Source organism: Mustela erminea, chromosome 1 (genome assembly GCF_009829155.1).
Source record: "Mustela erminea isolate mMusErm1 chromosome 1, mMusErm1.Pri, whole genome shotgun sequence".
Taxonomy (NCBI): domain Eukaryota; kingdom Metazoa; phylum Chordata; class Mammalia; order Carnivora; family Mustelidae; genus Mustela; species Mustela erminea.
In genome coordinates, this window is record NC_045614.1 from 130,414,580 (window position 1) to 130,558,758 (window position 144,179).

Genomic DNA, 144,179 nt, shown 5'->3' on the forward strand with positions numbered 1-144,179 from the left:
CTGCAGACCTACTCAATCAGAAACTTTTGAGACTAGGTCCCAGGAATTTTCTTCACCAAGCCCTGCAGGTGATTCTGATGTAAATTGAAAATCACTGAAAATCACTGTTCTAGGGTAAGACTAATGTCCTCTAGTGTTCAGATGGAGAAATGGCAAGTGATAGAAAAATCAAGTTGGGCAATACTTAGCTTTCAACTTCTAGTACAAAATGGCATAAGATTAAGTGTCTTTTTCAAGGAAATAGTGTTTTACAGGGATAGGATGCAATTGAGGTAATGTTTTTGCAGAAAAAGCAATAGAATTCTATTCCAAATAATCTTCCATATCCACTGATTATGCATTGTATCAGAGGAAATTTAAATTCAGCCCAAATAAAGTATTTATTGGTTAATTTTGAGTTTCAAATTAGATTTTTTTAATCTGCCAGAAGATAATAGACTTTGGTGTTAATTTTTTTCTACATTTTAAGACCTCCTTTCCAAATATCAATATAAAATTTAGAGGTCTGAGCATAGATTTTTGCCAAAACCAAAGTGTAGAGAGAACATAATATATAAATGATACCAGGACAGCTTTACTGTGACTCAGAAAGAAAAATAAATGTGTGTAACAGTAACAGGAATACAAGTATATAGAAGAGAAGGCTTGCCAAGATATTGAGTAGGTTTCGGATAAGGGACCAAAGTCCCCACTTGGGGGAGGGGGGTGAGGAAAAGATAAAATTGACACAAAATAAGACATAGAGCAAGCTGAAAGTGAAGACCTGGAACCTGGGGCACATTTTAGCCACAGAAAAATAAAAGCAGCAGCTCCACAATTCATAGGCAGAAGGAAAGCTGGAGATGGTGCCACAGGGATCCAACTCAGAGCTTTCTTGAAGCAGGCAAGAGCTATAGAACTCTTTAGTTACTCTCATGAGTTACTCTCTGAGAAATCCTGACCAGCAAGGTGCCCAAAGTCGGAATAGGGAAGACCAGCATTCGAAACTTTGAGATGGGAAGCTGTGGAGAGCTGAGCAGTCATCGTCAGTGAGTATCATCAGCCTGATGGCCAAAAACCAGGCTAAACCAGGTGGACCTGAGCAGCCATCAGTTCAAGAGTGACTGTCAGGGCCAGGTCAGGCAAGGAGGTATGTATAGACAATGCTTTCTGTGGAGAATAGAAAGCTTCGCTTTGAACTAAGGTGTGAAAACAGAAAGGGTCTGAAGAGACCTTTTGAAGGGGGAAATAGCCCTGACAGTATGCTTAAACTACTTATGGACGGAGTATTTAAAGAAAAGCAACTTCTTTTAAACCAAAAGAGATCAAATTATATTTAAAAAGCCAATGTAAGGGCCACTCCTCTGTCAACACCATCAGCAGGAATATATGTCTAAGAGAGCAGAGTTCAGTTACAGATAACAAAATCTTATCTTCAGAGTTAAAACACAGAAAGAGTCAGGATTCATGGCTTTTTCCCAATAATCTTCTTAGATCTTCCAAGTAAATCTTTCTCTGGCTACAAGTGAGGCATTTTGGTAACATCTCAGATAAATAGATCAATTCTATGCCCAAAATGGTATTATATTTGCACTTAAGTAAATGCACACTCTTTATCTTAAAAACAAACAAAGAAACAAAGTTACAGGCAATCCATGCATTAAAAAAAAAAGCAATTAATTGTATTTATTGAAGTAGAATTTTCACTATCATACTAATATCTCTTAAAATAAGTTTAAGAAGCTGCAATAATCAAGAAGTTTCCCAGTAATATATTTTTTGAAAGGTCAATATGTTTTTTTTTTTTATTAAAGCTAAGGTGAGAAAACTGACATGTGTTTTTCAAATATTGGCACCCATTCTAAGGTCATCAGATATAGCTAATAGCCAAAGTTTGAGTGGAAACAATTCGAGATATGTTTTATAAAATGATGCCAAATATGATAATAAATGCCTCCATAAAAATAAGGCTTACTTATAAAAGACAATCTTTGCGGATAGATAACTCATGCTGAAAAGCTTGTGAACTCCAGAATTTTTCAGGCAATACTTCTATTATCTCTTCTCAGTTTATATTGTTAACTGATTATCACAAAAAGATGACTAAGAATGCCTTTGAAGAAGACTGAATAATTTGGGACTTGTAGTCGTGACAATGAAGAACTTTACTAGGTTATATTATCCTTCTAAATGTGTAGACAAGGATTAAGCACTAAAAAAAAAAAACAAAAAAAGGTTCCAGGAAAACATGCATGGTTATATAATTTAGATTGTAGCCTTAGCCTACAAACAAAAATTTCCAGACACCACACATTGAAAAAATGTAGCCATAAATCTACTTAAAGGGCTTCTCCATTCAGGCCTGCAAACATAGCATTGTCTTTGTTGATTTGTCTGTAGTCCGTTCTGGTAGGTGACATTGCTCTTGAGTACTAATCAATTGATGTCTCCGTGCCATCTGGCATTTTGTTGCTAAGCACAGCTGCAACACTGTAAGGTGAACTGTGAGTGGCAAGAAGCAGGTTTGTTTTCATCACAATGTCACTGTCCAGACTATGCAGTCAATAAATCCTTGGTATGCCAGGCTTATCCTACCAAGTGAAGAAATGACTTGGCAATGCATTGCAGAAAATATGATGAAAAGTAATCATTCCAATGAGATTTTGAAGATCTTGCTTTGTATATAGAGTGATCTCTAAGAAAGGATATTGTTCTTTACTTGGGACTGAATATTTAAAACTTATTAACATCTAGATCACTACATAAAATGATGGTACTGAAAACTCTAAGTTCTTATTAGTTAGTTCTAAGTTCTTATTACTTAATTCTAAGTTCTTACCACTTAGTTATGTTTAATATTTCTCTTTGACTCGTTTTTATCTATCAGTAGGGGCCTATATTATTTTTTTTTAAACATCTGAAAGTAAAAGGCAGCAGGCAGGGAAAACAGTCATATACCAGAAGTCTACCAGACACTTCTGTAATGTAATACAAGTCTGCAATTCGTGGAAATGGGGTTCCATTAAATATTGTAACATTCAAGTAAAAACGTCAGTTCTTATCAAAATGTTTTCAAAACACTACTAATGGCTTGTTTTCAGAACATCATAAATAATCAGCTGTTGTTAAATTCGGGGTGGTAAAATTTTACACAAATCTTCCACAAAGCAATAATAGTAAGGTGTGGATTTCAGTGATAATTACATTGTACCTATACATTCCACGAAGTTTCTCTTTGCAATTATGTTTCATAATACCATAATCGGCATTCCTACCACCTCAGGAATATACCTAGTTCCTGAATGTGTGAATTTGATCATCCAAATCTCCTATTGCATTCCTTAGACAAAAGACACCCAACTGACCTTTAAATAAATTGCTGCATTGAGTATATCCAGCTGGAATAGAAGGTGTTCATAAAACACCTCAGGAAAGATACTGACAAATTCCTGTAGTAGATAACGAGGAACAGTTGGAGGCTTTAAAGGTATCCTCCGTGCTAGGAAACATTTGTTATTTAAAAAAAAAAATGTAGTTTCTCTTTCTAACAATGAAACTCTTAGAGAAATAGGCACGCTGTACATTTAAACAGTTTTGAGTAGATTGTTGTATATGTTTTATACATTCATTTGTACATTCAAACAACTACCAACTTTTTATACACTATTTACTGTATGCCAAGGAATTTGCAAGGTGCTCAGAATACAAAGATAAAATTATGTCCATTTTATTAACTCAAATACAAGAGGGTGCCACAAGAAGATTAACTTAAGAAACTATGTAAATCCAAGCTGATTCCCTCTCCAGGTGGTCTGATCAAGCCCCTCAGTTCAGGAAAGTAGCAATTTGGAAGAAAATCCGGCATGCCTGAGGTTGCTGGGGGAGAGGGCATGTTTGTTTCCTTTGCCTTCCTTTGGCTGCCTACACTCACTCCAGTACATTCTGGCTTGATTGTGTCCCTTCCTTGCTCTCATGCTGACATGTCCTCTCCCCCGACCTAGGCCAGAGGCACTGATGAGCAACAGGTTTCTTTCGTCATCAACTATGACCTTCCAACCAACAGGGAAAACCATATCCACAGAATCGGCCATGGTGGACGATTTGGCCATAAGGGTGTGACTAGTAACATGGTGACAGAGGAAGACAAGAATACTCTTCAAGACATTGAGACCTTCTACAACACCTCCACTGAGGAGATGCCCTTCAGTGTCACTGACTTCATCTGAGGGGATGTTCTGCTACCTACTCCCACCCAGGTTTCAGTCTGGGAGGCTGAAGAGGAGCAGGAGTGGGGAGGAAAGGGAGCCAAGGGGTGGGCATCTTGTCTTTTTTTTTTTTCTTTGAATAAATGTCATTTTTGAGACAAAAGAAGGAACCTTGAACACTTTAGACCCCCTTTTCTTTGGAGCATTCTCTTGTTCCAGGCACTTTCTCTTCTCCCAAAACCGTTAATCCATCTTCATAACTCAGTCAACCTCCAAATTCCTGAAGATCTCCCCGACCCCAGATGAACACTTCTGAGGATTCAAGGGGCCATAGTGTCACTCAACCTCATTTGCTGGACCAAATCTGGAGAATCCCTGAGTTAAATGGCCCAGGGGATTGTCCCCAGGTGGGGGGGTCAGGGGAGGGAAAATGGTAGCCATTTTTACATTGTTTTGTATAGTATTTATTGATTCAGGAGACAAAACACAAAATTTTGAAAGAAATGACTTGCAAACTGCCAAAACAAATAAACAAATAACAACAGAAAGAAAGAGAAAGAAAGAAAGAAAGAAAGAAAGAAAGAAAGAAAGAAAGAAAGGAAGGAAGGAAGGAAGGAAGGAAGGAAGGAAAGAAGAAAAGTATGGTAAGGTATTTACTCTAAAAGCATGCCCTCTCTTTTTTTCTCTAACCACTTACGCTGGCCTGCTCAGATGTTTTAACTGAAGTAATCAATGGCTACAACATTAACTTCAAAATGACTGTTTATTTGAGTGATATCAAAGGGAAGAGAAAGAGAAAGAGACTAAGTACCCATCCTTCAATTTTCACATCCTTGTTCCAAAAGTAATATATTCTTGCGATATGGCCACCCCTCCTCAAGATCGTGGTAACTACCCTTAATTGTGGTTGCGTTTGCTCCTGTATGTGGACGTTGCTACTTCTGGAAATCCTTCACTGACAGGTATGATAACAGAAGCAGGGTATTTCTTACTTTTGTAAGACCAAGTGTGAAGAGTGGCTCTAATCATTATTGGCAATACAATTTTATTGTGCTTTGGGGAACAGTATGATTAGCAATAAAAATTAAAATATTTTCTGGTTATGTACATTTATAAACTATAAAATATAGCTATGTAACAATATGATAATTTATTACATGCTCTCCCCAAAATCGATTTTCCCCAAAATTGAATAAAATAGATAAAACAGAAGCACATAGTCTCCACTGAGGGCTCTTTGAGCCTTTTCTATGCCTGGTGATACAGATTTACATAAACTTTTACGTCCTTGAGTTTAATAATTACTGAATAAAAATAAGTTAGGTATCTCTAATCTATTTATGGCAGAATACTTTGTAAGGCTAGAAAGAGGTTGCCTTTCATATTATGTTTATTGGGATTAGCAGTACTAATTTATGTTTTATGTCATGTTGATTATTTAAACAAAACCAGACATTTGACACCAGAGAAATGATTGCACAGAGAAGAACTAAAGTGCCACCTGATGGGTTTAGGGAAGAAATCAAAGGTAGAACCATTGCTTGGAAGCAGCAAATTATTTTAAGTCTTTCATGGCCAAAATAAGCTTCTCAATATTTAAGAATATACTCTGAATAAGTTTTCTTTATATGGTCAAATTATTCTGTGAATGTGATCACCAGATATGAACAGACTGGAAAACAATATTAAGATCCAGATGGTACTAGGACATGGTAAGATTAATTATTATTTGTCTGATTATATTTAGTCACTGCAATAATGTCCCAGCGATCCGGCACTTTGCTAAATGTCAGGCTATCTTGGCATCCCATTCGTACTCCGGTTGCACAACAAACGTGAATCTCAGTCCTCTACATTGTGGCTTTTGCCTCTCTTTCTCCCTACTCTCTCCAAAAATTAGATTTAAGTGCTGGTATTTGAAAAGTCATCCTGAGGTGATAAAAATAAGGTTTTGTTTTTGTTTCTAAAAAGTAGACAGAAGTATCTGGAAATACTGCAAAGAGGATGAAAGGAAAGAAAAGAAGACACAACAGACTTCTAAGTTTGGGGGTAGGGGATCGCTGAGGAGGGATGATCCTGGGAATGAAGGCAAGATTCTGCCAGGGAAGGTGTTAGCAGTAGCTCTTTTTTAACTCTTGTCTCAGAAGTCACTGAATGGTTCCAAAATATGCTCTTATAATGATCACAATTATTTTCTATGAAGCTTATTTTTGATTTAAACATGTTACATGCAAATTGGGAACATTTTCAAATTATGGAAATGAAGAAAGCAAAAGGTTACAATTTCCCACCTCAGAAATATAGTAACATAACTGTTTTATTGTATAGACCATAAATCTCTGTCTTTTCCATCTCAGGCCTCACTCTGCATATTGTGCGGCCAGTGTTTCTCTACTACTTATACACACACACACACACACACACACACACTCATGTACACATTTGCTCCAGAATCATTGCGTAACAACACTCACACACACATTTGTTACAGAATCATTGAAAAACCATATTAGTCTGTACTAAAAAACTCAAGGATTCTCAGGAGAGATTTATACCTCACTGCAAACATCATCCATTCCAAAAGGCTTTCTTAGACACACAACTCCACAACATGTGTACTCTTTAAGATGGCTCCCCAAACAACCCCGCTCCTGTTAGTTCTTTCACCTTACCCATCCTAAAATCTACTAGGTCCGCTTCTTCAAACTGCAACTTCTTCTTCTTCTTTTTTTTTATTCTTTTTGTTGTCTTTAACTTATTTTGCCATGAAGTTTGTATTATTTTAATACTATCAAATGGGTAGTTTTTCCTCTTTCCAATTCTCTGAACCCGTTAACACAAGCTAAATCATTAGAAAAGTTCAGGGTGGAATTTTTTTTTAAAGATTTTATTTATTTATTCGTCAGAGAGAAAGAGAGAGCACAAGCAGGCAGAGTGGCAAGTAGAAGCAGAGAGAGAAACAGGCTCCCTGCTGAACAAGGAGCCTGATGAAGGACTCAATCCCAGGACCCTGGGATCATGACCTGAGCTGCATGACCTGGGATCATGACCTGAGCTGCAATGGCTTAACCGACAGAGCCACCCAGGTGTCCCAAGGTGGAATTTTTTAACTGTTATTTAGATTTGACTTTCAGTCTAGTCATATATAAATAATGATTATAGGATTATAGGAACAATAGTTTTGCATTACAGAAAACTAGAAAACAGAGAGCAGCAAACATTTAGAAGTAAGTATTATATATACTCACTGTACAACAACAACCACTGTTAATATCTTAATGTTTATCCTTTAGAATCTTTGTGTGTGTGTGTTATGTGCACAAACCACAGTAGCATCATATTTTCATAGTGTTCTGTGACCCACTTCTTTTAATCAAGAATTTTTACCACGATTATGCTCATCTAATGTAACACCAATAATTATTCAGATTTTCAAAACTGACCCGCAAAATATCCTTTCTAATATTCGAGAACCCATTGCTAGTCTTCACCATGCACTGCATCTGATTACGTCCCTTGCATACTACCCAGTCTTTGTAACTGAATCTTTCTTCAGTTTTGTTGAAATGAACAGGCCCTACATGGAGCACTGGGTGTGGTCCATAAACAATGAATGTTGGAACACTGAAAAAAAAAAAATTAAATTTAAAGAAAAGAAAAAAAAAAAAGAAAAAGAGGGAGAAGTCAAGATGGCGGAGAAGCAGCAGGCTGAGACTGCTTCAGCTAGCCGGAGATCAGCTAGATAGCTTATCTAAAGATTGCAAACACCTGAAAATCCATCGGCAGATCAAAGAGAAGAAGAAAAGCAATTCTGGAAACAGAAAAACAACCACTTTCTGAAAGGTAGGACCGGCGGAGAAGTGAATCCAAAGCGACGGGAAGATAGACCCCGGGGGGAGGGGCCGGCTCCCGGCAAGCGGCGGAGCAACGGTGCACAAAATCAGGACTTTTAAAAGTCTGTTCCGCTGAGGGACATCGCTCCAGAGGCTAAACCGGGGCGAAGCCCACGCGGGTTCAGCGTGGCCTCAGGTCCCGCAGGGTCACAGAAGGATCGGGGGTGTCTGAGTGTCGCAGACCTTGCGGGTATTGGAACGGGAAAGCCGGCTACAGAGACAGAGCCGACAGTAAGCTCGCAGCTTGGGGTGACCTTGAACCGGTCGCAGGCTCGGTGAGCACAGAGCGCGGCCGGAGGTCAGGCAGACGGGAGTAACTGGCGCTGTTTTCTGAGGGCGCACTGAGGAGTGCGGCCCTGGGCTCTCGGCTCCTCCGGGCCGGAGACCAGGAGGCCGCCATTTGTATTCCCGTCCTCCGGAACTCTACGGAAAGCGCTCAGGGAACAAAAGCTCCTGAAAGCAAACCCCAGCGGATTACTCACCCCGGCCCCGGGTAAGGGCGGTGTAATTCCGCCTGGGGCAAAGACACTTGAGAATCACTACAACAGGCCCCTCCCCCAGAAGATCAACAAGAAATCCAGCCGAGACCAAGTTCACCTACCAAGGAGTGCGGTTTCAATACCAAGGAGAGCAGCAGAATTCGAGAAAAGGAGAAAGCCAAGCACGGAACTCATGGCTTTTTCCCTGTGATTTTTTTTTTAGTCTTGCAGTTAATTTAATTTTTTTTTCTTTTTCATTTTTTGGTTTTTTTTTCTCGCCTTCGGGTAAAAATTTTTTTTTTTTTAACTGTTACCTTTTTCTTTTTTAACGATTTTTTACTAGTTTATCTAATATATATATTTTTTCTTTTTTACATTTTTCTTAGGTGTTTTCTTTTTTTTTTTTAAATTCTTTTCTTTTCTTTTTTTTTTCTTTTTTCTTTTTTTTTTCTTTCTTCCTTTTTGAACCTCTTTTTATCCCCTTTCTCCCCCCTCACGATTTTGGATCTCTTCTAATTTGGTTAAAGCATTTTTTCCTGGGGTTGTTGCCACCCTTTTAGTATTTTACTTGCCCCTTCATATACTCTTATCTGGACAAAATGACAAGACGGAAAAATTCAACACAAAAAAAAGAACAAGAGGCAGTACCGAAGGCTAGGGACCTAATCAATACAGACATTGGTAATATGTCAGATCTAGAGTTCAGAATGACAATTCTCAAGGTTCTAGCCGGGCTCGAGAAAGGCATGGAAGATATTAGAGAAACCCTCTCGAGAGATATAAAAGCCCTTTCTGGAGAAATAAAAGAACTAAACTCTAACCAAGTTGAAATCAAAAAAGCTATTAATGAGGTGCAATCAAAAATGGAGGCTCTCACTTCTAGGATAAATGAGGCAGAAGAAAGAATTAGTGATATAAGACCAAATGACAGAGAATAAAGAAGCTGAGCAAAAGAGGGACAAACAGCTACTGGACCACGAGGGGAGAATTCGAGAGATAAGTGACACCATAAGACGAAACAACATTAGAATAATTGGGATTCCAGAAGAAGAAGAAAGAGAGAGGGGAGCAGAAGGTATACTGGAGAGAATTATTGGGGAGAATTTCCCCAATATGGCAAAGGGAACGAGCATCAAAATTCTGGAGGTTCAGAGAACGCCCCTCAAAATCAATAAGAATAGGCCCACACCCCGTCATCTAATAGTAAAATTTACAAGTCTCAGTGACAAAGAGAAAATCCTGAAAGCAGCCCGGGAAAAGAAGTCTGTAACATACAATGGTAAAAATATTAGATTGGCAGCTGACTTATCCACAGAGACCTGGCAGGCCAGAAAGAGCTGGCATGATATTTTCAGAGCACAAAACGAGAAAAACATGCAGCCAAGAATACTATATCCAGCTAGGCTATCATTGAAAATAGAAGGAGAGATTAAAAGCTTCCAGGACAAACAAAAACTGAAAGAATTTGCAAATACCAAACCAGCTCTACAGGAAATATTGAAAGGGGTCCTATAAGCAAAGAGAGAGCCTACAAGTGGTAGATCAGAAAGGAACAGAGACCATATACAGTAACAGTCACCTTACAGGCAATACAATGGCACTAAATTCATATCTCTCAATAGTTACCCTGAATGTTAATGGGCTAAATGCCCCTGTCAAAAGACACAGGGTATCAGAATGGATAAAAAAACAAAACCCATCTATATGTTGCCTCCAAGAAACTCATTTTAAGCCCGAAGACACCTCCAGATTTAAAGTGAGGGGGTGGAAAAGAATTTACCATGCTAATGGACATCAGAAGAAAGCAGGAGTGGCAATCCTTATATCAGATCAATTAGATTTTAAGCCAAAGACTATAATAAGAGATGAGGAAGGACACTATATCATACTCAAAGGGTCTGTCCAACAAGAAGATCTAACAATTTTAAATATCTATGCCCCCAACGTGGGAGCAGCCAACTATATAAACCAATTAATAACAAAATCAAAGAAACACATCAACAATAATACAATAATAGTAGGGGACTTTAACACTCCCCTCACTGAAATGGACAGATCATCCAAGCAAAAGATCAGCAAGGAAATAAAGGCCTTAAACGACACACTGGACCAGATGGACATCACAGATATATTCAGAATATTTCATCCCAAAGCAACAGAATACACATTCTTCTCTAGTGCACATGCAACATTCTCCAGAATAGATCACATCCTCGGTCCTAAATCAGGACTCAACCGGTATCAAAAGATTGGGATCATTCCCTGCATATTTTCAGACCACAATGCTCTAAAGCTAGAACTCAACCACAAAAGGAAGTTTGGAAAGAACCCAAATACATGGAGACTAAACAGCATCCTTCTAAAGAATGAATGGTTCAACCGGGAAATTAAAGAAGAATTGAAAAAACTCATGGAAACAAATGATAATGAAAATACAACGGTTCAAAATCTGTGGGACACAACAAAGGCAGTCCTGAGAGGAAAATATATAGCGGTACAAGCCTTTCTCAAGAAACAAGAAAGGTCTCAGGTACACAACCTAACCCTACACCTAAAGGAGCTGGAGAAAGAACAAGAAAGAAACCCTAAGCCCAGCAGGTGAAGAGAAATCATAAAGATCAGAGCAGAAATCAATGATATAGAAACCAAAAAAACAATAGAACAAATCAACGAAACTAGGAGCTGGTTCTTTGAAAGAATTAATAAAATTGATAAACCCCTGGCCCGACTTATCAAAAAGAAAAGAGAAAGGACCCAAATAAATAAAATCATGAATGAAAGAGGAGAGATCACAACTAACACCAAAGAAATACAAACTATTATAAGAACATACTATGAGCAACTCTACGCCAATAAATTTGACAATCTGGAAGAAATGGATGCATTCCTAGAAACATATAAACTACCACAACTGAACCAGGAAGAAATAGAAAGCCTGAACAGACCCATAACCAGTAAGGAGATTGAAACAGTCATTAAAAATCTCCAAACAAACAAAAGCCCAGGGCCAGACGGCTTCCCGGGGGAATTCTACCAAACATTTAAAGAAGAACTAATTCCTATTCTCCTGAAACTGTTCCAAAAAATAGAAATGGAAGGAAAACTTCCAAACTCATTTTATGAGGCCAGCATCACCTTGATCCCAAAACCAGACAAGGATCCCACCAAAAAAGAGAGCTATAGACCGATATCCTTGATGAACACAGATGCGAAAATACTCAACAAAATACTAGCCAATAGGATTCAACAGTACATTAAAAAGATTATTCACCACGACCAAGTGGGATTTATTCCAGGGCTGCAAGGTTGGTTCAACATCCGCAAATCAGTCAATGTGATACAACACATCAATAAAAGAAAGAACAAGAACCATATGATACTCTCAATAGATGCTGAAAAAGCATTTGACAAAGTACAGCATCCCTTCCTGATCAAAACTCTTCAAAGTGTAGGGATAGAGGGCACATACCTCAATATCATCAAAGCCATCTATGAAAAACCCACTGCAAATATCATTCTCAATGGAGAAAAACTGAAAGCTTTTCCGCTAAGGTCAGGAACAAGGCAGGGATGTCCATTATCACCACTGCTATTCAACATAGTACTAGAGGTCCTAGCCTCAGCAATCAGACAACAAAAGGAAATTAAAGGCATCCAAACTGGCAAAGAAGAACTCAAATTATCACTCTTCGCAGATGATATGATACTATATGTGGAAAACCCAAAGGACTCCACTCCAAAACTGCTAGAACTTATACAGGAATTCAGTAAAGTGTCAGGATATAAAATCAATGCACAGAAATCAGTTGCATTTCTCTATACCAACAGCAAGACAGAAGAAAGAGAAATTAAGGAGTCAATCCCATTTTCAATTGCACCCAAAACCATAAGATACGTAGGAATAAACCTAACCAAAGAGACACAGAATCTATACTCAGAAAACTATAAAGTACTCATGAAAGAAATTGAGGAAGACACAAAGAAATGGAAAAATGTTCCATGCTCCTGGATTGGAAGAATAAATATTGTGAAAATGTCTATGCTACCGAAAGCAATCTACACATTTAATGCAATTCCTATCAAAGTACCATCCATCTTTTTCAAAGAAATGGAACAAATAATGCTAACATTTATATGGAACCAGAAAAGACCTCGAATAGCCAAAGGGATATTGAAAAAGAAAGCCAACGTTGGTGGCATCACAATTCCGGACTTCAAGCTCTATTACAAAGCTGTCGTCATCAAGACAGCATGGTACTGGCACAAAAACAGACACATAGATCAATGGAACAGAATAGAGAGCCCAGAAATAGACCCTCAACTCTATGGTCAACTCATCTTCGACAAAGCAGGAAAGAATGTCCAATGGAAAAAAGACAGCCTCTTCAATAAATGGTGCTGGGAAAATTGGACAGCCACATGCAGAAAAATGAAATTGGACCATTTCCTTACACCACACACAAAAATAGACTCAAAATGGATGAAGGACCTCAATGTGCGAAAGGAATCCATCAAAATCCTTGAGGAGAACACAGGCAGCAACCTCTTTGACCTCTGCCGCAGCAACATCTTCCTAGGAACAACGCAAAAGGCAAGGGAAGCAAGGGCAAAAATGAACTATTGGGATTTCATCAAGATCAAAAGCTTTTGCACAGCAAAGGAAACAGTTAACAAAATCAAAAGACAACTGACAGAATGGGAGAAGATATTTGCAAACGACATATCAGATAAAGGACTAGTGTCCAGAATCTATAAAGAACTTAGCAAACTCAACACCCAAAGAACAAATAATCCAATCAAGAAATGGGCAGAGGACATGAACAGACATTTCTGCAAAGAAGACATCCAGATGGCCAACAGACACATGAAAAAGTGCTCCATATCACTCGGCATCAGGGAAATACAAATCAAAACCACAATGAGATATCACCTCACACCAGTCAGAATGGCTAAAATCATCAAGTCAGGAAATGACAGATGCTGGCGAGGATGCGGAGAAAGAGGAACCCTCCTACACTGTTGGTGGGAATGCAAGCTTGTGCAGCCACTCTGGAAAACAGCATGGAGGTTCCTCAAAATGTTGAAAATAGAACTGCCCTATGACCCAGCAATTGCACTATTGGGTATTTACCCTAAGGATACAAACGTAGTGATCCAAAGGGGCACATGCACCCGAATGTTTATAGCAGCAATGTCCACAATAGCCAAACTATGGAAAGAACCTAGATGTCCATCAACAGATGAATGGATCAAGAAGATGTGGTATATATACACAATGGAATACTATGCAGCCATCAAAAGAAATGAAATCTTGCCATTTGCGACAACATGGATGGAACTAGAGCGTATCATGCTTAGCGAAATAAGTCAAGCAGAGAAAGACAACTATCATATGATCTCCCTGATATGAGGAAGTGGTGATGCCACATGGAGGCTTAAGTGGGTAGGAGAAGAATCAATGAAACAAGATGGGATTGGGAGGGAGACAAAACATAAGTGACTCTTAATCTCACAAAACAAACTGAGGGTTGCTGGGGGGAGGGGGTTTGGGAGAAGGGGGTGGGATTATGGACATTGGGGAGGGTATGTGCTTTGGTGAGTGCTGTGAAGTGTGTAAACCTGGTGATTCACAGACCTGTACCCCTGGGGATAAAAATATATGTTTATAAAAAATAAAAAATTAATTTAAAAAAAAAAAAAGAAAAAGAAATGGCCAGGCCCAAGCGTCCCACTTTTGGGAGTTGCTGGTTACTTTATTGTGATGTATTTTATTTTTTAATTTATTTTCTTTGTTTCATATTAAATCATATTTTAAAGCTTGATGATAAAACACGCAACTCAAAATTTTTTAGGTAGACTAAGTATTGTGCTATGCTCAGTATTCGACTGATCCCACCATCCATGAGGCTAAATTTGACACCCCTGCTTAAGTTATGAATTTTCTGAATGTATTCTGTGTGGGTTCTTAGGAATATCAAATATCCCCAGTTCTTCATCAGTCATACATCTGATGATTTTGACATCAATTGTAAATTTTTGTCTGACTCAGTATGTTCATGAGGGTTTGTCAAATTTTTTGTTTCTAGCACATTACTCATTCTCCATTTACTGGTGGCCCTTTTTAAAGTTAAAATTGTCCCTCAATAGCAGAGTTATTTAGTTGGTGTTCTATTTGTCAGACTGCTGATCGGACTCACTTACATCTACGCCAGAGGCGGGTAGATTTCCATAGATCTTAGAGGATTATTTGGGAATAAAGGATTATGAAGACTGCAAATAATACTGAAATAATTCAGAAAAAAATTATAGACACATATGTGTCTATATACATATATTATTCTATACATACATATGAAGAAAGAGAATGATCTTGAAAATGGGTTAAAATAGTAACATGGGAATCTGAGTAAAGGTCTCTGAGAGTTCTTTACACAGTTTTGAAACTTTTCCACATATTTGAAATTATATCTAAGTAAAAATTACATTTCAGAAAACTAATAAACACATGACAATACATAGTTGTGTGGCACCTGAGTGGCTCAGTCAGTTGAGCATCCAACTCTTGATTTCAGCTCACGTCACGATCTCAGAGTCCTGGGACTGAGCCCTGTGTCAGGCTCCACACTCAGCAGGAACTTGGCTCAAAGTTCTGTCTCCCTCTCCCTCTACCACTCTCCCCAATCTCTCTCTCTCAATCTAAAATAAATAAATATTTAAGAAAAGAAAATACATAGTCAATCGTATCAGTAAGCAACTGAATTAAACATACCAATATTATTTATCATGTGAAATGGGAAAATAATAATCAATTTTCTTTTGAGCATTAGAAAAGGAACATGTTCTTAAATTGCAGTGGAAATATAAATTGATAATATTTTGTGGAGGTAGCTGGTCATACAAACTTAGTCATAAAGTGCACATTACTTTTGAACAATTCTGATTTAAGTAATTATCCCATGAAAAATAAGAAATGTATAAAAATATTTACAATTGTTATGTTCACTTGTATATTACTATTCCCCTGATAAATTTAAAGCAATCCACTTTTACAACAAAAATGAATTAATAAAATAATAGTACAACCTTAGAAACGATTAAAATACAGGCAATGAAATTAAGTTGAAGAGAAATATTTGATAGCATCAGTTATATGAAAGCCTACTACAAAACACTATATTTAACATTGTTTCCAAATTAGCTTAAATTTAAAGGTAATGGCACATAAGTGGCTAGGAGGGAAAAGATAAGGATACATATGATAGGGGGGTAACAATTTCTTGAGGAGCCCAAGCCTGAGACTCTGCCTCCTAGAGTGGGATCTGTGAACTTGCTCAATCAGCCCCATATAGGAAGCTAGTTTATTTAATTATTTTTTAAAATTATTTATTTAAATTCAATGTAGTTAACATATACTGTATTATTAGTTTCAGAAGTAGAATTTAGTGATTCATCAATTGCATACAACACCCAGTGTTCATCACATCGAGTCCACTCCTTAATGCCTGCCCATCACCCAGTTACCCACCGCATCCCAACCATCTCCCCTCCAGCAACCCTCGGTTTGTGTCTTAGAGTTCAGCATCTCTTATGGTTTGTAAGAGGCTAGTTTAGAAGATCCCATCGAAGATCTACTAAAGCCAAAGTCCGGCATGATTCTTTTTAGGAATCAGGATGTTTAAAGAGCCCTTGGTCGATTCTGTGGCATGTTACTGTACAGTTTTTCTGAAAGTAGAACTCTAGGATTAATCAAATGTTGGGCAAGAGTAAATTTAAGCCAATTCAATAAATCAGATTCTAAACAAAGAAGGTTGCTGTTCCTTTTCTCTCTTTCTTCGTGCTTAAAACAATGAGTTTTTCTTTCCTTGCTCAAGCACTGTGTGATTTAATTTCAAAGTGTATTTCCTTATTTTGATTCTCCTGCCCTTGCAACTTCCATAAAAATCAGCTTGGTACCACATAACCTTAGAAGCCATGAATTTTTCTTGATTTTAATTATCTTCTTTGAGTCTAGGGTTCAAGATCCTAACCAGACTCTTGGTTGCATATACACCTCTCTCCAGAACTCTTTTACGCAAAATCCCTGTATGTCCCTTAAATAGCACAGGGCTACTACAGACTCCCCATCTTTCAGTCTTCCTTAACTCCCAAAGACCTTTGTTGCATCTCTAATCACCTGTGGGCACTTTCATATGAGTTGCCATCAACTCTTTTTTTTTTTTTTTTTTAAGATTTATTTATTTATTTGACACAGAGAGAGAGACAGCAAGAGTGGAAACACAAGTGGAGGGGGGAGGGTAATGGGAGAGGGAGAAGCAGGGTTCTTGCCAAGCAGGGAGCCAGATGTGGGACTCCATCCCAGGACCATGGGATCATGACCTGAGCTGAAGGCAGACGTTTAATTACTGAGCCACCCACATACCCCATTGGTTGCCACCAACTCTTAAATAATTTTATTGTTTGCAGTGCTAAGCCTACTTCTAAAATCTGTCCAGAAATCCACATTTAAACACCCATCATATCCAGGTATGAATATATAGTCTCTTAGTTCCAGAGACTTTCTCAGATTTATTCTGATTCAGAGGTCCCCTTTTTGCCCAAACTGTTGGAAACAGTCCATGGAGAATCTCAGAAGATTGGGGAAAAAAAAAAAAAAAAGAAAAAAGAAAAACAACAACAAAAAAAGAAAAACAAAAACAAAAAACAAACAAAACAAACAAAAACAGCTACTTTGTATGAGTCATATTCAGTTATTCCACATCTAGGAAAATAAATTAAGAAAATAAGCAAAAGTTATTCCTCAGTATACATGCACAAAAATGTCAATTGTAATAGTGTTTACAAAAATATATATTAGAAAATACTTTTATTACCTGTATGAAACCCTCTGTGGCTAAGTTTCTTCCACTGTAAGATAAGGATAATAATTATACTTATTTAAAAGGTGCCTGGGTGTCTCAGTGGGTTAAGCCTCTGCCTTCGGCTCAGGTCATGATCTCAGGGTCCTGGGTTCAAGCCCCACATTGGGCTCTCTGCTCAGCAGGGAGTCTGCGTCCTCCTCTCTCTCTCTCTCTGCCTGCCTCTCTGGCTACTTGTGATCTCTCTCTGTCAAATAAATAAATAAAATCTTTAAAAAAATGTTGTTTTGAGCTTTAAATGAGTTAATATATTTAAGCTGCTTAGCACAGTGTTTGCAAATTACAGTTTTTATTTAAAACTATTATCATTAAAATAATAAATGGTACAATAAATTATGGTATGCTAACTATAATACATCACTCAGTCTTCAAAGTACTTAATAAAAATTAATATGATGAAATAAAATAAAAGGCAGGAAACAAATTTATGATACCTATTTGACTATTGCTATATATAACTCTATAATTATATGCATACATTTTTAGAAGGCTAGAATGAAATACAGCAAATGATCTTTTTCATCTCTGTGATACGTAAAATGTAGAAATATACTTTTTATAATCCATATTTTCTTTAGAGAAGGTATTATTCTTGTCAAAAAATAAATGACAACAACATACAGAGGATTAATAAAAGATTAAGGTATTTTATGACATCAATATATGCCTAAGGAAGACTAATGTATAATATGGGATTAGTATTTCCCACTCTTTCAAATCTCCTTGAGTGCTGCTATCTAGAAAGAAACAGCCCATAGTAACTAAGTTACAATAAAAGCTTAGAAGCAAAAAGCCAGCCTCATAGGCTAACTGCAAATGAGCAGAGTCAAGACCATAATGGCTGTCTTTCCATAGCTTCAGCATATATGCTTGCAAAATCTGAGCAATGTTAATGCTTGTCAAGAGTCTTATGGTATTTTAGGAATGTCACTTTCGAGGCATACCCGACAGCAACATGATCCTCATCATCCACGGTGTCAAGTAGCAGAATAACACTTCCCTAACCCTGAAACAAGACTCTCACGGCATTCAACCCACATGATCCGCTGGATATATGTGTACAAAAAAAAAAAAAAAAAAAAAAAGGCGATGTCACAGAAGTAAAACAGCTGTTGTATGTTGAGCCACAAAGAAAGAGACCCTCAAATAAAACAGGAGGAAAAAAATGCACTGAAATAATGCATCAGGTAATGTGGCATAGTTGAGAAATCTGAGAAAACAAACTAAAGGGGCAATCATAGGTAAAGGTGGCCCACTGAAGCAAAAATGCTGAGTTGAGGAAAAATAGCCAGTTTTTGTAGTCAGTTGATATTGCTAGTCAGCCAATTCAAACATGAGTTAAAAATAAAAATCTGCTGGGACTCCTGGGTGACTCAGTCGGTTAAGTGGCTTCCTTTGGCTCAGGTCCTGATCCCAGGGTAGGGTCCTGGAATCAAGTCGGACATTGGGCTCCTTGCTCAGCGGAGAGCCTGCCCTCTCCCTCTTCCCCTGCTCATGGGTGTAGTGTCTCTCTCTCTCCCTCCTTCTCTGTCAAATAAATAAAAACTTAAAAGAAATGCTTATAACAGATTATTTTATTGCTTAGCTTTCTATTTAATGATGAAAAGGAAATATGTGTATATACGTGATATATTTTACACGGGGAGTCGATATGAGGAAAATGGAAAAATGTTCTGCCGAAATTCACAACCAAAATCATCCCTTGACAACTGTCAGATGTGAGAATAAGCCACTCCAGCATGGAAAACAGTGCAGCAGAGCTGTGTTGGAGAGAATTTTGACAATTGCATACAAAATCCCACTTACTAAACCAATTAACTCTCTTTCACCTTTTTTTTTTTTTTTTTAAGATTTGCTTATTTTAGAGAGAGAGAGAGCACAAGCAGGAGGGGCAGAGACAGAGGGAGAGAGAATCTCAAGCAGACTCCACACCAATGAGTGTGGAACCCCAGGTGGGGTTCCATCTCACAACCCTGAGACCAAGACCTGAGCTGAAAACCAAGTCAGATGCTTAACCAACTGCTCCATCCAGGTGCCCCAGAATGACTACATTTTAGACGAGATCGGGTGTGTTCAGGTGGTAATGGCTGTAGGCCAGAATGACTACATTTTAAACAGAAATCCCATCAATTTATAAAGCATTGCTTAATTGTCATTATACACCTTTTAAAAAGCCCTTCCTTCTTTAGATAAACCATATATTTTATAACTTTCATGTGACTAGGTTGTCTATATGAACTATATTCTAAAGGCCTTACAAATCATTGTGATCGGGAGGTTTTTTAATCTCATAAATACCTCCTGAGTAGCAATTTTTGCAGAAAAGATATTTTTTAAGACCAAAGTGGCTATTAACTTGTAAGCAATTGACATGAAATGACATCAGACAGATCTAAATTAAAATTTTGATTCCAACAACTACTAGTTGTTGGATACTACAACAAGTATCTTATCTTTATAAGCCTTATAAGCCTTAGCTCCTTCATCTGAAAAACACAGTTAATGATATTTAACATATATTTTTGGAATAAAGTAAAATAATTTATGTAACTCAACGATAATGATTGGCACAAGATAGTATCAATAACAAATGACAGTTCTTACACTTGCATGTTTGAAATTTTAGCACAGTATTAAAAACAAAAACAGGTTTACCTACAATTACATGCCTACTAATTAGTCCATAGTGAGCCAAAAAGTGAGAGATTTAAAAGTGAAAGCTATCATTTGCAAGAGATAAAGAATGTAACTGTGTTGAGAAATCAAGCATTAAAAGTTTTTCTTTTTCATTTTCCCAAATATATATTTCAAGGTAGGTAAGCCTGAAATTTAAAACTACATCCCTGAGAATTCATATTCTTTCTGCTGACAGAGGTATCTTTTTAAGAGTTTGAAAATTGTTCATTGTATTTTTTTTTTCTTGACCAGAAAATTGTGGCTTCTCATCACATTTGACTACCTGCAGGACCCCGACAGAAAATTACAAATGCTGAGATTTATAGAACTTAAATAAGTATTGGGATACAGGGCTTGGAAGGATATACATAACAGAGACATTCATTCAATTAATGTAACTAATCTTTTGATTTGCATAGCTTTATTTACAGAGTAATTATTTTGTTTCCAGTTTTCTCTTTTGCACTCCTTGATAACTACATGAAAGGCACAGGTTGAAGGTACAAAGAATTTCAGTACTAAATTTCTTTAGAACCATGTGTACGTCTTTAAATCTTAAAATGAACACCACCCCCCCCCCCCACAAATGTATATTCTATAAAAAAGGGGAAAGACCTTAAAAGTTCTGGTGGTATTTAAAAAGGAAAACACATGCATTCTCTGTTCAGTTTCAGCTTCTGTTAAAGAAGCTTCTGTATCGTTTTTTTTTTTTTCTTCACTCTGAAATGAACGGCTGCAATCGTAAAGCATGAATCTGGTAATACTTTTGTAAATGAATCACTATTGCATTCATACCATTAGCCTCTGAACAGATGTCAGAAAGTAAAGATTGGCTGCCTCTAGATCAAGTTGCTGCTGCCAACTCTCGCGAGCTTTGTCAGTAACAGTTGATTGTAATGTCAGTGCAGTCCAATTTACAGGCTGGAGCAGCAGCTGCATACTGCTTTTCCCTGAAGTATTACATGATTTCCACTCCTTGCAAACTTTATCATCTTTGTTGCAGTGAGTCAGGTAAGCTGCTCTGAATTTACATGTTCCTGTAGAGATGCAACTTACTGTGAAGCTCATTCTGTAAGGAGGATTGTTATCCCTTCACTTGTTTGCTGTGCCCCTTTGGTGCTCTGTGGAAAACAGTTATTGCAAATGGGACAGATGAAGCAAGCAAGCAGACACATGCATAAGATCTGCCTATTATTCAGGGAACGCTAACTGAGCCCATTTTAACTGCTGAGGAAATAATTAATTTATTCAACTTTGTGTAAAGGACCATAGCACTTGTGGAATCACTGTGGTATATGTTCCTAGTGTGCTCCCTAAGGGAAAACATTTTTATGCTGTATTTTACCCTTAAATCCACGATTCAGTGAATCTCTTTCTCTTCTGAAAAGAGTAACAAAAGTCTTTGACTAGTCTTAGTTTATTTTCTTTTTTCTTTGTTTGTTTTTTTGTTTTTTATTTTTTAAGTGAAATGAAATGAATAGTTCTCTTATTGTCTGGTTTGACAGGGTACTTTTCTTAATCAACAATTTGTCATCTGAAACTATCAACTGGCAAAGAATAAAGTCAAAGTTTTTTTTTTATATCTAAAGGAAAATTATGTTTCCTAACTTGATTTACAAACTTTACCCCCTTGGTTCTAATTGTCCTTTTTTTTATTAGTGCATTTAAATTGCAGCAAAATATTGTAAATTTGCTATTATTTCTACTATTATAGAAACAATGAGCAAATACAGATTTTTTAGTCTTGTAAATCTACCTTTACTTTGATGGTATCAGTTCTTGTTTAATCAGAGAATTAAGCATTGAGTATAAAATGCATGAATGATTAAAAGTAAACTGAAATGCAGAATTATTTCATTGTTTATGATTTCTATTTATAATTTATTTTTTATTTCAAAAGTAGACCTTCCAAATTTTTATGAACATATTACATAATAATAGACTCAACTAGGAGTTACTAGTCTGTATAATGGCTTGCATAATCTAAACTATCTCATACTTATGATAAGTATGATATTTCATTTATGTAAATAGTTACTTGTTTAAGGATGAGCATGTGTTTTTAAAGAGTTGCTTTATACTTTAAATGAAAATCTTTAGACTTCTCTGTGAATTTGAAATAACGTCACCTTTGAATGACAAATAAAATTGCTCATTGGATTTGCTAAGTTATTTTGTTTTCCTGATTTTTTGTTGTTTTATTGTTGTTTACTTTTAATGTCCTGCCTCTTTAACTGTAAGAAAATATTTGAGATCTATTCCACATCTATGCCAGTTTTTAAAATATGAGTTAATAATATCTTTACAAGTCACATCTTGCTTATCAATTTAGTTTCTACTTTGAGTCATTTTTGACAATTATTAATAACATATTTAAATTTTATGTTGTATTCATATTAATGCTGTATGACAAAAATCTGCTCATTCTTATAAAAACTGAAGGATGTTAGAGAATTATAATTGAATAGATGTCAACCTAACACCAGATTCAACTTTCAAAGAAGATCCAAGATATCTCTCTAATATTAAACATTTGAATTATTTGCCTGATGAAAAGTTTGTGAATGTTCTTCCTGATTAAGGACAGATAGGGATCTTAGATTTCTCATACCTAATATAGTGTCTTCTGTCTGTACACGTTCTTTTAGTGACTAGTGGGTATCTGAGGGATCCATGTGGTATAGTCTATTTATAAACAGACTTCCTTAATTCCCCACTTCAGATAGCCTGCAAAAAAACAAGCTTTTTAGGTTTGGTATAAAGGCTTAATTGTTTAATTTGACCAAATACATTTCAGAGGCGCTTGTTCTAGATCACATTATCTAGATGGCTTTTGTCCCACTATTTTATGAAGGTTTGTTTTTATATAGAAATACATATTATAACTTTTTAAAAAAAACAGGAAAATTACACTCAGAGAAAACTGTTACCATCTTTTAAGAAGTCCTTGGGTGGCCAGTCGTTTTGAAAATGTGGCTGATAATCAACCATGGCAAATATATGGCAAGTTAAATAGCTCTTTCTTCCAATCATTTCATTATAGCCATGTTTTACGGCACAACATATATTTCTTAAAATTGATACTACTTTCAAAATTAAATCAAAAATGAAAAAAAGTAATTTTTTGCCTTTTTTATTTTCAATGCTATATTGTTAAAAGTTTGAAATATTTCCCCAAAATCACCAGGAGATTTTGATATCCCAGATCACTTGATAACTTTGGAATACTATAGTCTTCATTATCTTTCAGGTATTTCCTTCTTCCCATGCTCATCATTCACTTTCTCTTGCATTTCCAAACAAAGACTCTTTGCCTTTCTTTCAGAAACTGTAGCGTAAGTTAAGTGATCTATTTCAGATACTCGGTGATAATTTGTATGAAAATTTTCCCATTCTTTATCATGTATTATGTATTCTCAGAGTTTAAATTGTTTATCAAATGTGACATCAACCAACTTGCACCCAAATTTATTGAAAAAAAGAAGTTTTATTTAATGTTTTAATTATTAGTAAAGATTTAGATATATAGACTAATCACATTTTCTTAGTGATTCATCTTTTGATTATTTAATACTGTGATAACATATACAAAAAATACAGAGCAACCTGTTAGAATAGAGAATACCAGATTATGAAAAGAACAACATAATGCTTATTTAAATCAGTACTACAGCTAACTATAAAAATATTACCCTACACTAATAATGTGTATGTGAGCATATACATACTTTCATATTAAAGTCTAGACTTTATAGTATGGTGTATTAATGCTCCACTAGGTAACATGATGGTGAGCTGGAATTATATTACCATTCTTTCAGGGAATATATGATTACCATGATACTCTTTGAATGTTATTAATTACATTATTTGTGAGGTGAGGACTCATAGATCGTAGCTGAGAAAGCAAGATTATTATTCACATTAATCATACTATACAACATCATCTATTCAGCACAAATATAAATAAAAACATACAAGAAAATCAAGCTAGGTGACATATGAATGAGATTATAGACTTTCACATCTTATAGTAGATATGTTTTAAAATATTCAAGTAAAATTGTTACATTTATTAAATACATACAAAACCAAAATGTTTTGGTAGTATTATACTTGCTGTGCAATAAAATTATTAAACCGTGCAACAAACATTTGAAAATTAACAGAGACCAGAAGTTATTAACATTAGGTGTTTGTTTTATAAAGGTAAAATGATATTTATATAAAACCACAAATACACACACACAAAAACAGATGATCTTTACTTTAGATTCAGAAGAACATTGCTTGAATTGGGCCACAGGGAGAAATGAATACAACCAGAGATGCTGCAATTAATCTGTTGAAATGCAGCTTAGAAAAAACCCGCTTTGTGTTTTAATTCTTATTTTCTTTCCAAAGCAGGTTTTTAAAAAGAAACAAAAAAATCCATTGTAGCACTTTGTTCTCCAAATGTCACCTCCATCTATTTGAAAGGGCTTGGAAATTATCAGAAGGAAAAAAAAATAAGACTATGATAGCTATGACTCTAAAACTCCTAAATTGTCAGAAATACAAAATTTCATTAATAAGTGTTAAGACTCTAAGAACTTTTACATTATTGTTATATTATCATGGAATTATGATATGATATGATTATATTATATCATAATCAGAATAATATAATAAATATTATATTATAAATATTATATTATATCATATCATAATAGTATAGAAATCATAAATAACATGATAGTATAGAATAGTATTAAAATATTATATAGTTCAATAATATATTTAATAGTCTTAACACAGATTCAATTGTATCAAAACTGATAACATAAAATAATGTCATGATTTTATTTCTTAAAATCTTATTATTTTTATACTTATTATATATAGACATATATGTGTGTGTATATACACACACACATATAAATACATATATGGACATTGATAGAATTAGATGTATATATATAGATATGTAGATATAGAAACACCCATAAATACACTAAACAAAATACTGTACAACTGATCAGGTTATCCAGATCTTTTGGGGGGACTCAAAAAATACTTGTTGATCAATAACTGTACTATTAGCAGCGGTGAATGAGGTTGATTTAAAATGTGAGAATCCTAACCCTGAAAGAGTTTTCAGAATAATACTTTATTCTCTCTACCTTCTGAGACAATCTAAATTAAAAAAAAAAACAAAACAAAAAACACTAATACAAATTCTCAATGCTCACAGCACTAGCTTCTTAGGCACCTTAGACACATAGACTGTATTTAAAATTACAGTATCAAAAAATAATACAGAAAAAAATTTTGTACATTTATGGACCTTTGTTATTATTGTGTGCATGAAAATCAGTATTTGTATTTGACTGTTTTAATCAGGTTTTCTTTCAGTTATACAAAGATGTTATTTCTTTTAAATGATATGGGCATTTCATTTTTGTGTTCCTTTTTGTCATGTAAAGTTTCAGAATCTGATTTTTAGGTTTTATTAATTTTAAAGAAATTCTGGTGTGCAATATGAATTTTTTTAAAGATAGATTTATTTATTTGAGGAAGAGAGAGCATGCAGAGCATGAGTGGGGGGCAGGAGTAGGAGAAGGGGGAGGGAGAGAAGCAGACTCCCTACTGAGCTTAGAGCCCTATGCAGCTAGATCTCATGACCCATGAGATCATGACCTGAGCTGAAACCAACTCACTGAGCCACCCAGGTGCTCCACATTATGAATTTGTTTTTAATTTTTTATTTTTTATAAACATATATTTTTATCCCCAGGGGTACAGGTCTGTGAATCACCAGGTTTACACACTTCACAGCACTCACCAAAGCACATACCCTCCCCAATGTCCATAATCCCACCCCCTTCTCCCAACCTCCCTCCCCCCAGCAACCCTCAGTTTGTTTTGTGAGATTAAGAGTCACTTATGGTTTGTCTTCCTCCCAATCCCATCTTGTTTCATTGATTCTTCTTCTACCCACTTAAGCCCCCATGTTGCATCACCACTTCCTCATATCAGGGAGATCATATGATAGTTGTCTTTCTCTGCTTGACTTATTTCGCTAAGCATGATACGCTCTAGTTCCATCCATGTTGTCGCAAATGGCAAGATTTCATTTCTTTTGATGGCTGCATAGTATTCCATTGTGTATATATACCACATCTTCTTGATCCATTCATCTGTTGATGGACATCTTGGGAGAGCTGGAGTAGCCTAGAGGTTAAATGCACAGAGGGTGGAACCAAGCTCCACATAATGAATTTTTAACAAAACTTTGATTTCCATAAGCAACCTTTTCATGTCATCAATAAATATTATTTAATAAAATGTCAAATAGTTTTGATTTCGTAAGGCTCAAAGATTCCTTTTTCTTCTTCTCCTCTTTCCAATAATTCCTCAGCATTAGTCCTCTTAATCTCACTTATTTTGTCCACTAACAAAATGCAAGTAATCTGACCATGTTAACACATGTAACCTCACCAGTTGCATATACTTTGATCAATTAACAAATAACAGATATGCATTGAGTAATCCCTGCATGTAAAATTCTTTTGAAGTATCTGCTCAAACATTGTATTATCAGCTGCTGGTTCTTCCATTAACATTGTAGTTCAGCTAGAGAAGGCTTTCTTCATTACTCACTTTCAGGGAAATTGTCTGGTATATATCCACAGTTCTCTCTCCCAGTTTTTCCCATAGTTCTTTACAGTGGCAGCAGATTTGTTAGTATTCACAATTTTTAAAATTGATGACAACAGTTGCATTTTTGTTACTTAATATTCAATGAATAGATTGTCCGAATTCTCTTCTGGATTGTGTAGAGGAAGAAACCAGGAGGCAAAAAGAACCACAGGAGGGACCATGGAAAAAGAAAATGCTATTAACAGAAGTCTAAGGACCTTTAAAGGTTCTCAATCTACTTCACAGTCTGTCAAGAGTCAGCTGACCATGAATAGAACTGTACATATTTCAGAGAACACATGAGCTTATATTTTCTCCTCTAACTGAAGTAGAAATGATATCTTCATGAGTTGACTACCACTTAATGCCACTTTTGGTGGGTCTGTGTATGATTAAAAAAGTATATATACCCGGGACAAATTTCCTCCTTAAAATACTAAATCTTCCTTACAGAAACTTGATAATGAATCTTCCCAAAGTGAAATAATTTGTAATTTCCATTCCACTTATTCCTGTTCTAAATTGAAAACTGAAATATCCCCAAGCATTTTCTGTGTGTGTGTGTGTGTGTGTGTATGTGTGTGTGTTTGTTTAACAAAATCTTTATAGTAGTAGCAGATTTATTAGTTTTCATAATTGGCAGGATTAATAAGAACTACTGTATTTCAGTTAATTATCATAAATAAAATATAATACTTGATGCAAGAAGCTTTTAAAACTTTCTAATTACCTCTCTTTCAGAAATCAAAATGCAGAGCAAGCATACAATCATAAGCATCCGATTTCTCTTGCGGTTTCTTCTGTTCTGGGTGCTTATTGGGAAGTCACACACAGAAGAAGACATCATAATTACCACCAAGAATGGAAAAGTCAGAGGGATCAACTTGCCAGTTCTAGGTGGCACGGTAACAGCCTTTCTTGGAATTCCCTATGCACAGCCACCTCTTGGTAGACTTCGATTCAAAAAGCCACAGTTCTTGACCAAGTGGTCTGATACTTGGAATGCCACAAAGTATGCAAATTCTTGCTATCAGAACACAGATCAGAGTTTCCCAGGTTTCCCTGGATCAGAGATGTGGAACCCAAACACGGATCTCAGTGAAGACTGTTTATATCTGAATGTGTGGGTTCCAACACCTAAACCGAAAAATACGACTGTAATGATCTGGATCTATGGTGGTGGTTTTCAAACCGGAACATCATCTTTGCCTGTTTATGATGGCAAATTTCTAGCTTGGGTTGAAAGAGTTATTGTAGTTTCAATGAACTATAGGGTGGGTGCCCTAGGATTCTTAGCTTTACCAGGAAATCCCGAGGTACCAGGGAACATGGGCTTGTTTGATCAACAGTTGGCACTTCAGTGGGTCCAAAAAAATATAGCAGCCTTTGGTGGAAATCCTAAAAGTGTAACTCTCTTTGGAGAAAGTGCAGGAGCAGGTTCAGTTAGCCTTCATTTACTTTCTCCTAGAAGTCAGCCATTGTTTACCAGAGCCATTCTGCAAAGTGGATCCTCTAATGCCCCTTGGGCAGTGATGTCTCCTGATGAAGCCAGGAACAGAACGTTGACCTTAGCGAAATATATTGGTTGCTCTAAAGAAAATGAGACAGAGATAATCAAATGCCTTAGAAACAAAGATCCCCAGGAAGTTCTACTGAATGAAGTCTTGGTTGTCCCCTCTGATCCACTTTTGTCTGTAAACTTTGGTCCAATTGTGGATGGTGATTTTCTCACTGACATGCCAGATACACTACTCCAACTTGGACAGTTCAAAAAAGCACAGATCTTGGTGGGTGTTAATAAAAATGAAGGGACAGCTTTTTTAGTATACGGTGCTCCAGGTTTCAGCAAAGATAACAACAGTATCATAACTAGAAAAGACTTTCAAGAAGGTTTAAAGATGTATTTTCCAGGAGTGAGTGAATTTGGAAGGGAATCAATCCTTTTTTATTATGTGGACTTGTTAGATGATCAGAGAGCTGAAAAATACCGTGACGCATTGGATGATGTTCTTGGGGATTATAATATCATATGCCCTGCCTTGGAGTTCACCAAAAAGTTCTCAGAATTGGGAAATAATGCCTTTTTCTACTATTTTGAACACCGATCCTCCCAACTTCCTTGGCCAGAATGGATGGGAGTGATGCATGGTTACGAAATCGAATTTGTCTTTGGTTTACCTCTGGAAAGAAGAGCTAATTACACAAAAGCTGAGGAAATTTTGAGTAGATCCATAATGAAACACTGGGCAAATTTTGCAAAATATGGGTAAGTGCTGATTTTTGTGATTGTTCTTGTTTGATTTTATTTGGTTTTTGCTTAGCTTTGCTTGTTGTCTGGTATAGGTGTCATTAAAGGCACATAAATGTTTTAATTATTTACTCTTTTTGGACCATAAACTACTTTTGGTTTTTATAATTTTTTTATAATTTTTAATAATTTTTATAATTTTGGTTTTTGTAATATACTTTTATAATTTTATTCTATTAAATAATATTAATAATATTATTATATTATATAATGAATTTCAATTTCTTACATCAGGGTGGTTAAAAGAAATCACGAAGAACTTTTATAAAAAATATTTTCTGATTTCATTTCTAAAATACTGCAAAGGACTGTAGTAATATTAGCCAAAGTTTATATGCAAATAGATGTTAACTTTGAAAGCTAAAGTTTTAGTGACCATACTTTTAAACCTCAAAGTCTATAGTGTTTCGAGGTTTAGGGAAGTGTAGGAATGTATCTTCTCCTCATACTCATAAGCAAAGGTAGTGGTAACTGCTAGGTGGAAAAACACATTGCCATTCAGGAAAATCAAAGGGCAAAACAGTGTTGGGGTTGGCCCTCAGATTACTTCAAATACAAACGCAGAATTTGGCATTTTATCAATTTTTTCCTAATAGGTTTATTCAGAGCTCTCAGGTGACCTGTGTTGGACAGGAGCAGCTACAAGGGTCTTCAGGTTTAGCTAAACTGCTTTTGGCTTGAGCAATCATATAGCTGACATTAGCTAGTGAGAAACATGATAGAAGAACATATTTTTTCCTTATATGTTATAAATATTCTGATATTATGTCCCCAAGAGTCAGAAAAAAATAATTTGTTAAATGTATTTTCTTATTTGTGTCTCTTAAATATACAAATGTATGTGTATAGAAAATAAGGGTTTTTTTGTAACCCCCAAAAGAATTTTATACATTGGGATAATTCGTATCAAAGAGAAAAACAAAAGAAATAGAAATTTGAGCATCTATTTTTAAAATACTGTGAGTACTTGCAGAAACTCACAAATTAATAGATGCATTAATCCAATCTGTCATATTATCTTTTATAATTGGGGAGAATGTTGATAGTGATGCTATTGCGTTCTAGTTTTCTCTTCCAACCTCCATCTGAAATTCATTATTTCATGTCACTAAATATATCTTCTACAAAGTTCTTATATGGTATAATTTTTCTCAAAAATTTCTAATGCTATCCATTGTGTCTAAAGCAAAAATTCTTCATTCTGTCATTAAAAGACATCTATAATCTTACTGCAACCCATAATCTCCAACAATACCTGGTTTCTTGCTGGGCCAGTTATCTCATGAATGCCAAAGATTTCAAGCTTAATATACCTTCCAGTCTTGTTCTTGTTCTGCTCCCTGTTTAGAACAGCTACCCCTCTCCTTTTTAATGACATGAGTCCTACTCTTTTTTTAAGGTCCTGAGCACCCAGAAGTTTCACCTAGCGTATCTTTAATTCTTAGAGTTGTAATTGCTTCAGACCTCTTTTTCACTCTCAACAGAAGTTACTGACCATAACTTGTCTTGGTGAGCTTTTTCATTGTATGCTGAGCTTCCCAAACTAGGCTGAACTAGCTTCTGAAAAGAGAAACTGATTTTACTGGAAACTCATTAAAGTACTGGGTGGGTATGTGACATATTTATCAAATATTTGGTTGTCAAACCATTGAACAAAAACAGGTTAAGGCTAGAATGAGTAAAAAACATACATATGTTCAAGACACGTGGGCTATTAATTGTAGTTGTGCAATATCTTATGACTTCTCCACGTCATTTTCTGCTGAAGAGGGATCATCATTTCTAGAGAAGCATTAGAGTTATTTCTGTCTCATTCTGTTCTCGCCCTAAAGACTATATCCATATTAAATCATTTTATTATGTTTTAAATTCTTTCTTACAATTCTAGAGAGTATTTAAGGAGATATTTTTCTTAAAATTATTGATGCCTGTAATTTTTAAAGAACTTTATTTTGCATGTTGAAATCATCAAGGAATTTATACTTTCTTATGTCACAATGGAGAATACTGAGAATCAGATGTAATGAATATCTTGACACACAGCAACAGTTCAAAGAGAGAATCTTTGATGCTCAATGGAATAGATTGTTGAATTCTAATCTACTTCCATGATTAGCATAATATCATGGGAGTATGTGAAGGTTTACACATTTTAGTTATAATGATAAATTCATTCAATGAGATTATAAATCATAAAGATTAAAGTAAACTTTTTGAAGTAGTTTGGCTATCACAAAATGTCATTTTCATTGAGGAGTTTTTTTACAGTCCATATTTGCACAGTGAAACAGAAATAATAATACTTCATATGTGTTGAGGGTTCACTTATTGGCAAACACAATGTTAATCACCTGGTATACATTATCTTCCTTTAAAGTATACCTAGGAATAAATACAGAAACTTAGAATGGTTAAGAAAACTCCAATAGAAAAAAAGTTGGTTAAATGTAGAGTTTGTAAATCCATCCCCATTTATCTGACTACAAAAGTGACCACAAAAGTTCTAGTTCTGTGGTTTTCAATGCAGGGAGATTAATCTCCTGACCCCTCCTCACCTTCCCACTTCTAGAAACATTCAGTAATGTGTGGATCTGTGTTTGAGTGCCATATCTGGGAAGGGGAGTTGCTACTAAGGCGCCCAAGGATGTTGCTACACTTCCTGCAAAGCACAGAATAGCCTCCACAACAAAGAACTATTCATTGCAAATGTTAGTTATCCCAAGATGGAGAAACTGCACATTCCTATTTCTTCATATCCCAAAAATAACACATGAAGAAAGTAAAAAAAGTAGAACTAGGAGCAGTAATAATTATTCAAAAAAACGAGTTTTCAAGTTCATGGTTCATTAAGTGCTTTAACAAATTCTCCTTCTTAAATAATGTCTAGTATAAATTATATTTTTGTTATAATCAAATTCAAAATAAGGGGTGCCTAGATGGCTCAGCTGGTTGAGTGTCTGACTCTTGGTCTTAGCTCAGGTCTTGACCTCAGGGTCATTAATTCAAGTCCCTTGTTGGGCTCCATGCTGGGTTGGCCTGGAGCCTACCTTAAAAAAAATTAAATTCAAAATAATTTTGGTGATTTTTTATTTTGCCAGTGGGTCATTTAGTAGACTTGTTATTTAACTCCCAAGTATTTGGATAATTTCTAGATATTTTGTTATCGATTTCTAGGTTAATTCCATTCTAATAATAGATAATACTCTGTAAGATCTTCCCCTTTGAAATATATTTTTTAAAAAAATGCTTTATGACCCTTACGATCTGGATGGGTGATTAGTTTATGTGCTCTTCCATTACTTGGTATGGTGTGTTCTGTAAATCAGTTAGTTCACAGTTTCTCAGGTCTTCTTATATTCTCCCTAATATTTTTGCCTATTTGTTTCAAATACGAAGAGGTATTCACATCTTCAGCTGTCATTGTGGTGTTCATTTCCCCATTTAGCTCTGCTAATTTCTTTTAGTATTTTAAATCTATGTTATTAATTTCTGGCATATTTAGGATTATGTAGTCCTGACTAATTGACCATTCTGCCATCACAAAGTGTTTCTTTTCATCCCAAAGTTGGCTTTGTCTAATATCAAGATAAACATGTCAAGTTTTCTATACTTGTGTTTCACATTTTGTTCTATCCTTTTATCCCACTTATATTTCTAAAGAAATCTTCCTTAAGTTGAGGTAGTATGATTAACTCATTTGACATTTAATGTGTTTATCAATATGATTTTAAGTATATCATCTTCCTTTTCTTAAGTTCATTCTTCCTGTTGCTCCTTTGCAGCTTTTTTTTTTGCATTAATTGAAAGTCTTTTTTATTCCATTTGATTTTTATATAGATATTTTAATTTGCCTTTAATATTTTTTCTCATGCTTGCTTTAGGGCTAGCAATTATTTCTTTAATTTGTGAAAGTCAACTTACGTTAAACTGAAACATTCTGCATTTTGTAACTGACATTTCCCACTTTCTTCACAATTCACATTTCCCATTTCTACATCACCCTAACTAATTCACAAACGTAAGAAACTAACATTATTTCATGTATTCTCAGTGTTCCTCACCTTGCTGTTATGTTTAGGCAATGCATAATATAAAATCTCTCTTAAAAAATTATTTGCTTTAAACCATCAGTTATATTTAGGCAAATTTATAAAAGAAAAGGAAAAATAGTCTTTCATATTTACCCACAGAATTGCCATTTCTAATGTTCTTTATTCTTACCTGTGGATTCTAGTTTTCATCTGGTATCATTCCCTTCACGCTGAGGAACATTCTTAAGGATTTTTCATTGTGTAGGTTGACTAGCTACAAATTCATTAGCTTTCTTTTATCTGAAAATGCCTTTATTTTACATCCACTGAAGGATATTTTTTAAGAATATAGAGTACTGGGATGCCTGGGTGGCTCAGTGGGTTAAAGCCTCTGCCTTCGGCTCAGGCCCTGATCTCAGAGTCCTGGGATCGATTCCCACATCAGGCTCTCTGCTCAGCAGGGAGCCTGCTTCCTCCTATCTCTCTGCTGGCCTCTCTGCCTACTTGTGATCTCTGTCTGTCAAATAAATAAATAAAATCTTTAAGAAAAAAAAAAAGAATATAGAGTATTGAGCTGATTTTTTTTTCTTTTCCATTATCTTCTTGTATCTCTAGTGTTGATGTGAACTGAGATTTTATTCATATGATTTTCCCCCTATGCAATGTTTTTTTTTTTTTTTTTCCATGCCTCTGGATCGATTTTTTTTTTTAAACATTTTTTTAAAGATTTTTATTTATTTATTTGACAGAGAGAGCGAGATCACAAGTAGGCAGAGGGGCAGGCAGAGAGAGGGAGGAGGAAGCAGACTCCCTGCTGAGCAGAGAGCCCCAGGTGGGACTCAATCCGAGGACCCTGAGATCATGACCTGAGGCAAAGGCAGAGGCTTTAACCCACTGAGCCACTCAGGCGCCCCCTCTGGGTTGATTTTAAAATTTTGTCTTTATCTTGGATTGTCAATAGTTTGTCCATGATGTTTCCCAGTATAACTTTTTTGGGAGTTGGGGGGGTCTGGAGTTCACCAAGACTCTTCTTGTTGATTTTAATGTCACATTTGTAGTATTTTGGGTCAGCATTTCATCAAATATTCTTTCTGCCTCCTTCTCATTCTCATCTCCTTTAAGACTCCAACTATACATGTACTAGGTAGTTTAATATTTCACAGGTCACTAAATTTCTATTCCCTTTTCTTCAGTTTTGCTTCTGTTATTCAAATTAAGTATTTTTTATTGATTTCTCCACAAGCTCATTGACCATTTCAACCTTCTCCAGTTTGTAGCTGAACCCATACCATGAGTTTTTTATTTTGTTTTAGTTTTCAGGTAAAATTTTCCTTTTTAAAAAACAATTTCATTTCTTTGAGAAGAGTCCCTCCCTGTCTCCTATTTAAAAATATATTGTTTTTTAAGTTCTTGAACTTATTTAAAACAGTTTTAAGGTTTTGTTTGCTCAGCCAATATCTGGTTCATGGGTTCAGTTTCTATTTTTCTATTTCTTTGCATGCTTAATAATTTTCAACTTTATAGTGGACTTCATGGATTATATGCAGCAAAAACTATATTATTTTATCCCTCTCAGAAGAAGTATGCTTGCACTGAAGAATGTTTTCCTTTTTTACCAGGTGATTCGATTAAAAGTTGTGTATACACTGAAGTTTGTTTCAAATGTGTAATAGGCATGGTTTTATATTATGTTGGAGTGGATCCAGGGGAGGTCCAAGATATTTTATAGATCCTCCAACTTGGTAGGAATTAAATTCAAAAGTCAAGCTTAAAAGTCTGTCTTTACTTAGGGTGTTAGAGGTACTTGGTTTCAGGATCTGTTAGGATGGGGTAGACTAGGTCTCCCTGTACTCCTTACTTGTAAGGTATAGCTTTGCCTCCAGCTAAGTATTAAAGAGGTACTAATGTGATGTAAATGAAGTGTTGACAACATTTTGATAGTTATTCGCTCTCCAACTTTTCCCATCTCTCTTCTGCTCTCAGCCCCGCTGCTTCTTCTCTCTCTTCTGCCTCTTAGACTCTCACCCTGTACATAATCAGCCCAGGCCTCAGCCAAAAATCTGCAGGAAATCCCTGCAGAGAATTTTAGCCTCACTCCTTCCTTCTTGGAGTCAGCCTCCACAGATTGCAGATTCTGTGTCCAGGAACTCTTATTTCTGTCCCTTGACCTCAGTGAAGCTACTCAACTGTTTAGTCTCACGCTCCCTGCATCTTGGACAAGAAATTCTTCTCATGTAAGTAATGCAGGAAGCACAGGTTTACATTGGAGCTCCCTGCATTCAAAGAACACAGACTTGTGCTGCCAGTTATCCGGTTCCTCAAATTCACTGCCTTGTTTTTGTTTTAGTTTTTGTCCAGTATTATAATTGTTTAAGGTGAGAAGGTTAAGCTAGTTTAAATCACTCCATGGTGGATAAACACAAAAGTCCATTTGTATTTTAAAGGAATCTTAAAACTTCCCCCATTTGTATTTTAAAGGAATCTTAACCTTTGTATTTCTCATTTGGTTACATGAAACTCTTTTTTGCAGTTACTTTAGAATATCTTATCAATTTTCAAGACAATAAAAGTCTTTTTAGTTTGACTTCTTGGTAAAAATGAGAAAACATTATTCTGTGATAGCACTAAAGTGTATTCAGATATGGTATTTCTATTGTAGTGCTTTAAATTCCTTACAAAACAGAAGCCACAATATCATGTAAACCTTTGCTAATTGTAATTACCACCTATATGTACTTTGGTTGCTCCTACTTTTCCCTCAATCCCATCTTTGAAAATGAATTTAAAACCTTACCCAAATAATACACAGGTGCATTGTGCATTACACCCAATACTCTATACTATTATATGTTGAAATATCAATTCACATATATATCCATCAATCATTCATCCAAGCAATAACTTTATTTTTGAGAGAAAGAGAAAGAAAACTAACAAGGGGGGAGGAAGGTCAGAGGGAGAGGGAGAAGCAGACTCTCTGCTCAGCAGGGAGCCTGATGTGGGGCTAGATCCCAGGACCCCGGGATCACAACCTGAGCCAAGGCAGATGAAGATGTTTAACCGACTGAGCCACCCAGGCGCCCCTAAGCAATAACCTGATGGGCAAGAAATTAAATTAAGCAGAAGTTAATAACATCCATTCAGCACTATCCCAATTATACAGGAAATTGGTGAAATCAAACTTGATTTATCAGAGAGACCAGAGCAGCTAAAGAAAGTAAAATAGCCAAATATAATTAGTAGCATAATGTAAGATAGTGGAGGATCATTATTCCAGGACCCCTCCTGTTGCTTCCCACTGTGTCAGATAATCTTTTGTTTACTGTATCCTCTCCAGGTGCTCTATTCAGAGCTTCTCCAGTGTACATCTTCAAGGGGAGCCATTCACCGCTAAGTTACACAGTCATCCCAATTGTATGTGACAGCCGTTATGTATCCAGGTTCATCTTTCTACAGATCTTATGTTTATATCACCTTAGGCAACTTACTTCAAACTCCCTACTATTTTTCCTTATCTATAAAATGGGGATATAAATAGACCTCCATTACTGACATATGTAAATGTTACCTTATCATTTACAGAAAATTGCATTCGCCCTTACAATTAAAAAAAAACAACAAAAACAAACAAACAAACAAACATATTTTCCCCCTACCAGGCACAAACTACTTCAATCTATTCTTATCTAAGATCGAACTTGCCTTCTCCCCCCAAATGTACAATTGTTTACTTCCCAGCTCCACGGGAATTAATTAATGAAGTTTTCAAACAAATAAAGATAAACTAAAAGTTGAAGCAGCTAACTGATTTCTGTCTTTTTGGTGATAATCCATTTATTCAGAATCTCTCTGAAGTGGATAATGTTTCCTGACATATTTTTTTTTTTTTGCCAGACATAAATGTTATGGCATACTTTTGTCTTATTTTGATATCATGACACCAAAAAAATTCCTTAACAAAGTATTTGTAACTTGATTATAGCGTATCTGCTGCTACTCTTATGTATTTTATTTATTTCCAATTTATTCCTTTAGACTGGAAAAAACCTTATAACAGATGGAACAATTTAATAAAAGGAAACAAAAATATACGACTAAACTTTCAGTCCCATGATTCGCTGATCCATTAAAAACAATAAGAACAGTTCCTGATTTCTGTACTGGAAAGTAGGTGTGATTAAATTAAATGCTAAGCCATAATTTCTTAGTGCACGACATTTTTTTTTTAATAATTGAGACAATTTAAAAATAGGCATGCTTTAATATACTAAATTGTAATTATAATGATTACAATTTAGAGATTTGTCAGACTTCTAATGCAGTAACTTTGTTTCCGATTTAAAATATTTGGGATATATATATCTTCATATACACACATGCATTAAGGATTGGGTGCTTCAAAGACATTGTTGTAACTTCACTATACTAGTAGGAAGACATGCAATAATAATGTATTTTGTAATATTTATAATACAAAGTAGATTTAATAATATTAGTGTTTAATAGGTGTGATTCTATCTCGTTTACTTACATATGACACACAAAATAAAGTTATTGAAAGGACAATTATTTCAACCCCACTTATTTATTTATTTTAATATTTTATTTATTTATTTGGCAGACAGAGATCACAAGTAGGCAGAGAAGCAGGCAGAGAGAGAGGAGGAAGCAGGCTCCCCACTGAGCAGAAAGCCCAATGCGGGACTCGATTCCAGGATCCTGAGATCATAACCCAAGCTGAAGACAGAGGCTTTAACCCAAAGAGCCACCCAGGCACCCCAACTTCACTTATTTTTTAAGTGAGTGTATTTTCTTTATGTGTTCTTATTTTCCCCCCTCCTGCAATCATTTTATATTTTCAAAAGATAATAGAAAAACTAAGGAAAGTCAAAGAAAGTGTAAGTAGAAAACTAGTGCTTTTTCATTCTAAATTTCTGTAGGAATTAGTATGTGTCCCTATTCATTATGTAAAGTTTGCACAAATCTCTTCACCAAGAAATTAATTTTCAAATTATACTTGAAATTATTTTTGTTGTATGTTTTAACTTAACAAAATAAATATTCTGGGACTTCATTACAACACATTTCTCAATAAGAGTTGCCTTAAATATAGCAAAAGGATAGCAGGTAAAGATTGTGTTAATGTGAATGATATCATTACACTGGCAAGGTATGAAGTGTATGGGTTCTATTATTAGAATGAAAAAATGCCAGAATGATGACATTATCTAACATTTCAGATGAGAAGTGTGTGGTCCATAGAAGAAAAGTGAATTGGAGCTAATAGGTGACAGAACAAAGATTAACTATGACTCTAGACTATTAACTTTCATTTCCTTGTATTATCCATTCACCAGGCTGCCTTCACCATGATTTATTGAAAGCAGTCATTAAACAGTCTTAGGAAAAGCATTTGGTTGCAAACTAATAATTTTAACATGTTAGCATGCTGATACCTGCCTGGTTAATGTTACAAGGGTAAGGGCAGAGAACAGACTAAAATTAGACATCATGAGATGTAGAGACAAGTTTAAGTTTGTGAAAGGCTGTCATCTGGCCATCTAGTGCAATTATTATCAGGCTTATAATTAGATTTTCTGACAGATAATAGTTCATGTGGTTTCCAGAGTGAAGAAAAAAAATCCTTACCCTCTGATTCTATAATTATTTGTGGTACATTATCATAATTAACCTAACTGAAATATTTTGATGACTTTGCAAAAGGGTCAGAGTTCCAATCCCCTTGGATTTATTTTATTGCTATCATGACAGCATCAGTGTTCTATCACTTCAAATTCTGCCCCCCTCCTGAGGAATTAGATGTGAAATTACTCTGTAAGGAATAAAAAATGAATAGTAGCTGCAGTGTAAAGTACCTTACGTTTAACAGATTTTTTGTAGGTTAAAAAAATGCATGCAGGGTGCCTGGGTGACTCAGTCGATAAGCCTATGCCTTTTGCTCAGGTCATGATCCCAGGGTCCTGGGATCAAGCCCCACATCAGGCTCTCTCTGCTAGGCAAGAAGCCTGCTTCTCCCTCTCCCACTCCCCCTGCTTGTGTTCCTTCTCTTGCTGTGTTTCTCTCTGTCAAATAAATAAATAAAATTTTTTAAAATATATATATACATGCATTAGTGTAACTTATTTGAAAAGGAGGAATTACATTATGGGACAGTTTAATGTGTACATAGGATCACTTGCAAAACCATTTTAGAGGGCTGCAATATTTTACCATCAGTGACAGTCATCTGAGAAGAAAATACCAGATCCCTGCCAAGGGTTGCATCTATGAAGATAGCTATAAAACTAAAATACATTTGACTAAATGTTTTGAAATACTTTATCACAGTGAAGTAGGAGAGAACTAATGCTTTTATAATATAAGAGGGCTCATTAAAACATGAAAAATCACATTGACAGGAGTTATTTACTTGGAAATAACAATGTGATTTGTTCTATATGGTTTTCGAAATGTTTTCTGTATTTGGGAAAAAATATAGCATTCAGTGCACTTGTAAATCTAAAGTTCAGTCTGACAGTAGAATTAATGAATTATTATTTTAAAAATCAAAGTCATTATTTCAGTGACATATAAATGCAATACTTCAGAAGACCTGTAAGGTATGAAGTAATACGTCATATTTCACTAAGTAACAAAATGCAGTAGCCAAAATGTGAATTTAAATATTTTACTGTATAAAATACGATTTCTCTGACTGTTTCATAATTAGATATAACTAAAATGTGTTTGGTCAGATTTATGAGTTCTAAGAAATTATTCTTGCTTCAGTTTTCCTCCTAATCAATAACACTCAAGATCCTAGTGCTAAAAAGCATAACTCCACCTGATTTTTATTTATATGTTAATATTTTACCTAGACTCCTTCCTATTAGCATGATAGATACTATTAACCTGGTAGGATAATCTGTAGATTTATTGTAAATGAAATGCCTGTATTAACTTGTCTACAGACCTTTGTTATATAAAAACAATTGAGTCTTTATCTTATACAAATTACATTATTTTTGGTGTATCAGTCTCTAAGGATTGCTACCAAAATAATATTTGTTTTTATGACTAGAGTTAAAATATTAGCTACCAAAATATATTTTATCTGATAAACCATCACAAACCAACAAAATAACCCAATGGCATTACAAGTGTTAGAATTCCTTGCTTGTTTAAAAGCCATAATTCCAATCATGCTTGTACTGGTTTCATAATGTTTCTGGAGGTATGAAAATCAGACATTTTGTAAAAGTCCTTGATATGAAAATCTACATTTTTTATAGAGTACTTGTTAATCACAAGTTAAAACTTTTTGTATGGTTGGGTCATATAATATACAGGCCTGAAGAGAGGGTAAGCAATGTTTGGTAGACAGAATACATACATCTGTTGATTAAGTTCTCTGTCTTAAATGGACAATCTTTGTAGTGACCAAAAACAGTTACAATAGTAACATCAAAGGTCACTGACCATGGATAGCCATAACAAATATAATAAAAATAATGAAAAAAAATTGCCATGTAGTGAGAATTACCAAAATGTGACACAAAGACACAGAATAAGTAAATGCTACTGGAAAAAAATATGCAAATATCCTCGCTGGAGGCAGGGTTGCTGCAAACCTTCAATTGTAAAAAATGCAGTATTTGTAAAGGGCAACAAAGAGAAGCACCATAAAACAAGACATACCTGTACTTTGAAGAAAGATCTCGTAGGATTTACTAAGAGACTGGGTGTGGGATGTGAAAGAGTAAGTGATGGCAAAGATGTCCCAAAATTTTTAGTCTGAGCCACAAGAAGCGCCATTCTCTGAGATAGGGATGCCTGTGGGAGGAGATGGTTGGGATTTTGTAACCCAAAGTGCTATTTCAAACGTTGTAGGTTTAAGATGTCTATTTTATAGATACTTGGAGTAATAAAATAACAATTCTGACACTGTTGTCTAGAACTCAGGGGAAAGGTTGCAGTTAGAGATATAAATTTGGTATCTAAGGGCATGAGGATGGTATTTAAAGCCACGAGATTGATAGAGGTTGTGGACGGAGCAGATGCCTGTGCACTCCTAGCCTAGAAGTCAGGAGGAAAAAGAGCAACCAGCAGAGAGAATGAGTAATCAATGAGTTAGAAAGGCAACTAGGAGAACAAGTTATCTCCCCAAGAGCAAATGAAGAAAACCTTTCAAGGATGGGGTAATTTCATTTCAAAACGTATCAAGGAAGGGGTAACGAAAGTATTAAATATAATGAATGGATATAATGAAAACTACATGAAACTGTACACAAAGGTCTTTGGGTTTGGAAATGTGGAGATTATTGGCGGTAAAGGCATAGGATTTTTGATGGAGGGGTTGGGAACTAAAACTTTAATGGAGATTCCAAAGAGAAAAGGAGAAGAGGAACAAGAAATTTCAGTTTGAATCAAGTTTTCGAAGAGGCTTACTCTGAAGTCAAGTCGGGAGATCAAATCTGGGAGGCAGGGAAAAGAGGGCAGGAGCCTTTTTGATTGTACCAACTTAAAATTAAGAGCCAGGATGAGAGGGAAATGAGTGTTTATTTGGGATCAAAGAATTGCAATTCGGGGAGCACAGAACCCACAGAATCAGGGGGAGACCCAAATAGTGTTTCACTTGCAGGTGAAAACAGGGCAGTTTTGTGAGGAAAGAAAAGGGGGTAATTACATCAGTTGAAGGAAAGACAAAGTTTTTCTGTGGTTGTTAGTACTGCTTCTGCAGGTGTTAAGTCGCAGATTACTCCGGGTTATACAGGAGTGGACTGCAGATTTTATCTTCTGAAAGTCCACAAGTCTCAGTCTTGTGACCGGGATATCTGTTTTCCCACAGATTTCTGAAACAATTGCTTAAAGCACTTGCTTTTTTAGCAAGTACAAAGGTTTGGCCCAGAGCAAACAAAGGCACATAAGGCAGTTTGTCTGCAGTGGTTGCTCAGTGGCTCTAGTGATGCCAATTTTTTCAGAGTTGTTCTTACCCCCCCACACACCTTAAGATTTTATTTATTTATTTGTTTGTTTATTTATTTATTTGACAGAGAGAGAGAGAGAGAGTGTGCATGGACAAGCAGGGGGAGCAGTGGAGGGAGAGGGAGAAGCAGGTTCCCCAAGGAGCAGAGAGCCCAATGTGGGGCTCGATCCCAGGCCCTTGGGATCATGTCCTGAGCCAAGGGCAGATGCTTAACTGACTGAGCCACACAGACACCCTTGTTTTGCTTTTTTGATGGGAGATATTGCAACATGTCTATGTGCTAATGGGAATAATACAGTGAGTGATTAATGTGACTATTTTGGTTTTGTATCAGCATCATAACCATCTACTTAATTGTACTTATTACTTATTTTCTGTTTTAGAAAACAATGCATCTCCATATAATGCACACTACTTAGTTAGAAGTCAGGCTGCCGGTAACTTGGATGTTGCAGAGCACAAATTAATGGAATCAAGAATAGGGAATCAAAGGGAAAATAAACAAAACCACCACCCAAATAATCGGAACATCAAAAAAAAAAAAAAAGCTATCCTGAGATATTTCTTTGATATTTATTCCACTGAGAAGGTGGTATTTCATCATTTGGAATCTTTTGGCTTTGTAATGTGCCCCAAATTCTAAAAGAATTATTCGTTTGTTTTTTAAAATGAGAAACAAATCAGAAGTAGTAGTTTTTTGAGAGCTGAGGCAGAAAGCAAGCAACTTTGCAACAGTCTGAGAGGTCACAGAAACAGCAAGACAAGCAACTAGGGGGACCGTAACCTCTGATACCCTAGCTATGAAGCAGGGAAGCAAGGTTCTTTTCTCACAGAGTCCAAGCATGAATCTCAAGGACAAAGGAGAGTGAGCAGAGCAAAGAGTTTTATTAAGCAAGGATAAAGGAAATACTCTCAGGAGTGAGAGGGGTTGACCGGGGTGCCACCTAAGCTTTTTATCTCTGAACTTTTGTTAGAATTTTACCAGGAACTTACCGATGGGTCAGGGCTCTGGAACTAGACATGATGCTTATCATTGTGTGAGAGTCTTTCTGTTTTCTGTGACATCTATGATCTATAGATAGGTTTTGCTAGGTCTGGTTAATCTTTATAGTTAACTTCTTCACCTGGTCATTTTTTTGTGGTTGTTTTCTATTTTCTGTAGTTACAATGTAATTATTAGAAAAATATTTGAACCCTTGCAGTTGAGACAGGGCATCTGGTTTTGCTTTCTTGTCTTTATTTTTGTTCTGTCTCAGTGTCTGTACCCCTGAAATAATCTCAGAGCCTAGATGGGGTCCCTATTTCTTCCCAACTTGAAGTCCCATCCTTTTCCTATTCAGCTAGTGACAATGATAACGCAATATTAACCCTGAGATCAAATAACATGCTGTGGAATGCCTTCTAGGTATCCTTTCACACTCAATGCTTGTCAGGAAAATTAATTTGTTAACATAAGATGAATGTGGTTATAATTAAAATAACTGAGGCCTTAAGCAACACTCTTTGCAAGGGACCTATAAGTAATAGTAATTTGGCCTTACTGTGTGGTCAGAATCTGCTTAAGAAAGTACTGAGAAGCCTTTGGATTAACAATTTTAAGCCTAGAGTATTGTTTGTATTAATAGCATCAGTGAAAATACATTACCTGTTAACATGTGCTGGTGGTCTGCTCAGGACTTCACTTCCATTATGCAACTCTCTAAGGAAGTATGGTGTTCATCAACAGATGGTGTGATAGGGCACTGAAGCTTACAGAGCTCAAGCTGCCCCAGATTCCTACAGGTATTAATGAAAACCCAAGATCCCCAATTTGAATTTTGTGGTCTGATGGGAGAACACAGATACTTCTCTCTTCCCTATACTTCGCCCCCTCTCTATTAGGATTTGTGTGTGCCATTGGGAAAGGGAAAGAGCAAACAATTGAATCCTTTTTGTCCTTAGTTTCCTCATCTTTAATATGGGGGTGCTAATACCTATCTTCTGGGTTAGCATGTAAATTCAAAAAAACTTTATGCAAAGTAGCTGACATATTTCCAGACACATACTACAGGTAGCACTGCCAGATAAAGTACAAGATACCTAGTTAAATGTGAATTTCAGCTAAACAACAAATGATTTTTCTTAGTGTTAGGTATCCTCCATAAATTTGCACAGGGCATACTATATTAAAAGAATTAAATTACGTGTTGTTGAGCTAAGCAACAAATTCATATTTAACTGGGAGTTCTGTTTGTTGTTGTTGTCTGTTTGGTTCTGGCTAAATCTGGCGACTCTAACCGCAAGTCAGAGGGCCTACAGAGTGTTCTGAGTTCGAGCAGGATTTGGCAAAAGCTGAGAAAGGTTCCGTAAAGGACATATTAAGTCAGAGGAAAAACAGAACATTGTAGTGAGAACTGGCCCTCACAATTGTATCAGGCCAGCAGGGCCCGGAGAATGGGGCTCTGAAGGAACACCTTCCATTTCTTAAGTCCTGGCTGCATTCCTCAAGATTAGCTCTAGGGCTTGACAGGGCTCAGTTTGCAAGTTTAGGATTTAAGTGTCCTGAGCTGAGGTGAGCAAACATTAACATCAAAAGAGCAAAGGTTGATCAAAATATTAACATTACAACAGAAATAAGGTTTTCTTTTCCCTCAGTCAAAATCTCCAAAGCTCTGAATATTCAACTTGAGTTTGTTTTATTGTTTATTTTTTAATCTTTTACTCTCCTTTTCCACCTAAGAAAAGATAGCCTCTGGGAAATGAATGTTTCATAAAATAATTCATTTTATTTATGAAAACTTTTTTTTGAAGACTTTGAACCATATTAATGAAACCTGAAATAAAGAATCAGGGGGAAATAACATAAACAAACAAACAAAAAAAAACCCATTATTTGCAGGATTTTCTAACATTCTATTCTATTTATAACACTGGACTTGGCAATCTCAGATTTCATTTTCAGATTATTTGTTACTAAAAATAACAATTTACAATGCTCTGCTTACTTAAAAATTTGAGTTATTAGAAATAAATTATTCAGACCTTGTAATTATATAAAGGGTTTTATTACAAAGTAAACATTATAGAAGTCCAAGAAAACTAACACTTTTAAAAATGATTAAAATTCAATGAAGTAAAAGTCCTAATCTTATCATCTCCATCAAATTTGGGTTCAGATATTCTATTACTTAGGCTTATAATAGACTTTGGGTAAATTAAGATTGGATTTTTGATCTCTACTGAAATTATTACATGGAGCCACATTGATTGTTTTATACCTTCTCTATTGAATTACGCTTCTTTTCTACTATTTCTACTATTAGTACAATAGACATCATTTATATATAATGAATAAATAATGTAACAGTGAGAAAAATTATTACTTTTAAACATTAAATTGAACATCATCTTTACAATTGGCCTTCCTTATGTTAAGACATTTACAGAAAATTAGCTTAAAACTTACAAATGTATATTTATTGTCAAATGACAAAAATGAACACTGTTAAAGCAGTGTTGACTTCACCAAATATCGGTATACATATTTAAATTCTCTTATTGTGAACCTATTCTTGATATAATCAGATATCTACAAATGGAAAATAAGATGGAAAAATCAAAATTGATCTTCGATCTTTAGTGGTCAGGAACTGAAAATTATTTACTTAATAAGGAAGAAAACCAGAAGAGATAAAAGATGATTGTAGTAAAACGATCAACACAAATATTTGATATTTCAATATGTAAAAGAATATAAAAATTATTTCAACATCAAAAAGAGTCTACCTACAAAGTATCTTTCTCTTATTTATCAACATGCTATAGAGCACTGATTGATCATAATTTTTCAGTTTGTATTGTTTAATTCACAGTAGCTTCTCTTTCTATCATTTTTTGTCCTGATTAAAACTAAAAGTTTTGAACCAAAACCCTTACAAAAATATATGCAGAGGACCCTCACTGAAGCTGAGCACGATAGTAAAGATTTTCTAGCAATTAGAGAATTGTGACAATCTCATGACATTATGAAGGGCATCTGAACTTGTTTAATAACTTGAAATGATAGATAACAGAGAAAGGGGTTTAAACAAAATCTGGAGGAACTAATGCCAATGTTCAATGCTTTGTAGCATAGTCTGTTCATGACTAGAGTACACATCCTTGTTTAAGAAGACATACCATCAGGGGCACCTGGGTGGCTCAGTGGGTTAAGCCTCTGCCTTCGACTCAGGTCATGACCCCAGGGTTGTGGGATTGAGCCCCGCATTGGGCTCTCTGCTCAGCAGGGAGCCTGTTTCCCCCCTCTCTCTTTCTGCCTACCTCTCCACCTACTTGTGATCTCTGTCTGTCAAATAAATAAATAAAATATTTAAAAAAAAAAAAAGAAGACATACCATCTCACACTATTAGAGTGCATGCCTATTCACAGTACTATGTTTCTTTCCATGAAATATCAGTTAAACATTTTTCATCATGGGAAGATACCACATTAAAGACAGTGCAAATAACTAGTAAACAAATAATAAATGTAAAATGTAAAAAATAAATGTAAAATGTAAAACTTATGTAAAATTGAGTTATGAACATAATGCAAAGAATAAATTATAAGGAAATAAAGATATTATAATCCACAAAATTAGAAATGCCTATCCAAACACAGTTTAAAATTTGAACATGCTGTTTATTTGGAACTATAGTAGTTTTATGCTTTTCCTATATCTAGCATATGAAATAAGTATAACTAGATTATCATGTCAACAAGAGCAAATTAATAACTAAAACTTAAACATAAAATATACATGGTGATAAATATGTTTGTATTTTAAGATTTGTAATAGAACATCAAAAAAGTAAAGGACTTATGAGATCCAAATTTTATCTACTTACGGATCCATATCTAAGAAATCTTTGGATGAAGATATAATAGTATTTTTTATTCTTCTCAAACTGTTTAACTATTCTAAAATTGTATCTTTCAGATGTGTTACCAAAGTGTAAAAATGCATAAAGACCAAAATTATTTATTTATATAAATTTCTGTTTGGTCCTGATAAATCGAAATGGTCACTTACCTGTTCTTGAAAGTTAGTATTCCCATAGACTTCAGGAGGCAGCCTGAAAATACTCTGAACTCTTGAACCAATCTACATTAAAAAACATCAACAGAGAATGAATGAGAAGGAGAAGAAAGGAAATAAATGAAAAGAGGAAATTTTATCAGGTTTCTAGCTCCTGACAGTGCTTTCACATATTAACACACTTACTTTCTATAACAAATTTGCTAAGATGTTATTATCTCTACTAATTAAATGAAGAGGTAGGGTGAGTTAAGTTGGGCAAAGTCAAATGGCTGGACATGATTTGAAATGAGAAACTTACAGAAGATATTCTGACACCAAAGCCCATTTCTTTCCACTAGATCACTTAACCATCTTGTCATTATAGATTTTACTATGTTAACTATTATTTTCTAATCCCATTTTGGTCAGTACTTACTCATACTTCCAGGCTGAAACTGGAACTCCATGCACTAGGAAGGTAAAACAAGTGCACCTGGGTGGCTCAGTCAGTTAAGTATCTGCTTTTTAGGTCCTGGGATCAAGTCCCAAGTCAGGCTCTACTCAGCAGGCTTCTTTCTCCCTCTCCCTCTGTGTGTTTGCTCATTCTCGCTTGCTCACTCTCACTCTCTCACAGATAAATAAATAAAATCTTTAGGGGCACCTGGGTGGCTCAGTGGGTTGGGCCACTGCCTTTGGCTCTGGTCGTGGTCTCGGGGTCCTGGGATCAGGTCCCTCATCAGGCTCTCTCCTTGGCGGGGAGCCTGTTTCCCTCTCTCTCTCTCTCTGCCTGCCTCTCTGCCTACTTGTGATCTCTTCAAATAAATGAATAAAATCTTTAAATAAATAAATATATAAAATCTTAAAAAAAAAAAAAAGAAAAAAAAAAGGAAAAGTAAGGCAAAACAATGGCCATCCATGTACCCTCCCATCTTGCTGAGGAAATAATGTCCAATTTATCAGATTCAATTGTCTTTATTTCAAATTTACAAATTAAAATCTTAATGCTTAAAACAGAAACCCAAAAGGGGAATTTTTGAAGAGCAAATCAAATTAATTTCTTTAGCTAGTTGAGGGTTTTTGTTTTGTTTTAGGTAGGTGCAGAGAATTCAGTTATTCCTAAAACATTACCACTGTCTGTTTATGCAAAGACTTCTCTCATGTCAGTTAAATTATTTTATTATTTTTTCACTTATGCCGCATTCTTGAATCACCCCGTATCACGAGCATGCTAAGGTTCACACACAAGTTGTGTCTTTCCTCCCATTTTTAAAGGAATTTAATCCATCTTGAGGCCCTGCAGACCTCCTCTGGTTCTGCTCCTCATCAGTGTTGGGGTGCCAGCTTTGTTCAATCATAAAACCATGTCAATCACAATTATAAGGCAGGTTCAGGGTTGCAAATTCAATGACATTTCACCATGTGATAAAACTTGGCTTTTCACACAGCACACAGAGCAGGATGCAAGACAAATCACACAACCAGCAAGGTAACAGAAAGGTGCAGGAACTGATCGAACCAAAGACTAAGTCAGTCTGTGGGCGTGCAGTTGAGATAAGGAATAGGTCTATGTCAGAGTCAGCTCTGGGCACCGACTACTTCTTGCTCAAGCAGTGAAGGTCCACAGCTCTGTTCGGGGATCAGTGAGGCAGAGCCTTTTGTGGGATTTGCCTTTTTTAAGTGGTCAGACATAGGGAGGTAGGTCTGAAGAGTCAGACAGTTCGTTGCCAAAATCCTCCCTTTTTTAAAGGGATTTAATCAATCGTGGGCCCTTGCAGACCTCCTCTGGTTCTGTTCCTCATCAGTTTTGGGATATCAGCTAATGTTGGTCCTGGTGATATCTTTTAACTGCTGTACCTTTAACTGCTTGTGTCATTGCTTGACACAGCCTCCTGCCTAACAGGAGAGCCTCCATTTTGCTCTCTGCACCCCACATGCTTACACTCTGTTAGGCATGTTTGCACAAGGTGGGGCATCTGTTCATGAATATATAGGTAGATATGTCTTCACTTTTGTTTCAGATTGTTGTCCTTCGGTATCAGATAAAAATTTAATTAAAAGAGTTAGACCTCCACTTGCGTATGAAGAGTCATTTCTCATTTCACCTTTTCTGTGGGAATTGTAGCTGCATATTAAATGGAGATCTAAATTTCTCAGCTTTAGATTATTTGCAGTTTGGATCTTCCACTTTTGAGCAAGATCGTTTCATTTCCTACTTCCTGAGTTGCTATATTCTATTAATTAACATTTAACATTGCTGCAAAAACAAAAAAATTGGTTTTTTAAAATAATGATTTATGGTATCTATTTTAGTTATCAGTTGTGTAGCTTTATTTTATCATCCTATGAAATAAATGTCAATTTAGCCTACGACTCTTAAGTAAAATGTTTTGTTTTTCAAAAAAAAAGGGGTACTCACTCATTGCATGTTTTAATGCATTAACCCTGAGTCAGATGTTTCTATTCTTCCGAAAGTTTCCCCTTACTTTTATCTTCTGATCTTGCCACAGTCTGTCCTTTGAGATAAGAGCTCCACACCAGTTCTTTTAATGGTATACTAAAGAATAAAACTTTTTAAAAGAGATAAAAAGAATAACAGCTCACTTCAAATACTGTTAAAGAAACCCAATACCTAACAACCTCCTGTTAATTTCAAGTAAAGGAACTTGATTCTTTGAATGGCCACCCAGGCAGAACTGATAGCACCATGCACCTCTACTCCCAGTGGCTAGTGGTATTTGTCCCACTTGCACAGCCTAGCCTCGAGACAGAAAAATTGCCAACAAAATAACTCACCCAAGGAGAAAATGGAAACAAATGTTATAAAGTGAGAAAGTTATATAAAGTATAGGGGGAATCCTTCAAGATACAACATTAGCACACAAATGAAGGAAGTGTAAGTACCAGGAATCTGCACTAAATATATTAAGATTTTTGAGTGGGGGCATAGTCTTCTCAGGAGGGATAGTATGGAAAACTTCCGTAAACATTGGCTCTGTGAATTGGAATCAGCTGCTAGAAAATCACAACTTGAACAGAAAAATATTACCCTTAACTTATATTGAGTGTAACTGTAGATAATTAAACTGTTCTTATCAAGGATTTATTTTTAAAAATTCGGTATGCAAGAATGTAGCCTGCCTGAAACTTACTATTTTTATCTCCAAAATAAATATCAATTTCTATAACTGATGTGAATATAGAGTTTTTTTTTTTAATTTTATTTATTTATTTGACAGGGAGAGAGAGAGAGCACAAGCAGGCAGAGTAGCAGGCAGAGGGAGAGGTAGAAGCAGGCTTCCTGAAGAGCAAGGAGCCCCACATGGGGCTCAATCCCAGGACCCTGGGGTCATGACCTAAGCTGAAGGCAGTTGCTTAACCAACTGAGCCACCCAGGAGCCCCTTCATAATCACCTAATACAATGACTATCTTATAATAAGGATGAATAAGAACAATAATTTTTAATAATATAGATAATCATAAATATAGGTACCATCCGAGGATTGTATAAAACTCTACTGACTTCTTTAAAATACCAGATATGGGCATTTTTCAATAAATTATGATAATAAAAGAATACTTAGCTTAGTAGCTAGAAGTAGCTACTTTTTACTTTAAAGATTCATTTATTTGAGAAGAAGGGAGAGAGAGAGATAGAGAAAAAGAGCAAGAGCAGGGGGAAGGAGAAGCAAACTCCCCACTGAGCAGGGAGCCTGATGTGAGGCTCGATCTCAGTATCCTGGGATCATGACCTGAGCCAAAGGCAGATGCTTAAGCAACTGAGCCATCCAGATACCCCCACTTTTTGTTTTTAAATCTTAACAGTTTGAGAAATTTAACTAAGGGCCATGCTCTACTAGACATGCTTAAAGTCAAATTTTACTATTATCTTTGATCATCATAAAAATGACACTTTTCTTAGAGAACTTGTATTAATATTAACATATGTGCTTTACTTTGGAAGATACTGTAATATGAAATTATGCTGTACTTGGATTATAATATACCCAACAAATATTGGCCTTATGTATCCTTGTTAAACTTATGCCAAACATGAGCATTGGGTCTAAAAAATTATGCATGTATGATTATATAGATACATAAATAATGGGATGTAAGATATTTATTTTATATTATTTTATTTTATTTAAATTCAACTAATTAACATATAGTGTATTATTAGTTTCAGATATAAGGGAGTAGTATTTTAAAGCATTTTGAATGTCAAAAAAAATCTTTAAAATCTACTAATTTGTCCTATGTTCTTATTTTATTTATTTTTATTTATTTTTTATTTTTTTTTAAATTTTTTTTTAAGATTTTATTTATTTATTTGACAGAGATCACAAGTAGGCAGAGAGGCAGGCAGAGAAAGAGAGGAGGAAGCAGGCTCCCCGCTGAGCAGAGAGCCCGATGTGGGGCTCAATCCCAGGACCCTGGGATCATGACCTGAGCCGAAGGCAGAGGCTTTAACCCACTGAGCCACCCAGGCGCCCCTATGTTCTTATTTTATAACAATAACAGCAACAACAACAAACTTGAAAAATGTCCTGCATTTAAGTTGTAGTTAGTGTGCAGCACAAGAGAGACATGAATATTCAAATTTGGCAACAGTGTGGTCTTAACCTAAAAGTTGAAAAAAAAAATTCAAAGTTTTTTATTTTAAATCACACAGAAATTGGTTTAGTTACTTTTTGTACCTATTTTCACTTATATGGGCTTAATGTTATCCATCCACCTCCCCTAATAGCCCACATAAAATGATAGGTGTTTCTATAAGGTTACAGAGCTCTAGTCACGCTCTTCTCTAATTTTTTGTTTTGCATACTCAATCAACACAGCCATGGAAAGAACCCAGTTTGGTCATTAAAACAATCAGAACAATATTTTATCCATTTTTACTATTATTCAGGCAGATTAAAATAAACTACATAATCCTTATTGTTATGATATGATTATATCATTATTTAGGCATCTGGTTCTAGTCTCTTTCTGCTTCATGCAATATTATGAACAAAAAGTTATGATTATAAAAAATCAAATATTTTAGGGATACCTGGGTGACTCAGTTGGTTAAACAGCTGCCTTCAGTTTAGGTCATGATCCCAGAGTCCTAGGATCGAGTCCTGCATCCGGCTCCTTGCTCAGTAGGGAGCCTGCTTCTCCCTCTGCCTGTCACTTTGCCTGCTTGTGCCTTCTCTCGCTCTCTTTGACAAATAAATAAATAAATATAAAATATTTTTTATAAAATCAAATATTTTATATTAACATTTGCCCCACATCTCTATAATATTTTATAATTTTATTCATTGGAAAAAAAAAACTGTTGAGCACTAATTATAAGCCAGGCACCATGCTAAATGCAGTAGAATCAGTAGAAATACATGGTAGAAAAAAAATGCAGTCCTACCATCCAGGAGGTACCACTTACTGCTGAAAGAGAGCAGCAAATAGCAATTTACCATGCACAGTGAAAAAGACTACACCATGAATGAAAAATAGATCTCTGTGAAATACAACTAGAAGAACCTCGAGTGAGTCCTAGAGTATTATGGAAACCTTTCTCAAGGAAATAGTTAGTCCTTTGGGAAGATGAAATAGTATTTGCAAAGACCCAAAGGTGATAGAAAGGACAAGAGAAAACAAAGAAGGCAAGCAGGTATGGGAAGACATGGTTCTGGAGAGACATGCAGAAACCAGTTCATTATTGTGTCAATCCTACTAGTTTGGGATTATATCAGAAGGGTGCCATGTGGAAACATTTCGTTTTGTTGCTTCTTTGTTTAAGTCTGGGTAGAATACTATTAAATTAGCATTTTAGTAAGATCATCCTGTCTACAGGGAAAAGGATGGCCTAGAGGTGAGCAAGAAAGGTGACGGGGAATATGATTTGGAGATGGGTTTTAATTGTTCAGGGCAGTAATAGTAAGCCTAGAATAGAAGGGTTCTTTTGAGAATGAAAAGATCAGCCAGATGCTGGATTTGAGAGGTTCAGTGGATATAAGTCTTAGATACATATAAAGGATATTATAGAAGAAGGGGAAATCAGTGAATGTTACCCAGTTTTTTGACTTGACTAGCCAGGGTCGCTTCCTGAGTTAGGTACATGGCGATAACAGGGTTAAATTGTTTTCAGTCCTTCATACATTGGGTTAGTGCCTATGAAACACCCAATGGAATAAGTTGGTAGGTACTTGGTTATAAATGGTAATTTAATTAACGAAATTGGGTGTGATTACTGAGATATTTTATGTACAATGAGAATCTAACAGGCCTATAATGCTTAATAATAACCGATGTTAGGAAGGATGAAAAGGAAAAGGAACATAAAATTCAGAGTAGGAAGGAGTGGCTAGAAAATTAGAAGGAAAAAAAGAAAAATAAGAAATTTGTGGTGTTTCTAAAGGCAGTGGAAGTAAATTTTTTAAAAGGAAAGGTAAAAAATTAGCAAAATAAGCACCAAAGAAATGACCTTTATATTTAATGATCTAGGTCATTGGTGTCATTAATCTGTGCTGTATCTTAGATTTTCCAGAATCACATGAAGAGATAAGTGTCTCTTCTTCTGCCCATATACATACATATATATATATATATGCAACCATTAAGTTGATTATTCAAAATATGTAATAAAACATCTTATACCACTATGAAATAATCTTGTGTTTAAAATCCCTTTGGAAATGTATTTGTGTGTCTTTAAGAAGCTATACTGAAATATGAGCTAATCAAATTTCTACTTCTTCTAAGCTTCCAAAGCCCTCCTACTGTCCCTTCTGGGATTCCCAGTCTGGCAACAAAATTCATTGCAGTTTCAGTTTTTAAACATTTCCTTCATTCTTTGGTATTAACTGATATCGAACTGATCCTGAAGATTCCGTTTTACCTTCAGTCCATTCAGGTGATTTCTGTCTTTATTCCAGTATTCATGTACCACAGTGTTGTAGAAATATCTACCTGAGTGTTCATCACCATTTGCAAAGCATCATTCCTCCCACTTCCCTCAGAATAATTCAACTCTGAATTCTGTGAATTCTGTGAAACACTGTCAGACTCTGCTGCCCACTCCCCATTTTTGCTGTATTATCTCTTTAAATCCTAGTGAATCCTACTCATTCACTAGAGATTTCCAGCATCTAGCACACTTGTCCTCTCTCTACTATAAATCACATAACCATCTTTAAATATTTCAGCATTCATAACAATAATCCATCCAATGCTTAGAGTCGTCTCAATATTTCTCACCTGCAGGAATCACAGTATTATTTATGTCTAAATATACAATTGCAACCAAACAGTTTAATGTCAACACACACACACACACACACACACACATTGCTAATAAATTCAGGAATTTAAACTCAAGATTTTTAATATTGCCTGGTATTAAATGTCACTAGCCAATTTATTTCTTCAGCTTTTCTAGAGAATATTTATATTTTCTCACTCTTCAAAGCTTAAAAATTCTGCTTCCCATCATAATTTTAGTTATAAACTTGCATTTTCCACACACACACACACACACACACACACACACACACACACACACAGACTTGGTCAGCTCACCAAATCGATCAACCTATCAGAATTCATGCCTCTGTACCTTACCTTCCTCCTTTTGTAGTTAACATTCTGTCTCCCATCTCTACTGTGAGTGGGATTCTATAGAGTCCATCCACTCATGACAATGCAAGAACTAGCTCTTAAGATTATTGTCCTTCTCTCTTTTATCATTTATTTCTCTATATATCATTCCCATTATTTTATTAATATATATCTCTCATCTTAAAAAAAAAAAGACTTCACATTGTTCAATAGCTACTTTCTCATTTTCCTATTCTCTTTGACAACAAAACTTTCTAAATGAGTTTTCTCTACCAGTTGCCTACTTTTCTTCTCTCATTGTAAATTTCATTATCCCATTACCCCAGTCACCTCAAGTTGATGGTCTCATAATAGTAAGCAAATTATATAATCATTTCTCAATCTTCTTGCTTAACCTGTCACTATTGTTTGACCTTCCTACATTGTCACCTTCTGGAAGTATCTTCTCTAGTTGGGTTCTATGAACCCAGTCACGGCCAGGTTTTGTCTAACCTTTCCAAACCTACTTTCATCCCCTTTATTGTTTCTTCTCCTCTCACCAATGCATGTTGTAGCATTCCCAAACTTAGTCTTTGGACATGTTCTCTTTTCTGTATATTTTCATCCCATAGGTGATCCTATCCAATTTCATCACTTTAACTACCACCAATATACCAATGACTTCTTCCAAAGTTGTATCTGCAGCCCAGACCTCTCCCTTGAACCTCTGGACCTTATATCTGTATCTGTTTGGGTATTTAGTAAAATCATAAACTAAATAGCCATAATTTTCTTGTAATATTCTCCTCACAGGCTTTCTCATCTCAGTTAAGAACAACTCCATTCTTTCCTTTGCCTAAGCCCCAACTATCAGGATCAATGTTGCTGTCTCCCTTTTTATCCTTCCCTGCATCCTGTTTGTTGGTAAATTCTGTCAACTTGACCTTTAGGAATATAACCACTCCAGACTTTCCTTGAAGAGTATATGTTGCTTACAGTGATTAATGCTCATTGCATATCTTTAAATATAAAATAGTCATAAATAGAGCCTGGGCATTCAGTGATACTAAGAAATTACTGTGGAATTTATTAGGTATGGCAGTGCTGTTTTAGCTAGGTAAGAATATGTCCATTTCAGGGAGAGGGAACTTCAACTGCAACTTCAACTGCTTAGTTGAAGAATGTAATGTCTGTACTACAGCATAGAACAAATAAATGGAAGGAGTTTAGGACTCTTGACTGTTTCACTGCTATGCCTTTGGCTCAGGCCACCATCATCTCTCACATGTATTTTTCCCTCTAACTTTCTGCCTGGTGTTTGTTTTCTTACGTTCACTCCACCTTTATCTCCTCTCAGCACGGTCTCCATTCCACACCTTGCTGTCTCCTTGCTGTTTCTTGAATGGATGGGTCTCCTTCGATATATTTATCCTCTGACCATCCGCAGAGTTCTTCCCCACTGATCTCTTTTTGCCTCCTTCTCCAGATATATGCACAAATATGTCCTTCATTTTCTTAGGTTGTACAAAAGTTATGGGAGCCTTTTCTGATTGTCTTAACAAGGTCTCAATTTGCTATGCATTTAACGTTTTCCTTCTCTATACTTTTGTCCTTTTCATGTGTATTATCTAGCAGATTGATTTTATACATCATCTCGATCTCCCACCAATATATAAGATCCAGAAAAATAGAGGTTTTGTTATTTTGTTCAGAACTGTATATCCAGTACCTGTAACATTGTTGGGCACATAATAGATGCCATAGTCAATGAGCAATTGTTCAATAAGTAAAGAAGTAATTCAATGGATTCTTCTCAACTTCGCTAACACTAAAGCTCTCCAGATCTCTTCCTTTTTCCTTTACTATACCCTCCCCTAAGTAAGCTCTTCTATTTTGAAGATTTTAAACACTATATATATGTTTATTAATTCCATTTGCAGGTCTATAAATGTCTCTGACATGTATAAGTTGTTCAAAAACGTCAATCTTTCCTATCTTTAATTTTTTACTTTCTTCATTCTACATCAGTGAATTCTATCGGTTCAATCTTCAAAATAGATAATTTAATATATATATTAAATATATATATATATAGATAGATAATTTAATATATCATATATATATATATATATATATATATATATATATATATATATAAAATATAATTTAGGTCTCATTGTTTCAGATACAAGCCTGTCCTGTATCACCGACGTACCTATTCTGGTTTACTACAATAGCCAGTCTCTCTGGTTCCTTCGTTGTCTCTTTATAGTTTATTCTCCTTCTTTATAGTTGCAGTTTCTTTTCAAAATGTTAGCCGGATCTCGTCACTGCCTAGATAATAGCTCTCTAGTAATTTCTTCTTTTATCTAGAATAAAATCTAAATTTCTTATCATTATCTAAAAGGGCCTATGCGACATGTTCTATGGCCGTCTCTATTAAGATTCTCTTTCTGCTTAGTATGCTCCAGCCAACCTTGTGGTCCTCTTGAGATCACTTATTAAAAATGTATGGATAAACAGGCTCTGAGAAGTTGAATAACATCATGCAAATTCAAGCCATTTTTAGAAGCAGACTCTGGTTTTGAAGTTTGTGATTTCAAACCACACATTTTGCGGCCCCTCGGGGTGTTATGTGATAATAGGTGCACGTTGGGGACATTAACTGAATCTGAGAACACAGAGGGTGCCATTGGGGAGGTTAAATGTAGTGAGGTTTCATAATGCTGAAAGAAAAGCAGAATGATAAATGTAGGTGTACATGCAGTGGCAGGGATTGCCAGGCTAGAGCCCAGCAAGGTGTTATGGATGAAAGAATGTGGAGACTTGTGAGTTCATCATGTACCAGCATAGTTAAAACTGAGAATGGATATGTTTGTCAACGGAGTGGATAGAAGCAGAAAGAAAATTTGAGTCAAAGTTATCCCTTGCAAGCCCAGAACCAAATAGCAGTTTGATTTTTAATTTATTGCAAACAATTGAATAACGAGGTCTTACTGGCCTCTGGAATATTGGATCACAATGACTGTGACTGTAAAGATAGGGAAGAGGGCATACACTTTGATCAAAATCTCTAAGTGAGCATGTGCAATTTTATAAAGCTCTGCAAATAAATCTGAACAACCCCTAAATAGATGTGTCTCCTTATCACTACCGTTTTCTCCTCTCTTATTTCTCTTCCCATTAAGAATCACTGCTTTATAGCATAGGAAACAAACACACCTAAAATATTTTTTTTCAAGTTACACAGAAAAAATGCAGGTTAATATAATAGAAAATGATGATAGTAACAAAAGATAGATAGCAAAAAAATATGTATTTAAATTAAAAACAATGTCATGGGGCATGCCTAGCTGGCTCAGTCAATTAAGCATCCAACTCCTGATTTAGGGTGAGGTCATGATCTCAGGGTCCTGAGACTGAGCCCATGCCAGGCTCCATGCTTAGTAGAGTCTGCTGGAGAGTCTTTGTCCATTTCGCTCACCACCTCCAAGCTTGTTCTCACTGTCTCTCTCTCAAATAAATAAATAAATCTTTTTTTAAAAAGTGCTGTCATGGATAACATTCTCATCAATGTGCAAATAAGATAAATTACTGGTAAATGCACATCTGAAGGAATGTGTTTTTTAATAAAAACTTGGGATGAAGATTTTTTTAATTACACATATATTTGAAAGATGAAACACTATTTCATTTTCATTACTTTTTAATTTTAAAAATATTAAAAATAAATCACATTAAAAGTTGAAAATCTAAACACACACTGAACTATGGATTTCTTTGTTTTTCACTCCCCTCCAACAAAAAATAACCTTGTTTTGTTGTTGAACTTCCAGCTAACTATAATGGATCAGAAAGAACATGAACATGGCCATTAGAGGAAGATGCAGTTGATGCTGAAGTTCATGTTTACCATATAGTTTCCACAGTGATTCATTCCTCTGGGTCTCTATTTCCCTAATAAACCTACCTCACATCTTTATTGGAAAAACCTGTCCAGTGAGTCATACAGTCATAGGTATTCTACTGTGGAAAGCCTAAAAGAAGCAGGCAAAATGGTTTTGGTGTTGTAGAACAGTGCTGTTATCTTCACTGTTATTATTTGTATCCACTTCATCATCACCCTTGAATTTATTAAATATTTTATCAAGACCCTGGTATGACTCTAAGCATTCTGCATAGATATTTCATGCATTCTTTACAACTAATCTATATAAAATGCATTAATGCCTTATTTTACAAATAAATTGATGATTGGAGAGTTTAGGCAAATTGCTCAAGGTCACATAGTCAATAACATTTTTCATAAACACTTTTTCTGCCTCATTTCTTGATACCAAAATTGTTTCTAAATTATGATACCTGAAATAGCAGTTTAGAAAACTTTAAACTGTGAGATAAATGTATTGTTGGCAGGGATACTCCTTATCTTCCTTATATAGCTACTATAGAAATATATAGCTTTCCTTATATAGCTACTACTATGTAGAAAATAAACTTTTATCCCACCTCTCAGATTAAGGACATTTTAGGATTTCTAATTTCAAATGTATATTTATTAATTTTGTAAATTTTACAACATATTTATTTCATATTTACATATGGACATAAAATGTTAAAAATATATTTGATTATAGCAAGATAATTATTTCTGTAGCTCTTATCAAAGAAACAACATACAATTTAATAGAGAAAATATTTTTAATTCTTCAGCATTACCTCAAATGTTTTTGCATAAAATTCATGAAAAAGTGTCCAAGGAACACTTCCTTTATATTCACAAGTTATTAAATCATACTAGCCAGTGGAAAATAATTATCTTTTTAGCTTTTATTATGGTAAATCTGCTTTGAATATAAGAAGTAAAATCCTGTGACTGACTTGGCAGCAATTTGCAAGTCGTTCAGAAATTACATTCATCATCATCACTAAGGAAAAGTCTGGAAGGAATTGCCTGAGCTGTATTTAGCATCTATGAGAACTGCACAGTCCACTCTGTTCATCCTTCTCACATTTCCTTTCGTAAGGAAAAACCAGGAAACTATAGCTAAGAAGCAGTACATAAAGTAAGGTTTGCTTTCAATATCCTTCAGCTCACCTCAAACTCTTTTCTATGACTCAGTAAATAGCCACTTCTAAATTAGTACATGTTTTTTTCAAAGAAGTTTGGTTGTATTCCTTGTCTTTCTTCAAAGACAATATTACTATCTGAATTTTTAATATCTATTACTTTGTTTATGTATTGTCTATCTCCACAGATTAAAATGAATCTCTGTGATCACAGAACTTCTCAGTCCTATTCACTGATCTTTGTGATCACAGACCTTCTCAGTCCTACTCAATGCTATATCCACTATCCAGAAAGGAGTTCCTGGCAAAAACTGGCAAACAAATTCAAAATAAATAATAATCAGCTTCTTGAAAATAAAATGAGGTTGATATTTTATTGTGGATTTAAAAAATTCAGTAAAACACTATCATGTGATACATCTACAATTAAGAATAACCTATTGTCTCACAAGTGAAGAGGTTACGTTTAGTCTGGAGGATATATAAAAAAGGGTTCGTTGAGGGGGTCAGTGTATGTGGCTTCAAGTAAAACAAAAATGTGTCATAGAAGAGAGTTTAGATATATTCTATGTGGGCACAAAGCAGAGAACCTTTGGGTAAGATTCATTCAGAGACCATTTTTAACTTAGTATTAAAAAAAAAAGAAAAAAATATATTTCTTTTTGAGAATGAATAAAAAACAACCTTAGTGCCTGGAATTCTAGTAGAGGCTAAATACAGGTCTATTCTATCAAGAAGAGTTAGTAGCAATAGAGTTGTCAGGGGTTAAAATGACCTTCTCCAGAATGTGAGGCACATCCCATTATAAAAAGTGCTCTATTCATTTTAGAGAAAATGAAACACTGCATAGGATATTAGACAACAGTATTTCAAGAAACCTTTAACATTATTTATCTTTGAGTAAAAAATTAAAAATTTCTTAAGCAATACAAAAGTTAGAAAAAATACCCCCAAAACAGTTAATTTAAAAATAGAGAATCATTGATTATAACACTCCAACTGTCCAACTCTACAGTAATAAATAATAAAATATAATACGTTAATGAGAAATAGTTGAAGGCTGAATGAGGCATCATGAAAGTTTTAAATAATGGCAAAAAATGGATAGCATAATTTTGAATTTACTAATTATTCGTCAAATAGTTAATAGAAAACTATTAAAAAATAACATCATATTTTATATAGTGGGTGGCAAACAGGTATTTACTGTTATCTCTGATAAGTTATCAGTTATATATGATAGACTTATTATCATTTAGATCAAAGGTTTTCACCTTTCATTAAGATGAAATAAGATTATTTACATAACAATTTTAAAGATTAGAAATTCAATATGCTTAGGTGCTTACTTTGGAAAATTCATTAAGCATCATTTGAAGCTCTGTATATATGCATATTGCAATTAAAAACACAGTTAAATTATTTGTTGTACAGACAGTTTTCTCCAAAAATAATATTAATCGCTGTCTATGTACCTTAATGTAGCACATTTGTTTCTTTTAATTTTCCCTAGAAACAATGCTCCATAAATATGTAACTAAAATCACATAGATAATTTTTAATTTTATTTTGCAATGTATTCATCATATTAACTAATTTCTTTCTTTGCACATCAAAAAAAATATATTTATACATCTGTACAAAAATTACACTAAATTCCAATACAATCAATGTAATGGTTTACTTACTTAAGCAGGTTCTGGTAAGTAAAATCTTTACCGAGTAACTTTACTGAGCACTGACTATATTAGGCTATGGGAACGAACAGTCATGTTCTCTGCTCTCATAGAGCTTTTCACTCTAATGGAGGTGATTACTCAAATATAGGAACCTCCAGTGAATAGTGATATAAAGAAAATAACTTTGAATTCAAGAAGAACTATTTGATATGCTCAAACTACCCATTAAGGAAAAAAAAATTGCAATAATTACGATTTTGTATAATTTTCTTAGAGCATTTGATTTCCCAAGTCCCTTCTAATGTTTAAGTGTTCCCTTAAAATCAAGCTATTTTAAGACTTAAATATGCTACTACAAAACAAAGTTTTCAGGACTTTTTCTTGGCATTTCCTAGGCTTATTCCTGAAACTGTGGGATTGCTGCCATTAACTTTATGGCAGAGACTAGAGCAAACCAACACGAAGAAGAGCAAACTGGTAGAACTTGGAACACTCAAAAGAGAAGCCAATTTGCTTCAAATTTGAGATTATTTTCTATCCATAATTAAGTCCACCCTTTATTAAAATAAGTGCCATTATGGGAAAGTGCCTTTGAACTTTCTACAGACCCTTGGACTATAGCCTCTCTGGGAAATCATGTGAGTTATCCAAATGATAGTGGTTGCCCTAGTGTCACTAGAAAACAAAAATAGGTACAAATATAGTGCATTTTGACACCTGGAAATTAGGCAAGATATCTGGGTGCACTTGCCAAGCTAATAAAAGAGAAAAGAAGAATGAAAAGAAGGAAAGGGGGAGGAAGGGAGGAAGAAAACATTTCTTCTTCTCTCTAAACTTCTGCACAGTGGAGGAAACAATCAACAAAACTAAAAGGCAATGTACGGAATGGGAGAAGATATCTGCAAATGACGTATCTGATAAAGGGTTACTATCCAAAATATACAAGGAACTTACAAAACTCAACACCCAAACATGAATAATAAAAATGGGCAGAAGACATGAACAGATGGCTAACAGACACGTGAAAAGATATTCAATATCACTGATTATCAGGGAAATACAAATCAAAACTACCATGAGATATCACCTCACTCCTGTCGGAATAGCTAAAACCAACAACGCACTAAACAACAGGTGTTGGTGAGGATGCGGAGAAAAGGGAACCATCATACGCTGTTGGTGGGAATGCAAACTGGTGCAGCTACTTGACAAAACAGTATAGAGGTTCCTCAAAAAATTAAAGAGAACTACCCTATGACCCAGTAATTCCACTAGTAGGTATTTACCCAAAGGTTATAAAAACAGTGATTCAAAGGGGCACGTGCACCCTGATGTTTATAGCAGCATGATCAACAACAGCCAAATTATGGAAAGAGCCCAAATGTCCACTGACCAATGAATCGATAAAGAAGAGGCAGTGTATGCATAATGGAATATTACTCAGCCACAAGGAAATAATGATCTCTTGTCATTTGCAACAACATGAGTGGAGCTAGAAATTATTATGCTAAGGAATAAGGCAGACTGAGAAAGACAAATAACATATGATTTCACTCATATACGGAATTTAAGAAACAAAGGGGAAAAAGAGAGAGAGAGAGGGAGGTAAACCAAGAAACAAACTCCTAATCATAGAGAACAAACTGATGGCTATTAGAGGGGAAGTGGGCTGGGGGATGGGTAAACAGGTCATGCAGATTAAGGAGGACACTTGCTGAAATGAGCATCAGGTAATGTAGGCAAGTGTTGAATCACCGTATCGTACATCTGAAATGAATATTACCTGTACCTTAATAAACTGGAATTTAAATAAAAACTTTAAAAAATGCTAAGTAAAAAAACAATTCAGTCTAAGATTCAGCCCAGTTCCTCCAGCTGGAGAGCTGGAGGAAGCTAAACATTGCCTGGTACTCCTCTTTAACTCTCCAGGTAATTAAGCAATTCCTTCTGTCCAAACAATGCAGAGATGGAAGAAAGAGTAACCTTCCAGCCCATGAAATCTTTGTTCATCCATCACACCATACTTTGACCGGATAGTGAAGATCTTAGAGATCTTCTGTTTAGCAACCTTTTGCCCTTTCAGCTGATGAAAACTGAAGATGAGCAGCGCAACCCAATAAATGGCAACTGGGCATTGGGAACCAATTCATGACTCTATCCAACTATTTTGGTGAAGTATTTAAGAGAGTGGGTTAAGTCTAATAGCCACTTTGAAATACTAATTGAAATGTAAAAGTTCTTACAAAACAGAAGATGTGTTTTAAAGTGAGCATCTTCTTCCTACTTATAAATTTAGGAAAAGAATGCTACACTTCAGCAAAGGTGAAAATGTGGAGGATTTTGGATTAAAAGGAAAAACATGTTTGAGTTTGAGACATGTTTGAGGCATTTTTTATGTACTCCCACTCTTTTTTCTTTGATTTCAACAGCCCTGATAACCAGTGCCAGGTTCTTCGTTAGGGGCTATTAAAAAAAAAAAAAAAAAAAAGTTTAGACAAGGTCCCTGATACCAGGGAGCACTGAAGAAGTCTCCCTTTACATGCAATATTCAGCAGCTTGACTTTTTAGGATCATGCTTTAGACTGGATGTTTCTTTCCTACTGGCCGGGCATCCACTTTCATAGCACATTATCTAGCTGTATTAGGTCATAACTGGTCTTTGCTTATTGCCAGTGCTGAAACATCAGCCCATCTTCTGCATACCTTCAGTTACAACAGTTGCTAATTATTCTCAAAGTTAGAGAATGACCTGCAACTAAGCATACCTCATTTCCCTAATGGTATTTATTTAACCGAAATATAATCTGTTCCTTTTTATTAATGCTGAGTGAAAATAAATCTTTATCCCTTTCTTCTTCCATTGGAGGTTGAGCCCATTGATATGTTTTTGCCTTTTGAGTAGATTGGGTCGCAGGATCCTACAGTTTACATATTTCCTTTAAGATTCTTCTCTTTTCTTCCCTTCCTGTCTCTTCCCTTTCTTCTGATCTCTCTTTCTCTCATAAAGTTCTGAATTCTTATTTCTCTGTGAGGTTGAGAATATATCCCAATCCACTACTTAGGAATCATGAAATAATAAAAATTTAATAACCAACTTGACCATGGACTCTACCCACACAACAGATTGAGATGCAAGAAGTCATTGTTAGAACATTTCTGAATTACTAACAACTTCTGTGGTGTACTAATACAGTACCCCTCTGGGTACCCAGATTCCTGCCTAGAAAAACAAACCTGTTGAAGTAAGGAAGAAACTTAACAAAGCAATGAATCTAGGGAATTGTTCTTCAATAATTACTTCTCTCATCTCCATGGTTTACAATGGAAATGTCAGGAGATGGAAGGAAGCAAAAAAGTGAACCAGATTTAGATATTTGCATTAAATATAATTTAAATTGCAAATAATCCTCTTTAAAAAACTCTCTATGCACAACTACATTATTATACGCTGCATATTGTTTTAGTAACTAATATTTATACCCTTATTGTCTACAGAGGGAAAACAATGCAATCATAAACACCTTTCTAAAAAACTACAGTGAGGCCAGATGAGGGGCTAAATGGCCCTTGGGAAAGAGTTGAATTTCAGTCTGTGAACAAGGCTTAGGAGAAACTCATGCATATTGTAACTCCCCCCTCAGCTGATGTAGGACTTTGACATCAAATGTATTATTACATTAGGCACTTGAAGAATCAATAAGTTTTCAAGTTTTCAATCTGAGAAGAGTATTATTTATAAGACTTTTTTGTCATCTTAACACAGAAGAATAAAGTTAATTCCTCTCTTCTAACACTGTGGAAATTAGTATTCTATAACTGATACTGAATTAATCCAAAGTGTTTCCAAAATTCTGAAGGCTGTTCATTTAGTTGTTTTAGCAAGCATTTATTGAGCATATACTTTCTGTGCAGGCTTAGGATAGATGCTGAATATGCAAAAGTGAGTAAAATGTGATTTGCTCTAAAGCTCAAAATATAGTTATTACATATACAATTTGGCACTTGTATAGTGAGTTTCAATAGGATGATATAAATTAATTTGTATGTGAGTGATATTTGTTCAATTGTTTTGGTACCCCTAATATTCAAGTTGCAGAATACACACACACACACACACACACACACACACACACACACACACATATGTTGGGATTCAGATACACAGAAATAAGCATGATTGTGTGTGTATATGTATATATCTGCAAAGAAAAATTATTTAAATGATTCCATTTGTCTTTAAAGATTCAACTTAGAAGCTTCTAGGAATCCATAAACTTCAGTATAAGTTTTGTTTTCTACTGTATTATGGCATTTTACTATAGATATTTTTCTTTTGTTTATTTATTTTTATGTTCAGTTAACCAGCATATTGTACATCATTAGTTTTTGATGTATTGTTCAACAATTCATTAGTTGCATATAACACCCAGTGCTCACCACAACATGTGCCCTCCATAATACCCATCACCCAGTTACCTCCCTCCCTCCCACTCCCCGTCCCGTAACCTTCAGTTTGTTTCCCGGAATCCAGAGTCTTTCATGGTTTGTCTCCCTCTCTGATTTCTTCCCATTTTATAAAACCAATCAATCAACCTAAGATATAGTCTTATAGGTTAAAATAGAGCCAGTATTATTGGGAATGCATTCATGAATTAATAACTAAGTTGCTTGAATAGAATTCAGTGGCCATTTCATTGGTCATATAATTAAGAATAAAAGTACAATTAATTAATTTAATTTAAGAAAGCTATCTTTGGGTAGGTTTTAAAGATTGAACAGATTTTATGCACTTGATTAAATGAAACCAGCGATGGTACTATAGTCAAATTTATAAATATATTAGTCACAGAAAATTTCTCTAGAGGGAATCCAAAACTACTTCAAAATGTATTTGAAGTCTATGTTTATCCTAAGTAGTTTCCTGTATACGAAATGAAGCAGCAACCATGATCTTCAGAGAAACAGTATTTTATTTATTCTTTGCTATTTACTAGCATCACTACTTTACCGGTGTCTTCATATTTTTCTGAGACAGATTCTATTATGAATTCATGTTCATCATCATATTTAAATATAGAGAAAATTTGTTTACTATTTGAAAATTGCTTTGTCTCTTCTTTATATAAATATGTCAAAATAATAGAAGCAACTTGTGAAATTTTCACTGCTGTTATCCCTACTAATCATGATACTAAATAAGTATCTCCTTTTTATTTTATTTTTTGCTCAATTTTGCTCAATTGGTTACTAATTTTCTTCTAAGAATAGTAGATCTTCACATCTCCCTTTTTAAATGTCAATCTTCTAAGCATAAGCTTATGCTGTCTTTTCTATTATTTTATTTAAATGCTAAACTATTATGGTAAAAAATAATTTACATGTAAGGTACAGGTTAAAACTATCCCACAGTCTCTTACAGATTTATTAAAAATTTATTTGAAGAAGAATTTCATTTTATTTGGCTCCAAATACTAATTTTACCAAAATTGGAGAAAAGGTCATCTTTGAAATATAATTCTCCATGCGGTGGTAGTTTTTAAATGTGAATATTTACTATAGTTAAAGGAAAATTAGATAACTTGAACTATCATTTGTAATGTTTTTCTTTTTTTTAATTTTTCTACTCATATTTCTTGCCTAAATACTATAAGTCAGGCACAATTTCAGGTTACTAGACAATTTCAAAGCTACTAGATGATGGTTTGCATGAAGCTTATGCTCTGTCTTAGTTTGTTCTGGCTGCTATAAAAAAATACTACAGATGTGGTACTTTATAAACAACAGAAATTCATTGCTCACAATTCTGTGAACTATAGTATGATCAGCTTCTGGTGAGGACCCTCTTCCTAATTGATAGTTCCTTCTCACTGTGTCTTCACATGCTAGACGGGACAAAGGATCCCTTTAAAGCCTCTTTGATAAAGGCATCAATCTCATTCATGATGGCCTGCCCTTATGGCTGAAGTGTCTCCCAAAGTTTCCGACTCCTAATACCATCACCTTATTGGGGAGCACGTAATCCTTCAAGTCATAGCCCTCAGTAATGAGGAAAGAGAAAAATTTACAGTTAAAGTCAATTTTTAATATTACTCAGGCATAAGAAATAATTAAATCTCACCATTGACAGCAACATGGATGGAGCTAGAAATTATTATGCTAAGTAAAATAAGTCAGACAGAGCAAGGCAAATACCACATGGATTTCATTCATATGTGGGATTTAAGAAACAAACTTATAAACAAAGAGGGGAAAAGAGAGAGAGGGGGTGGCAAACCAAGAAATAGACTCTTAACTCTAGAGAACAAACTGCTGGCTACCAGAGGTAAGATGGGTGGGGGGATGGGTAAAATAGATGATGGGGATTAAGGAGTACACTTGCTAGGATGAGCACCAGGTGATGAATGCAAGTTTTGAATCACTATATTGTATCCTTGAAATTAATATTAACTAATTGGAATTTAAATGAAAACTTAAAAAAAATATAAATACAAGGAAATCAATACGGGCTGTTTTAATGGCGTCATCAAGGCAGACCTGTCTGAAAAGATCGTAGGATAAGCATCGAACAAAGAGCTACAGTCTGGGAAGGTACAGGTGCTGTGTATCCTATGAATTAATTTATTGCAATGTGTGTATTTTTAAATATCATTTCTGTATTGAAATTTGGAAATTGAGTCACAATTTTGGTATTCCTGTGGAATATTGCATTAGAAAGCTTATGAATCCATTTGGAAGGCAGAGATTCCCTCAAGAAAATAATGGTTAACTACTAAATTCCAACTGTCTACTTCCAATCTGTATTTGGATCTCAAATTTCATATGTGAAGAACTGAATTCTCAATATTTTGCTTCAAACATGCTCTTGCAGCAGTTTCTATCTCAGTAATGGCAGCTCCATTCATCCTTCCAATTTCTCAGGCCAGAATCCTTAGTGTCATCCTTGCCTTCTCTCTATTTCTACTCCATTGGAAAATTGCTAGGGCACTGCCTACCTTCAAAATACATTCAAGATCTGACCATTTCTTTCAATTTCTACCACTACCTCCCTGGTTGAAACAACCATCATCTCTCACTTAAATTATTCCCATAGTATCTGTAGACTATTCCCAGAATTCCAGCCAGATGATCTTTTGAAAAATATTAAGTGAGATCTTATCCTTTCTTTGTGCAAACCCTCCAATTATTTCTTCTCTTACTGAGAGTAGACATAAAAATCATACAGTGACCTACAGGTCACTAAATAATGTGGCATCTCTCACTGCTCCAACCTTGCCTGAGACTATCTCCTTCCTGACTAGCTCCACTCTAGCCACACTCTTTCACTCACTTTTCATGGAAAACTCCAGATGCACTTCTGTCTTGTAGCCTTTGCTGTCTATTCCTTCTGTTGAAATGCTCTTCCTCCAAAACACTGTTTAGCTCATTACTCTCCTTTTTCAAGTCTCCACTTAAAAGTTTTTTGTTTGTTTGTTTGTTTGTTTGTTTTTTCCATTCAAATATTGCAGAGTTTTCCTACCCGGAGGCAACCAAAATCAAGGTTAAGCACTCAGGCTTTCAGACTTCAAAGTTGGCTCAAGATTCCTGTTTTTTTTTTTTTTTTTTAAGATTTTATTTATTCATGAGAGAGAGAGAAAGTGGGAAAGAGAGAGAGCAGGAGGAGGAGCAGAGGAAGAGAGACAAGCAGACTCCACACTAAGTGTAGAGCCCAATGTGGAGTTTGATCTCAGAACCCTGAGATCATAACCTGAGCCAAAACCAAGAGTTGGATGCTAAACTGACTGAGCCACCCAGGTGCCCTGATGTTGGCTCAAGATTTCTGATACCAGTTTCAGAGTCAAGGTTACCAGGGCCACCTCACTTCAGACTAGCTGGCTATAAATTGGAGATCTCTAAGGACTTTCTCAGATTTAATCATGCCCTAGAATGATTCACAGAACTCAGGAGGGTTCTATAAATACAACTGGAATTCTGGTATAATGAAAGGATATTTTATAACTATGAGAGACTGTGGACTCTGAGAAACAAACTGAGGGTTTTGGAGGGGAGGGAGTGGGGGGTGGGTGAGCCTGGTGGTGCGTATTAACGAGGAAGCACCCAGTTAGGTGCATAAACAATGAATCTTGGAACACTGAAAAAATAAAATTTAAAAAGAAAAAAAAGAACCGGTCTAGGCACCTGGGTGGCTCAGTTGGTTAAACATCTGCCTTTGGCTCAAGTTGTGATCCCAGGGTTCTGGGATTGAGTCCCACATCAGGCTCCTTCTTCATCAGGGAAACAGCTTCTCCCTAATGCCCTCTCCATACTTGTACTCTCTCTCTCTTTCTCTCAGTCCCTCTCACAAAAATAAATAAATAAAATCTTAAAAAAAAAAAAAAAAAAAGAACCCATCCAAAGAAGAGATACATAAACAAGATCTGGTACTCACAGTATTCCAAAGGTAAAGCTTCTGTAACCTCAGAGATGCGTTACCTTCAGGGCATTAATTGTGGCAATGTGCACATGGAGTATTGCTACCCTAGGGAAGATCACCTGAGCTTGAGGTCCAGAGTGTTATTTTAGTGTTATTACATAGGCATAATCAATTAATTTATTAGCCATTGTGATTGAACTCAATCTTCAGCCTCCCCCGCTTCAGGAGGCCACGTTGATATCACCTGACTCAAAGTCCCACCCTTCTAATTGCATGGCTGGTCTTTCTGGTATGGCCGTTCCTTCCCTGAGATTATCAGTGTGAGCAGGCTCACCCTGAATCATACCTTTAGTAAAAGCCATCAGGTGCCCACTATGAGTCATCTTGTTAGCATAAACAATTAGGTACAGTGCAAAATTCCGAAGATTTATGGGCAAAGGCCAATGAAATTCATGATTACACACTCCTTAACCACTGTCCCATCTCTAGCAACTCTTACTAACATATTATATATTTTCCTTATTTGTCTTATTTATTATCTATCTTCTTCAAAGAAAGAAAACTGCAACAGGCAAGAATTCCTATTTTTATCTTCGTTGATTTTCTGTGACTTAAATAAGCCTGACATAGTATGCACTCAATATTTGTTGAATGAATAGACGAATTTTGTTTTGACAAATTCAGATTCCCTTACAGCCCTTCTATTCCTTAAATTAAAATATAATTTTATTTAAGTGTGACCTGACATAGAATAGGAATCTATGAATATCTGTATATTTAAGAAATTATCCAATATAATCTGTATTCCCTTAGCCCTCTCAGGATGGTAGAATATTTATCTGGCCTTTCAATTTACAACTACAAATTATGGCTTTATTTTATTAGATTGTAAGGTACACTGAAATATAATCATTGTATACCTTCTTAGATATCAGTGTCTCTGAATTCCTAACAAAAAAATCTTCTTCCTATGTTAGGATTGATGGGAATCCTGGGGTTTGTAATCCCAAGAAAACTTGATGCATGGAGCTGAATGTATACTACTTCATATAAGGCATCCTGAGTCAATTAATGTCTTTTTTATGAATCTGTTCATAAAATAAAATATCAAATCTAAGCTCAAATATCAATGACAAGCAGGTAATTTCCTGAAATAGAGATGTTAGGAAAATATTCTGTCTTTTGGTTAAATAAACTAACAAAACTTTTCAAACTTACATAAGAGAAAAAGTATAATAGATGATCTTTAGACCACTTTTGTATACCACAAAGTAGAACAAAAATTTCGTAGTAAATATAGAGCAGAGATTTTTCTATTTCATGGAAAATTTTAGGTATTACCACTTCAAACTCTTTATTTTGTGACAAGAACAGGAAATACTTTTGATAAATAACAGAGCCAAGATGTTTAAATATACCTTATAATTTTGAGATTAAAATTATATAGTGTTTCAGAATTGTGCATCTGGAAAATGTGTTGTATTTCACAGTCTTTAATTGATACAGATAGAAAGAGAATTATATCTCTTGTTAAGTTTTAAAGTCTTTGAAGATTTCTTCAAATTACAGTAAAATGTTCTATCACTTTAATAGCTATTTCAATCACTTTTTGAAAACGATATCTGCATCCATAGGCAAAGGAATTTTATTATCTCTGAATTGCATTTTGGAATGTCATGAGATACTTTATAGAACAAAGTTTGTCAAATGAACAGGGGCAGTGCCAGTAGTGGTTTGCTCTTGAACTCGAGTACGAGTCAGCTTTGTTCAAGTCACCATTTGCAGAAGCCAGGAAAGAATGAGCAGTTAAAATGGTGCCATAAGTTAATTAGAGTGGAATTAGAAGGAAAGTGGGCAATTTAGGAACATAAGAATTGCTGTACCGAATCAGACCAATGGTTCTCCTGGTTTAATATCCAGCCTCCAGCAGCTGTACTTGTTAGTTTCTAAAGCTTTAAAGGAAAGGGAAAAGACTACATAATTCACCTAGACAAGAGTGCCATCTGTGATCTGGAGAAATTTTCTTCATGACCTCTCTCAAATAATACCCTAAAGCAGGAGGTTTCAATCCTCTTATGATATTGGTTTAGCTTGAATAACGTGGTTATTAATAATTCTTTTTTAGTCATCTAATTCCTACATAAAATCAACTAGTCCATCAAGAAGCTATTTATCTCCAAAGCTCCTGAATTCATGTGTGCTTCTATGATGAAATATGAATTTGTGGTTCTTACATTATACAAGTTCTTGATGGCAAAATTTGTTCTAGATAACCGTGCTCAATGAATGCCTATTTCTCCTTCCAAATCTACTGGGTTTACAGACTTGTGGCCAAAAGAAATCTTATATCTGATATCACTACTACCAACTTTCTATCTGTTACCAATCTACAAAGATATTTGAATAAAGAAGGAATTTGTGTGCTGAACTTTTAGAAAAGTTCAACTGGAGTTTTTCTTACATGTTTTTACTTAAGGTAGAATGAATCAGAGAGAGAGAGGAATGAATTACTTATCCTTATCACTTCAGTCTTCTGTTTATGATAGAAGTACATGTAACTACTTTTTTAAGTTTCTTGGTTATTCTGGAAAACCTTCAGGTCAGTATTTCTAAAATGTTATGTTCAAAATAAGCCATTTAGTCAAAAATCCCTCAAGTATAGTAAAAGCCTACAGTTACAGTCTAAACCATTTTCCTAGGCTGTCAGATCTTAATGTGATAACACTAAAATTCTAAAGCTGTAACTCTAACAGGATCTCCTCTATCCTATATTCGAAGAAAACTTGTTTTTTCATTGTCTTTTGACCTAAAATGAACACTCATTAAGTGGAACGATGTAATTCTCTTCCCTTTCTCTAGCTTTCCCAACGTCTCTTTCTCGTTCAGTTCCTTATTTACTCTCCTCACTTCAGCTTAAAGCTCTTTCCTTCAGGTAATTTCTTTTCAAATTTAGTGATTATTCCCTCTTCTGACAATTTGTGTCCCTTTGTTTATGTTTGCTTTAGGCTACCATATATTGGTTCTTTGATTTCATGAACATTCTTCCTTGTAAATTTTCAGGGGGGAAACTATGTTTCCCATGTTTATTTGTATTTCTAGATCCTAGAGCAGTGTTTAGCTCATAATCATAACATAAAAATATATTAAAGGTAAATCAGTAGAATTGGCAATGACTAACTACTTGGAGCCACTTGCAAAATGTTTACTCTTTGAGTTTGTGTTTGTTTGACCTAGGTAACACCATATTATTGAGTGTTACAGAGTTGTAAACAAACCCCAAACTACACATTTCTAAAAAATAATAGAATCAAGTGTTTTGATGTAAAAATCACAATAAAAGATATGGGGAATATCAGCACAAAAAGAGAACATGAGAAAGAAAATCTGAATTGATCTAGCAGAAATGAAGGAATCCCAAGCTTGAGAGCTGGGGCAAAGTCAAGGGAATGAAATAGAGGAGGGAATTTCTAAGTAACGGTCCCTAATTCCTGTTGGTTGACTCTCGCAAAGACTATCTGAGAGTAAGCTTGAAAATATGAATGGCACCATGTGTGTTAAGTTTCTCTGAACCCACTGGGGAATTACTGAAGCATTTTCATCAGTGAGCAGATCTATAAGAATATAAGATCAACTTAAAAGTGAGATGGAAGGGAGTTTCCTATAGTAATGAAGTTACTTGCATAATAGGACATGTAATCAGTCACTAACTCAGGCAGTAATGACAAGGGCAAATAGAATGACATGGAAGCAAGATATTAGTAGAGAAGATTGGGTCTGAGGTAAAGGAAGAAAAGGAGACAAAAGGAACACTGCCCCTTCAAGCATGTTTAAGTGTGAAGAAAACATTAGCATTCTTGAAATAGAAAATATTTTTTTTCTCCCTGTTTGTTAAGCAGAAATGCATGTAAAAGTTATTCTTTAAATCTTAATCTCACAAAACAAACTGAGGGTTGCTGGGGGGAGGGGGTTTGGGAGAAGGGGGTGGGATTATGGACATTGGGGAGGGTATGTGCTTTGGTGAGTGCTGTGAAGTGTGTAAACCTGGTGATTCACAGACCTGTACCCCTGGGGATAAAAATATATGTTTATAAAAAAATTAAAAATTAAAAAAAAAATTTTAAGTTTTACACTTGTAATTTAGTGCTTCAAGTTGCTGAAAACATTCCACCCAGTTCATTTTTACTTTACATCATCAAAACAAATCCACATTTTTTTCTGACTTTTTTAAAGCTGTTGTTGGTTTTTGAGAACAATATTCTTTCTCTCTAACAATGATTTCAGTAGAACTATAATATCTCTCTTTAATTTTTTAGAAATCCTGATGGAACCCAGAACAATAGCACAAGATGGCCTGCCTTCAAAAACACTGACCAGAAATATTTAACCTTGAATACAGAGTCACCAAGGGTATACACTAAACTACGTGCTCAACAATGCCGATTCTGGACACTATATTTTCCCAAAGTCTTGGAAATGACAGGTGTGTGTTTTTTTAGTATTTCGTCAAATAATTGGTTGTTAATTATGTAAAAGGGAGAAAAGGTAGAGTATGATGTTAATCTGTGAATTTACAACTACTTGATTCTTTCACAACTTTCTTCTAGCAAGTTTAGATATTTTTAAGGGCTTACTATATGACCAGCACTTTAGTAGTAAAATAAAGAAAACTGAGGGAGAGATTTTCCCCTAGAGGAACATAAAACCTAGTAGTGCAACTAAAATAGGGCACTACTTTCTATTCAGCTCATCTTTGTGGAATTAATTAATGAAAAATGAATAAATAAACAAAAAATAAGCAATGTATAGAATTAACAATATAATTAAAAATATAGAATGAATTTAATTTATACTCAAAGAGAGGTAACAACAAATTTATTGATAAATAGAACTCTTGATTTCTAAGGGGGGGGGGGGAAAACCTCCAGAATTTAAATATTTAAAAACACAATCCGAATATTTCTAAATATTCTGAGCTTTGAGACATTTATCATGAACACACACATATATTACACAATACAATAAACTAATTTAGTTAACTAATCTTAAGGAAGGGATTCCGTAAGCTTATATAAGGAAATCTAGGTAAATTGGTTCCGATTATAGTGTTATTTCAAAATTCATTAGTAAGAAAATATTTAAATTAACTTGAAGGATCAGCTTGAGTGATCGCCTCTTCTGTGAGGAAAAAGACATACATATCTCATTCACTTGCCAGTTTTAAAATGCCCAGCTGTTTCTAACCCATGTGACTCCTCAGGCCTTGACTTTGCAAGTAAAAGTAATTGACTTTCAGCCATCAGACATATTGCTGCCCGGTTTCCTTAGACTTTACCACTCTGTTCATCATAATACTCTGTAATTTGGGGGCCATGTTAGATATTACAATAGAGTAGATGCTGTAGTTTCCTGTTTAGAGAGGTTGGGGGTTAGTTTCAGGCAAACATGGGCATCTCAGAGCTATATTTGATTGTTTAATATGCTTTTTAATTATCAGACATTACTCACCAAAAATTATAATTATGTACTCCATCTGTTTGGGAAATGTTTCTGATATACCAGTGCTCTGTGTATTACCAAATGTTCTGTGACATAATATATATCCAGAGATGGGTTTCTGCATCCCTTGGCAAAGCTACAGTGCTGTCCTTGTGTTCTCTGGGTGTGCATAACAATGAGGTAACCTGCTTCATCTGCCAAGAGACCAAAAGAGATACCATTTAACATAACCCAGAATACATGTTTTTAATCTTTACTTAAAATATTTTTAAATGAGAAGGTCATAACTGAGGGGCAATGAAAAGGGGTGGGGAGGATTTTAAATGACCAATTTATTACAAGCCAAACTACTTGTTCTGGTTCAAGCTGCTGTGGTCTGTTGCAATTTATTAGCGGATAGATTAAAATTTAAGTATCAGCAGTTTTTGAAGATGTACTTCAAAATCCCTATCTCTAAATACTCAGCCGCCATAAAGCGGGTTGAACAAACAAGCTCCCAAGTTTTTGGCTAGCTGCCACTCCTTCTAGGCAGTGCCGAACTCCTTTCTACTTTGAGCAATGCTGAGCTGTATGGAAATAGTAGGCCTTGCTCTGGATTAATACTGTGCTCTGGGATTGTTCCAAAGTACCTTAAAAACATAATTTTAGCCTTCAGCATTTTTTCATATAACTCACCCCAAAAAGGTTATATTAAATATATTTTAAAACTGTACAGTAAATGCATGATAGAATTGTTGTAACATCAACACATCTTCATTAATAATAAAAAATGTTTTACATTTAAAAAGAACAGTTTGGGCACTTGAATGGCTCAGATGGTTTAAGTGCCTATCGTAGGCTCAGGTCATGACCCTAGGGTCCTGGGATCAAATCCTGCATCAGGATCCCATCTCAGTGGAGAGTCTGCCTCACCCTCTGCCTCTGTCTTTCTCTCTCTGTCTCTCACAAATAAATAAATAAAATCCTTATTACAAAATAATAATAATAATAAATAAACAGAACGAGTTTGAAGTTGTTTTTTTTTTTTTTATTTTACAAATGAATAATGTAGGGTGATTAAAAAGATTAAGAACACATGTTCTGGGGCACCTGGGTGGTTCAGTGGGTTAAGCTGCTGCCTTCGGCTCAGGTCATGATCTCAGGGTCCTGGGATTGAGTCCCGCATTGGGCTTTCTGCTCAGCAGGGAGCCTGCTTCCTCCTCTCTCTCTGCCTGCCTCTCTGCCTACTTGTGATCTCTGTCTGTCAAATAAATAAATAAAATCTTAAAAAAAAAAAAGACCACATGTTCTTAGCATATTTTGTGTATTTCAAGGTGTAAAACCTCACACATTTCAGTATTGAATATTTTAAGAATTGGGGTTATTCACATGACCTGGGCTGAAGTTCCTATGGAAATATTACATTTTTTAAAAAAGCAGTTCTATGTGTAAAGGAAAATTTCAGAGGAAAACTATTCTTAAAGGTGGGAATGTTTACCTCACTCAAGATGGAAACCCAATGAGATTTATAAGAACCACTTGAGAAGTAGTTTACATTTAAGCAATAAATGTTCTCAAATAAAATGATCCTTAAGACTTGTTTAAACACAGGAATTCTAGCACTTAAAGTTCAGACTATACTTCAGCATATGCCTATGATATTAGGGTGTGCACCGGCAAGAAATAAAATGTCCAATATTTGTTTTAAATGTTATCAAATTCAAAATTTTCACTAGAAAATGTAACTGCACAATATTTCACAATTGTTTGAAAAAGAAATAGAGAAATGACCCATTCAATGTCAATAAGATATCAGTATTTCTCACTAAAAGTGAAAGAATAAATTAACTTAAAGGAAAAAACCACTTTGACCTCCAACTCCTCCCAGTACAGAAAAATATTAGATCCAGTGGTTTTTCATTTGTTTCACTTTAAAAACAAGCATACATCAAAGATATTGCAGCTTGGCTACAGACCACCACAATAAAGCAAATATTGCAACATAGTGAGTCAAAAATTTTTTACTTGCCCAATCTATACAAAAGTTTATTTACCATGTTTCACTAAAAAAAAAAAAAAAAAAGTTATATTTACATGATGCTGTAGTTCATTATGTATGTAGCAGTATTATGCCTAAAAAAAAATAAGGAACATACTTAATTTAAAGATATTTTATTGCTAAAATGCTAACCATCATCTGAGCTTTCGTTGAGTCATAATATTTTTATTGGTGGAGGGTCTTGCCTGGATGTTCATGGCTCCTACTGATCAGGGCTAATGGTTGCTGAAGGCTAAGGTGGCTGTGGCAATTTCTTCAAATAAGACAATAACGAAGTTTGCACATTGAGTGACCCTTCCTTTCACGAATGATTTTTGCTGTAGCCTGTGATACTGTTTCACTGTTTCATAACATTTGACCTACAGTAGAACTTCTTCAAAACTAGGGTCAATCCTTTTAAAGCCCACTGCCATGTTATCAACAGAATTTATATAATATTCTAAATTCTCTGTTGTCAAATCAACAGTCTTCATAGCATCTTCACAAGGAGTAGATTCCACCTCAAGAAACCACTTTCTTTGTTCATCCAAAGGAAGCAACTCTTCATCCTTTAAAGTTTTATCATGAGGTTGCAGCAATTCAAATATGATAACAATGAAAAGATTGAAATATTGCAAGAATTACCAAAATGTGACACAGAGACATGACGTAAGCAAACGCTGTCAAAAAATTGTGTGGATAGGACCTACTTGATGCAGGGTGGCCACCAACTTTCAATTTATTAAAAACGCAGTATTTGGGATGCCTGGGTGGCTCAGTGGGTTAAGCCTCTGCCTTCGGCTCAGGTCATGACCCCAGGGTCCTGGAATCCAGCCCCACCCCTCATCGGGCTTTCTGCTCAGTGGGGAGTCTGCTTCCCTTCCTCTCTCTCTGCCTGCTTCTCTGCCTGCTTGTGATCTCTGTCTGTCAAGTAAATAAATAAAATCTTTGAAAAAAAATGCAGTATTTACAAAGCACAATACAGTGAAGTGCCATGGAATGGGTATGCCTGTATGCGAAGTGTTCACCAAACCTCGCCTGAGTTTAGAGCAGTTCATTCTGCAGTAGCAGTCGTGGTTCACTCTCATCCCACACTCAGGATTATAACAGGACAACTAATGCGTTTCTGATCAGCAACATCAAGAATTATGTATTCCTCGGTAACTTTGCTAATTGGGTAACAAATGGGGAAATAAGCAAGTAATGGGAGCAAAAGAGATTTTCAGTGAAATCTCAGAGTACTTGAATTATTTTTTATTATAATGATTAGCACAATTCAAAATCCAATTAATTTTTTCTTCTAACTTTACCTCCATGAATAATTTTGAGTTGACTCACCTCTCCTGTATTCTTTCTAAGTGTCTCAAACTTGATTACATAGACTCTATTCTGGCGAAATACTGCTCTCACTCTTTTTTCATTGACAAGACAAAAAGTAGCCTAATTAGTATTATTCTTTCTGTTGGGAAGAAAGCTTGACTTTTTCTTGTTTCCAAATAAGCCAACAATATGGACAAATCAAGGATCACAAAAGTCCTGAAAAAGTTGTGTCAGTATGTTTATGAACTACTGGTATTGATTTAGCTGTAGATGGATTCAATAAGGAGCAAAGTTAAGAATAAATTTTTGCAAGAGGGCAATAAATTCATTAGTGGAGCTCCCAATAGGTGTATAAACTCGATTTCATAATGTACATACCAGCCAATTTATCCTTCATAGTATCACTGCAAAATAGTGATCACCTACTTCATTTACCATTGGAAACCTAGTTTCAAAAGTTACGAATTTTTTTCTATGTCACTAATATAATAAGTGATCAGGCTGGAATTTAACCCATGTGCCTCCATAGACTATATAATGTCCCTTCTTTCACAGTGTAGTACCTTGTTAACTACAAAACAAATAGATGTACGTCTCACAGATAATAAATCTATAGTCACTTTAGTGTTCCAATTTGGAGGAAGAGAAGTAGGGGGAAGGAAAAAACCTAAGTTTGGTTTTGATTTATGTCATGGGACTCAAAATTTTTATTATTTTTCACTGTGGTGTATTCAGTTCTGAATTGTATTAGAAAATAATCAAATGTTTCATGTTTTATTGTCTCAACCAATGTTCATTATTATTAAATAAAGTACTCAGGTCTACAAAGCATTTGTACACTAAAAAACAAAGTATTTCAATTCACTAAACTATATAGTGTTAGATTATGATACACAAGGAAATATATTTACATTTACATGAGTCAATGAATTTGGTATTCTATGCACAAGAAAAGAAAATCGAATCTAAGACCTTTACTCTGAGTATTAAAATTCATGGAGTAAGTGGTAGATTATTATCACTTATTTGTTATACCAAAAGTTTGTTCTTTCTGAACTTTAGAGCCTTATTTGGCATAACATTTAAAAAAGCATTTAATTATAAAAAATACCAAATGAGTAGATCATTTGATGTGATATTTAATTTCTTTCACATCTAATGTTTTTTAGAAAAGCTCTATTATTTACAAAATAATTACAGTCATTGATCTTCTAAAAGTCATTCTGTAAATGGGACATTTTTGTATATATTCCCAAATATTTATCCAAAGTCCAAGCAGTATGAACACTTCAAACTTACATATATCCTAAATTACAGGGGACATTTTAATAGCTGTATAAATGTTTTAAATATTTGATTTTCATATATATAAAAATAAATCACTAATGTGTTCCATCAGTACTAGTATAAATAAAGACACATTTTCATGTATAATGTAGTGAGATCACATGAACTGTCTTCTCCAAATTAATATCTTACAGAGTTGTGATTAATTTTAAAAATGCCTATCTGTAAAGAATATATTTAAAAATTGTCAAGTCTTCATTTTCAGAATAGCTGAAATTCCGTAAGATCTTGTTTTTTAATTCAGTGACTAGAGCACAGCATCCTAAAAATTTAAGAAGTAAGAGAACTACAAATGTGTAAAATACTAATAGATTTAGTACGCAGACCATTTTTGGTTAACTGCTTCACATATTTCTGGGATAAACACTCTCCTATTCTGACACATGCATACACTTTGCAAACTACTGGAAAGCAGAGATTGTCTTAGTCATCTTTCTAATTTGCAAAGCAATTAATAAACTGTTTTCATGTACTAGCTTCCATAAACTGCTTTCAATGACTATGCATTGTTTGGAATTAAAATATATGACACAGAGTGAGAGTAAAATCTACATGCAGTGTCAGTTACAGAGTTACCCCTTAGGCATTAATAAATATATATAAATATTTTCATCAGAAATAAGTCTGCTATATAATTATATATGTAAATGAGATGCCTTTAATGGGATTTCTGTTATGCATTGGAGTTCAATATAATAATATCTATATATCTTCTTAGAAATGAAAGTAAATATATGTTATATAATATAATTAGATGTGATACATCAATTCATTTTCATATTTTTATGCTATATGCAATTTATACATACATATAACTTGCATTTTCATATAATGTATAAAATTTTATTTAAAGCTTTCTAGGTAGTGAAAGAAGCTGATAATAAATAATGAAATATTAAAAATTATTGTGCAGTGTACTTGGAGAAAATGGCATCTATAATCAAAATTATTTTCAATTAATGTAAACAGATTAAAATTTAGATTAATACAACTTATTCCATGTTTTACAGGAAACATTGATGAAGCAGAACGAGAATGGAGAGCAGGATTCTATCGCTGGAACAATTACATGATGGACTGGAAAAATCAATTTAACGATTATACTAGCAAGAAAGAAAGCTGTGCAGGTCTCTAATTAATAGATTTACCCTTTATAGAATGTTCGTTTTCCTGTAGATCAAGGTAAAAATATCAGTAGCTCTCTTACATACCTAGTAAGAAAGCTATTATATAACTGAAACAAAAATGCCAGAAGGATAATATCGATTCTTCTCATCTTCCACTTAGTATTGTACCTAGCATTTCAAAACCCAAATGGCTAGAACACGTTTAATTAAATTTTACAATATAAAGTTTGACAATTAATTATATGCATATTAAAATGATTTACAGCTTCAAACTCTCTTTCCTGAGTAACTTTATAGATTTTTTTTTCCTTGAAAATACCGGTATTCTACTTTTAGTTGTGTATTTTCATTACCACTCATAAAAAGATATCTTTTCAAAAGGCGCTACATCTTGAAACATTGGAGACTAATTTATAATACTATTTCCCTTAAGAATTTATGAACTTAATGTCAACATGGGATATTGAAACAAGCAGAGAAAATAATTGGTTCCTTTTTTTTTTATTTGGAAGGCAAGAGAGAACCTTAAAGTAAAAGACTTGGTCACTTTGAAACACCTAATGACTAAAACAAAATGTTGTTCCCAAGAGACGAAACATAAATGAATATAATTATTTCTGTTTTTATTTTTTAAAATATATATGCTCTGAGTCCTCAAATTCTATTCTATTCTTCATTCTTTCAACTCTGGCCCTCCCTCACCTCCCCACTCCCAAAGTCTCTCCCAAAGGTGTACATCTGTAAATTATTCTTCCTGAAACTGAAAAATAAAACATGCAGATGAGCAGAAGTCTAAGTCAGAACTCATATATGATCTGGGGTGGGGAATTCTTGCCTTGGACAAATAAATATTAGGATTTTAATAGAGAAATTATTTAATTCCAGGGAAGAAATTTTATACTTTCTTCAGATAAATGATACTATTTTTATAATTTAAAAAATTACAAAGCTGCATTTACTAATAGGCATGGCAACCAAACACATCTGTTGAATAAATTAAACAGGTAGTTCATTATCAGGAAGAAGTCAGAGATTTTAAGTTTCAGAAAAGGGCAGTGAATATTGATTATGTTAATTAAGTACTGAAATCCAGCACTAAAGATAGGACGAAGTATTTAATATATAGGTCTGTACACGATTGGTTAAAGCATGTCCCATTGTTCATTGGTCATAAGGATGTTCATAGTTAGATCCAGGATGGGCTGTCGTGCTCACTCAAAGTTTCAGGCCATTTTATCAGCTTTGGCTGATTAGAGAGAGAATTTATTATACAAATCAAGTCACTTCAGTGCTGTGTAAATGGAAATCTTTGGTTTAGAGTTCTTCCCTCAGCCTATGATGAACGGAAAAACAAACAAAAACAGAGAAAAAAAAAAACAAATTATAAGCAAATGAGCAGACATTCCATTCTATATCACCATCTTTGTTTCAGTGCCATTCTTCCAGGATCCATTATGTTTTCCCGAATCATTTGAACCTCTGTTTGATGTAGAACCCTCTGAAACATAAAACAACAGGATGATGCCTCTTCAACAGCATTAAAGACCCTTTAAAGACACTCTTAATGAGACCAACAATTAGGAAAACATAATTATGTTTATAGAACACCTGTAACCTGCCTTAAATGACAGGTTCTAGTCTTTGGAAAAGATCCCATGGATCACTTTGTCCCACCTTGGACAACCAGTTGGTTTGTTCTTGAATTTTACTGTGACAACACTTGACGTCCTCTGAAGCTTATATCCAAATGCAATGAGAACTGTCAGCCAGCACATAAACCCCTCTGCGTTTGTTCTGTAAGTAAATTATTGTGAATCCACTGTGTCCAGCACAATTGCATGAAGATAGGTTAAGTCTTTTCAAGGAAACACTGTATAACAGAGTCTATACAGATTCTATTACTATGATTTCCATTTAAAAGGCAGTTTCAGTGCAGGATTTTAATTCAGAGACCCCAAGCCAAGGGAAAAATCTGTGCATAAAGTGATGGAAATAAGTATCTTGAAACACTTGGAGATTTGCCTTTCAGCAGGCTCATAGATGAAAGAACTTATGGTTGTCTGAGATACTAGCAGTACAGAAGCATTAAAACCTAAAATGGCATAAAACCCTTCCCAGAAAGCAGAGTATAGGGAGATATTAGCATACATACACAAAGCCACAGAGACCATCACCTAATTCTGGTAAAAGTTTAAGGGACGTCTATTAAAAGTATGAGGGAAAATTATGTCTAAGGTTGCAATAGAACAAATGGAATTAGTCCAACCAGTATCACAACACTTAGCTTGATCAATTATTTAAGCGAAAGCATTATTTCTTTCACTGTGGCACTCTCCATAAAACTTTGCATTATAGGGTTCATTGAAAATCAATTATCCTTTGCGGTTTGGTATCCATGTACTATGCAGAAGGATTAAGGTAACAAGTCACATACCTTCAAAAAAAAAATACCATTATAACTTGTTTTATTTTTCAAATAAATTAGCTGTTAAATATTATCAGCATGAAGGCAAGGTAAGTAATTTCTGGCCAATCAGAATTTAAATTTCATGGATGAATCTTAACATAATTACAGCTGTGTCATGTTTAGCAGAATATTCAAATAAATGGAGCCTCTCTGACATTGCTGAAGAAGGATGACAAACTCAACAGCTCGTAAAATTTCCTGTTTTGTCTGTAACCTTACTGATGGCAACAAAGGTGTTTTCTTTACAAAGAGTCCGTTTTAAAATTAGGATGGTAAGGAAAATAAGATATATATATATATAAACTAAATGTACTTAATGTCAGAGTAAACCCGCAGTATGGTTTATTAATTCAATCTTGGTGCAAACTTCAGATTATTGAAGAATAAAGTAAACACCAGATTTGAAAATATACACACTCAGGTACATGCATAAATACATACACTTATACATACAGGACTACTCTATTCATGTCCAGCAGATGTTCACGTTGAAGAATTCATTAAATAGGCCCAGACAGGGGAATAACAGGGACTTGGAGTATAGACAATCCCTGACTTACAATGGTTCAATTTAGGATTTTTTTGGACTTTACAATAGTGTGAAAGCAATAGGAATTTAGTAGAAACTATACCTCAGGTTTTAAATTTTGATCTTTTCCCAGGCTAGTGCTATGTGGTATGATGCTCTCATGATGTTGGGCAGTGACAGTGACCCACAGCTCCCAATCCGCTCTGCAATCATGAAGATAAACAACCTACCCATTTTCAGCTATTGTGTACCCTTACAGCCATTCTTTTACTTTCAGTACCGTATTCAATAAATTACCTGAGACATTCAATACTTTATTATAAAGTGGACTTTCTGTTCAACAATTATACCCAACTGTAAGCTAATGTTAGTGTTCTGAGCACATTTCAGATAGGCTAGGCTAGACTATGAAGTTCAGTAAATTAAATGCTTTAATTAAATGCATTTTTGACCTATAATATTTTCAACTTACAACTGGTTTACTGGGGTGTAACCCCACTCATGGCAAGTCATGGGAGATCAGTATTAGAAAAGGAAAGGGCATGATGGCCATATGATGGTCATCTAATCATGCATGAGACACTGAAGTGAAATATAATCTATATTTTATAAATATAGATTATTAGGTATTAATATATAATTATTAAACTATTACTAAATCATATAACATAATATAGATTGTATTAAGCCCAATTTTGATAAAACAACAGTCACCTTGCCATGTCATTGACAAAAGCTGCCGTAACTAGAAAATGTTTTACTTATAAATTGATTGAAAAGACACATAATAGACCAACTACTGAGTGAGGTATGTAGTCAGTCTAAATGCAGGAAAGGCATTACAGGTTATAGGGGACAGAAAAGTTAAAAGCTTTATATAGTCAAGCTAGAAGTCTAATACTATATCCAAATGTGAAGAACATCTAAAATTTCAATTTTTCTGAAAAAAAAAAGAAAAGAAAGTGAAGGAAGGAAGGGAGGGAGGAAGGAAGGAAGGAAGGAAAGAAAGAGAGAGGGAAAGAAAGAAAGGAAAAGAAAGATGCAAATTCCTTCCTCAGACCCCAGCTTCCAAGAGTTCAGCTTACCTCGTCTGTGTTATGATTGGTCTAAAACCTCACTATTAGAGTTACCAGTTGATGAGACAATAAGTCATTAAGAAGTGGCATAGTGATTTTAGAGGTGAATTATAACACAGGTAGCCATACATACACAACACAAAATTCATTCATTTCACCAAAAAGTCTGTTTTTTCTCTAGGCATAGCTCATTTTCATAGCTTAGTTTAATCCTTTATGATTATCCTGAAAGGTGAAAAAAATCTGAATTTCCAAGGCAATTAACTTCCAATGTCTTGATAATTATGAGATTCATCTGTGTGTGGATTCCCAGCTAGGAACTGTATGCACAATGCCGCCATACTCTATCTGGTGCTGGTTGACTGAGTGAATAAATGAGAAGATACAGCACAGTTAAGTTCCATTACACAGGAGCAAAATTGAAGTGAGAATCTCGAGGGAGACCTGAGGAAGTATGAAAAAAGAAAAATGGATGACGAGAGAAGGAGCAGCAGGAGAAGGAGAAAGCCTCCACCTCGAACTGACTCTATCCAAATAATCTGTCTGGGTACTTGAGAGTTTTAAGGCAGAAGAGATCATGAGGAAAAAAATTGCGGATAGATAGATGGATAGATAGACAGATAGAATTTATTAAATAAGTTTATACTGATATATAGGGTACTTAATTCAGTGATTTTCAACCTTCATCCTCAGCTACACATTAGAAACCCTGGCAATAACTATGGCCTGCACACACCAGACCAGGTGGACTAGAATGTGAGAGTAGAGTCTAGACATCAATATTTTTTAGTTTCTCAGGTGATCCTGATTTTATTGGGTTGAAATACTCTGATTTATTTTTCTATGGTAGCACTGTTTGTCTTGACAGATTTAAAGACAATGCTTTCTCTAGAGAAAAAGAACAATCATGGGTCCTAGGTCAATAATTCCTAAATTCCATTACGTATTAGATTCACCTCAGAAGTTATTAAAAAAAAAATCCCAATATCCATGGTATCCATGTCCCACCCAATACCAATCAAATCACAATATGAGGGTGGGAGCTAGGCACCAGTATTTCTTTTTCTTTTCTTTTCTCTTTTTTTTCCCCACAGATTCGTTCCCTTTCCCTCTCTCACTTTCTTTCTCACTCTCTCTTTCCTTCCTTCCTTCTTTCAAGATTTACTCATTTATTTTAGAAAGGGTAAGAAGGAGAGGGAGAGAGAAACCCAAGCAGACTGAGCTGAGTATAGAGCCCCATGCGAGGCTCAATCTCATGACCCTGAGATCAAGATCTGAGCTAAAACCAGGAGTTGGACTTCCGATGGACTATACCAGCCAGGTGTCCCTGGTAATGATTCCTGACCAGTCGCAATATACAGCAATAGCTAGGAACCAATGGCCCATTCCAGATGGTTAATTTAAAGAACAGGGAAGATATTCATATTCTTTTAGTACTGAGAAACAGATAACTATAAAACTTGCAATTTTATGTGACAAAGAAATGTACCTATTACTGATATCTGAGAAAAGAATAGTTTTTCTCTAAACAAGGAACTGTAACAGAGATTACTGAATTTATGGAAAACATTTGGGATGCATTTCTTCCTCTGTACCAGACATCATTTTTACCAAAAAAAATGTAGAATGTGGGGAGAGCTATGTTTGAAAAATAACATGAGTAAATGCAATACGTATAATATTTTATAGTGGTGTGTATAATAGTGGTTATTATAGAAGATAATTGTTTGCACTGGGGTAACCCAAATTGGCTCATTTAACAATAACTAATGACAGCAATTTAGATTCAAGATAAGGAATCAAAACTTTAATTTTCATTTTCTAGTGTACTTTTCATGTAAGAATGTTTTGATGGTCTTCTGAACTCTCAAAAATGCAAGTAAGTTTTCGTTCTTGCCAGACTCATAAAGAAATGTTGTCAGGATTAATTACTTAATGATTATTAAACTAAGCAGGTGAGTACTAAGAGTTGTTTTTCATCTCAGAAGAATCAGCAGAAGCTTTTTGCTGGAGGCAATTACTGTATTACCTTGTTTTTCTGAAGTGAGACCTCCCATTCTAATTGTTTTGATTTCCTTTAACGGGTTAGGGAGAAGAAGAAGAAAAAAAAACTTATTAACAATATCTCTGGAGAATAAACTATGAAAATGTATTTAATAATATTAAGCATTCTAAAATACTTGAAAATAAATATGCCAAGAAAATGATCTCTATCATCTATCTATCTATCTATCATCATCGGTATATCATCCCCATCTAAAATCACCACTCCCAATTGTAGCAAATGTGGGTAGTGGTGACCAGAGGAATATGACTCCTATATCTCATCTAACTTGAAATATAAATTGAAAGTCACTGTTTGGAGCAAGATGTACTTAATGTTCCCCTCGCCTTGACTAAACTCTAGACAGATTTCTTCCTGACTGCAAGCCTCTGACCTCCTATTTCTTAGAGCATTTACATGAAAAATCTTGCAGTTGTAAATTCATTCTCTGCCCTTTTGAAATAATGCAAATTGCCCTGCCTCTTGCCAGTTTTGCTTCTTAGGAAATGCCTTTTTGAAGGACCGGGAAATTAGTACTTTAAAATTCAGCAGTAGAAGACATAGTGCCTCCATTTCCCAGTCTCTCCAACTTCAGTGAGAGCCAAGTGCCAAACACAGATGCCCCAACCACAGATAAAAACATTTGCAAACTCAAGAATAATTCAGTGTGCTCAATGCCTTCCATAGGTCCACCCTCCCCAAAGATTCCCCCGTACTTTTCTGCCAGCTCACCTCAGCACTTAACAATCCTTTTCCTTTTGTTTCAAGAGTTCAGTCTTTCTCCACTATTGCAGTAGTCTTGAATAAGGTCTTGCTTGCCTGCTATATTTTGTCCAGTACATTTTTTTCTTTAATAGTCTAAACCAAAATCCAATACTTTTTTTTTTTAAGTGCCTAGGGCACACTCCCATTTCTACCAATTTTTTATGACCACATCAGGAAAACACAAATATTTTCTTATAGCTGATATCCTTCAGAAAGACTGATACCCCTGACAACCTAATGAAGAGGGTAGCATAGCTTGATTTCATGAGGTGTTGAACACCTACTTTTTGGTGATTTTCTCCTCTAGACCTTACACAGATAATGATTTGCATTCCTGTGTTAATGTCAAGTTTTTGGCATATTTCTTAATTTTCTGTTATTTTTCTTTCCTTTTATGTCAAATTTAAGTTTTCATGGTCATACTGTTTTTCTCTTAGGATGGCCATGAACAAATGGATTCTCCTGTTTTGCATATAGCATTTCTTTTCTTTTCCTTTTTTTTTCTTCTCTCCTTTCCTCTTTTCTTTTCCTTCATGAAAGTAAAAGAATAACTAAAGATCTTTGTGCTGTGGTCTAGAAGTCACTTGTGATATAAAGGATTACATTCACATCTGTAATGCAAATTTCCATTACACTCATAGGTTTTTAGGAACAGAAAACAAACAACATTTTCATAGAGAAAGACATATCATGAAGCTAATATAACATAAACTTCAGGAATCTTCCCTTGCAAGGACTCCTTTAAAGGCACTACATGTAATTTTGTATTGTAATCTCATATTATTTTTTTTAAAGTGTTGCCAGAAAGATACGAGTTTTGAGAGGAACAAAATTTGATTTAGCTTTTGTTTTTCACCATCAACAGAAATGAGCCTTTAATCCCAGGCATAGAACATTTTTAGTCCAAAAGGAGTCTTCTTCTCCCACTGTTCTTAAAGATATTTCCTTGGTTTTCTTTAGCTGAAATGTGTTATCTTTGTTTTACAACATTGTAATATGCTAATTTTGAAGTTACTATCTTTGTGCAAGGTAATAAGTGAGTGAAAAACTCAAATGCTAACATCTGCTGTGGCATTTCAATTTTAAACCAAATGTGTGTATAATATTCTCTTTGGTTAAGTGAATTAACATTTTCACATATCCGTGAAAGATAAAATTTTAATAATCTCCCTTGGAGTTGTCCCTTTGAAGTCATGTGCAAAATATTAAGTTAGAATTCAAATAGGACACCATTCCTTCTTCAAGATTTCTGGAGCTTTCAAAGGCAGAGAATGGCTACCATGTCTTCTCTGTGTTTACCTGGTATTGCAGTCAGTTGCAGAGACAAAAATTTATTTATGTTAGAGTAGATTGAAGGCTACCAAGGAATGCATCAAATTCCAGAATACTTAAGCTTCTTGATCATTGGTTGGTACTGCTATATTAAATTCCACTATTCTATATACATTTTTCCTTACTTGAAAAATATTCTTTTTCTCTGATGTCTTTTAATCATCTTTTAACCCTTTTACACTATCTCTTGAAAGAACAAAGTTTTAATTATTACATATTAATGTCCTCATGCAACGTATTACCATCATCATCGCCAATTTAAGTGAGTCTGGCTTGGATTCAAGTAAGGAAATTCCATGGAGGAATGTTTTCGGATATTTTCCCCTTTAAAGTACTCCTACTGAACAAATTTTAAAGGTAGCTTCAGAGGAGGACTCTTTGCCATATAAAAAGGCAGGTATTTTCATCTTCAAAACAGTTTAATGATTGCATATCCATACCTCAATTAATTATCCTCTCTTTTTCTATCTTATTCATCTGTAAAAAAATATTAATCGTATAAGTCCTAATTTTAAAAATATATATTATTGAAAAAAAATCTTAGAACATATGAAAGAGTAAAAAAGAAAAGCTATAATCATACTGACCAAAGATAATCTTTTTCTCTTCTGGTATAACTTCATATGCACATATTCATGAATATTTATATATTACATATATAAAAACATATATATGATTACATGACACACATATTTTTTAAAGGTGCCTCAGGATATATCAGGATACATTTTTACTCACTATTTATTCATTTAGTGTGTTTATTCAAAACTATTGACAGCTATTATTATTACCTGTCAGATATACTTTCAGGCCTGGGGGATAAAGCAATGATCAAAACAGAAAAACCCTCTGCTTTCATAAAGCCCACATTAAGTGGTGTGAAATACACGGTGAAGCAATAAATAAATAGCAACTGCATAATGTCAGAACAAGGAATAAATTACGGCTGGGTAAGGAAATAGTAATTGATGGTGGGGCCAGGACAACAGAGGATGAGTGAGGCAACCCTGAAGGAGGTGAGACACACAGCCACGCAAGTATGGGGAGAAGAACAATTCAGAGGGGATAATGACAAGGTTCTGGGTGTACTTCCTCCTAAATTCTGTGTTGAGACAGCAGCCAGGAAGCCTAAGCTGCTGGAAGAAATGAGAGGGTGGTAGGAGATAAGCCAGGTAATGAGAGGGGCGGATTGGAAACCATTGCAGAGCTCTGAGCAGATACATTAACATAGTCACGATCATACTTTCATTTAGAAGATCACTCTGGTTCCTTGGAGGCTAGCCTATGAGAAGGCAAGAGTGGGTGCAGACCGGACTGTTGATCTACTCAAGGCACGAGAGGAGAATAGCTCCAGCTAGGTCCAAACTGTAGAGGAATGAGAGGTGTCATGGTTCTTAGAGCGTTAGGCAATAGCCAAAAGGATTTGCCGGAAGACAGGGAGGAATAAGCAACAAATACAAGATTTTCTGGCTAAACAGTTAAATGGATTTCATATTCTGAGACAAGGAAAGCTATAGGCTCAGCAGATCTAAACAGAGAGAGTTTGGTTCAGGGTGTGTTAACTTTCAGCTGCCTATCAGGTATCTAAGAAAGAGAGAAAACATTGTTAAGTGAGAGGAGACTTGAGGGGAGGTGCCTAGATTCAAAATATAAATCAGGTGGTCTCCACCATGCAGATGGTATGCAAAGTCACAGTGCTGAAGGAGGCTACCCAGAGACGGAGTGTAAATCTAGCCCGAGCGAGCAGCACTCCAGCATGGAGACTATAATTTGATGTTTATGTCTCTGTTGAGCTATAGTGCTTACTGCCAGACTTTTAAAAAAACTTCGCTCTTTTTAACTTTCTAACCTTGAGTCATCTCCCATCCATCTGTAATTCAACAAAAATGTTCTTCAAGAAAACTAAACCGAGACTTTCTATAACTGAGAAAATCTTTTGGTTGCCTTTGCAAATAAATGAATATTTGGTTGAATTTGTAATAGGACCATTCAAATATTTTTTTTTTCTCAACTCCATAGCATTCTTTACAGAATAATACTCTAAGGACAATTCGAATTTTGTTTCCATGCATGTAATCTGTATCTTGTGCTTGGATGCTTGCAAGATTTATATATGCATGCATACATACATATAAATCACAGGCTGAGTAATATCCCCCCAAAATACATCCCTTCCTAACCCCTGGAATTTATAAATATTGCCTTATATTGCATGAAGGAATTTTGCAAAAATAATTAAGTTGAAGATCTGGAGGGGGAGAGAGAATGGGCAATCCAGGAGGGCACTAAATGCAATCACATGTATCCTTGTAAGAAAGAGGTAGAGGGAAGTTGACACAAAGAAGAAGAAGGGGGGCACCTGGGTGGTTCAGTCAAGCCTCTGCCTTCAGCTCAGGTCATGATCTCAGGCTCTCTACTCAGTAGGGAGTCTGCTTTTCCCTCTCACGCTCTCCCTGCATGCTCTCTCTCTCCCTCTAATAAATAAATAAAATCTTAAAAAAAAAAAAAAGAAGAAAGAAAAGAAAAGAAAGAAAGAAAAAGAGGAGAAGGCAGTGTGGCCACAGAGGAGAGAGACTGGAGTGATTCAGCCATAAACCAAAAAATGCCAACACTCACCAGAAGCTAGAAGAGACAAAGAATGAGTTCTTTACTGGAGCTTATGGAAGGAAGGTAGCCTTGCTGTCACCTTGGTTTCAACACAGTCAAACTGATCTCAAATTTTCTATTTCTTGAACTACAAAAGAATACATTTCCATTGTTTAAACCATCGGATCAGTGTTAAGAGGCTACAGCAGCCATAGGAAACAAATACATACACATAAAATTTCACCATGGTATATCTAAATACTATTTATCTAATGTAATTTCCCCTAGGTTTTCAAAGGCATTTCAATCTGCTAGTTGAAATCTGTCTTTATCTGATACATGTCCTTGTGATTTGTACTCTGTGCACTCTGGCCTCTCCTCCATAGTATGTTATACATGAATCTGATTATCTGATCTGTCCCACTGTGGACTCATGTTCATTTTTCTTGATTCCTCTCCTCAGAAATAAACTCTGATTCAGGACATTTTCATCCAGTGTTTGTTCCTTCTCCCAGATTTGAATTCTGTAGGTAATCCATTATTTTTATTACCACCATTATTTTCATTAAATTTTATAACTTTTGTTTTGCATCCCACAGTTTTTATTTTTTCATGATTTATTGTTATAATTTAATAAATGCAAAAAAAATCCCTTTAGTCTTTTAAAAACAGATTTTTTTATATTCATAAATATTCTAAAATTGATTTCCTTACTAACAGGATTTCAAAAGCAGGTTATTTTTAGAAGTAGGCATCTTTAGATGAATTATTTTTCCGTAAGTTTATGCCAACACAATATTATGTGATATAAATGCTGAGATAAAGTTTGTCAGAAATAAGTAGGTATTCCTGGTTTAACACAGACAAAGGAAGAAGAGTCATATTATATTTAATATAACTATTATATTTAATATAACTTTAACTTACCAATATGGAAATCTGACATCTGATAGGGCCCAAGAAATTCCAGTGGAGAGCCCTACTGCAAAAGGGATATTTATCTGGATTCCGGAGAGTTTATTCTCCAAAACAGGTGTGATAGACAGAAAATTGCTTTAGTAATCTCCCATTCCAATTTATTTTTCATTTTACTTGTTTGTTTTGTTTGCATTATTTTAGCCTTCCATGGCTTGGGATCTGCCAAGATTTTCCTTCAGAGGTCTGTTAATTCTTTGCCTGGTTCAGTTTTCAGTATTTGAAACATGATTAGTTTAAATGATAGAATTCAAATGGTGCTGACCTAGAGTGGTAAAGATTTTTAAAATCCTGAAAGTGTAAAGGTTTATGTTGTAATTCTGTGTGACACCAGTGCAGAATTTCCTATGCTGGAAAAAGAAGAGAGAAGATATATCCTCAAAAACTACAGGGAGATGAGTGTGTCAAAACCTTTCATCACAATCTCAAGGAGACATTTAGCTTGAGAAAAGTTAAATAATGTGCACATAGTGATCAGCTGGTGATCAAAATATTTATTAATTGTTCTATTAAAAAATGAATATCAACACCATCAGATAAGAATATAAAATTATTTTTACTGAATCACAACACTGCAATTTTCAGTTTGAGTAGTACTTCTACTAATGATTTTATTTCTTTGTGATAGGCTCCATAGTTCTCAGAATACAAGACATAATATGCTTATGTGTTCAGTAGCATTTAAAGACTCCCCAGTATTTTTCATTGAGGTGTCTTTTTCAATTAAGAGTCAAGAAGCTTGGTGCTGCTAACCTAGAGTTAGAATAAATCAACTCTTATTGGCCAAACATATTAAATTCATCCTATGCTGCTTCTTTTCAATATTTTATGAAAATATTTGTTGATAAAAGCCAAGATGAACATGGGAGGCCAATTAAGCCAAGAGATTTTAAATGTCATCATTAAATATCAAAATTTATTTGGAATATAGTAATTTATTTCAGTGATTAAGGAAATGTTGCTCTAATATAATGTCCTAAGAAGAACTCCTGCCTCAGATAAAATTTCTGTAAATTGTTGGTCCCAGAACTGAACTCACTGAAGAAATCAGCACAGCATTTACAGAAAAATGTTAGAATAAGAGGGAAGAAAATGGGAAAGCGAACAACAACAACAACAACAAAAACCAAAAACCCACTAGGGAATAAAACGATTTCATGGAGCAGATAAAAATTGTGATCAAGTATATTGCTGTTAAATTAAAAAAATCTTAATAATGAATCAAAAAATGACATGATCTATAGTTCAAAGCAGCAATACAAGAATCCAGGACAGATGTGTAGATAATAGAGAAAGATAGCATATAAGTTAGCAAAACACAGGAAAGAAGAGGAAAAAATAAAATCTCAGGTATAAAGCCCATATTAGAAGCAACACAGAAAAGAATTATCCCAGCTGAAACACAAAGAAAACATGATGGGATTGAAAAGTAAGTGAAATAAAAGTAAATAAGAGTTTTTTTTGTTTTTGTTTTTGTTTTTGTTTTAATTTTTTATTTTTTATAAACATATGTTTTTATAAAAAAAAACAAAGGTTGGTAGGAAAAAATTATAAAGGAAATCTAACACAATCATCTTGCTAAGCTTGAGAGCTGAAGTAGAAGAAAAAGGAAAATTAATGTAATTCAAGAAGTAGTTTGTTAAATACAACCTTTGTGTGTAAACTAAGAAAGGACACTATTTCTCAGGAGAAGAAGAAGAATGGTACACATATGCTAGGAATTCTACAAGGCTTAAAAAAAAAATTTCTTATTAGGTGGATAAGAACACAACTTAAATACCCAATAACAAGAAAGTATCAAAGCTAATTTGGTTTATCCATAAGGTGGAATACCATGAAGCAGTCAGAGGTGTAACTTTTTATTTGTGAATATGGAAAAATATCCAATTTTTTTTTTTTTTTAGGATTTTATTTGTTTTTTTGAGAGAGAGAGCACAAGTAGGGCGAGGGGCAGAGGGAGAAAGAGAAGCAGACTCCCGGTTGAGAAGGGAGCCCAAAGCAGGGCTCAATCCCAGGATACCTGAATCACTACCCAAACCAAAGGCAAACACCCAAATGACTGAGTCACACCGTGCCCCTCCAAGATTTTTTTAATTGAAAGAAATCAAGGCCAATATGCATGGGATGTCTGCCTGTATGTACATTAGGTTGTCTCTGGAAACACATCTAGGCAAAGTTACAGTTAATGCCTCTGAGGAAGGAACTAGCTGGCTGTGATAAAAATGTGGGACTGAGAATTAGTTTGCATGTTCTATCTTTGAATGCCTTTTATACCTTGCAGCATGTGCATATATTATCTACTCAAAGAAAATAATAACATGTACTTTTAAAAAGATAGCCTAACCTGTCGTTTAATTATTGTCATGGAAGAAAATGCAACCACAATTAAATACCCATACTGTTGCTTTTGGCAGGCATTGTTCAGCAATATAACAGAAGATGTTAAATAATCCCATCCGATCTGTTAATGCCTTCAACTACTTAGAGCGTTGTTTTGCTGCAGACTAATCCTGGAGGACCCTTGAAAGTAGTGTTATTCAAAATTCTACATTTGGGGGCACCTGGGTGGCTCAGTTGTTAAGTGTCTGCCTTCCGCTGAAGTCATGATCCCAGGGTCCTGGGACTGAGGCCCACACTGGGCTCCCTGCTTGGCAGGAAGCCTGCTTCTCCCTCTCCTACTACCCCTGCTTGTATTTCCTCTCTCGCTGTGTCTTTCTCTGTTAAATAAATAAATAGGGTCTTAAAAAAAAAAATCCACATTTGGCAAGAGATTTACTAAAGTTCCTCAATATCTACGAATACTCAGTAACAACTACCTTTAACATTTCCATGCCAGAATGACTCTTGCATGATCTGTGGCACAGAACACTAGAATCTCAACCAAGGTATTGATTCTTTTACAGGAAAAAAAAAAAAAAAAAAACAATAAACTTCTTAAATAAAAATACAATTTATAGTTTTTAATTTCCATAATGCAATGTTTAAATGGGCACTTACAGTTTCCTTCAATCAATATCAGAATGTATCTATATCCTCTGCTGTTAGAATAGATAAAAATGGTTGGGAAGACCTGTCAGCCCCATGCAGTTTCCTATTTCTCTCACAAGAAAAAGAAAAAGTAGCACCAACATTTTGGTATCATAAGACAGAACTTCTTTGATACTCGCATTATGCATATGCACTCCCTTCCTCCTGTTTTCTGCTGATAAGAAATAAGAGGGTAGCAAAGGGAAAAAGTCAGAATACATGCCCAGAGAGGTTCTTTTTCAGCCCATCACCTTTTTTTTTTTTTTTTTTTTTTTAAAGAAAGAGAGAGAGCAGAAGTAGAGAATCTTAAGCAGGCTTCACATCCAGCACAGAATTTGATCTTACAACACTGAAATCATGACCTGCGATTAAATTAAGTGTCCATTCCTTAACCAACCTGGGTGGCCTGAGCCACCCAGGCATACCCCCATGGGGTCTGTTTTCTGATCAAGATAAAACTACTTCTTCTTAGAATTTCTACCATACTGGCTGTATTTGCTGAACCAAAGCAAGTAATACTCTTACACACAAAATATAAAGGAGGGGTAACTTTTATGTGTGAATGTGGAATTAGTCTAAAAAATCTAATTGACATTTTTTTGTTACACAACTTTCTTGATAAAGAAAAAAGTACATTGTTTTACATCCTGTTGCAGTTTCTTTACTCTCATTTCCAAACACTCAGAAGGTTTTACATAGAAGAGCACTAATAAGGAACATCTGGAGGTTGACTTGGGTTGCATGGTCAGAATGGTCCCCTGAGTCAGTGATACCTAAATCTGAAATGAAAATAGCTGAGAGATACCTGAGAAAGAACATTCTAGGCTAGTGCTAAAACCCCAAGGCAAAAATAAGCTTATTGTGTTTGATGAAAAGATAGTGAGTTTTAAAAAGAGAGCACGAGTCACAGGAGATCAAATTGAACCATGTAGGGTTTTCTAAGAGCATTAGGACTTTGCATTTTATTTTTTTTTCAAGATTTTATTTGTTTATTTGACAGACAGAGATCACAAGTAGGCAGAGAGGCAGGCAGAGAGAGAGAGAGAAGAGGAAGCAGGCTCCCTGCTGAACAAAGAGCCCGATGTGGGGCTCGATCCCAGGACCCTGGGATCATGACCTGAGCCGAAGGCAGAGGCTTTAACCCACTGAGCCACCCAGGCGCCCCAAGGACTTTGCATTTTATTTTAAATTCTATCATGGGGAGCTATTAGGGGAGTAATAAGAAGAATGATATGATCTGATTCAGATTTTAAAAGATCATTCTGTTGTGTGACAAATAGATTTCCAGGAAAGGTAGAGCATACAGAAGCAGGAAGATCAATATGGAGGCTATTATAATAGTCCCGACAGGAAATGACTGTGGCTTAAAAGTGGAAAATAAGGGTGAAGGTTCAGATAAGAAGATGGAATATGCTTTGAAAGTGAAATCAAAACTTTTTAATGTTTTGATACATAGGGTGTGAAGGAATAGAAAGACTTCAGAATGACTCTAAGATTTTGGCTAGATTCACTCAATGTACCATGGTGCAGTGAGATGGGGCAGCTCAGGAAATGGAACAAGTTTATTACAGAATGTGTAATTCAACTATTCTATTCTGGACATGCTTATAATTTGCATGGCCTGTGTTTAAGTAAACCCCATACTCCTTAGGATAAACCACTAGATCATGCCTGATCTAAGACTCTCTGTCCAACTACATCTTTAGTTATTTCCAACATACCCGAAATCCATTTTCCAAAACAAATCTGCTCCTCCATTTCCCTTTGTTCGAACTACCTACATCTGAAAACTTTCCTAAGGAAGTGCTGCATACCCTATAAGCCCTAAGTGTATGTCAGTCTCTTTCTATTACTTTCCTTGACCCATTCAGGCCCAACTGCCTCTCCCCCAGCAATATTACTTCACTTTATTCATACTTTTTAGCGAAATGTGTCACACTGATGTTCTCATCAACTCCACCATGAGTTCCTCAAGGGTGAGTCTATCTCCAACTCATATTAAGATTCCTGGAAACCAGCCCAGTGCATATATTCTCACTAAAGACAAATTTTCATATACACTCATGCTGAAAAATGGCTCACAGTGAACACTATTTTCATACTCACCCACAAACATATAAATAGTCACTCTCTCTAGATACATCTTCAAGTTTGAAGGTCAAAGGTATGATTGGAAACTCAAAGGTTAAACTTGAAAATTAATAGCAAATACATGGCTTTTATTAAAGAAAATCTGTTTTTAAGTGTATTTTTTAAGTTTGTTGTAAAAATGTTTCATTTTGGATTGGGAAGAAAATATACTGTCTTCAAGGGTCATAGTTTCTACTTTTTTTGGTAGCAAAGATTGCCTGAAGGAACACATTATTTCACTACTTAATTTGTACATTTGTAATTAAATCAAAATGGTTTCTTTGCAAGTTGCAGAGAGGGGTTAAGAATCTGACAGTGATTCAGAGATGAAGAAGCAATGATAGCCGTGAGTCTGGCTCAACTATAGGGCCCACTGCAGAGAAGGATGAAAGCCAGCCGAATGAGTATGTGCTCTCTCTTTGCTGCTTTTTACAACTGTGGGGGTCTGCCAAAAATTTGTGAATTGCTTGCCAGCAGGCAAAGCCAATCCAAGCACCTGTGTTACAAAATGCAGCAATTGTGTCATTGTCATTACTGATCCATCTGTGAGACTAGTACTTGCCACATGTCAGTTGACTCACATAAGGTGGGTTGGAAGAGAAATTCCATTAGATAAGGAAGGCAGCAAAATTAATATACCGTTTGTTCTTTGTGAATGAAAAAATATAGCAAGCACTGATGGAAAGTGAGAACTTTATAAATGATTTGAACAGATTAGTAATGGCTATTACATGACAAATGGGAAAGACCCTTAATTCAAAAAGGAAAAAAAAAATTACATAATTTTAGGAACAAAGTCTTTTCTCTCTGTAATGACTCATTACACACAAATGGAATACCAGAGTTCCTAGTCCAGAATAGCAGTAAAAGAATGATGTCTTACCAAAGACTATAAAACACCAGGTGAGGTTCATTATCTTAGATTCTTAAATAAAAAAATCTCACTTACCAAAACTCAGAAAAGGTAGACTTTGCAGTGTCAGAACTTGTCTAAGTTAATGATAGGATGGCATTATCCATGAAAAAAGCATAACAAAAATGTCTATAATGTGAAAAATATTTGTGGGAAAATGTTGAAACTTCTTTTGAGTATAAATGAATTTTGTATATTTTACTCTTATCAATATGCTGACAGTATACAAATCAAAAGTAATATACTGATAGAAATGATTGCTTACGCTTACTGAGCTCCTGACGTGTAATAGATGAGGTGTGCAAGCATGTTATCTGACTTCTTTTACAGCTGTTAGGGTTCAAGAAGTAAGGCTCAGAGAAGTTACCTATTCTGAGCATTTGACAAAATGATCTGTTTATTAATAATTCTTAAAATGAGTTTTATTTCTTTTATGCTGTTTTTGTGGCATTCACGGTGGTGCCTATTAGGCTGTACTTGATAAACTTCTCAGTCCCTAAGCTATTGAGATAGTACAATCCAATAATATTGTATTATGAAATACATGTACAATATTGTACTAGCTGAAAAAAATCAATAGAACATAAAATACCCATGGAATAGGTCAATGAGAAATCTGAAGGATAAGAACAAATATTTGTCATGATAAGGTACAGGTGGGAAATGATAAATTTGGATTTTAAGAAGCTGGGTTTCTGGCCAGATCTATTAAATGACAAAGATAATACATGCTTCCCATATATTTGCTTTAGTGTCTCCAACTTTTTAAAGGACATTTATTAAAGCAAATTCTAGAAGAATGTACACCAAATATCTCTGAGTGGTGAGTACACAGACAATTTACATTTTCAGATTTTGTTCATATGTATTTCTCAAACACATAATTATTCATTGTGGAGGTAAAAAACTTGAAAGGAATAATTAAGATGACCCATTATAAATAGTAAGCCTGCTAAACATTGAACTTAGAAACTTCAAAGGTAAGTGAGTTTAAAGAAATGTAAAATACTATCATGGAAATAGTAGGAATAGAGATTCTCCTAGATTCTCAAATGCATAGAAATATTAACTAAGAATGAATTTTTTATATTATGAGTTGTCAATTCACTATTTATTTTTTCAAACATTTCATTAGGAAAACTTTAAAAATACAGAAAAGTTGAAAGAATTTCAAGGTAAAAATTCATATATATATATATACATGATGTCAGTGTTGAAATTAGCATTGGACTATATTTGCTTTATCACATATCTAATCATCCATATTCATATACACACTCCCATGACCATTGATTCATCTAATTTCTTGATGCATTTCAAAGTTATGGAATCAGTATATTCCTACAAAAACTTCAACATGTGTATCAGTAATTAGAGTTCAGTATTTGGTTTTAGTGCTTTTTTGTTCTTGTTGTTTTTGAGGTGAAACTGATTTATGATTAAATGCATAAATCCTTAGTGCCTTTTCAATGAAATCTGAAAAGTACATCTAGATGTCAATTTTAAAAGGACATGGACTAGAAGGGGGTGGGATTATGGACATTGGGGAGGGTATGTGCTTTGGTGAGTGCTGTGAAGTGTGTAAACCTGGTGATTCACAGACCTGTACCCCTGGGGATAAAAATATATGTTTATAAAAAATAAAAAATTAAAAAAAAAAAGGACATGGACTCATGGTAAGCTCATCTTCTTGTTACTACTTTCTCAATAACATGGAAATCAAACATTCAGCATTAATGAGATGTATTTTATGAGTACTTTCCCGATTGATGAGAGTTGTAAGTTGCAAGCAAGAGAAAGCAACTCAGGTAGATCTAGATCTTTTGTGTTTAAGTAGAAAAGAAATTTATTGAAAATCTATTGCTTTTATATATTTCAATTAAGAGCAGAGAAAAAAGTACTAGCAGGCTGGAAGAGCCAGGCTTTGAAACTAAAGGAAACATGAGTCAAGGTAAAAAGTAGGATCATCAAACCCTGCCGGTGTTCTGCCATGGCCCAACACAAAATCCTCCTCATGACAACCATACATCGCACCATATGCAGCCCCTGGTGAATGCCCCTGTGTAGCTCACGTGGATCCCATGTTCATGCCTGAGATGTTAAGGAGACTCGAGATATGAGAATCCAGCACATTTAGCTTCTACAGTGTGTGTAGGAGCTTAGTTTCCAACAAGAGCCACAAAGAAAGCAATTCTTTAAATATAGTAAAGAAGCTCATAGGATTGATGGCCCCCAAATTGCAAATGTTACTAACATACACAATTTCATTTTTCTCCTCAACAATTCTATAAAGTCTTAACCAGGGCAAGGAAAGCATCTTTGTTTTAAGGGTGAGACCATTATTTAGACAAATGATATATTGTTTATTTCTACCTTATTACTATATTTTCTGGTTTGACTAGTGAGTACTGGTCAGACTAGAACAAAGACCACTTTCTCTGAATGTAGTTATAAGGCCACAGGACCTGCTGTACTCAGACTAGGAGTGGTATCTTACTAACACCAGCGGGGCAAAAAAGTTCCTTAGCAAGAAATTAGACATTTACTCTCTATTATGGCACCCCTCTTCAAAAGAAGATTCTTAACTTAGGAGCTAATGGCAGCCATTTTCAGCTACAAGAGAAGGTTGGTCAGTAGCACAAGTGAACAAGGAAACAGCCCAAAATGAAATCTGAGAGAGAGCCCTAACAGTGATCATTTGGTGGTTCCAGTTTCTTTCATTAGACTTGGCCACATGAGGCCCTTATGAACAGTGAATTACCCTGATATTCCATCCCACTGAAACATTTTCCTTTTTGATAAGCAATTCTCATCAGGTTTGTTATTTGTAGTAAGAGTTATAATCATTACGTTAATTACAGGCTGATGATCCTGATCTGAAACTTTTCACCCATGTTGCAGAGATGTACCACAATTAAACGTAGGCCTCAGCATTTTCTAACTGTAATATTCCATGTTATGAATACTGAATTTTTTCTCTCCTTAATGAATAGTGCCATAGAATAATTAGTTTTTCTTAGAACAAGGAATGCCTCCTTATACTTAGAAATAGCTGAAATCACACTACTGGGTATTTGCCCTAAAGATACAAATGCACTGATCTGAAGGGGCACATGCATCCAAATGTTTATAGCAACAGCGTCCACAGTAGCCAAGCCATGGAAAGAATCTAGATGCCCATCATAGATGAATGGATAAAGAAGATATGGTACACACACACACACACACACACACACACACACAATAGAATACTATACAGCCATCCAAAAACTGAAATCTTGCCATTTGTAATGATATGGATGGAACTAGAGGGTATTATGCTAATCAGAAATAAGTCAATCAGAGAAAGACAATTATCATATGATCTCTCTGCTATGAGGAATTTGAGAGGCAGGGCGGGGAGTCATGGGGGATTGGGAGGAAAATAATGAAAGAAGATGGGACCATGGAGGGAGACAAACCTTAAGAGACTTTTAATCTCACAAAACAAACTGAGAGTTACTGAGGGGTGGGGAGGTAGGGATAGGGTGGTGGGGTTATAGCCATTGGAGAGGGTACATGCTATGGTGAGTGCTCTGAACTGTGTAACACTAATGATTCACAGACCTGCAGCCCTGAAGCAAATAATACATTATATGTTAATTTAAGAAGAAAGAAAGAAATAGCTGAGAGACCAGAAAAGGACCAAAAAGTCTTGAAGCCCCATCTCATCTTCATTTAAATTATTATCCATTTTATCTTCTCCACCTCATTCTATAAAACATTAATAAGGTTGTAAGTCTTAGCTCTTATGTCATTGTAACTCTGTGTAGCTTTTGGACTCTACAAGAGATTGACTCCAAATATGGTATTTTCTTGCTACAAGTAATGTGCATATGAGAGGCAATAACTCATCTCTGCAAGGTCTAATTCCATAATAATTTATTCCAAGGCCTTGGCAGCTAATGCTTCACTCACTATTAATAGAAAACTGTGCTAGTGGTGTAGGTGGTACTTTCAGTTTAGTGATGCTGTAGTTAATTTCTTTAATTTATAAAGTATTTATAAATCTCGTCTTTGCAAAGCTGCTGAAACTGTGTAGGCAGAAACCAGTTATCTCCTTATCTCACAGCCTCCAAATTGTATCTACTCCTATAGCCGACATAATCATTTATACTCCTCTTACTAAATCTGTTGCATGACCCCATCTGTTACTTTGTATCTTGTGAAACAGCTGATTATTTGCATGGCTCATGATTAAGAAATATTTGTTATTGCAATTGCTCTACAACAGGTTTTGCTATGGAGAGTCTGCAGGCTCACTGTCCTCCAGACTCTTCGGCTCTTGTTCAGCAGTGCCTGCAATACTTTTAGCTTTTACCTTTTTGAATTCTCCTTGTTCATATCTGGCAAAAACCCTCACTGTGAAGCCTACTTTCTCAGATACTAGGAAAACCCTATCAGCTTTACCATGCATGATGTATCTTTTCTCATCCTTTTACTTTGCTGTGTTATAATAAAACTTTATGGTTTCTGATGTTCGATTTTTATGTAATTTTTTGCTCATCACACAAATTTTCTTCTTTTTATGTTTTCCCTATCATTTACCATGTACATACCATTCTCAGCTTGTGGACCATACAAAACAAGTGGTGACCCAAATGTAGCCTATGGGGAGTTCTTTGTCAACCCCTTCTCGACAACACACAATCAAGTTAATCCTACGGAAAATGTTGGATTTGATATCTATAGTTCATTTTTATTTGTTCTATTGATACTGACTGATTATCTAAATTGGGCAAAGTATTGCAAAATTGCAAAAGTCAACAAATAACTCAGGCAGGACTCTAATTCTAATAGGGAAAATAATACATATAAATATATAGAATATCCAACATTAAATGTGGTGAGTGGCAAAAGGGCATTAGGTAGAATACCAGGCATTGTTTTGAGGTCTTGCTGAGGTAGAATTTAAAAACAATAAAGTACACAGATTTAAGCATATAGCTAGAGGAGTTTAACAAATGTGTTCTTCTGTAAAACTACCATTCCAATCAAGAAAATAAGTATTTTTATCATCCTGAGAAAATGTCTCTTGCTCTTTACAGTCAAACCCCCACGAAAAGCAAACATTATTGATAGTTTTCTCTGATTAGTTTAGTATTTCATGTGCTCAAACTGTATGTAAATAAGATCATGCAACATGTCCAACAATAATGATGAATTTTTCTAGCTTTCCCTTTTGTCCGGACAGTTAGTACCTCATATTTTGTGGAGATCTGTTAGCAGGTACATACGAGTTTAATATTTTAAATCCTCTTGTTAAATTGACCCTTTTACCATTATGAAGATTTCTTATTCCTGATAATACCCCATGTCCAGAAGTCTCCTTTATCTGATATTAATATAGTCACACCAGCTGTTTTATGCTCTGTGTTCACATAGCATATCTTTTCTGTTATGTTTACTTTCAATTTTCCTGTGTTTAAAATTAATCTCTTGGAAACTGCATATACATGAGTCTTGCTTATTTGTCTAGTTTGACAATCTCTGACTCTTCATTGGAACATTTGGTCTACATATATTTAACATAAATATTGATATATTTGTGTTCTGGCTATTTGTCTTCTATTTTTCATCACGTGTTCTTTGTCTCATTATTCCTACTGACTTCTTTTAATTTTCTTCTTATTTTTTAGGAAATCACTTTGTTACTTTTCATTTTGAAAGTTCAGCTCAGTGTCATTTGCAAAATTCGTCAAGGAAAAGGATCACTAAATGCCATGTCCTGGGATTCCCTGAGATATAGCCATCCTGTGGACATTAAATGGGAGTGTGTGAGGGGGCAGACTTCACAAACCAGCATTTCTTCTTGCTTTCCTGCAACATAATCCTGAGAAAGAGAAGCCTGAGCAGATTAAAGGTTTGGAATGAACCAGGTTTACCTGTGATGAAAGCACCTAGATAGGGATGGGAGGTCCCGGATACAGAATATGGGGCTCCTCTGGACTGGGGATTCAGGTAGGTGAACCCCCAGGAGAGGCAGCCTGTGGACTGAACCAGCCCCAGCACCAATCTGTGGAAGGTTTGTGGGTCCCAATATTTCCATCTCCTGAAAAGTGACCCATCAGCCTTTTAGTGGAAAAGCTCTCTTTAGCTATATTCTGGATAAGGGCCTTGAGGTTCCTTCCAGTTTCACAAAGAACTTGCCAAATGTGGAAGGTCATGCGACAGTTGCTCCCATCCCCTTAAGTCAAAGTTTGGGTGAGGGCCTGGGTGGACACCTTTATTTAAAGTTTTTCAGAGAAATAAATTGCAGCTCAGTTTCTTAATAATTTTCCAGGCTCTTACCTGATCCCTGAGAAACTGAGGTGAATAATGCCCTTGGGAAGCTCAACCACGTCTAATACAAAAAAGGACTTTTGAGTGAAATTTGGCATCCCAGGTTAGTGTCTCCAAAGGAGACATCCCAATTAGAATTGCATTTAATATCCCATTTAGAATTGCAATGAAAGTACCCCCTCTTAGGAAGTTCAATTTCTGCAATGTAGCTAAGACATGATTGCCTAACGTAGCTGATCTTGAATATTCTGTTTACACAGAGGTTCCTATCTTTATATGCTACAAAGCCATTTTCTGGAAAATGAAAAAAAAGTACTAATCCTATTCTTCAACCCTATCATTTCACAGTTGCTCTTGCACTTTTTCTAAGTCCTACCTGCCCAGCATTCCAATTTTCATCTTCTTCCTCAATTATTGTAAAAAGCCACCTATTTCTTCCTATTCACCTATTTTCTGCTGTGAGGTTGGAAGAGTCCAGTTCACCTTAAAAAAAACAAAGCACTGAGCTGGGAGCCCCCAAATCTCCAGTTTCCAACCCCCTGCTGCTATCCTTTAAAATCATTGTTTTTACTGTTCTATTTTATCTCCTATATGGAATTTTATTATTAATTCTTTTAATTAGTTTCATGGTGCTTATTTTAAGGAGTACAATTTGCTTCCTTAACTTTTCATTCACCTTGAATTAATATCATACTTCTTTACATATAATCCAAGAATTATTTCCACTCAATCCTCCTCAGGCTGATTTACTTCCCACAGTGGCTGTTAGAGTGATGCTCAGTTAGCAAACTCTTCTCTTGAGTTTTGTTCATCTGAACATGTCTTTATTTTGCCTTCCTTTTTGAAGGATACTTTCCTTATCTGTAAAATTCTAGGTAAAAGTGTGTTTTTTTAAAGCACTTTCAAGATGTCATTTTATTGCCTTCCATCCTCCATTATTCCTGCTGATAAATTAATGGTCCTGTTCATTGTGTCTCCATTGTACATGTTGCTCTCTCTTTTCTTTTCTTTTTCTTTTTAAACTGGTTGCTTTTAAGATATTTCTTTATATCTTAGATAAAGTAGTTGGGTTATGTTGTGATCTGGGATGGTTTTCACTGTATTTATCCACCTTGGGGTTTTCATTTTTCTTGGCTGTGTGAGTTGATGTTTTAAAGAGTCTTTTGTGGACAGCACTACCCCCCCCACCACCACTTTCCCTCCTCCTTCTAGGATACCAATTATATATATTTTAGACTGCCTGTTATTATACCCTAGGTCATTGTGGCTCTGCTTATTTCTTTCAACCTTTTTTCTATCTGTGTTTCATATTAGATAATTTATGCTTCAGATTAGTTTCTATTTGCTGGTCTTCACATATAATGATTCTTTTCTCTGCAGTGCTCTATCTGCCATCAGTCCCATCCAATAATTTTATTAAAAGTATTATACCCTTCTGGTTCTGAACTTTTATGTATGCTTTAAAGAGATTTCCAATTTCTCTGAAATCCCTTATCTCTTCAACATTCTATTAATCATTTGCTGTAAATTATTTGACATATGTCTAGTAGTTATTTTGAAGTCCTTGTCTGCCAAATCCAACAAATCCACTATCTGAATATTCTTTTACTTCACTTGTTTTTTCTTTTGATTATGGATCACATTTTCCTGCTTCTTCACATGTCTATTAAGTTTTAATTATACATAAAACACTATAAATGAAGAGTTGTAGAGAATCTTGATTTTGTTATCTTCATTAAGAATGTTGAATTTTTCTACATGACAGTTAAATTGTTGGTGGATCACCTTTATACTGTGAAAGAATTATTTTGATTTTTGTTGGGATGTATCTGTACTTATTCTATTATTCCTATAACTTTAGCTCTTTATTTTTAGGAAGACCCTTTCTCCTAAAACATTGACCCATCTGTGCTTCATTAGAACTCCTGAAGTGTTCACCAAATGTCCATATGAGCTGTCGAGGCTTCTATACAAATTTGACATACCTTTACCAGTTCTGTAGCAATTTTGTTACTTCTCATGTAACAAGAATTTCCAGGGTCATACTTTTACTTTCCTTGTCCCATATTTTAAAAAAATATATTTTATTTATTCATTTGACAGAGAAACAGAGATCACAAGAAGACAGAGAGGCAGGCAGAGAAAGAGGGGAAAGCAGGCTCAATCCCAGGACATTGTGACCATGACCTGAGCCAAAGGCAGAGGCTTAACCCACTGAGCCACCCAGGCGCCCCACTCTGTCCTATATTTAAAATAAAATTAAAATTCTGGTTCATTTTGATGATTAATCGTATTTTAAAATAAAGACCTAGGTACCAGATATCCTTATGTCTATGATATATCATTATTTCTGGACACTTTCAGTGAAAAGAGATAGAAATTTTTTTTTTTTTTTTCCCGTAGCTTCAAGGACATTTCCACTTCTACCAATAATGCACTGCCTTGAGAATGACCCTGGGTATATCTATACATATATATATAACAACAACAGGTTTCATACATTAGACAACAGCCAACAAAGGACTGTCATCCCTGAGAGAAAGGAAACAAATAAACCAACATGATGATTAAAGGAGGTTATTTTCTGAAAGCAGTTTCCGGGCTGTCATCCAGGGAAAGAGAAACCAAAGAAAGCCAAGCAAACTCAATAAGATGAAAAGCCAGAAGTCAGAGTTAAAGGAGGCGAAGAAGGCTCAACTGTGCTGGGAAGAATACTGGAGAGGAGTCAACAGCTCAGAGAGGTCTCCTGAAATATTTATCTTATTATCCGTCTGTGAGTGAAAAGAGTGAAATTCCGTGAGGGCAGAGTAACACCAATATAAACAAATCCCTGAGTTCAAAACAATGTCAGAAGTAGAAATACATGTAAATTTATGGGGCCTTGGGAATAGTTTGCATATGGGTATCACTTTAGAAGTTGAGCTATATTAGCTGTAGATTACTCCTTCGAACCTACCCTCGTCATGCATAATCACTGCCCTCAAAGGATCAAAGTGACGATGAGTAACTGTATGCCACATAAAAGTCCAAACCTCTTGAGTGAAATAAGACAAAATGCATCACACAACAACGTAAAAGGTATAGGGTCCAGGTCCAGTACAAAATTATTAGGTATGCAAAAATATGATCTATTAGCTGTAGAAAAATGAATCAAATGAAAGGGATACAGAAATAAGGGAATTACCAGACAAGTATCTTAAAATACTGCAATATATATGCCCCAAATACCCAAGATTATAAACAATAATATGAATATAATAAGGAATGGATTAGAAAATAGCAATGGGACAAAAACTTGTAAAAAAAAATTAAGACCACAGAACTTTTAGAGGTATAAAGCAATATTTCAAACAAACCATAGAGTGGATGGTATTAACAGCAGGTTAGATACCGCAAAAGAATAGATCAGTGTGCTTGAAGACCTGGTAACAAAATGAAGCACAAAGAGCATGTGGTTTGAAAAGGGAAGAAAAAATGTTTGAAGGCATAATGGCCAAGGAATATCCTACTTTGATAAAAACTATGAACCCACAGATAAAAGTTCAATAAGTCCAACCAGAATATAGAAAAGCATACCAATGCACATCACAGTCAGATCTTGACAATCCCTGAAAAAGAAAAAAACAAATCATCTTGAACCTTCCATATTCAGTATTAATAAAGATTTAGCAAAAACTCTTATCTGTAGATTGATTATGTTGAATCTTCACTAGGTCAGTTTGCTTGCCAGAAAATAACAAAAGGGCCCAAGGTGTAAAACAAGATTTACCAGATCAAAGATAAGAAGTGAAGTGAAGTGAAGTAAAAATAAAGAGATGATAACAGACAACAGATAAAGGAGTTATTGACCAATAATTGTACTGCCTAAGGCAGTATCTGTTTTGCTCACACTATTATCTATATTAATGAGCTTTTTAATACCTTCATCTTTTATTTGTGAATACCTAGACCTTAGAGAACTCTGTGTACATCGATAATTTAATGACATACTATTTTTAGCATCTTCTGGAGATGCAGCAAAATTAATAATGCCACATATATGATATAAGGAGTCTTGTCACTTTGAATTTGCTGCTCGAGCAACTTTGCTTTTGAAAAGTATATAAATTACACAGTGGTATTTAATGAGTTGAGCAATGATATCAACCCTCAAAAAACATTTATTTGGAAAAAGGGATTTTCTAAATACATTTTAAATCTTCCTTAGAACAACCATTTTTTTTTTTTAATCTGAATACATAGCTCTTTAACTACCTAACCACCTACACATCCATCAATCCATTATTTTCCTTTTTGAGGAAGCTACATCACTTATGAAACCTAATTACTGTGGAATTATGGAAACTATTCAGAATTAACTGAGAAAATATAAACATTAATATTTCATTTAGGAGCAATGTAATAATAATTGTGTCACATTTACATTATATTTTATAGTTTATAAAGTGCATTTATACCTGTTATCTCATTAGAATTCCACAGCCCTTTGAGAGGAGATAAGAGCCAGTATGACACCCCTTCGAAATAAGAGAAGCATAGCATGCAAAGGAAACAACAGAACAGATTTGCTTGCTGTCACATGGCTACCATTGGGCTTGAAGTCAGCTGCTTTGGTTGCTGTTCCCATGCTTTCTCTCTTGAACCACAAAACCTCTTTAGAAACTGATTCAAATTGCATACCGCCCTTATATTGATTATGTTTCCACTAATCATAAATACAGTGTCATTATTATAATTCTTTAAATTAAGCATACAGTTAAATTTATTTAATTAAATGTATCATTTTTCTATGTTGGTAAATCTCTTCACGTTGAAGTGTAGTTTTAGTAACTAAAACCACAATAGTAATGAACATTGACTCAGTGTGTTAGAGTTCTATCACTGCACAACAAATTAGAAATATAGCGGCTTATGATTACATTCATTTCTTACTTGACAGTGTTGGTAGGCCAAAAGTCGAGCATAGCATAGGTGGGTTCTCTGCTCAGTATATCACGAGGCTGAAATTAGAGTGTCAGCAGGTCTGCAATTCAATCTAGGGCTTCGGGTCCTTTTCCAAGATGACTAGCTATTGGCAGACTTCATTTCCTTATGCTTTCCACATGGTCCCCTCCATATTCAAGCCAGCAACAGCAGATGGAAGCCTTCTATGCTTCAAATTTCCCTGATTTATCTTTTATCTGCATCCCTCTGACTTCCTTTTCTGCTTTGAAGGTCTCATGTGATTGTACTGTGCCTACCTAGATAATCCAAGACCATCTTTTTATCTTAAAGTCAACTGATTAGTAACCTTCATTACATCTGCAAAGTCTCTTTTGCCATGTACTGTAACTTAGTGTTAGTATGACACTAGGGGCGAAGGTGATGGGCACTAAATTCTATTATTATAGATAGTGATATTTTTTTATAAGAAAGATATCTAATAAATTTTTGTCTGGGAAAAACTTTTATCTACTTAAAATTAAACTTTAATTATTAAAAAGCAAACAAATTAAAATTCATTCAAAAACTATTCATTTGGTGCATAGTAACAGACAGTCAAGAAATGTATACTTAGCATGTGCTATAGATCAGAACTACTAGAATCAAGACAAAACTATATTTTAATATCTTTTTGTCCCTGATATATTGCATAGTATCTGACAAAAAATATGCTGGGTATACATTTCATAAATAATCATAGGATAAAAATGTTATCACCTCTGACTACAGACAATTAACAGTATATAAAGAATAAATGGCATGCAATTCTAGTAAAAGAGAAAAACCAGGGGACGCCTGGGTGACTAGGTTGGTTAAGCAACTGCCTTCGGCTCAGGTCAAGATCCTGGAGTCCCGAGATCAAGTTCCATATAAGGCTCCCTTCTGGGCAGGGAGTCTGCTTCTCCCTCTGACCCTCCCACTTCTCATGATCATTCTCTCTCACACACTTTCTCTCTCAAATAAATAAATAAAATCTTAAAAAAAAAAAAGAAAAAGAAAAACCAGTATCTCAGTAGGTAGAGACCTTGTTGTATAAGAGATAAAAGGGCAGAGGATAAGCCTGGAAAACAAGATCAGATCTTTAAAAGAAGGGTTTGAAAAACTTACTTTAAAAATTTTCCATGAGGGACGCCTGGGTGGCTCAGTTGGTTAAGCAGCTGCCTTCGGCTCAGGTCATGATCCCAGCGTTCTGGGATCGAGTCCCACATCGGGCTCCTTGCTCGGCAGGGAGCCTGCTTCTCCCTCTGCCTCTAGCCTGCCACTCTGTCTGCCTGTGCTTGCGCTCTGTATCTCTCTCTCTAACAAATAAATAAAATCTTTAAAAAAAAAAAATTTTCCATGAAAAAATAGTCTAAAGGCTTTTTTAATAGTCCTTTTGCTCTTTTGTATAAGTTGAGAACAATGTATTGTCTCTGCTAAGCCACACTGGGATAGAGGACCAGAGGAATAGGAAGCTAATCATTAATATGCGTGTCCTGTTACATACCTTATAGATATTGATAAATAAATGAAGTAATGTACTTTAGATAAGGAGTTTCTATTTGTCTGTACATTATCTAACTTAGATCATCACCTGTTGGATCTACATATAACACAAATCTCATGATTCATTATCAAATTCATGAGCAAGTACATGTTTTCTCTGTGTCCCATGATTGGACACCAAAAGTGTTCTCTAAGATTACAAATTGAGTAAATCATCATAATCAAACATATTTCATAATTAGACACAGCTGTCTACTTCCTCCTGTTGCTCAAAATCTCCAATGCCATCTTTCTGTACTTAATGTCAACTACCTCCTCAATAAGCCCAGAGGACTTGACCTTTTCCAACCTCTGTGTACTTTTCCTTTTTACTTTTCTTTCATATCGATTATCTACCTTTACTGTCTTTGCTACATGAACACTGTTCTTATTTAAAGTACACGATAGTACATTCTTCGGTTCACCTCAGAGCCTTTTAACATTCTATTCTTCCACACATTCAGCCTAATTAGCTCATAATAATTATGCCAATTGTAAATCAATGGTTTCCTTTTTTTTTTTTTTTTTCTTTTCAGTTATGGTTAGGTATATGTGGTTTTTTTTTTTTTAAGATTTTATTTGTTTATTTGACAGAGATCACAAGCAGGCAGAGAGTCAGGCGGGTGGTGGGGGAAGCAGGCTCCCCACTGAGCGGAGAGCTAGATGTGGGGCTCAATTCCAGGACCCTGGTATCATGACCTGAGCCGAAGGCAGAGGCTTTAAACCACTGAGCCACCCAGGTGCCCCATATGTGGGTTTTTTAAATAAATATATTCAAAATATATTTCTTTCATTTTCTACATTGTGAATCATTTTAAATAGCATCAGATGTTACTATTTTAAAAGTTTGATAAAATTCCCATTCTTTAGGCTGGGGATTTGGGAGAGAAGAAAGGCAATAGTCTTTTATAATTCATTAAACAATGACTTCTTTTCTGTTTTCTATGTTCCTACCTTCTGTAAATTGGATATTGGTCATTCTGGGTCAATGCTTTAATTTTTCTAACTTTCTACTTTACATCTCTTTTTTGTCACTGCTCTACTTTCCAGAAACTTTGCTCAAATTATTTTCCCTATGTTACCTTGAATTTTATATTTCTCCATAATACTTTAACTCCTAAGATCTCTTTCTTATTCTCTACAGGTTCTTTTTTTATTGTGATTTATTGTAATGTTATGATCTTTGTTTTCATATGCAATGTTTATGTTCCTTTTGAGAATATAAGCTATAGTTTTTGAAAAAAAATCACCCTCTCATTTTCTCTCTCTCTCATCTTTATCTTTCATATTGGAGCATTTTGAAGTTTTGAAGTGAGTAAAAGTCAGTTCAAAATTTAATTTTCTAGGTCTAATTACCGTGTCTACTAAAACCCAAACCAAATGTAAGTAATTCTAATCCTCTAAAGCAGCTAATATCTCTTAATTTTACAGTTATGTTTTTATCAGGGCAATTTCTACAGTGGCTTCCAATCCTGGAGACAAATGACATTTACAATGTAATTTCCTAAATTGTATGTCTGATCCTTAATTTTTATGTAAAGAAAATGTACTCCACAGGTGATCAGTTTTATTATCTTCATTAGTAAAGTAACCAACAAAAAGATCTTAAATCGAAGCTCCTGAGGATCCTCACGTGACCTCTACTGAGGTATAATGAATAAATGGCCCCAAATCTTTACCCTTGTACAGAAGATGTGCTGGATGGCTGATTTGTGCAAACACACCCTGAACATCCTAGTTAATCACTATATTGAGAATATACAGATCCTGTCTTCCCTCTATATTTCCATCAAGCAGGATATGTAGAGAAACATGTTGTTCAGTGTTCAAGGTCAGGGACTTTGGGGGTCGCCAAACCAGAGCATCTCCTTTGTAATGAATAATGTCCAGATGGCAGGCCTTGATCTCCTTGGAACACCTGTTGTGCAAGGAGGGAAAAGGCTACAGAGAGTTATTAGACTAGATGCTACACTATAAAGGTTTGCTGCAGATAGACCAGAGCAGCAGATGCTTTGTCTGGTCTGCCGCTCCTGGACTGACTTTATGGAAGTTCTTCCAATAAACCTAAGTCTTGATTGCTAACTTCAGGTCATTTCTTCTGTCTCACTGGGCCAGCAGCCACCCTTGGCTTAGAGTTTGCAGAAGTGTGCTAGCACCTTGCCATGACCACATAATGAACATGGTATCCTTTTCTCCCCTGCTGATCTCAAGCTTAGACATGTGATTAGCCTGGCTAATAGGATCCAGATGAAAGTAGCAGAGAGCCAGTTCCGAGTTTAGACATTAAGAAAATGTGTGTTTTCTTGAGAAGAGAGTCCCCAAGTATATTCTCAAGGTAGTCAAGGAGAGGAGTTTCTTTTGACCTACCAGAGAGCTTTTTGTTCAGACTTCCAGCTGATTGGATAAAAACCACTCATATTAGGGAAGACTGTCTACTTTACCCAGTCAATTCAAACATTAATCTTATCTGAAAACATCCTTACAGACACCCAGAATAATATTGACCAATACTTGGGTACCCTGTGGCCCAGTTGAGCTTAGCTTAACCGGGTCCACAGTTTAGAGCAAAGCATAATCTATATCTACTAACTCTGAGAATCCACAAAGGCATGAGAATAAGTAATTTTTATGTTAAGCCATTGAGTTTGGGATAGTTGGATAGATAGCCATAATTAATTTATACCTCTAGCATTTCCTTGTTAGATAAGTGGATGGTCAAATATATTTATGAGAAGAACAAGCACAAAGTCATTCTAATATATTAATTTGAAGATTACACTAATATCATTACCACATTTTATGAATTGGAAACAAATGCATGGTTTTAGGTAGGAAACTAGTATAAACATAAATGTCAGTGTCTGTCTCACAAATGAATGAAAGCTGTGTTTAAAAATGAATAACCAAAATAAATTATTGAAGCAATACAGAAGCAATTTTACTTTTTATTTTGAGTGGGGCATGTCTTTGTGACCATTTATTCTCTGTACTTGGTTTTCTGACATGGGTGCCCCTATAATTTATGTTAAACTAACCAATTTTCTCTTCCTGTACTTGTCATCACGTAATGCCTTTCCGATAAGTGTGTTATGACAGCCACTTTCTAGTCTTCAGGAATCTGATCTGTCACTAGTTCACTTCTAAAAACATCATTTGCAACTTCCCTAATTTCTGCTGCATTTATTAGGGAGTCTATGGATGTATATGTCATGTATTTCCAACATAGAGCATTTTATTTTCCTAAAAAACGTTTGATGATACCTGAATGCTACTAGAAGATAATTTGTAAAATGAAATAAATTTTCTCTTATTTAAATTTTTCCTAGCCTCCATTACGGATAGCTCAATTTCTTCTTGAGATAAAGACAAATCTAGTAACGATAAAATCATATGTAAAACCAGAGAGACACTTGGATTTGAATGCTGTGCCCACGACTTAGTAGCCACAGAATACCAAATATATGCCTTTTGTCTCCAGCCATGGTTTCCTCAGCTTACTGCCTAGCTTACAAGTATCTTATAATGATTATATAAGTATACATGAAGCAGGTAATTTAGAAGTCGTAAGTAGTTCAGCTGTGGTATTTCTTTTATTTATAGAAGATCATGTTTCTGTGAGGAGAGGCTACTTAATTCCAGTCTGTGACTTGCTTTTAAAAGAAATTTTTGATACTGAAAATGTCAAGTGACAACAAATTTGTAATAATAATTGTAATTAAAATAATAAGAGGAAACTAGCAGAGTCATGAGACCATAATGGATATATATGGAAAAATACAAAAGAAGTGCTTCTAACAGGTAAACAATAATTGTGTTATTTGTAGTCATTAGAATTCCAGTCCAACTGAGAAACTGCTACTAATTTGTTGACAAGTACAGTATTACTATTCTTTTATCCCTCAGAGAAAGATTTACAAAAGAAATATGTATTAAAATTGGTTGTATTATTTTCTTCTGTTAAGTGCTAGGAATCATAGTTTTCTGAATTCAAGATATATCAGAGAGTAAATACAGAGATAAAAAAGAGATCCATGTATTATAAATAATAAAAACAGCATCTGTGGGGAATTCACTACATTTTTTATATTTGCTAACCATTTTACTTATTAATTAATTTAAAACACAATCTAGCCTGTGAAAGGGCTATTGTTGTTAACCCCATCTGATCAATAGGGAATACAATTGCCAAGAATTTAAGTGACTTAACTAATGTCGCACAACTGGAAAAAGACAGAGACAATATCAGTAAATAGATACAGGTCACTTCCATCTACAGCCAACAATCAAACCTTAAGATTACCTTAATGGCAATGTGGAAGTTCAAATCTAGCATTTTACATTTGGACCAAAATTTCCAAATTTGTTTAGCTGTTTCAACAATTCATAATCTGCTTACACTTCCAAATCCATACTGTTGAACCAAAAGATAGAAAAAGTCCTATGCCTCCATGTTTATTGCTGCGTAAATCCACATTCCTAAGTATCATTTTGAGTGAAATCTTTCCACCATGTTTTAGTGTAAAGTCCATTTGGAAGTGGAAAAATAGGCACTTCACATCCCCTATTCCAAGCCACTACGAATTTCCTGTTGCCTCAGACTTGAGTACTCCCACTCTCATCCCAGGAATCAGAAAAGCTTCATAATTCAGAGGAAATCAATTTTCATCTTTAAATGAATAGTAACTCCTTATCCTTCCCCCGAAAACCTGATTTTCTTTAGTGGTACTCAACTCAGAATAGTATTAGCATATATTCACTTTCTCAAGACAGAAAACTAGAAATCATTATTTACACTTCGACTTTCTCTCATTCTCTATATCAATTGGCAATTCAAGTGATCTTCTCTCCTACAGATCTCCAGAACCCATCCTTTTTGCTTAATCTCCACATTGTCTTCCTCAAAACAAGGTACTATCATCTCCTATCAGGGTTACTGCAATGCAATTCCATTAACTTGTCACTCTGCCTCCACTCTCGCCCATTTCTACTAAGGCAATTGGTTCACAAAGCAAGTCTAATCAAGTTAAAATGCTTACTCAAAAAGCCTCAATTTTTTAATAAAAAGATTGAATAAACCCTCATAGTGTTATATTATTTTTAGTTCTATGTTCTATCACACGTCTTAACGGAACTTCAACCTTCACTCCGAGCCTTTTACATGTTTCTTTCTCTGTCAGAGATGCACTTTCCCCTCCTCTATGTGTTTATTTGTTATTATTCCTTCATATCACAGTTTAATTTCTTCAGGGAATCCTTCTCTGGTCTCCAATAATAGGTCTTTATTTACCCTCTCATAGTACTGTGTGCTTTATCTTCATAGATCTTACTCTTTTGTAATTGCAATGTTACATGTTTATGATTTTATTAACATCTGCCTCATCTAATAAAGAGCTGTCATTTCCACAATAACAGAAAGAGTGTCATATATTTGAGCCTTGAGAATAGAAAATCCTTAATAAATATTTGCATATTAATGATTGATGGATATCTGTGGTAGAAAGGTCCTTTATTCTATCCAAAATTTAATTTCTTCTTTCTTCATCTATCCTCCAGAATCTATAGTATATTATAACCTCAGTAACTTGCTCCTTTGGTTGAAGCTTTTTTGTTATACTTTCTCTCTACAAGTCACTTTCATTTAACAGTTAATATGCCTTACACTTTACCATATGAAATATATATATATATATATATGTATATATATATATATAAAATAAGAGATTAAAAGACATGTAGGTATCTCTCTACCTCCTTTGCTGAGGAGCTTGTCACTAGGGAATATATATATATATATATATATATATATAGTTTAATATACATAAGTTTTTATGTATATCATAGTATATTGATACTATATCACATATATAGTATTATGTTTTATCATATATCAGTATCTGTAGCGAAGAGTAAAGTGTTATCCATTAGATACTGCTATTTTGTTGACTAGATGAATAAATTAATACATGAAGTAAAGTTTGACAATAAGGAAAGCCATAAAAGTAGGAATATAGTGAATTTGGTTTATTGGGAGGGGTCTGTTTCTTCTGAAACTGAAGATTTATCCAAACATGTAAGTAAATAAAAAGGTGGACAGGGGGGTATCCATGAATATATTTGACCTCAAAATTATGACCTCAGTATTTCTTTCAAATTATAAGGTAATTATTTAATCATGTTTGTGGGCAGGGAGGCAGTAGAACCTGGTTTTCATCAGAATGAATTCTAGTGGATAGCATCTAAATAGAGAGATAATTTGGGTCTTTAGAATCTGGATTAATAGTATGGTGACGAAAGTGAAATGGAAATGTTTTACAGGTTTTTAAAAGGAAGACATAGAAAGGTGTTATCATCATATATATGTGTGTGTATGTTTTTGGAGGAAAATATAATATTTAGCAGTAATAAGTTTGAAGTATCAATATAATCATCTCTATTCTGCTTCTTGACTCTGTAATATTCCTGAGTATTCAAGTTGAAATTTTAGAGTTTTCCTTCAGATAGGATTTGGAGCAATCATTCTAAAGTGCCAATAGTCTTCACTTGGTTCATGTGACAAAGTAAAACTTCTCAGTATACAACACAACCTCTTTCATGACTTGAATTTTGCCTACTTTCTCAATTTTATAGTTCTTCTCTTCCTAATATGTATTACCTTTGTTTTGGCAGAGGTTCCTTATGTATGTGAATCTGTGCATTATACTTGCTGTTTTTCTAATATACATTCATTTCCTATTCTTTACCAAATTCCAATTCTTCTTTTAATACTCAGTTTTTGCCTCTGATTCAAGAATGGATCCTGGACTACTTTTTCTAAAACTTCCATAATTCACATGAACACACTGATAGAACTTTAAGACCATGAAAAAGAAGCATATTTGTTGTGTGTATCAAATAGCTGTTTTTCACATTTTCTTCTTCCTTCTCCTAGAGGAAGATATTTCACATTTTTTATTTCCTTCTCCTAAAGGAGGATATCTGAGACTATATTCCATTTAGGGTGGAAATTGATGATGGTCAATATGGAATTAGTGGTCACTGTTCTGCTGCAACAGACCCCACAGCACCACATGCTTATTATATCTCGTGGTACACAGAAGAGTAATCTCGCAATGAAGTTCACATCCCAATCCCTGACACTTGTGAATATGCTACCTCACGTGGTAAAAAGGGCCTTGTGGATGTGCTTAAGTGAAAAGATGGAGAGATTATGCTGGATTATCTGGGTGGCACAATGTAATTTCAAGGGAAATCATAAGGTAAAGAGGAAGCCAAGAGACTGACAGTTAGAGAAAGGGATATATGGGGAAAGCTGAATGAGACCAATGCGCTGTGAGAGAGGCTCCATGGCCATTGCTGGTTTTAAAGATTGAAGGGGAAACAAACCAAGAAATGTGGGCAGTCTCCGGAAGCTGGAAGAGACGAGGAAATGGATTCTGTCTAGAGACAGAACTTTAAATTTTCACCATCTCTTTTACCATTTTTCATCAATACTAAATTGATAGCAATGTATTCAGAGACTCACCTTCATCCTTTCCTAAATATTTAAAGAAGATTGTACATAAATGCCTTTCATTTTGTTCTGCTTCATCTGTGTATGTAATATTTCATTAATTATACAACTATAATAAAAATTATCTGACATACCAATTTTTTTTAAGATTTTATTTATTTATTTGACAGAGATCACAAGTAGGCAGAGAGGCAGGCAGAGAGTGAGAGAGAGGGAAGCAGGCTCCCTGCTGAGCAGAGAGCCGGATGCGGGACTCGATCCCAGGACCCTGAGATCATGATCTGAGCCGAAGGCAGCGGCTTAACCCACTGAGCCACCCAGGTGCCCCTCTGACATACCAATTTTAAGAATAAATGGAGCATGTGGTAAGCAAACAACCCAACTGATGGGAGGAGAGGACACAGACAGGCTCCACTGTTCGGGGCTGTGACATGATGCTCAGAGAGAGACAGTTAATCCAGTTAGTTAAATGAAGGTTGGCTACTAAAGCCACTACGGTATATGCTTTTCTTAATTCTACTCCCTTTTCCATCTGGGAATTTCTTATTCCAATTTTAAATTTAATTTACATATTACCTCATCCAGGAGGGTCTCTGACATTATGAAACAGAGTTAAGAACTTCTCTGTTCTCTCGCATTACTTATAGTACTTAAACTTCTGAATAGTCAATACATTATTTTGCTCCTCTGTTATCAAAGTTTCTGTGATCTCCAAAGTTCAGATATTGTATTCTGTTCATTGGGGTATCCCACTGACCAGCATAAGACTGCTGCTATATGAAGGGATAATTCATTATTTTGTTGTAGTTACTGAATTGGGTCATATTTCAAGAAATAAAAGTGTTAAAATGAAGTAAACATAAAGGAAAGGCAATTGGGTATTTCAGTGAATAATGAACATTTGAGTGAAAGTTGTATGCTAAGAAAAGATTTGAAGGAAAACAAAAGTTTGAAGAAAAGAAAGACTAAATGCTAAGCCTTCATTTATGCCCACATTGGTGGGTGGTATATAGGATCAGTAGTTAGGAAGGTCATCATAAAACTGTCCAGAGACATGGGAGATAGAAGTAAAACAGAATGAGGCTTTGTGGGACTGAGAAGCTGAATTATTCCCGCAATTAGCAAGCATCTTGTGGCAGTTGACTCTTGACAGGTCTTGATAAGGTTGTGAGATATGTAGAAGTAAAGAAACCTTGATTACAATGTATATAATTTTTAATTAATTAAAATTTTCAGAAAAGAAATAGTGAGGGCCCCTGGGTGGCTCAGTTGGTTGGGCGACTGCCTTTGGCTCTGGTCATGATCCCAGGATCCTGGGATCAAGTCCCATGTCTGGCTCCCTGCCGGCTAGGGAGCCTGCTTCTCCCTCTCCCTTTGCTCCTCCCCCTGCTTGTACTCTTCCTCTCTGTGTCAAATAAATAAATAACATCTTTAAAAAAAAAAAAAGAAATAATACTGCTTGAGTCTTTAATTAAAAGGACTGGTAAAATATGCAAGAAAAAGTTCAAACATATCAGTCAATCAAATATGTAAATCAAAAAATGCTCAAATCAACACCCCAAATAAATATAAACTGTAGATAATATCAGATATAATACTCAAAATGCTTTAAAAGCAGTACAGCAGGGATGGATACTGACCAAATAGAAAAAACCCAGGCCAGTTTATCCAGCTGGAGCGTATCTACTCTTTAGTAGACCTGGGTACAACACATTCTTCCCAATAGACACCAATTTATTTCTCCAAAAATGTTTGGAATAATTTCAGAGTCTATTCTTTGAAGAATTAAATTCTTAGCACTCATATCTTCTTTATTTAGTCCATTATTCTATTCTTCCCTTAAGCCAGGTGTTTAGTCACCTACTTAGATTTTGTATTTTCAGCAGTTTTTTAATAATGCTGAGTTTTCAGAGTTTTTCACTGTAATTTAAATTACAATTTTCACCAGTATTTCTTTTCAGCATTATAATGTGCTTAGTGATATTAAGAAATATAATTGCTCTTTGGCTGAAAATGCATGGTCCAAAAAATATGAAGACAGTTTTATTCTGTGCTGTCAAAAACAACTTTTGAACTATAACTGCAAGTATACCGAATGTTTTTTCCAAAAATGTTTATATAAAGAAGTGATGGGTATGTGTGTGTATTCTCTCTTTTTATCAACAATATAATCTATTGATATCGTTCCAATATGACATGCATTATCTTATTTTTCTATATGTAAACATGAATTGAATAGATTTTTCCAATCTCTTTTTTTTTCAATTCCTCAAAAGAACAGACAAAATCTTCTGAGATGACTTATGCTAAATATAAGCTCTTATTAAAATATGTGCTTTTGAGTAAAATAATAAGTAATTAAATAAAAAGATGAAAACATGAACTCTACTAAATAAAAATTTTAAAATTCATGCTACTAACCAACTCCACAAAACATTCTATATAGATTTACTAATCCTTCCTTCATTCAATCCTTCAAACCATGTTTATTGAGCACTTGTGAGCAAGGTATTATTGTAGACATTAGTGACAGACAAAAGATAAAGCTCCTACTGTCATGTCATCCATATTCTAGTAAAAGGGCACAGTACAAATAAACCAATGTACATTCAGATTATAAAAAGTTGAGTATTATGGAGAGTATTATGTATTATGGAGATAAAGAACACCGGACAAAGAGGGGATAAGAAGTCTCTACGATGGCACCCAATGACCCCTGTTATTCATACCCTTGTGTATCGCCTCCCTGACTGTCTACCTTAATACATTCCATAAGTCGTTACTATAATTGAATATAATACAGCACATTATTACCAACAGCATACAGCAGAAATGATGGTATGTCACTTCCAAGTTTAAGTTATAAAAGTCTCCAGCTCCCACTTTAGTATGCCCTCTCTCTAAAGGGCTCTGGAAAAGGTCAGTTGCTATTATGCATATACAATGTAGAGGCTTGTAGAGGCCCATGAGGCAAGAAACTAAAATCTTTGGCCAACAGCTAGTGAAATTAAGCTCGTCAACAATCACGAGCGACCTCGAAAGTAGATCTCCTCCAAATCAAACCTTTAGAGGCGACTGCAATCCCAGTGTACAGTTTGTAACTTCACAAGCAACCTTGAGCCCAAACCAACCAGCTAAGTGGCTCCCAGATTCCTGACACATAAAAACTGAGAGATAATAAATGTTGTTTAAGCTACTAAATTTGGGGTTAATTTGTTTTGCAGTAATAGGCTAATTAATTAATTAGTAACTGATAATTATGCAGTTGTCTATTCAAATATAGCTTGATTAATTTTTCTGATTATAAAAATATGTATATTTTTCATATAAACTTTAGACATTATAGGTTATGTTAATAAACTGCATCCACAAGATACAGAGTTTGATAACAATTGCACCAGATTTTTTTGTTTGTTCATCTTTTAACGCATGTCATATGTTAATTTATTTGATCCCCAAATAAAAGTGGATCATATTATATGTTCGATTATTTAATTTCCTGTTTTACAATTCATATACATCATTTTTTCCAAATACTCTACTATACTCAACTCTATGGATAAACCATGATAAGATTTAATGGTTTCTCTTCTGATGAAAATTTGGATGAATGTTAGTTATTTTATATTACAAGACAATATTTTGAGAAATTTGCAAGTATTTCTTTAACAAAATATAAATCACATTTTCTAGAAAATAGTAGATTTATATGTTGTACTTTGAAAAAAACAACAACAACAAAAAAAAACACAAAACACACACACACACACACACAAAAAAAAGAAACAAGTGAATTTATTTGACCAGTTTGCTTGGAGATTTAAGTTTTCTAAAAAAAATGTTTTTAAAGATTGAATTAATCTATTTAATTGAAATGACTCAGTTATGAAAGACAATAAAATGTATAAATATTTTATTCCAAATTCTGCATTTTCCTTAGCAAAATAGTAATCAATTAAATGAAATTGCAATTAGAATATTTAATAAATTTATAATTCATTTTTTATCTGTCTACAATTTCACTCTCCCATCCAGTTAAAAAATAAAATTCATATCTAATGGATATAATCATAGGTATGTTAAGTTACCTTAAAAAAACAGAATGACTGTAGAGTTAGCTGACTTCATTATAAACTCTTTTAAAATGTAAATGTATTATGCCAGTTGAATATAGGATAGTCAGATATTAACCCATAGAAAAAGTAAAATTTGGGAGTAAAGTGTAAACAATGTCTACTCCAAAGCTTTTTAGAAAAGGAAGAATTAGCCCCCCTCTTTAAGCTGTTTGAATTATTGATAAGTTACATTAAATAGAGATTATTAAAACAGCCTATTTTATCCCATGCTATTAAATAATTAATTGGTCTAACCAGGAAAAAGTCATTTGCAACTCACCAAATATCTGTATGCATTTCCACATTTCTCAGCCCTTTTCCTAGTAGGCAATTTAATTAATTTTGGTCAATTGTTTGAAAGCCAGAATGGTGTATATCACTTTAAAGTGAATATTTGAGAGTCAATATTTATACTTCCACATATCCAAGAGATATTAACCCTCTTTAAATTAAACTCTGAGATTTTAGGGTTTAGCATGTGACCATAGTACAAACCAGCCTATCTGCTTAGTGCACTAATTCACTTTATAATAATTTTCTATTCACTGAACAACAGTATAGTTTTGTTCTGCACATACCCTAGTTATAAAGAATGTGTGATGAGGTCAACATGAATTCTTATAAATGTGACAGGTACATGTCCCATTGTCAAATAGGTTGGTAGTAGGAGCTTATGTATTAGTCTTTGTATTTTGGATAATTTTAGTCTGTCAAAAAGGTAACTATTTCTTCTATATAAAAAAGTTTTATAGCCTAAAAAACTGAGTTCCTGGAACTGAAATATAATACTTTCTCCATGAATGGTACCCTACATGCAAACACTCTCTACTATTCTGGTAAAATCTTTTGATATACTTTCCTTCTGCCGTTCTGCTTGTATTCTTCATTTAACAACTTTTTACAATATACATTTAGAAAAACATATATAAAAATCATAGAACAGTGTGCACAGAGATAAAATAAATAACATTTTTATATAGACATAAAAAGAAATACCACTTTCTTTTATCCCAGTAGCACTAAATATAATTCAACATGCTTAGGAGTTTAGACTCTTGCCCTCAAAATGCTATAAAAGCACCAAGCTCAGAAATGATTCAAGGGTATAACAACACAGTTCATCTTTATGTTTAACCTTTTTTCTTGGAACAATTTAAGAACACTTTTATATGTTCTGTTTCTGGTTCAAATAGAATTTTTAGTAACTCATTCCTCAGGATTCTCTTTTATAAGCCAACCACATTTTTTATTTTTTTAGCCTTCTTTATATATCTTATTTTCCAGGCCATTTAATATTATCATCACTCATGACTGCACTCCTTGGATTCTTTCCAGATTTTTTCTTCTTCCTTAAGATTTATACCATAAAATTCTAAAATAATCAAAACTTGATACAAATTTAAAAATCTCCACATTTACTAATATATCTGCCAGTTAATAGCCCAACACTATTTTTCCGAATAAAATTAAGGTCTAAAATATTTTATCACTCACATATAAGATGCTTGCTCTAAGAAAGCAGTACAAAAACATGGTACCACAATAACAGTATATTCTCTTTATTTTCACTGATTTCAGAATGAATCTAAAATACATTGAAACGTGGTCAGTGATTTTGTCTAGTGATTAAACTTGACATATGTTCATGGACATGCCAAGTTATTACATGCAAGCTGTGTAATTTTAAGTATTTTTTTTTATTCTACATCATTTGAGTATTGTTTTTGAGTAAAAATCTTAACCCTTTTTATTTTAAATAGTTTACTTAATTTATTTTTTTAAGTAAGTGCTATACTTAATACAAAATTTTTATCTGGTTTATATTTTTATCTTATTCCTTATTTTAATTTTCTGTGGAAATTTATAGCCCAAATAAGTGTATTTTGAATTTTAACAGATTCTTATGTGTTTATTTATCAAGATCAAAATCTTTTTAATAACCAGACCCCAAGTTAAAACCCTGCACAGCTAATTGCTTCTTAGCCTTGAATAAATAGACCAAATAGACCTAAACCTAAGTCACAGGTCTATATACTCATCTTTTAGTAAACATTTTAGGGGGCAATATCCATATGATTGTATTCCTTACAGTATATTCTGTTCCCAGACTCCCAAATAGTGCTTCCCAAAGTTTTCTTGCAGAACATTAATTTCCTTAAAATATTTTATAAAAAACAGGTTCCCAGGTCAATTAAGTTTGGGAAACAGGACATGCAGTTAAAGACTTAAAATGTTCACTAATACAGTCAAGCCTGCAGAATACTGAAGCAAATAAACCCATTTAGTTTATTTTGGCAACCAGTTTGACTACATAGTTGTTTATATGCATGTATATACACAAACTCTTAATATTCTGTGGAATGTTTACAAATCATGTTCTAAAAACAGAAATTTGCAAAGTCTCTCTAGACTAATGATTCTCAACCTCAGTACTATGGATATTTTGGGGATGGACAAGTCCTTTGTTGGGGGCAATGACTGCTGTTTGTGCCTTGTATCCAGAGATCTATGCACCAGATACCTGTAGTAATAAAAAATATTACCAGAAGTGCCTGGGTGCCACAGTGGATTAAGCGTATCAGACTCTTGGTTTCTGTTAGGTTGTGAATGGAAGAGTCATGGGATTGAGCCCAAGGTGAGCTCCAAGCTCAGAGCAGAGTCTGCTTAAAGGTTCTCTCTTCCTCTCCCTCTCCCTGAAATAAATAAATAAATCTTTAAAAAAAAAAAATCTCCAAATATTGCCAAATGTACCCACAGGGGCAAAATTGTCCCCATTTGATAAGTATTGATACAGATAAGGCCATTTTTTTTCCCACTCAGGTTTGATCTTACTGAAGGGAGTTTGGAACATTACAATGAGTATTTGGGAGAAGAGCTGAGAAAAAAGGCAAGATGACAGAGGATGTCAAATCCTCCCGGTGACGGCTTGTCGAGTTCTGAGGCTGCTGGCTCAGAGGAGTGAAGTGTGTGATTCCGTCTGCTCTGCATGTTTGCAGTGTGCCGATCTAAAACAATTTCACATCCTACTCAGAGCAGGGAAAATCTCTTATGATCTCTTCCGCTTTATGGTTTTACTTATCTTCCTGCATGGTAAATCTTTAAGGATTCCTTGGATCTCTTCTTAAATCACTTACACAGTCTACCTGGATAATCTTAACTACTGGCATGGCTCTAAAAACTACCACTGTCTGATACAATCCTGGCTTTTCTCATTTTACCAAAAATCTCCATCTGAGTTGAAAACCTCAAACTCAGTGTCTTGCTCCCTACAGCGCGTTCTTCCTCTTCAGTCTGTTGAAGCATCACTCCCCTTCCGGTCGTGAAGAATGAGGAATGAGAAGCTGATGTGAGTTCCAGTTAGTCCTCACCTGTCCCAGCTGGCGCTCTCTACCTCCCTTCATACCCATCAGCTCTCCCCAGCTCCCTGCATGGCTGACAGCAGCCTCCAGCTCCACACGTGCAGATGGGAGCCTTCCATTGGCCTTACCAGTTCCCACCTCACGTGTGAGTGCTCAACTCTCTCAGAAATCCCTTACATATCACTCCGAGTGATTCTGTTTGTTCAGTGGAATTAGGACTCTCTCATCCTGATTCTGCCTTCTCTTTCACCACCCTTTTCTCCACCAAAGAGTCAAAGTGTCCTCTCTCATCTTTTGTCCGTGTCTCATATGTTTCCTCTTCATTTTTCCTCCCTGTCTTTATCACTTCCTGTAGTCCCCTGTCGGATCGTCCAGTCACCAAGCTCAAATTCTTTGTTAACATGGTCCTCAAAGCTACCTTTCTAGAAAGTATCTGTCCATTCATTTATCAGTCATTCACATGGACAAAAATAATCAGTAAGCGTTCACCGTATGCCAGACACCCTCACAGATCTTGGAGATGAAGTGAAAAAGAGGACAGCCACAACTTCTCTCTTAGAGTCTACAGAGTCCTGGGGGAGAGAGGCAAACAGCGAGTGAGCTTAATGAAATCGGCATAAATGATGATACATGCTGGGAGAGAAAGAAGGAAGAGGATGAACTGGAGCATAATGAGAGGGCTGAGGGGAGAGAGGCACATTCTGGATAATGTTGAATGGGAAAGCACCTTGAGGAAGACTGTTTAGGCTGAAGCTTGAGAAAGAACAGAACCTGGATCTTTTGGGATTCAGTGGAAGAAACAGAATCACTGGGAGGGAAAAATAAGGGATTTCTTATGGAGATTTGATCCACATGAGGTGGGAGCTGATAAAGCTGACGTGAGGCTCTCAGCTGCGCGTGTGGAGCCGGCGGCTGCCATCGGCGGTGCAGCGCAACCCAAGGGCTGATGGGTGTGAAGTGGGGTGGCCGAGCACCAACTGGAACAGATGAGGATGGCCTGAAAGTCCCACCAGCTTCTCACCTCCTCTAAGCTACCGACCTCAGTGATTCAAGTACATACAGGAAAAGCCAGAACCCTTGTCGTGGACCTAAGCATGCACCTGGTAGAAGAGTTGAGGAAGCCAAAGGAGGATCTGGTAGGAGTTTAGGCCCCACTGCTGCCCCATGCCAACAAGGTGAGCCAGTCTAAAAGAAAAAGCCTGTGCGAACTCCAGCGGCACCTGCACACAGCTCCCCTGCACCAACAGTTTCAGTGTGAAAAATGTATCTGTCGCTCCTCTTGCCTTTGGTTCTCATGCCAAATATCTGTGTTTGCTTCTTTTTTACTTTTTTTTAAGATTTTATTTATTTACTTGACAGAGAGAGAGCATAAGCAGGGGGAGTAGCAAACAGAGGAAGAAGCAGGCCCCCTGCTGAACAGGGAGCCTGACGCAGAACTCCATCCCAGGACCCTTGGATCATGACCTGAGGCAAAAGCAGTCACTTATCTGAGGGAGTCACCCAAGCACCCTTTTGTGTTTGCTTCTAATTTGGGACTGTGCAGGGAATAAAATTCTGGGAATTGTGACTCCCACTTAGCTAAGTTGACATAATAAAACTCTCTTCCTGCAGCGGGTCAGGTAAGGAGTAGGGTAAAGTGTGTTTTAGGCATTAGCACTAATATGTGTAAAATCTCTGAAGGATTTGTGTTTGGTACACTTGATGCTTTGAGAAAGAATGTGGTTGGACAAGAATAAAGAAGCAGGAGAAGAGCATGGGATGAAAGAGATAAGCAGGGTTGAGATTCTGCAATGTCACCTAGGCTATGCAGGTAGCAAAGTATAACCATTTCTTTCAGACTCTTCTGTTGTCTGTCACAGTAATCCCAAATTCCTTAAGTTGGCATCCTAGCTGCTAAAATGGGGTTACAACATCTAAGGAAAGTGGGAATGCACAATGTGCAAATTGTAATTGCTTAAAGTGAATCTTGGCCCTCACTGCCTGAGGTTATATTTTTAATTGGTCTGAACTGTATTCCCAGTGTCTGCTGAACTAGAACAGCATAGAAGTGGCTCACACCAGGGTATTTCTGGATATTTGAATTTTCACTAGCAGTTAGCCATTCCTTTTCTGGGACCCTGAGAGACAAAAAGTTAAGATAATAAAATAATTAATTGGAGATAAACTATTTTTGCATAACAAAACTGGAATTTGGCACGCACCTGGTGTATTTATAGCAGAGAAAGGATCTAGATCCCTATTTCTGTTTGCACTGACAGGATAGGACACTTCATTATCTACTCTCCTTACCTAGGTTTGAATGATGTGACTCTTCCCACTGATTTCTGCTCATAATTTCCACCGCCTCCTAAGAAGATGAAATGACTGAATACAACTTAGGAGAATTATGAGTTTTAGTTCATCGTCCACTGGACTCCTAGATATGCCTCATATTTAAATTGAAAAACTCCTTGGTAACAAAACCTTCCTTCCTTCCGTCCACACATTAAGTACAGCAAAGGGGTAATGAATATGAGAAGAAAATAGGATAGGATTAATTTTTAGTTTTCAACTCCAAATTTTATGTTTTGGTGGGAACTAGTTGCCTTCACTATTTTCCCATTTTCCTTTTTTCTTCCAATAAACAGATATACTTATGTTTTAGTTAAGGTAAAATGATTTTATTTTTATTTTTTTAATTTTTATTTTTACTTAATTTCACAATTTTAAATTCCAGCTAGTTAATATAATAACATAATAACAGTGTAGTATTAGTCTCAGATCAGAATTTAGTGACTCATCACTTCCATATATTACCCAGTACTGGGCTCTATTTTTAAACATTCGAGGAAGAAGTTCACATTCCCGCCAACAGTGTTAAGAGGGTTCTCCTTTCTCCACATTCTTGCCAATAGCTATGGTTTCCTCAGTTGTTCTGTATTGTACCCTATGACTCTGCTCAATTCATATATTAGTTTTAATAGTTTTTTGGTGGAGTCTTTCTGGTTTTCTACATAAAATATCATGTGTTTGTGAATAGTGAAAGTTTGACTTCTTCCTTACCTATGTGGATGCCTTTTATATCTTTCTGTTTTCTGATTGCTGAAGCCAGGACTTCAGCAGTATATTAAATAACTATGGTGGGAGTGGACATCCCTGTCTTGTTCTTGACCTTAGAGGAGAAGTTTTCAGTTTTTACCCAAGTAGGGTGATATTAGCTGGGGATCTTTCCTATACGGCGTTTTTGATGTTGATGTATGTTCCCTTTCCCTAGTTTATTGAGGGTTTTTATCAAGAAGGGATGCTGTGATTTGTCAAATGCTTTTTCTGCCTTTGTTGAGAAGATCATGTGATTTGTATCCTTTCTTGTACTAATGTGGTATATCACATTGATTGATTTGCAAATATGAAACCGCCCTTTCAACCCAAGAATAAATTCCACTTACTGTGGTGGTGAATGATTCTTTTAATGTAATGTTGGATTCAATTTGCTAGTATTTTGTTGAGAGTTTTTGTATCCATGTTCATCAGAGATATTGTAATTCTCCTTTTTTATTCAAGTCTTTAGCTGGTTTTGGAAATAAAGTAATGCTGGCCTCATAGAATGAGTTTGGAAGTATTCCTTTCATTTCTGTTTGAGAAGAATAGGTATTAACTCTTCTTTAAATGTTTGGTAGAATTCCCCTGGGAAGACATTTGGCCCTGCACTTCTGTTTGTTGAGAAAATTTTGGTTACTGATTCTATCTAGGAGCGGGTTCCATGGTGTAATGGTTAGCACTCGACTCTGATTCAATTTCTTTGTGTTTCTAAGCCAACTTTAGGTTTGGTTACCCTACCAATTTCATAGTAGTTAATAGTCAATAGGAGGTCGATATTCAGTATATAGATTTATTCCGTAAATCCATGTGTCCATATCCATAGAGAAATAAGCAACAACATGACAATAATGACTCTGGAGTCAAACTGCTTCCTCCATAATTTTACTGTGTGACTCTGGCCAGATCACTTCACTTCTTAATTCCTCCTATTTCTCATCAACAAAATATTGATTATAATACTCCATAGACTTATTATAAATTTTATTTATTTTTTTAAATTAAAAACATTTGTTTTAATTTATGTAGGCTCCACACCCAACATAGGGCTTGAACTTATGACCCTAAGATTAAGAGTCACATGCTCTACTGACTAAGCCAGCCAAGCACCCTCATTATGAAATTTAAAGAGGAAATGAATTACTGTGTGAAGTACTTAGAAAAGTACTGGACATTACATAAAGTTGCTTTTATTATGGATACCTATGTACAAATATATTTCATAGATATTCATATAATAGATTAATATGTATATATAAGTATGTAAGTATCTATGTATCACATGTTTAGGCAGCATATGCTTATATTTATAATCTTTTATATATTTGTAATCTTTTTTTAAAAGATTTTATTTATTTATTTGACAGAGAGAGATCATAAGCCGACAGAGAGACAGGCAGAGAGAGAGGAGGAAGCAGGCTCCTTGCTGAGCAGAGAGCCCGATGTGGGGCTCGATCCCAGGACCCTGAGATCTTGACCTGAGCCAAAGGCAGCGGCTTAACCCACCGAGCCACCCAGGCTCCCCATTTGTAATTTTTTATATAAAAATTCTTAGCAGAAATACATAATCAATCATTATTTATTTAATTATTTATCTTTATTTTGTGAAGGAAAGGGAAGAGGAAGGGCAGCAGGAGAGATGGAGGGAGAGAGAATCCCAAGCAGGATCCCCGTTAGGCACAGAGTCCCATGTGGGGCTCAATCTCACAACCCTGAGATCATGACCTGAGTTGAAATCAAAAGTCAGACACTTAACTGACGGAGTCATCCAGATGCCCAGATGATTTTTTAAAATTGCCAAATAACATCACTACATTTAACTCCCAAGGTTGTGCACAACTGAGATATTGTGACCTGCTCGAAGTAAGGAAGATGAAGCTGTGGATATTAAGATTATTCCTTGTATCCCTGCAAGATTTGGAGGTTCCATATGGAATAGAAGATTCTCATTCAATTTCTCTTAAATTCTCAATTCACTTGAATTCTCAATTCAATTTTTTATGATTCAGTTGCCATGTAACAAGATAGTAGTTTAATTCTTATGCCGTTTGGAAAAGGTTATGGTCTCAAAAAGGTAATTTTTATTCAACATTATTACAGGGTATGCAATTGATTCCACTCATTTCAGTAGATAGAATCAGAATCATGATGATGAATCTTTTTTCAAAGAAAAACACTTTCAGCTTTAGAAAGCAATTTATGAGGGCTACATTCATGTCATGGACAGAATAAAGAATGGCATGAAATAGTAACACTGTCCATTATTCACCAGTGGTCCTCCTTTCTTTAGTTGGGTGTATGTTACTCTATTAAGTGATGTTTATTGGTCTTTATTGTTCTCTTTCATGTGAGAATAATTTCTGTGCTCCTCCTTACAAGGTCATTCTGGTTTTCCTCCTCCCTCTACTGCTTTCTCCTGCTGCTACAAATTCCATACGCTTTACTAAATCCCAACCAGGAATAAAGATCAAAATAGTTGTTTCAGCTAGGAATTATCTTTACTGTTGTTGTTTTACTGTTATTGTTGTTGCATAATACTGATATTGTATTTATTTACAGTATCAGAAGATATTGAACAGTCAGCAAGGAGAGTAATTACTTCTGATGTCCACAATTATTTCAGTAAGAAAACAGACACATGGAATCAAAATTTTAGAGCTAAGGCAGATTTGAGAATTTATCTACTCAAGACTCCTAATTTTACAAAAAAAAAAAGAAAAGAAAAGAAATAGAGGTGAAGAGAGTTAATAGCAGAGACGCAGCTGAGTTTTAACTTCATTCTTCCTGATAATCCAACTACTATGGTCAAAAATAAAATATCATAAAATAAAAAATAAAAAATCATAACCACAACAAGAAAAGACTGGCAATTTACCTAAAAAGACCAAGTAAGAATAACAGGGAATGGAGAACTATGACAGGGAATATGAAAAACGGGGGGAATAAGAAAGAAGCTGGGGAAAAAGTGGCCCTACAGACTCCTAATTCTAAAGAGAATCAACAGCAAAGGTGGACAGATACCCAAGGTCTTATTAAGAGTCTGAAACTTGGGGCGCTTGGGTGGCTCAGTCAGTTAAGCATCTGCCTTCAGCGCAGGTCATGATCCCAGGGTCCTGGGGTCAAGTCCCACATTGAGCTTCCTGCTCAGCAGGGATTCTGCTTCTCCCTTTCTCTCTGTCCCTCTATCCACTCATGCTGTCTCGCTCTCTCTCAAATAAATAAATAAAATCTTTAAAAAAAATTAAAAAGTTTTAAATCCAGAAGAAAAAATATTCCTTGTACCTTTATTTATCTTCTCCAAATGGTCAAAGACCTAGACACTGTGCAGTGTAGGTAGAAACGAAGAGGTTGTGGAGGCTTGGTATATAGAAGAGAGGGCTTTGACCAGAACAGTAGTGACATTTTATTTTTTTGAGGGACTATCTAATGAAAAGAGTATCAAATAGTCTATGCAACTATAGAAAAAACTAGGAGCAATAAGTAGGCCCAGAAGAGAGACACTTTCTAAATATACACATAAAAGAGGCAGAAAGTGAGTGACCCTGACAGCATTTAAACAGAGAGGAGAAGACCAGTATTAAGGACCAGATCCCAGTAAAGCCTTCTAGACAATATAAAGTTCATTCAAATTGCACTGAATGCCCTTCCTCCAGAGATCTGATGATTCAGGGCACAAAGTCAAGGACGTGCATAGCTCAGTTGGCAAGTGGATAGTCAAAGTGCATTGTTGAACATAAAACAACTGATAGAAAATTATCAAGTGGTCTGCCCTTCTACTCTTTAAAATCTATTTTAGATCCATTTCCTCCAGTAAGATTTTCTGTTTCCTGCTGACCTGCAATTATTTTAATATAATTTCTATAATGTATTGGTTAAGCCTCAGAAACATCTCTTCGGGCCTTAACTTTTTCTCCTCTACGAACCCACCATATTCATTGTCAGTTGCGTTCAATTTGTCTTTATAATCTATGACATTATTTCATGTTTCCATCTCATTTTTATAATATTTACCACATTCCATTTTAATTAGCTATTTACATCTCTATCTTCTCCACAAGACTGGGAGCACCTTGAAAGCAAGAAGATCATTTTGTGGTTATGGTACCTCAGGGCCAAGCATGCATGGCACACTGCAAGCACCTGGCGAATGTTTTCATTAATTAAAAGATTAATTGGGTGAAAAAAAGATTAATTGGATGAATGCATACACAAATGACTAAATAAATAAGAATGTCTTATCTGGTAACTTAGAGTGGTGCACTTTAGGTCTGAGATCACGTCTTATATTTTATGGTATCCCATGGCTCTTATTTGCATAGCATGTTAACAAATACTAAATATTACTTTATGCTATCATGAAGTCTCTAGTTTACTTACACTCTGTCTCACTATAGCATCCTGTTATACTACATTGCATTTTAACTTATATGCTTTATAGGTACACCTATATAAAATGAAGTAAATTTAGAATTGATCATTCATAAAATTATTATAATTTGTAGTCTGCCACAGTTTTGAAACTATCTTCCAGACTATTACATAAATAACTCTATAATTATAGACTGAAAGGGGGAAAAATTAAATCATTTGACCCTGATTCTAATGGATATTTTGTTGTCAGTGGAAAATCATACTAAAAACAGAAATGAGACAAGACAAAAATTGCTTTCATGTTATCATCACTCATTGGCCACGCATCTGGCAAACGTTTATCTCATATCCAATCTACAGAAAGCTCTTTGGCAGCTGCTAAGGCTATGGAGACTTTTTCTTTACATTTTCCTTATATAAAAACAGCAATAGTAAGGACTAACATTTTCAGTACTTCTTTTTTGCCAGCCATTGTGCCAAACTTCAAATATAAGTCATCTCACAAAATTTTCATAGCAACGGAGGCTCAGAAAGGTTAGGTGCTTCATGTCTCACACCTGCTGAAGGGTGTGGTTAGAGTTCCCACTGGGGCAGGCTGGCTCTGCAGCAGACTTCACAGAACTCTCTAGTAAACTCAGTTATGGCTCACCTTCATCCACTAGTGAGCCTCTCTGTCCAGAGCATCTATTTCCCCTGAACAACCTGCCATAAGTAAGCCTTGTTTAAATATATTTCATTCAATGGGTAATATGCCTCAGGTTTTATTTTTTAGAATTAAGAAAAGACAAAGAGTTTTCAAGGATCCACTTTCTCCCCTCTCTCCCCCCTATACCTGAGCATTCCTCCACTCCTATGGTTTCACTTGGACTAGGAGCTCTTATAGCACGTTCTGTGAGGGGGCCTTTTATTCTCCAGCAGAGGTAGTGTAGTAAGTCCTGGGAATGGCAAATACATAATGCGCTTCCCGGCTACTTGCTAGCTCGGTAAAATGTCACCTGACTTGACTCAGACTTTATGATCTATTCTGTGAAGGGAACAGGAAATGTCTGAAACAAAAAACATCAGGGGCATTTGGGTGGTGCAGTTGGTGCAGCATGCAATTCTTGATTTCAGGGTCATGAGTTCAAGGCCTACATTGGACATGGAGCCTACTTAAAATAAATAAACAAACAAATAAGCAAGCCTCATGAGGGCATCTACTGGCAATATCATGTGGTAAATCAGCACGGGAAAATTATCTGATGGGCAGTCTTGTTGAAGATATCTTTCATTCATTAGTTCAGGGTTGATGTTTAGTTCGTTATTTAACTGAGTTGGCACACAATGTTATGTTAGTTTTTGGTGTACAGTATACTGATTCAACAATTTCTGTATATTATTAAATGCTCCCCATGATAAGTGCAGCCATCATCTCTCACCATGCATTATTATAATATTAATAACTATATTCTCTATGCTGTGCATTTTGTCTCTATGACTTATTTATAACTGGAATTTTGTACCTTTTAATCCCCTTCACCTATTTCACCCATCCCTGCACCCACCTCCCCTCTAGCAACCACCTGTTTGTTCTCTGCATTTAAGAATCTGTTTTTTGTTTGTTCATTTGTTTTTGCTTTTTAGGTACTACATCTAAGTGAAATCAGACGGCATTTGTCTTTCTTTGATAATGTGTCATTCATCTGTCATGATAGCCAATACTTTTTAAAATAATGAAATACTTCCTGGATAGCTGCTCCTCTAGGCACTCGTGTCTCTCTGCTTCCCAGACCGTCTCTTCTGCCACCTTCTCTCTAATCTCTCAGACATTTCTACCGTCCAAAGTGAAAGCTACTGTTGGCTTCAGCAGGACCTCCAGAATTCCGTGCCAGCTCCACAGTTAACATCCTTTCTAACCAAGCAGAACTCTTGTTATCCTGGTTGGAATTAGTTTTAAGGCTACTCTTGCTTTTAACAAGTATTTCCTGAGCATACTAACTGCCTCTAAAAATTAGACATGCATACCCCTGTCAGAGAGTGTAAGGTTTCTGTTTAACCTTTTGGAAAAGAGAACCTGTTTGAAAGAAATAAGGAGCACTATGGCAACTGTTTTACAATATAATTCTATGTCTGGCCTTAGAAAGAGCTACGCGTAATCAGTATGCTGCACAGTTTTCTTAACTGTGTTCTCTTCCACCTAAGTGACTTAAGCTTAATGAGAATGGGGGATTTAAGCACTAGGTTTTTTTCTCTACTATAAGATACAAATTGTTTGTGTTCTTCTGAGTAGTTTGTAAACTCGCAGGAAACCTTGGCACCTGGATTTCCATTGGCATTTGGTTCTTGCTGAATGTTGCGTGTGCTGCAAAGTCTTTTAGTGCTTTATAGCAATATTTCCCTCACCTTAGTCACTAATGACTCATTACTGATCCATTATGGTCCAGCTATTCAACTTCTTTATGGCATAAGCTTGTATTTCATTTTCCAAAAATCTGTGTTTTCAATTTAAACCACAGGAACCATTGATGTGCGGATGAAGCACATGCCTGAGTAAGCTTTCATATGGGATATATTTTTCTGCAACATAAAACTTGTTTCATTAAAGGAAACGTGAAGATTGGCACCAGAAATAAACTGATCAAACTCTTTGTCATTAGCAGATTACCATATCAAGTGTAAGTATACAGGAGAGAACAATTTGAGTGGAAGACAATATGAGTCTAAAAGTATTCTGATATTAATAGTGAAATCTATTTTATACTTAATACTGTATTTACCTAACAGGCATTAAATCAAACGTTAAATTATACATTGAGAAATGAATCCTATTGGGAACACTAAAGCTAGCTAGTAGAACCTAGATATTGAGTCTGCCGTTTATACTGGATAGGAATGCTAATGTTATCATAAACATATCATAATTGATGAGTTTATTGCAATTCTGTGTAGAAGTTGTAAAGGCAAAGGACATCCTTAAGGCATCTTTCTTGTGGCTCAAAGAATTTCTGATTCTAATTATCTCCACAAGATTGTATGCATCCAAATAGTTTTCTCCATTAGATTTCATAATTCCACTCCATAATTATGAATTTAACTAAAGCACAAATACACAAGTAGATCAATTTTCATGTGTTAGTTCAGAGAGCTCTCTTTGCTGTGAAGCTGAAAGAATGCTAAAGTTGGAGTAGGCAAAGGGTTTGTTTATAAATGTAAATTAAATGTAAAACAAGTTTAAAGATGATGTCAGTCATCACTGTTCCTCAATATGCATTAATTTTTTTCCTGTCAATTTTCTATGAGAGTACAAATAATAAAAAAAAAAAAATCTCAGTGATAAGAATGAAACTAAGAGACTAGTGAGAGCCCAGAAAGATACTTGATAGTCAAAAAAGAAGGAAGTGATAATATAAGGAAACAGATTAGATTGAATTTATTCAAAAACATACTGAAACTTATCTCTACATAACACTGAAGGAACCAAAGTTTACTTTTCTGATACACTTTTGTGTGTGTGTGTGTGTAAAAGCTTTCTTCCTTAAAAGAGAATTCTATAGAATTCATGAATATTGGAGATTTAAAGATTACTATTTTATTCTTTTTTGACCATTTCATAGCTCTTCTCTCCCTTGTGTAATGAGTGCTTTTTTCATTTCTCCTAAGTTGCTAAATGACTTTTAGGATGTGATTTAAAGTATCCAAATGTTGTGATTGAAAAGAGCATACAGAATCCAACATAATTTGAAGAAAAGTTGGAAGAAAACATTTACTACAAAAAACAGAAAAATAATTTAAAATTAATTAATCATAAATTTAATTCTAATTACTTTCACAAAATTTATGCATTGAACTAATTTTATAAGGCAATAAGTTCTAAAACAAATATATGTATTTAAATATAAATATAAAATATATTTTATAAAATACAACACAAATTTAAAATGCTTATTCCTTTAGCATCTTTGTGATGCCAGGGTGAACTCAACAATAGACTTTCATTGACCGTTTATTGTAGGCCAGTAAATAATCATTTCTAAAGCAATTTGCTAGAGTTGAATTAACTAACTGGCTTTTGAGGAGTTTAAAATATAATTTGTGAAAAGATACAAAAAGTATTAGGTAATAATAATTCAAGACAGCGTAACTGGTTTTGTAGTATGAACTAAGTGATACTGTAGGATTTTCAGAGAACAGAGTTTGAATTACAATGAAGTATTTAGGAAAGAAAGAAGAAAGAGAGAAGTAAGAAAGAGAGAAGGGAAAGAAAGAAAGAAAAAGAAAGAAAAGGAAAGGAAGAAAGAAAGGGAAAGAAAGAATAGAGTAGGCTTGTAAAGGGGGAATGAATACAGTACTGACAATAGTAACAATGTAAGAATTTCAAAGCAATTCACTACAAAATGGTAAGTACATAGTGGACTGTAAAAGTACATGCATAGGACACAGAGAAGAGAAACGTGAAGAAATCTTTAAATGGGTGCTTCTTAGGAGATAGATTTTGGTGTCCCCAGCAACAAGACCAGCTGGAAATAGAAAAAAAGGAAGGAGGCATTCTGATGGAGTGTACTAAGAAAGAATGTACTTACAGAAGCTGAACCATTTGCAAGCCACTGGATGGCTGAATGCACCTTTGCAAAGTCAAAACAAATTTAGACATTATTTTGAAAGTCTCTGTGTGACATTAAAGAGAAACAAATGTTCCAACTTAATATGTGGCAGAAAGTAAAAGAGCAGCTCGCCCAGCAGGTTACCCTTAAGACAAATGCCTAATAACGCATTATCCCAAATGATCTGTCCATTCATGTGTAGACCTCAAGTAAGGTGAAGAGAAAGTAGACACTACTTCAACTTCAGAGAACAATGTCAAGAATAAACCAATAAATCTTCCCTAGCAAGACAAGCCTGTAATCTCAGCAATGTACTGGAATGTTAATAAAAAAAAAAAAAATCAAAATATAAACAGAGAACATAAAGAGTAAGAATAAGATCAGACAAGAGGTTTTGCCTGAAGGTATGTTTTGTTTAGTCTATTTGGTGTTTTAAGCAAATATTAAATGAATTCCCAACCTTTAGAAATTAGAATATTCAATAACATGAAGGGAAAAAACAAAACAATACAAACAAATGAACAAACAAACAAAAAAGAAGTTCTAACTTTGAAAAACTCAATCGCAAAACTGGGTTTATATTCCTGAATGGCAAACATAACGAGTTAGTCTTTTAGCGCACTTCCTCTTGAATTCACCTATTTCTTTTGTTAATACAGTTAATAATCCATGAAGAATTAATGCACTTGTGTTCCCTGTCTGGCTCCTATATACACCAACGTTACTGATCTCCAGTTTAAAATAACAGTGAGGCTCGCAAAGATTTTCTAATATATATGTGGAGATGGATGGTTTTAAGAGAGTCAAATTTCAAATCTGAAACACACATATAACTCTAAAAATGTACTTGCCTTAGAAGACATTTGGTGGAGGTAACCAACCCATTTTCCTTAGCAACCTTTCCTTTCACAGCTGTCTATCCGTACCTCATTAATTTCTAATCTTACTATGACACATTGTGCCAGGGTGTCTAAGTTTTAAGGTCAACAAACTACAGGGAGCATTCAAAGACTTGGTAGCAGAATGTCTGGTATAGACAAAGTAGGACAAGTCATATAGAGAACTTCAAATAAATAAAGTACTTCGATTCCAATGGATACATTTGCAAAAGTGACTTCATAGTTTTAATGACAACATTTACATAAAGTAGGAAATTACTCTTTTATATTACTTAAATTTGTGATGAAAACTTTTTAGATCCCAGTTTACAAATATATGAAGATGTGTATAATTTTTTTGAAGATCACTGGTTTAGAGAAAACTGAGATTTAAAAGTTTCTTGGTTACAAAAATCTCATTATTGATAAGGTAGTTACAGTTTTTTGTGGCCTGACCCCTCACATTGGTCTCTGAGGTATTAATATGTACCACTTCATAATCTGGTCAAAAGTACATTAGAAAATTAGATATGACTGAATTTTTTTGAAGGATACAGCTGTGAAAAACTGGGGAACCTCCATGCTGTTTTCCAGAGTGGCTGCACTCTTAATCTCACAAAACAAACTGAGGGTTGCTGGGGGGAGGGGGTTTGGGAGAAGGGGGTGGGATTATGGACATTGGGGAGGGTATGTGCTTTGGTGAGTGCTGTGAAGTGTGTAAACCTGGTGATTCACAGACCTGTACCCCTGGGGATAAAAATATATGTTTATAAAAAATAAAAAATTAATTAAAAAAAAAAAAACTGGGGAAAGCAGATGCTAATATAAGCGGATAAAAGCAACATGAAAATACTGTGAGATCACACTGTGGGAAATATTAAAAATCAGTAAGAGAATTTTTTTTTTTTTTTGCTTTTTAAGGTTTATTTATTTATTTTAGAGAGAGAGAAAGCGGAGGTGGGGCAGACAGAGAAGAAGAGGGAGAGACTAGTCAGCAAACCCTCTCCCCTGACTGCCCTCTGCTGAGCCTGGAACAAGATGTGGGGCTTGATCTCATGACCCTGGGTTCATGACCTGAGCCTCAACCAACTGAGCCACCTAAGGGGCCATCAAAGATAATTTTACATAAATAAAGTGTCTGTGAATATTCTATAGCCACCTCAAAGGAATGTTAAGAAGTTAAAAAAAAAAAAAAGCAAAACTCACTTGAGTAAAGCTATTATATTTGGAGTAAACAAATTCTAAATACTGGGCAAAATGAAGAATAAAAAACCGATATTACTGAATAAAGGAAATGGATAACATCTTAATACTAAGATGTAAGATTATATTAACAATTTACAAGTTAGAGTTAAATTTACTATTATTGTTAAAAGCTACATTTTTTTAGTCTAATTTAAAATCTTAAAGCAGACTTGCTAGATAATAAAATATAATATCTTTAAAATTTTACAGAATTAAAAAATCTTTAAAACCTGATATTTAGTCAAAAACAATATTAGCTCCAATTTACTGAGTGCTTTTTAGGGACCAGGCATTATTTTAATTTTTTACTTTCATTAGCTCATTATAATAACTCATTACACATTTTCCAGTCAACCTTCTGAGAAAGGCATTATTACTAATATTGCTAGTGATTTAAAAAAACTGAGGTATAGCCCATGAAGACTGAAATCAAGAAAATGAAAATGATTAGATCAGATAATTTATTTTTTACTTATCCACAGCTTTTTCAAACTGGAAAAGTTTGAAATTCAAGTCTCCTTGGCACAGAATCTCATTTTATTAAGCGATTTAGCATTGTGCCTGGACCAAAAGCAAGACCACGATTGGATACTAGCTCTCCTAACTCATCATCCATTGTTTTAACATAGTCATGTATTTGATTAGCAATATGAGGAAAATAACTATAATGCAAAAGGGTTGTTCTGAGAAGTATTTTTTTTTTCTGAGTAGTAAATTGTTGTGTAGACTAACAGTTAATTTTATCTTACCTTTAAATACTTTATTTTGTTTGCAGTTCTGAGATTTCTTTCATTATGTTCCACTATCTTTAACTTCTACATATTTTTAAAGATACAATTACATAAATGTGCAAAGCCTAAAATTCTTCAGTTAATGACTTAAAAATACAATTATTCAAAACAGTTTTTATACTGTCAAAAATTGAAAATGTGTGATGTTCTCCTCATTGACCCTATATTTCTGACAATCAGTAATTTTGTCTAAATAATCTAATGATATGAACATAGATTTCATGTTGTATGCCTAATAACAGATGCAGGATTGAAGTTAATCATTTCAATATAATATTGAACTTCAAACAACAGGTAACCTTTTTTTCTTTCTTTATTTTCCCCCCTGACATAGGATACTTTTCTAGTATACAATTGATTTTTAGTGCAGTGCTGCTGAAGATGGGAGATTAGGAGACTGGGAAAAAGAGACTACATATTTCTAGGAATGTATCAGTCCTGGAGGGTTAATAAATTTATAGTTTGCAAAAGACCTCACCTCCAACCCAATATATCCTCAGACAATATGCCCCTAGTTATATCCATTAAGAGCCTGGGCCCTAAGGAAATATTATTAATATTGATGATAAACCTAGGCTATGTTGTTTATAGTTATTAGAAAAACAAAATAGTTGAATGATTAACTTCTAAATAAATTAATGAGATGTTTTAGACAACACCCAGATGAAAATCAAAAACTTTAAGAAGAAATTTAAAAGCTATAGATTAGGTGCACTCAACAAAATAATATCCAAATATGTGTAAACACTCAGAATTTCAACTGAAAATTTTAATTTTCATTTAGTTACCATCATAAAACACAGGTACTCTGGCCCTTTTAATTTGGGGAGGGAAGGAAAACAGGGGAGTGGAACAGGTGGGTTGCAGGGAGAAACTAGTGTCATATCTATAATGTTTTGTGGTCAGAAAATTATAATTTCATTCTTATCTTCTTCAGTGTCATATTGTCAGTTTTAATTTCATTTGTATTAATTATTTTCTGAGGGAGCACAGTGGTTTGCAGTCATGTGTAGTAAGAGTTATCTAGAACAGTCCATGTAAAAAAAATCACAAATTCCACAAGTAATTATTTATGTGGGTTTTTTCTGGACTGTGAGCTCAATTGATGCTATATAAATCTACAGTATATAATTTCACCATTTATATAATTGACATTTACCACAGTTGTTAAATATTTAGTTAGAATGTTCACAGTACAGTCTTGTCAGCTTGAAAACTATGGGACTCCAGGTGCCACTTGCAAGAATTTATGTTTTCAATAAAATGTCCTCCAACATGAGCAGCTGTGTTTTATCGAGAAGTTTCAAATCCATAACATTCAGTTCCTTCTTTCTTTCTTCATTCTACATGTGCTCACATTCAGATGCCAAAATACATATCTGGTAAAGAACAAATGCAGAGTTCAAAAGAGGAAGGATAGAGTGGGAAGAGGAGAGGGAGAGCAAAAACCCAAACATACAGAAATCAACTGAGAGCCTATTTTCTTAAGCTTTTCATAAACTTTGTGTAGACAAGAGAAATAATGACCCTGGTTATTTTTGTCCCCATGAGGTATTGTTGCATCATTTGGAAATATTTAAAGATTATGAGGGATATTTCTTAATCTAGATTAGAATATTTTAAACCACTTTTAAAAATCATATTTCAACCAAACAATTACATATTTACATTAAAACATAAATAACATGAATGCAAAGCTGTCTAGTTAAAGAAGATAGTGATGTCAGGTGTTTATATTTGTTCCATCCTCAAAAGTCTGTTAAAATGGCAGAAAATAGGGTTTAACTTTTCTTGTTTTTGTTAAATTAAAGCACCTAAAAGGACACAGTGAACAGAAGAGGAAATATCAAAACAACTTTAGGAACTGGAGACAGATTTATGAATGGTGACTTAACGTACACTAGGAAGCCAAATCCTAAAGCTCAATTCTAAAGCCATGGTGTTAAAATAAAGCAACCCAGTTTATACTACAGAGACCTAAAGCCGGGGGGATTGTTAGCATCTGGTATCTCTAAGAAACAGAGGATGAGAGTGAGACTAAACTAAACCAAGGTAATATGAAAGCGTGTTTAAGAAATAGTTAGACCATAAAGACTCTCCCCTTATTTTCACTGCCAGGTAATTTCTCTTACTTTATGCTATTAGAAGTCTAGAGCTTTCTTCTCTATGATGGGTCAAATATTTTCTATCAGTAAAAGTATTACATTTGTAAGAGAATAAGATGCCATATAAAGCCAGAAGAACAACAACAAAAAGCTCTGAGAAATCATAATTTTATAGTATAAATGAACAAAAAGTAAAGTTGCAGAATCTTCTAAAACACAGAGCAAAAGAAATTGAAAA

The 144,179-nt window shown here is 35.0% G+C and overlaps 1 protein-coding gene and 1 non-coding gene across 4 annotated transcripts; both read left to right on the forward strand.

Moving 5' to 3' along the window:
* The first annotated feature begins 3,763 nt into the window (after positions 1-3,763).
* On the forward strand, positions 3,764-3,908 carry LOC116581756. The gene has a single exon (XR_004282212.1). It is a non-coding gene; the product is annotated as a small nucleolar RNA SNORA67 (small nucleolar RNA).
* Positions 3,909-21,004: 17,096 nt separating this feature from the next.
* BCHE (butyrylcholinesterase) lies at positions 21,005-82,027 on the forward strand. 3 transcript variants are annotated; one of them, XR_004285561.1, is made up of 4 exons: positions 21,005-21,158; positions 27,570-29,094; positions 35,151-35,401; positions 36,505-36,958. XR_004285561.1 is itself a non-coding variant. In XM_032341993.1 (4 exons), exons 1-4 carry the CDS (start codon positions 21,044-21,046, stop codon positions 81,246-81,248), a joined length of 1,932 nt encoding a protein of 643 aa, XP_032197884.1. In that variant the 5' UTR covers positions 21,005-21,043; the 3' UTR covers positions 81,249-82,027. The 3 variants fall into 3 exon arrangements, 2 of the variants coding, with proteins under 2 accessions (XP_032197884.1, XP_032197900.1); XM_032341993.1 differs by lacking the exons at positions 35,151-35,401; positions 36,505-36,958 and adding exons at positions 74,247-74,413; positions 81,124-82,027; XM_032342009.1 differs by lacking the exon at positions 36,505-36,958 and having other exon boundaries at positions 35,151-35,498.
* Positions 82,028-144,179: the final 62,152 nt, after the last annotated feature.

What these genes read in the sequence shown, in the direction of transcription:
- BCHE (XM_032341993.1), top strand. Translation starts at nt 21,044, where the DNA reads ATGTCAGTGCAGTCCAATTTACAGGCTGGAGCAGCAGCTGCATACTGC. An exon ending in TCTTTGTTGCAGTGAGTCAG is followed by an intron (nt 21,159 to 27,569) that starts GTAAGCTGCTCT and finishes CCTCTCTTTCAG; the next exon opens with AAATCAAAATGCAGAGCAAG. An exon ending in GCAAATTTTGCAAAATATGG is followed by an intron (nt 29,095 to 74,246) that starts GTAAGTGCTGAT and finishes TTAATTTTTTAG; the next exon opens with AAATCCTGATGGAACCCAGA.